The sequence below is a fragment of the Lepidochelys kempii genome, chromosome 4, assembly GCF_965140285.1.
Source record: "Lepidochelys kempii isolate rLepKem1 chromosome 4, rLepKem1.hap1, whole genome shotgun sequence".
NCBI classification, from domain to species: domain Eukaryota; kingdom Metazoa; phylum Chordata; order Testudines; family Cheloniidae; genus Lepidochelys; species Lepidochelys kempii.
In genome coordinates, this window is record NC_136383.1 from 32,081,647 (window position 1) to 32,199,197 (window position 117,551).

General features: G+C 40.1%; 1 protein-coding gene across 8 annotated transcripts; it reads left to right on the forward strand.

Moving 5' to 3' along the window:
* The first annotated feature begins 19,107 nt into the window (after positions 1-19,107).
* On the forward strand, positions 19,108-103,087 carry SEC24B (SEC24 homolog B, COPII component). Of its 8 annotated transcripts, none has more exons than XM_073340874.1 (24): positions 19,108-19,289; positions 24,911-25,594; positions 33,577-33,759; positions 46,143-46,247; positions 52,229-52,309; positions 53,658-53,833; positions 55,158-55,342; positions 57,492-57,594; positions 59,004-59,130; positions 59,701-59,810; positions 64,020-64,132; positions 71,544-71,662; positions 72,076-72,131; positions 72,352-72,558; positions 73,258-73,381; positions 74,273-74,431; positions 77,419-77,592; positions 79,175-79,285; positions 90,106-90,281; positions 92,274-92,411; positions 95,958-96,062; positions 97,137-97,229; positions 98,962-99,065; positions 101,653-103,087. In XM_073340874.1, exons 1-24 carry the CDS (start codon positions 19,193-19,195, stop codon positions 101,765-101,767), a joined length of 3,645 nt encoding a protein of 1,214 aa, XP_073196975.1. In that variant the 5' UTR covers positions 19,108-19,192; the 3' UTR covers positions 101,768-103,087. The 8 variants fall into 8 exon arrangements, 7 of the variants coding, with proteins under 7 accessions (XP_073196975.1, XP_073196976.1, XP_073196978.1 ...); XM_073340875.1 differs by having other exon boundaries at positions 55,161-55,342; XM_073340877.1 differs by lacking the exon at positions 92,274-92,411.
* Positions 103,088-117,551: the final 14,464 nt, after the last annotated feature.

The following is a 117,551-nucleotide window of genomic DNA, read 5'->3' on the forward strand; positions in this document are numbered from 1 at the left end:
TATAGAACTAAACTAAAACCACCACCACCACCACTAGCATTTGTCCTGTAAGCAGGAATTCTACTGAGCTTCTAGTCGTAAAGTTACTAAAGAAAGCACCCTAATGTGGCACTCAATTTCTTAGGGAATGAAAGAAATTTGCCATATGCCAAACTATTCTATGTTCGTATGCGGAGAGGCCGCACCCCCACCCTTCACTCCCTCCCCACACAACAGAAAGATAACAATTAAAATATCTTACACCAGCTCCCTCAGGGCACCCTTACACGTGGCATGTCTTTCCTGAAGTTTTTTGGCTGATTGCCATAGATTTTGTATATTTACGTCAAAATTTGGTGCTTAAAATTGAGCAGCTATATCCATATTTAGTCAATGGACGTGTGGGGGCTCAGCACCGTTGGAAGTTCAGCTACTTACTCGGCACTATGCCAGGTACTTAACTCTATATTTAGGTCTCTTATCTAGGTGCCTAATTTTCAGAGAGAGTGAGTATCCTCAAGTCCCATTTACTAAGTATGGAAATAATGCTTGCTTTTAAACACCAAGCCTGAAAATATCGGCCTTGTTCCATAAGATACTGCCGCTCTATTGACAGGTTTCAGAGGAACAGCCGTGTTAGTCTGTATTCGCAAAAAGAAAAGGAGTACTTGTGGCACCTTAGAGACTAACCAATTTATTTGAGCATGAGCTTTCGTGAGCTACAGCTCACGATTGCCCCATGGATTGCTATTGAACTCCCACCCACCCCCTACCCCCAATATCCATTCGGAGATTTGTGCAGTGGCCACGAAAGAGTTAATTTAGCATTCAGAGTCCTCGTGCATGAACAGTCATTTATGTTGGCAACGTAAACATTTTGTTTTGCCAAAGGAATGTTCTACTAATATTCACAGGGATAATAAAATGACAGCAGAAGACAATCTCTGATTGGCAAGGGAACATTCTGAGCACAGCTACTGTCACAAGTTGCGAAGTAGAACATTAAAGCTACTCAGCCTATGGAGCTTTGCTGCAGTGACCAGCAAATACAAACACATAATGGAGTTTCAATTCATCTTTATTTTGGAAAACCTCTCCACTGTCTCCAGGAAATGCTCGTCCGATATGTGAGTTTCAAAGTGAAATCATTAAAGCTATCAGGTTTCTGTCCAGACATAGAAAATGTCATTATTTGCATTCTCCAGAGTATTTCTAATTTCTCAGTTTAATAACATCCCCCAAAAGTAAGTTTATTTTAGCCCACAAGTTCTTCCAAATATGTCAAAGTTACACTGCTGACCAGACATAACCCCTCCCATATGCACATAAATAAGTCTTTTTACAACATTCTCAGTAGTCACTATTGTAATCCTAGATCAGAAAAGCATATTGCTGCATAAGTAATTTATATAAGAACTCAAATGTATAGCCTTTAAGTGTAAAAATATTTCTTCTCCCAATTACTGGAAATTGAGGGTTGTTGTTCCACTCACTATGGCAGTCAGAAACATTTCTTGCTCTTCCATTTAAATAGCTGTTGAAAACATGTCATGGTTTGATAGAGAGAGAAGGTGGGTGAGGTAATATATTCTGTTGGACCAACTTCTGTTGGTGTGAGAGACAAGCTTGTGTGTTTAAAAGTATTTCCCTCCTTCATTTGTGCATATTCAATGTATTCCATGTACAGCAGCATCCCCTAGTGGACATACTATACTACTACTTGGAAAAGAGCATAATAACTATGAATGCAGTGTTTTCTTTTTACAGTTAAATTTGCATGAATTTGATTTTGTCTGACTTGTTTTTTATCTCACAAATGCTAACACTAAAGACTAACGGCAACATTCACCTCTTGGATTTGGCAACTCTAAATTCACCCCCAGGATTTGGCCGAGACTAAGCCACTCAAGCTCTTTCTGGGGATCTGGGACTGGACATCACCAGTCCACAAAGTGAATGGAGCTAGACCAATGGGGCAGAGCCAGGTGGACCAGGAAATCCTCTGCTGGCAGGGCTCTTGTGGAGTTTGCCCACATCCCATGTGCATCGTGGATATAATTGTGCTCTAACTTTAGATTTTATATCAGTGTAAGTCCACTGACTTCCTGATTTACATGGGTGTAAGTAAGAGGACTCTGGCCTCCCATCTCTACTTTAGAAGCAATTCAGGACAAGGACCTGTTCTCTGATTGGTCTGCAAGGAACCATGCACATTTATAGTACTACAGAAACAAATAATTTCCAGATATTTCCAACAATTTGCAGACAGCATAGGAATATCAATACTTGGCATGTAAAGGAGGGAAGGGAAATATAAATTAACAATGTATAAGCAGTGCAGAAAAATTCGCTGAAGACCAAAAAATTCGAAGATTGACAGCTCTAAATTCTTACTACTATCATTGCCATCACCAGTCAAACAAAACTTAACTTTAATTAGCAACATTGACCACTCCAATAACTTAAACACAGCACAATGGCTGAAGACTACGTAATATTTCAACCCGTCTTTAGTTAACAAGGTGTTAGACTAGTCAGATGCGATTCAGTATAAGCACAATAACGTTTTCACACATTCATAGAGCGGACTTGATTTTCTGAGGTGCTGAACACCCACAATTCCCACTTAATTCAATGGGAATTGCAAATGCTCAGCACTGAACAGGGGAACCCTATTCAAGATAGCATCCCTATTCAGGGAAGCCCCTAAGCAAATTATTAGCCCCTGTTGAAGTCAAGTTAAAGGCATGCTTTGTCATAGATTGTGCTGTTAGCCTGAGACAATCAAGATTAGATTTTACTTCACAGAAAATGGGCTATCTGCAGAATCCAACCCCCTCCACATCTATCAATGGTGTTTTAGTGTAGTTAAGACACAGGCAAGTTAAGGTTGCAAGCAACAAAATGGTGTTTATTGAGATACACAACAATAAACTAGGATTCCCTGCAACTAAGATAATACAAAGAATAACTGTTCGGTTGTTAACACAGATGGCATAATGGGGATGAACCCTAGAGCCCCAAACCCTTACACCATGGGGTTTACAAAAATAACAGAGAGGGACTATACAATGTCTTGCAGACACTCGACAGGAGAACAGGAACACAGACAGGAACCAGGATCTTAGGGACAGGTGCCAGCAACAGGAACACAACAGGAATCTGACCTCAGGAACTTTGGTGACAGGTACGTAGATCTTCAGTATGGTGTCTTCTGTCTTCTATTCTTGATCTTATCGTCCTTTGTGCTCCTTTGTGTTAGATGTGAATGCTATCTAACGTGTTGATGGAACAGGTGAGTGGAGATAAGTTAAGGGAAGCTTGGTAGGTGTTACTGGTTCACCACTAGTCCTATTCCCTCAGGGCTCTAGCTAATAACAAAGCTGGTACACTGTGGGAGGACTCCTATGCCTCACTGGGATGACCTGCTTTCACAGCATCCAGAGACACAGACTGCCCCTCAGAGGGTGGACACTCCCTTATATGACAGGTTTCACAGTAGCAGCTGTGTTAGTCTGTATCCGCAAAAAGAAAAGGAGTACTTGTGGCACCTTAGAGACTAACAAATTGGTGCCACAAGTACTCCCTTATATGCGTTCCCTATTGCTAGCCATATCCTACTGCCAAACTCGAAAAGAGCACCAAAAAGCTGAAAGAGAAGGAGTGCCAAGATAGAGGACAAGTTGTCCTTTTACCAATCCAAAAAAGGTGTCTATGTACACTTTATGTTTCCTGGCTATATTAGGATATAAGACCAACTAATTACAAAGTGCATTTACCAAGGAATGCTGCTACACTGTCGATGATCACATAAATGGCAAAAGCTTCAGTGGTGTAATAAGATCGCCAGTGATAAACATCGCACCGTAAGGACCTAGCTACAGATTGATCCGGGAAGCATTCCATCTGCAAGGAGGCTGTGTCCCCTTGGAATTTGCCATGATGATAATGATTAAGTGATGCTTCACTTTAAAGTTAAGAATGTGCTTTCGTGCTTTTGTGAATCAGGGCCAGTATCAGGTCGCTTATTTGAAGAGAACTCACCAACTGAACTGATTTTAAATATTGGCCTTTTGAGCTGTCTTTAGTTTACACCAGTTCATAGATATTTATGAACCGCACTACTTTCTTTCCCCTCGGCCCACTGGGCAACTTTTAAACCAGGCCAAATGCCCAATCCATTACGGTAAGCCCTGGAAAGGAAATGTATGGCTTTTGAAGGTACAATTTTAAACTTTACACATTATTCCCATGTTACTATTCTCTGCACAGAGGCACTTCTTTTTTCTTTGAAGGTTTAGGATATAGGAACTGCTTCATGTGATGTCCTCTGGTGATGCAAAATGTACAGAAGAAAGATCATACGGCTCCAGCAACTGTGGCATTTATTGTGCACTGTCTGCATGATTGGCATTTCACAATATGCTGAGGAAAACCGACCCTGCTTGATGGGGCTCAACCTAGAGACATGATAAAGTTCAAAGCCAGCTCCCATACAAAGGTCTGAGCACAGAACAATACACAATTTACTTTTTAACATTAGTTTCTAGTTATATTAATGGGGAAAGCCTCAGTCAAAGAACTGTAATTTAAAGTGGCATGAAAATGCAAAGAGTGGGTTTTGGGTATACTCGGAGAAGTCAATTCCAGGCAAAAAGGATAGCATGGAAGAAGGCACAAAGATGAGAGTTGCAGAAGAAGACAGCCATGAACTTTGGGTGGAGCAAAGGGAGAGAGATGAGAAACAGGAAAAAAAATCAAATAGGAGTTCACATGTACTTGCTCCATGAAAGGTTCCATTTGCTTGAAGAACAGAAGGACAAGATCCACAGGTGCACTCAAGCAAGAAGGACATAACGCTCCCAGATCCTGAAATTAACTGGGAACTAGTTCAACTACTGGTGCAAGCTGGAGCAGCCTCAGGGCCTAAGTGCCTTTCTACTGGCCCAGGATCACCAGAGCACAGCACATCTCTTCCTGTTCCTGGAATTCCTGCTATGCTGGAAAAACCAGGACTGGGCAGCGCACAGCTGCTGGTTGTGCAATTTTTACACCATCTGGGAATTCCCCTCTGCAAGAGAGATTTAACAGACATAGTTGAGGGGAGGATTTGGCCCAGGGAATTCAAGGAAAAAGGGCCGAGGTCATGGCTTATGGCTAGATTTTTAAAAATAGTCTGTTTTCTTTGGGAAGGATTGTGGCTGGCCCTTATTCAGTTGCACAGGTGGAGGAGGATGGAAGTAAGGAACCCTTCCTCTGGCACACCCAGATAAGGACCAGTTAGAAGTATATCCCCTTACAGTTGAGGTACCACTGGGTGGCTACCAAGAGGAAGTCAGCTGAAAGGCAGATGGTGAGGATCAAAAGAAAGAAAAGCCATGACTACACCCCAGGATGGGCTGGCCAGTCGGACTGGAAGGCTGTGCAAGGGGAATATGGTGCACCCCATAAAAGTGGTCACAGATTGCACTACCTCATTATCTCTGCATCACAGTACCTCCCCATTGCTCTTCAAGGGGGGGCGTGCTTCTGCACCATTTCTAATGCAGGGCTCTGTGGCCAAATGTCATGAGAATGCATTTGATGCATGAGAACAGCAAGGAACTACTTTCACACTGTTTAAGATGCATTTTTAAAGCAGAAGTATTAGACCAAAAATATCTTGGGTGTAACATGAATCTCTTATTCGAGTGTTGTTCAAAAACATATTTTGAACTCATCGTGCTTTTATTATTGAAAAGAAGCTATTGAGCATACACACACAACTTTCACAACTTTTTGTTGCATGGTGCTAGGGCAGGATAATAAATGTTGTTACTTGCCAATACAAATATTTACTAGATTGATTCCCTTTCAGGTGAATTAGGAGTTAGTGCACCACCATTTACTTCAATGAAAGTTAACAAAAAAACTACTGCCACTTCACAGGAAACAAAATTAAATTGGGGGAAACTACTGGAAAGGAGCCAATGACTCCCACTCCACCCCCACACACAGAAGAGAGATTTGAGTTAAGATGGTTACAACACCGTTACTAACCTCTGCCTTACAATCAGAATTTTAAAAATAATTCAGTATTTTACAGATCTGAGTTTAAAAATTAAAATTGGTTTTGAAATAAAGTTTCTCTGTTTACGCTACTTAATTTTTACTTGAAATGTGAAAATGGAGGCTGTCTGTGGATATTATGGTTCTATTTGTGACTCATACATTGTGTCATCATTTTGAGCACCCTCACCTCTAACAAATCTTCACTTTCCTTCAAGAGCTAGGCCCTGCCACCCTTCCTATACTGAATAGTACCTCACTTCTCAGTTTGTCCCACTGACACCCAGCAGGACTACTCAATGTAAAATCTGGATTGATTTGAGGGAGCAGAACTGCAATTATGTCCTGGTAAAGGTAAATATTTACCAACTTATATGGTATACCACAATATAGAAATATTGCCATGCCAGGCAAGACCAGTAATCTGTCTATAACTCAGTATACTGCTCCAAGAGCAGCCAGTGCCACATATTTCAGAGGAAGTTGCACACTCCCCAAAACAGCAATTTACGTAACAACGTGCTTGTGGGTAAAGCTTTTCCTAACCAGAGGTAATTTTATGCATCTTATTTCCCAGTTTGTTGCACTGAAGCCAATAGAACTACTCAATGGAGAGAATCTGGCCCCGGTCAATTCCTTTCTGTAATACTTATTGACAGGAGAAGCTATCCAGGTATTGCCAAAGTGCCTTGTGAAAGGAATTTCTCCATCCGTTTGAGGGCAGCAGTCTCTTCCCATAAAGATTTGGCCAGTTTCAGCTTCTTAAGTTGTTCAGAAAGTACTATAGCCAGAGCACCAGAGTTTCTAAACTGTGACCGCAGAAGCCTTGACATTTATAGTTCCCAATAAACTGTTAATCCACAGCATGGTCCTCGTGCTTCGTTGGCTTAATTATCTTATACTTTAGCTTCTGAATGGTTTGATCTACAGTTCACATGAGCCCAGTCTTGCTGCCCTCACTCACATGAGAAATCCCTTTGAAACTAACTGGGCTATCATGTGAGTGAGCTCCTCAGGCTCTGTGTTCACAATTTACATAAATAGTGAAGGACGTGTGTTTGCAAGGTTATAATCCACAGAAAAGATTGAACTGTGTTTTTTTTCTGCGGAAGGGTTTGTTATGCACTGCCGAAGTGAAGATAGGGAGGGGGTCAGTGCCTTAGGTATACCTAAAATGGAGAGATTCTTTCTAACTACAGTTTCGCAGATTTGCACGACATCGTTCTTTCATAACAAACAGCAGGGTTAGCTTTAGGGGCAAAAAGCATATTTGGAGTCACATGAAAGAAGGCAGCAGCACCATTGGATTAGACAACCAGGGCTCCTTTTTAATGGAAAAATGTGTAAAAGGTAAAACTGTAGTAGATCTTCCAGTGGTTTATTAGTTTTATAGAGCTCATTAAAAATTACTAGAAAAACAAACCTGTAATTGTTTAAAACTGAAATATCTCATAAACTCAAGCTCAACCTGTTTTGATCCCAGCAGAAGGATCTCTTCTATAGTACATTTGGGTCTCAAAGGATACAAAGGAAACTGATCCAGTTATCAGAATCTCAGTAACACCATGCTTTTGCTTAGTTTTAACATCACAGAGGAACAATACTTCCCTTCAGAGATGTCTCCTATCCCTATAGCAAATTCTTCTTGGCTTTAGCCATTTCTTACTTTTCAGTGACCGAAAGGCCAGATTAAGGCCCTGACCCTCCAAACACTTACACATATGAATAATCTTATTATAATCAATGGTACTATGTTTTCTCTAGGGGGGCCTAATTACTACAGAGGAGATAGGTGAAAGGTTATATTGTGTATTTATAATGCTAACAGTACTTTTAGATTTAAAAAAGGTGACCTATAACTGATTTTTAAAAATTGAAGCCTGAATGCCCTGCGGCCCCTTGGTACCAGCTGGGCATGCCCAAAGGGACAGTAGGACAGGCTAAGCCTGATGGATGCAGGGGAACTCTTTGTGAAGACCTAGCTCTGTCAGTTTTGCACTAACTTTACAACAGGTCAAAGAAGCATTCTGGGATAGATATGGAGTGGGATGGACTAAAGAGGCATTTCAGGTATTTCAGGGACAGGATGGAGCATAGGTGGGCACCCTTGCAAGCCTCCAGAGACCAGTGAGACAGGGGTGCAACTTAGGGCCTCAAAAATGCCCTAGTCTGTGCTGAGGGTCCCACTGCCCTCCTTCCCCATGGCAGTTCTTATAAAGGGAAGCATGGAAGCTGCCTCTGTTCTGTCCCTATGTTGGTGCCTGCATTTGTATCCTTTTTCCACTGCTTAAAGTGGCTTTTCTCTTGCTTGTTTTTCCCCCCTTAGAATCATCAGAAATTGTATGTTTCACATTCCTTGTTTTTGCAGAGGACCTCCTGGATGTCTCAGAGCATGTTTACCATGACCCCCTGAGCCTTACTGCGGGGGCAGAGGTACTGAAATTTCAACAGAGATGTCCTTTACACAAAATGTTAGTCATGTATGTTAAATAAGTGTCAAGAACACCACAACATTTTAAGCAGCCTCACTAAAAATCTCTTCTCAGTTGTTGAACTTTTATTCTCTCAACTCTTGCGATATTATTTAACTAATTCCCTGGTCATCACAGAGTTTTCAGAGCAGACAAGACCGGAATTACTAATGTAAAAAACAAGCAGAAAAAAGTTTAAGAACTAGAGGCCTTCTTTACACATCACAGAGAAGCAAAAAAAGATCACTTCACAACCCTTTCCTCTCTTTTCTTCCCTTTGCAGATTAGCTCTAACTGAAACAGTAGATTGTTGTCCCCTTTCTGTCTGGGAGCTCCAGACATTAATGTGGATTCTTCTATTATTTTATCCAAAATAAAAGAAAAAAATGGCAAATGGGTGAAATCTTATTCCGAATATTTTCCTAATATTCGGACAACACTGATAATTTTACAAAAAGAAAAGGAGTACTTGTGGCACCTTAGAAACTAACAAATTTATTTGAGCATAAGCTTTCGTGAGCTACAGCTTACTTCATCGGATGCATTCAGTGGAAAAACTATTTTAGTAACTGTGTAACTAAAGCCCTGATCCTGCAGACACACACAGTCTCATTGAAGTCTATGGGACTATTTATGTAATTAAAGTTAGCACATGCTTAATTGTATGCAGGAGCAGGGCCTACATTTGTTATTTTTTCCCAGAGCCCTAGAACCTCTGTGTGTGGGTCAGCAGGTGACAGTGGAAGCCAATATAAGTATCTGCCACCTGGAACTAACTCTCTATAACAGACTTTGTCAATATGAAAGCCAGCATCAGCCCTTCGAAAGCTAATGCTATCAAATCTAAAGTGAGCAAACTTACAAGGCTGCTTTACAGATATAGGCCCTGCTTCTATAAATTCAGTACTACCAACCCCAAAAGTTCAGAAGTCATGAGTTAGTCTCCGCCCAAATCATGAGATTGTCCCCCAAAATCACAATATTCAAGAGGAAAGATTTAATATCATTTTTGGGCTGTCTTCTGATATTTGAACTCCTCCTAGCTCATGGCCTCTGGGCTTGTAAATTTAATGTATTTTCCATTAGGCTACAGGGCATTGTAGGGTGAAGAGATTTACTCACATATTTTGCTACCCCAAACTCATGCGACAGCTGGAGCTTTTTACATCATTGTGAGACTGCCAGCAGCAGGCCAAAACTGCATTACTTCCAACCAAATCACCAGTGGTGGCAATGCTGTAAATACGTCTGGATGTAGTACTTACTGTTATCAATGAAATTACTCATGATAGTAAGCAGTATAGTTTATGTTTGCAGGATCACATCCTTAATCATAGTAGTATACTTTGTTGCATTAAAATGTATTGTTTCAAAATAATTCTCTCTGACAAAAAATGTTAAAGGATTGAAAATCTGTATGAACAATAATATTTGCATTTGTGGGAGTTAAAAGACACAAAGGAAACTGAACCTTACATATCAGGGAATAAGATTGCTGACTGCTAAGGTCTGGAAATAAATTTTTTCACAGCACTGCACAAATGGCTAGCTGCATGATGGCCACTTTTTGCCTTCCTCAGAATCACCAGGACTTAGTTATTGCTGGAAGCAGGATACTGGACTAGGTGGACCAATGGTCTGACTCAGTAAGCCAACTCATATGTTATTGGTTGCTTGGTAGTATTAACTGCTTACAGATTTAATATCCAACCCTTGCTAATGCATCCTCATTCATAATGAATCTGAAAATTAATGGATTTGAGTTTATGATGGAATTACACTAGGAGGCTGGTGTGTTAACTGCTATCACATCTGCATTTGCTTGCACTGAATGGATTTAATCACAGCATAAACGCCATACATGGAAGACAATTCATTAAGCTTTGTAAAACAATATTCAAAATAATTAAACAAACACCCAAAACTACATTTTTTTTACTTTAGTATTGTAGTTTATAATGGGGGCAGCTTGCAAATATATCAGTCTGAAAACTCAAAGGCTTTTAACCTTTCACATATTTTCTATAATGACTTATACTAGTTGCTAAATATTAAACATGTGTCTCTCCTCAGCTTGTCCTCCTTTTGTAGATGCTCTTACAGTGAAGTCATATTAAATACCAGTTTAGATATCACAATATTTCCATAGCAATAGACTGATGTAATAACTGCAGGATGGATAAACTATGCTTTGAAAGGAAAACTTATTAAAACACAAATCTATCTATATAATCTATATGTTCTACAAAACAAACACCACCCCAACAACCCACTATAAATGCAACATTAAAGGTGAGAAATCAAGCACTTCAGAACAGAGCTAAACATGAAAGGTCAAAATCAACGGTTATCCTTAATTCTGCATGAAACCTACAGACATTACATACTTGATTTTGAAGAGTAAGAACTGCTCATGGAAGTTGTCAGCTCTGTGATCTGGTGCATGTACTACTAGTGGTATGCAGGTTACACAGGTTGTTTTAAAGTACAGTATAATAAAAATCCATTATATCTACATTGATTAAAATAACAAAGGTGATTCACCACACATGTCAGTTTTAAATGGGCCCCAGGAGGCATGTTCTACACGTAAAAATTTTACTGCTGTAACTATTTCAGTAAGGGATGTGACTTTTAACTGAAATAATTATACCAGTAAAAGCCTAGACCAATCTCTCTGGTGTAGATGCAGTTATACCAATCTAAAGGTGATGTTTATTGGTATTATTTCCCTTCCCATACAGGAATAACTATACCATAGCAGTATACAGTTATCTAATCTAGATAAGCCCAGTCTCAGAACCACTGGCCTGGAACTATTTGGCCTCCTACCCTTGAGGGAGGCCTTCTTAGTTCCCAGGAAAAATACCCCTTAATTATTTAGTTTGCAAATTGTGCATTAAAAAAAAATCATAGCTTAGAATTTCACCTCCTTTAACAGCCAGTGGAATGCCACTTAACTACTTTACAATAGTTAACATTCCCCTATTAAGCACTACTTGTTATAGCAGCTCTGGCTGTGACTCCATAAAATTGAATCAAAAATTTACAGTTTAGCAGGAGCTTTAACTTTCATTTTGTAAAAATCTCATTAGAATCGCAAATTTAGAGAGAGAGAAAAAGTTTTTTAGTACTATGTGAATTTTTCATGGTGGTTTAATGAAAATGAGGTGGATATGAGGAAAATACTACAAGTTCCAAAATGACCCCTTTATTTAAGTTTTTCATAGGGTTCTCGTATTTTTGGAACACTATGCTTTGCTCCACGTGTGCTGATTAATATGGTGTCAGTTTAACTGGCTGGTGTTTGTGTGAGGATTTTTCCTTTTCTGTTATGCAGAAAAGGTTAAACATAGTTAACAGCAATACTGGAACATGTCTGGCTAAAAAGTCTATCCAATACCATGTGTCTTGGGGGGTGTGGGGAAGGGGAGAAAAGGAATCCCCAAAGCTGCAAAAGAAGAACCTATAAGTTCACCACCTAGGAAACCTACAGATATTTAAGCAAGTCCAACATTACAAGTAGTTGAGGGCAAATGGAGCAACTTTGAACCAAGCCCTTAAAAATGATGGATACAAGAAAAATAAATACAGAACTGCATGAAATTTAAACTGGTTTTGGATTATTCTAAAGTCTTTAAAAAGTTGAACATTTGTGTGAGCATCACTGCAGCCTATTACACACAGTGACTCACAGAAATGGAGAAGGCCTATTAAATTATATGTAGTCCATTCCCTGGAGCCAGCAAAGGATTGTTCCGACATAATATTTTCTAGAACTTTGTTCAGTCTACTTTTAAAGAGTAATTTAAAAATGTTTTCATTTTAGTCATTGGATTGGTGCCATTTTCTACAACATTTCAGCTTTTGATTTAACTTTTGCATAGTGTCCTGTAAATAAAGTTTTATAGCAATAGGATTAGAACAGTGTCACCAGCTTGTTTCTTATTTTCTCCAGCTTTATCCACACAGGTCTTTCTGGTTTACAGATGTTACAGTATAGATATACCTTAAGGGCTTGGCTACACTTGCGAGTTAGAGTGCATTAAAGGAGCCCTGGGCGCACTAGCTCACTACCTGTCCACACTGGCAAGGCATGTAGAGCTCTCTGTCTCTGCAGCTACAGCGCTGCTGGTACTCCACCTCAGCGAGTGGAATAACGTTTTGTGTGCCCCCACTGAAGCGCTGCAGTGCTAGTGTGGATGTCCTGGTCTGTTATTGCACTGTGATCGGCCTCCAGAAGTGTCCCACAATGGCTGTTCTAGCCACTCAGGTCATCACTTTGAACTCTACTGCCCTGCCCTCAGGTGACCAACTGTCGACCCGCCCTTTAAATTGTCTGGGAATTTTGAAAATCCCCTTCCTGTTTGCTCAGCCAGGCGTGGAGTGCTCTCAGCGAATCTTTCCAGGTGACCATGCTTCCACGTGCCAGGTGATCCCCAGTATGGAGCAATGGTGAGGTGCTGGACCTCATCAGTGTTTGGGGGGAGGAAGCTGTCCGGTCCCAGCTGCGCTCTAGTCGTAGGAATTACGATACCTTCGGGAAGATATCAAGGGACATGATGGAAAGGCGCCATGACCGGGACGCACTGCAGTGAAGGGTTAAAGTGAAGGAGCTGTGGAATGCCTACCGCAAAGCCCACAAGGCAAACAGCCACTCCGGTGCTGCCCCCGCAATCTGCTGTTTCTACAAAGAGTTGGACCCGATACTTGGGGGCGACCCCACCTCCACTCCAAGCACCACCATGGACACTTCAGAGCCTAGTGCAACAAGGTAGGAGGAGGAGGAGAAGGAGCAAAGCGGGAGCGAGGGTGCTGAGGCAGAGGAAGACACCCCAGAATCCCTAGATGCATGCAGCCAGGAGCTGTTCTTAAGCTAGGAGGAAGATAGCCAGTCACTGCGGCCAGTGCTTGGGGAAGGACAAACACCAGAGGAGATTCCCAGTAAGTGGCTTTTATTTTGAGAAGGAAGTTATTCGATGCAGGCTCTTGGGGAGAGGAGGGTTAGGGCTGCATGCATGTCTAGATGCAGAATAGGGCGTTAATGTGCTCTTTCACATCGCGTAATCGGCCTCAGTGATCTCTTCAAAGGTCTCATCCACAACTTGGGCAATGCGCTTGCACAGGTTTCTCGGGAGAGCCACTGTGGTCCTTGTCCCAGTAAGGCTAATTTGTTCCCGCCACTGTGCCGTGAGGTGCGGGGGACCATTGCTGCACACAGGCAAGCTGCATATGGGCCAGCGCAGAAGCCGCACTGTAGTAGAAGACCCTCCCTTGCTTCCCAGGTCACCCTCAACAGCGAGATATCTTCCAGGACAAACTGCTGTGGAAAATGTGGGGACAATGTTCAGTATAGGGACCCCATGCTGCTGTTAGCTCTCCCCAGGGCACAGAAACACAGAGGACAGTACGGCTGTGAAACAATCAGTCACATTTGACCCTGTGCTCAGTCACCATTTTGGGGCTCCTGTGGGTTATGTGCGCTCACTTTGGGATGGGCAAATTATGTTATTGTGTAGACTGTGCTTGCCCTTAAGTACGGGGGAATCATTGCTCTGTCTGGTGTGAACAATGCTGCCTCTGTTAAGTGTTGCATTTTACCTTTACAGATGCAACCTTGAGATCTCAGCCATCTGTGTTATCACCGGCTGAAAGACTCCAAAGAATCAGAAAGAGGCCACGTAGAAGCAAGGAAGACATGTTGCATGAAGTAATGCAGCATTCAAGTAATGAAAATCAAAAAGTGCAGGGGTGGCGGGACAGTGAAAGGAGGATCCACCAGTAGAATGAGGAGCGCCAGCACAAAAGTGTGGTGCTCCGGCAGCAAAGCACGGATCAGCTGATAAGCATAATGGAGCATCAAGCAGACTCTATCCAGGCACTCGTAGCCATACAAGTGGAACACTACTGAGCCTGACCTCCAGCCTCCCCCCACAGCCCTTGTCCCAAAACTCTTTGCCTTGTGCCCCATGTCACCTCCAACCCACTTTCCCCAACATCCGGGTTCTTACCACCACCAGCTGCCTCCAACACCTGTAGCTTCACTACCCTGCCCTGAAAACTACAACCCTTACCCACTACTCTCAGCTCCCATCATCATGCAGTATAGCCATCCTGATGTGCAGCACTTATTGCACAGCACTCCAGACAGGAAGGCTGAATATTGTGACACAGTCGGGCCAGCTGATTACAGGAGAGTGAAAGAAGGCAGATATATTAGCCCCAGGTTAAGCAGGTCCCTTTTTCCCTGGGTAAGGTAACTGGAGCAGTTCCAGAATAATCAGGAACTTGCTGGAACCAATTAAGCAGACAGGCTAATTAGGACACCTGAAGCCAATTAAGAAGCTGCTAGAATCAATTAAGACAGGCGGGCTAATCAGGACACCTGGTTTAAAAAGGACCTCACTTCAGTCAGTGTGGGGTGTGCAAGGAGCTGAGAGTCAGAGGGTCTGCTGCTGGAGGACTGAGGAGTACAAACACTATCTGGCATCAGGAGGCAGGTCCTGTAGTGAGGACACAGAAGGTGTTGGGAGGAGGCCATGGGGAAGTAGCCCAGGGAGTTGTAGCTATCACACAGGTGTTACACGGAACACTGTAGACAGCTGTGATCCACAGGACCCTGGGCTGGAACTCAGAGTAGAGGGAAGGCCCAGGTTCCCCCCATCCCCACAACTCCCTATTGGATACAGGAGGAGTTGACCTGGACTGTGGGTCCCACCAGAGGACAAGGTCCCTAGCCTGTCTCCCAACCCACTAGGTGGACCAACAGAGACTGCGGGGATTGTTCTCCTTCCTTTTCCCCATACTGGCCAGTGATGAGGTTAGCTGAGTGAACGGCAGGTTTGAGCCACTAGCAAAAGTGGTCAAACTGAGGGCTGCCGTGAATCTCTGAGGTGAGCAAATCTGCCAATAAGCTCAAGACCCACCAAGGCAGAGGAGGAACTTTGTCACAGTATGATAACAGGACATAAGCAAATCTGTGATTGTACCATTCCGCACCCCATCCCGTTGCCCTTTCTGTTTCCCAAGCAGTTGTGTTTCTTTTCAATAAATGGATTTTTTGGCTTTGAAAACATTCTTTATTCTTACATAAAGTAAAAGATACCTTAGCCCAGAAAAGAAACAGACACTGCAAGTCAGCATAGCAGACCCAGATTCCTACTAACATTGGAACCACTTCACTTCACTCCCGTGCAGGGCACCAGACTTTTCTGGTGGCTTTCAGCCTCAAATTGCTCCCTCAAGGCATCCCTAATCCTTGCAGCCCTGTGCTGGGCCCCTCTAATAGCCCTGCTCTCTAGCTGTTTAAATTCAGCCTCCAGATGTTGAACCTCTGAGTTCCATGCCTGAGTGAATCATTCACCCTTCCCTTCACAAATGTTATGGAGGGTACAGCACGCAGTTACAACCACGGGGATGCTGTCATTGGCCAGGTCCAGCTTCCCATACAGAGAGTGCCAGCAGCCCTTTAAATGGCCAAAAGAACACTCCACAGTCATTCTGAACCGACTCAGCCTGTTGTTGAACTGCTCCTTGCTGCTGTCAAGGATCCCTGTGTAGGGTTTCATGAGCCACGGCATTAAAGGGTAAGTGGGGTCTCCGAGGATCACAATGGGCATTTTGACTTCCCCTACGGTGATCTTCTGGTCTGGGAAAAAAGTCCCGGCTTGCAGCTTCCTGAACAGACCAGTGTTCCGAAAGAGGCATGTGTCATGCACCTTTCTGGGCCAGCCTGCGTTAATGTCAATGAAACGCCCACAGTGATCCACAAGTGCTTGGAGAACTATAGAGAAATACCCCTTCCGATTAACGTACTCAGAGGCTAGGTGGGCTGGTGCCAGAATTGGAATATTCGTGCCATCTATCGCCCCTCCACAGTTAGGGAAACCCATTTGTGCAAAGCCATCCACAATGTCATGCACATTACCCAGAGTCACGGTTCTTCTGAGCAGGATGCATCAACATGATTCCAACGGTCGGTCGACTTTCCCACTCTAAACTGGTTAGCGACCGATCGGTAGCTGTCCGGAGTTGCCAGCTTCCAGATTGCAATAGCCACCCGCTTCTCCACTGTCAGAACAGTTCTCAATCTCATGCCCTTGTGCCACAGGGTGGGAGCGAGCTCCTCACACAGTCCCATGAAAGTGGCTTTTCTCATCTGAAAGTTCTGCAGCCGCTGCTCGTCATCCCAGACTTGCATGACGATGTGATCCCACGACTCAGTGCTTGTTTCCCCGAGCTCAAAAGCGGCGTTCCACGGTGGTGAGCATGTCCATGAATGCCACAAGCAAACTCGTGTCATATGTGTTACTCGAGTCAATATCGTCGTCGGAGCCCTCATTGTCACTTTGGATCATAAGAAATAATTTGACTGCCAAACGTGACGTGCTGGCGAGACTCGTCAGCATACTCCTCAGCAGTTCGGGCTCCATTCCCACAGATGGAAAGGGAAGACAGAGCGCGCAATACAAAAAACGTTGAAAGACGGCACCAAATGTGGACGGAAGTACAGGGATTGCTGGAATGCGAACCGATGCATCATGGGGCGTTGGGACAGGACCCAGAATGCCCCACACCCACTATCCCCTTCCTACAAGCCACAGCACCAGAATGGGAAGAGGTGCTCTGTGGGATAGCTGCCCATAATGCACTGCTCCCAATGCCGCTGCAAGTGCTGCAAATGTGGCCACGCCAGTGTGCTTGTTCCTGTCAGTGTGGACAGACTGCAGCGCTTTCCCTACTGCGCTCTCCGAAGGCAGGTTTAACTCAAAGCGCTCTACATCTCCAAGTGTAGCCATGCCCTAAGTCTACTTCTTTACCAGTGTTGCAGTTTCCCCCAGACCACTTCTGACCCAGCCTCTTAAATTCCTTTCTGGGTCTCTGCATCTCTTCCCTACTTAGTGAGGTTGTCTCAGAGATCTCCCTACTGAAAAGCTTTCCTTCCTACTGAGCTTCCTACCTAGTGCTCATTCCACCTGGGATTTATCACCACTTACACCTATTTTCCCCTTCTTTACTAGAACCACCTTCTGCTCTTTATGGGGAAGTGCCTGATTCCCCTCAGGTGGGACTCATGCTGTAATCAGGTGGATTTAGCCCCTGACTCTCCAGCCCAGGGAAGGCAAGCCATCCTGTTGCTATCTCCCTTTGCTAGCAGATGCTGACATTATTGATCTATTGTCTCCTTTGATACCAATAATCATTAAGTGTTGTTTACTCTCTGATTATGGTAGTAGGAGTGGAAAGGAAATGGCTTTTGCTGGGTGTCTCTTGAGTGTTCCCAGATAGTTGTTTTGGACAATTACTTCTAGTCCCTACTAGTGCTGTTGTGGAGTCCCACAGGGTTGCATTTTTTCACCTCTCCTGTTCAGTGTGTACAGTGTGCTCTTGGGAGGGCTAGTCAGCGGACGTAGGCTGCCTTGCTTTCAGTAGGCTAATGACACCCAGCTCTGTGTTTCTGCCTCATCCAATCCAGCCAGGACATAGGGTGGGATGAGAGCCAGCTGGTTGAAGTTCAATCTCTGGATAAAATTGAGGTGTTGTTGGTAGACTGAAGAATAGTGTGGGGATGACATCTGCTTCTCTTCCTGAGGGTGTGTACCTGACATTTATCACCAGATATCTCAGTGTGAAAGGACTGTTGGGTTCACAGCTGTTGTTGGAAGATCACAACGTCACAGTGGCCAAAACAAACTTTTTTCCATCTCTGTCTGGTCTGAAGAGTGCAACTGTTCCCTTTAAATGTGGCTCTTCATCCAGGGATTTGTAACTGCCAGACTAGATCACTGTACTGTACTCTGCCTTGGGCTGCACCTTAACTCTAGCTGGAAGCTGAAACTGGTGCCGGATCTTAAAAGTTGCATATCCTAGGGGGAACGCATGGCACTGCTCTGCCAGGATCTGCACTGCCTTTAGGGTGACCAGATGTTCCAATTTTATAGGGACAGTCCCGATTTTGGGGTCTTTTTCTTATAGAGGCTCCTATTACCCCCCATCCCCTCTCCTGATTTTTCACACTTGCTGTCTGGTCACCCTAACTGCCTTTGGGTCTCTGGATGGACTTTAAGGAGCTGATCTTGCCTCTCTCTCTCCTGAGAAACAAGATCCCTCCCAAAGCTTTGCTGTTAGAGCAATAATCAGCAGGAACACTCCAGCTGGAGATGGGACAGACAGCAAAGGGGCCCTGGCTGAAGGACTCCGGACCCCCATCAGAAATGGCTCAAATCTAGGGGAGAGGAGGAGAGAAGAGAAAAAGGGAAGGGCCCATAGGGCACATGCAGTAGCAAGGGCTGCAGTAGGGTCTGGAGAAGCTGGGGCAGAAGTTGGGACTTGCATATCTATATGGGCCATGGTTGGGAGGCGCAGGGGAGTCAGTGGTGATGGCATTTTGGAGGGGAACTACGGGGGCGCTGGGGGTTGGAATTCAGTGCGGGACTGGGAGGCGGCGCAAGGGGGCGCTGTGGGCTGTGAAGGTGGAACTGGGGGGGCACCACAGGTTGCGGCGGTGGCGCAGGGCTGGGAGGAGGCGCCAGGGGGCGCTGTGGGTTGTGGCGGTGACTCCGAGCCCGGATTGGCTGCTCTCGCTCCTTCACGCATCAGTTCCAGGGCGGAAGGCTGCGGCTGCGCGCGTTCCAGGGTCGTTTCCGTTGGTGACGTCCGGCGCGTCCGCCGAGGGAGAGGCGCAGCGAGGAGCTATGTCGGCGCCAGCCGGGATCCCGCCGCGCCCTGCCGCAGCTCCTGGAGGGGCCAGAGCGCCCGTCGCCGCGGCCAGGGCCCCGCCCTGTCAGAACGGTGAGGAGCCGAGGCTGGGGACCCGCGCGGGCCTAGCGCTGGAGCGGGGCAGCAGAGCGTGGGGCAGTAGCGCGGGTGGAAGAGCGACGAGGGCAAGGGGCAGAGGGTGGGACGGTGGGGTCTGGCACAGAGGAGGGCGGGGGAGACTGGAGGGGGCGACTGGAGGGGGCTGGGACAAGGACGGGGCGGAGGGGGGCGACTGGAGGGGGCTGGGACAAGGACGGGGCGGAGGGGGGCGACTGGAGGGGGCTGGGACAAGGACGGGGCGGAGGGGGGCGACTGGAGGGGGCTGGGACAAGGACGGGGCGGAGGGGGGCGACTGGAGGGGGCTGGGACAAGGACGGGGCGGAGGGGGGCGACTGGAGGGGGCTGGGACAAGGACGGGGCGGAGGGGGGCGACTGGAGGGGGCTGGGACAAGGACGGGGCGGAGGGGGGCGACTGGAGGGGGCTGGGACAAGGACGGGGCGGAGGGGGGCGACTGGAGGGGGCTGGGACAAGGACGGGGCGGAGGGGGGCGACTGGAGGGGGCTGGGACAAGGACGGGGCGGAGGGGGGCGACTGGAGGGGGCTGGGACAAGGACGGGGCGGAGGGGGCGACTGGAGGGGGCTGGGACAAGGACGGGACGGAGGGGGCGACTGGAGGGGGCTGGGACAAGGACGGGGCGGAGGGGGGCGACTGGAGGGGGCTGGGACAAGGACGGGGCGGAGGGGGGCGACTGGAGGGGGCTGGGACAAGGACGGGGCGGAGGGGGGCGACTGGAGGGGGCTGGGACAAGGACGGGGCGGAGGGGGGCGACTGGAGGGGGCTGGGACAAGGACGGGGCGGAGGGGGGCGACTGGAGGGGGCTGGGACAAGGACGGGGCGGAGGGGGGCGACTGGAGGGGGCTGGGACAAGGACGGGGCGAAGGGGGCGACTGGAGGGGGCTGGGACAAGGGCGGTGGGGCGACTGGAGGGATGCTTTTGCTATGGGCTTATCTAACGACTAAATCAGTACTGCTGCTATTGCTGCCGTGCTGTTGATGACAAGCTAAGTCGATGGCATAGCGCTCTCCTGTCGACTTCTGTACTCCAGCTCCCTGAGAAGCATAAGGTAAATTGGTGGGAGAGCATGGACACAGCACACTGCTATACGCTGACCTAAGTTATGTCAATTTCAGTTATGTAACTTACATAACTGAAGTAGTATGACTCTAGATTGACTTACAGCTTTTGTGTAGACCAGCTCTATGTTGTTAATCTCTTGTAGCTGATAAAGTAATACTTGAGCAGTCATTTTGCTGTGAGAATAATGTATCTGTATAAACACTAAATATGAATATATAGTACTATAGCAAATGAAACCATGCATTCACATTATTGTGGCTCTTTTTTTGGGTAATGTCGATTGCTAATTTGGCTACCGAACCACTGTGGTCTGAGTATCACGAGCCTAGATGTTGACTTCCCTCTTCGTGGACACCCATGATTTGCAGGTGGATGTCACCTATTTGGCATTATGGAGAGCCCTGCAGGGGTGACTTTTGCCTTAATAGACCAGCATGCACAGCTATCTAGACATAGTTTGTGTTTTTTACTGTGTCTGGTGTTTGGGAAGGGGGCATGAAGTGTTTGAAATTAAGTAGCTGCATAACTGAGATAAAAAACCCAATCTTTGTTTTTTGACTATCACTGCAATTCTGGCTCTGAAACTGAGGAATAACTTCTCAGAATATTAAATAGTGCCAGGTAGGCTCATTCAAAATAGTAAGTGGGGTAGTACAATATTTTTCCTTGAATTTAATTTAATTTTTGGAACTATTCTAGTTGGGAAACTGCATCTTGGGAACAATTTGGAGGCTGTAACATGCTCAGACCTTTGTTCTGCAAACTTAGACACATGGTTTATTTTGTACACCTGAGTAGTTTTGATGGAAATATTTGCATTCCCAGTGGGTTTATTCATATACACCAAGTAAGCATGTACATAAATCTTCAGGGTTAAGACTTCAGGGATTTTGGGGAAATATGATGCTTTTTGTTTCTTATAGTGTTTTATTATAACAAAATGAGAAGACATGCACTTCAAGTTACATATCCTAAAATTGAGCAAACTGCCTGTGTATTTTAGCATGAAAATGTACTAAGAGGATATGTTTTTACATATATTTTAATCTACAATGATACTGTCACTGATTTTATGGCTCACAATTTTAAAATTGATCTTAAAATATGTATAATTGATTTAATGAGGTCTTTACAGCTTCTGATCCTAATCAGTTTCATTTCTGTGTTGTTTATATTAAGTATATTTGCTAGCATTGCATTTTAACATCTTCTCCTAGGCTCTGATTTTACAGTCAGGTTGGCATGGGCACAGAGGGTAGTCTCTGTAGATCTGTTTGCAGGATTGAGGTCTTTAATTTTAATGCTCTTTGGTTATATGAACAAAGTTTTAGGTGGTAGCCTCTGTCATGTTTAGGCAACAGATTGTGAATCAAGTTCATGCACATATTGCTGAAGGTTTGTGGAAACCAGGTACGATTAAATAGAAGCTTTTAGAAAGAGACTTTCAACTTAAATTTTGCCCAGAAGTTTAATTTTGTAATAACTGTAACCAATATAAATTTTTCCATGTTTATAAAATTCTAATGTAAACAGTTGTTTTCAAATAAACAGACATTTCCATTCAGTGTTGAAATCCAAATATTGCAACACTAAAAATAGGAAACTATAACTTACCTCATCTGTTTTTACTGTATCTAAGACCGTGGAAGAAATGTCAAAAATAAGAGTAAAAATAGTAATGACCATTTGGATTTTTAAAATTCTTTCACTGTAATAATTTAAAGGCTTATCAGCAACATGGGTAAATAATTTTGTTTTAAAGTTTTCAGAGTAGCAGCCATGTTAGTCTGTATCCGCAAAAAGAAAAGGAGTACTTGGGGTGCTTTAGAGACTAACAAAGGTATTTGAGCATAAGCTTTTGTGACATTGGATGCATCTGATGAAGTGAGCTGTAGCTCACGAAAGCTTATGCTCAAATACCTTTGTTAGTCTCTAGGTGCCACAAGTACTCCTTTTCGTTTTAAAGTTTGACCATTTAATTTACTTATGATTCAGACAATCATTATTTTTAATTCTTAATTTTTAAAAATAAACTCAGTAGGCGACTTTGCATTTTTCATCTTGTTAACTCCTTTTTTTTTTTTTTAATTACTGAATATCTGTTTGTTTCTTGGTTTGCATACTCTTTATCTTGGGATATATTTACAGTCATGTAGATTTAGTGATTCATAGGCAAGATGTTAATTTAATTTGTCACTTTACATAACCACAGAATAACATTCCAACATTTTGAAAAATATAGTTTTGTTTTTGATCTACCTGGGGAACTTACATGCAGCATTTAGGGCATTGTTTATATAAAGGAAGGGGAGAAAGAAGGGAAACAGGAAATCGAAAAACAAGACTGCGAGACTTGATTTTTTTAGTTTTAATGCCATGTTCCACTTTGCCCTGAATGGCACCATCTGCTTCCTTGAATTTGGTCTCTGCTTCTAAAATCAGTGTGTGTTATATGTTGTGAAGAGTAAGTATTGCTTATGTAAATATAGTTACTGATGTGTTTGCACATGCTAGAGATAACGGTATGCATTGCTGTGAAAGTACTGCATACATTAGACTTCATAAATTCTGTCAAATCTTCTCCCAACTGTTGGAATTTATTGGAACCTCACGAAGAGCTCAATCAAAAGACTTCCATCAAAAGGATTTAGTGTTTGGCAGAGGTGATAAATTGGGGCTTGAAAGTATTCAAAAAGTCGTTAGTTCTCATGGCCTTGACAGTATTTGTCTGATCCAGGGGACAAGTCCATGTGAAGGATCCTTAGTGATTTTCATACTGGTACACACTTTAAAAAGAAAATGTTTTGTAAAATTGGCTTGCTTTTGTTTGTCTTAATAGTTTTCTTCCTAACTATTCAACTTTTCCTGTTTTGATTCTGTGTTGAAGCCCTTCTTTTAAAACAATGCCTATTTTGCTTAGCCCATCAATCTTGAAGTCCAAATGTAAGAACTTCTCACTGAATATTTGAAAATAAAATTATTAATTATAACTGAGCATGTTGCTGGTGTCTGCTATCTAGCTGAAAAGTGACACCTAGGTGACGGTAGTACTCTAATATGAATTCAGACTATTAATGATTTTTTTCCCAACAGTCTTAAGGAACTGCAGCGTTAAAAATTAAACATGTTGAAATATTAAAAACTAAAGAGATAATCTATTAAAAAAGTTCACCACTTTAACTTAAATCACATTTTAAACCAGTGTAAAGTCTGTGTGGACGGACTCATTTTTAGTTTAAACCAGGATTATTTTAGTTTCACTTCAATCCAAAATAAGAATGTCTACGGTCTTTTGTGCTGGTTTAGCTAAATGAGTTTAACATCACATATTAAGTTAAACCAGTGCAACTTTGTTGTATAATTTTTTACTGTATTTTGTGTAGACAAACCCTTAGAAGGCAGGTTACTTTATCCAGCTGCTCCCTGATTTATTCTGTGCTGGCAAGGGTACTTGATTAAGTACAAACGTGTGAAAAATATGAAATTGAATGGACTGTTATAGCTATAACTAACTGTTTACTATGATTCTTTCTGTATTCACAATAAATGTGGCATTTTGCCTTATTCCCTTTAATAAGATCCTGCTGGTTTATATTTTATTGGTATAACATCAAAACACAAGTTACTCTATGAATGTATGTATGCACAGTAGCCTGGGCAAAGATGAAAGCATATTTGATGCAAGCAGCTTATCCTGTAGAGCCAAATTAGAGTGGGGAAAAACAAATGAGAATTCATATATAACTAAAAGTACTTGGCAGTGACTGTCTTGTACCAGAGGACTATGGGGCAGTGAATGGAAATGAAGAGCTATCGTCCTGGATACTATGTTTGTAGCTGGGCTTTTGTGAAAGCTCAGACTTCAAAAACCATGTGAGAGGGGTAATGGAAAAAGCAGTAGCAACTCAGCATTTTACTTTAGTCATCTCTTAAGAATTCATAAAACTAAGTATTACTAACTTTTATCCACTGACAGATTGGTTTGAATGGAAGATTTTGTTTTCCTATCACATTTCGCAGGTTGTTTTTGAAGTACCTTATCATATTGGCATTTTTCTGTTATAAATACCAAAAGTAGCAGATAATGTTGTTCGTTTTTTTCTGTTATAAATACCATTCCTTTTCAGGGGCCTTCTAACATGTTTGTTTAAAAAATAATCCTCCAAATATAAATATGACATGTAGCATCTTAACTTGGGGGAAACTTTTTACAATAAATGTTCAAATATCTGAGATGGAACTTTGAAAATTGTGTTTTGTATGTGTACACAAACTGCTTTAAGTATTTTATTTTCACATAAATGTCTGCTACTTTAGCCATTCTGTCCTTTCCACGGTTTGGAAGTAGCTTCCTTTTTTGGTGCTGTTGGTTGCTTGCTTGCTCCTGCTGCTGGTATGTTAATGCTAATAAGCACACTGATCCCCCCCAGTCTGTCTGTGTGTCAGCCAACTGCGATAAAGGTGTGTGTAACCCATACAACTTTAATACATATGACATTTTCTCTTCTTTTCAGGTCCGATGCAGTTCCCTTTTGGATATGGCTTGCATCTTGAAAACTATAGTGCTTCCTCCGGACACTACCCACAAGTGCCCCATGAAGCTGTCCCGTCGCAGTTGAATAACCAGTATGTTGCTGATTACCACTCTGCTTGCTATTCAATACCAGTTCAAAGTGTCATCACACCTTCTGTGGGTCCCAGCATGTTGAACACCCAGCAGTTGTACAGTGGGGCTGCTCATCCTGTGGAGTCAGCTGGAGGACTTACCCAAGGAGCAATATCATCTGCATCCCATTTACATACAGGTGTTCCACAGTCATATTCTGCATTGAGTAGTCACTACAGTTCTTCAACCAGCTCTTCAGTTGCATCTCAAGGATTTCCCCTTTCTTCTGGTCATTATGCCATGCCTACCGTCTCTAGTGCTGTATATCCTAATCTTTCCTATCCTTCTATGTCTATTGGTAGTGCATATGGGCAGGTATTTACTTCCCAGAGCCTTCCAGCTGTTGGGCAGTTTGAAGAGACTAATGCATTTCCTGGTCAAAGTTCAACTGTACCTCGTACACTGCCACACCAAGTTCCTTTGGGATATAGTTCTACATCATGGTCCACTTCAGATTTTCAGTCAGCTCAAGACAACTTCAGCAGGAATCGCACTGGATCCCTGGCTAAAGCAAGCAACCAAATAAATACAGGTATAGTACTATGCCAAAATCAAGAAGTTTCTTAATGAAATGAAGTATTTTTCTATAATTGAAACAATTTTAAGTGATTAGTGTATAATGATGATGCCTCATGGAAATCTGAAAATATTTTCAGTGTAGGTATTTCTGTTAATTTGTTTTAATCGACATTTGCATAAATACAGGGCCCCTGTATCCTTTAAGTTTATCACCTCCTGTTCCTTATTAATCCCTTGAAGACATTATTTTCTGTTGGTGAGGACATAATTCTCTCCATAGCAGCTAATTGTGGTGTTGCTGACAGATGTGTGACTTGCATCTCTCTCAATGGAAGTCAGCTAAGGAAAAAGACACTATTTTTGTGCAAATGTTTCTAATAAACATTTTGGGAAAGAATACATAAACGTACGCGTAAACAGAACTGAAGAATCAAAGAGGCTTCTAATACCTAGTGTGTATATATATGCTTAGGGGGGAAAAGAGACAAACTAGGTATATTTTCTCTCAATCAGTTCTGAAGACAGACAACCTAATCAAAAATCAGTTTGTCATGCCCCAACATGGTGATTAATACTTTCAAATGCTAGTGAAGGAAAACTCTACTTATTTTGCTAAGCCCACTCTGAAAATTCAAAAGGTGAAAAACCACTTATAACCTAAATGCATTTGAAAATCCTATTGCTGGTAGCAGCCATCTTGCTGATAAGTTACTTGAACATTGGCAACATCACGTTTTTAGCAAGGTAGCTGCTCCCAATATCAACTGTAATAAGAGAATAAGAACCCGTAGTTCTGTTAGATACTACCTTAAACAAAAAATAAGGTAAGTTTCTCACATTTTTAAGTTCCTGACTGAGCTGAGCAAGATGGGTATAGTCTTCCTTTACTGGAAGAAATGGTTACTAAACAACTGAACACACTTGAATTAGAAAACAGTCTATTTCAAATTCTCATTGTACATTTGGAGATGATGTAAGAATTTTTTTTGCCGGGAAAAGGGGACTTGGGTTCGAGGCTTATTAAAAGAGAGTTTGAGAGAGGTGCTTATCATGTTCCTTTAGTTGAAGGTTTGTCTTGACTCAGAAAAATGGTTGAGTTCTGATCAGACTTAATTAACACATGCTAGTTAAGCCCTGCCTAATTTCAACCATTTGTGTAGTTTGAATGCAGAGTACCTTTTAGCTTAATTTTAGTATGTTGAGTTGTAGCTTAGGCTCCTGCTGGATTGAAAGTGATAGTTTGTTGAAAGGTTATGAAAAAGAAGTGTGGAAATGTTTTTTACTTAAATTAACCATAAAAACTTGATGTTCTTCACCTAAGAATTCTAAGGACAAGCATCTTTGTATTTCCTTTCCTCCCTCTGTCAAATAAAAGCTGCTTTCCTCATCTGTCAAAATTGAAGGTTGTTGGTGGTGAGCCCCCTCACAATCCTTGTTCACTTTATCTCCTCTGATTAGCTATATTTTCAGCCTAGAACCATGCTAGGTTGCATACCAAGAAGTCTCTACTGCTGCTCTGGGATGCCGATCTGCTGCTGCTTCTTCCATTCCTACTTTATAGGGGATTTGCAGTTGCAAGGAGAGATTAGAAAGCTGGTTTCTTCCTTTCATTGCTTGCAGATACTCCTTCTATGATGCTACACTCCCTAAAGATTCCTGACACACACTCTCCCTCTCTCTTGGCCTTCCCTCCCACCCCAAAAATAAATAACGTAAAAAAATTGAAAACGAAATCTCACTGAGGTAGCTAGTGTTAAGCATTAAGTAACTTATATGAAATGGGGTGATGACATAAATAACTTCATTTCCCAGATCTGCTTGACTTCTCTCCTTGCTTCTTTTGTTTTTCTTTAAAAAAGTTAAATGCAGAAACCAGTTAATGCCTTGTTAACTTTGAAAATTTAAATGGATTAGTCAGGATATTGAAAATTTGAAGTTTTCACAGTAATAATAAACTTGACCACATTATACACATCCTGGGGGAAACTGAAAAATATTATCCAAGCAGCAATTGAAAATACTACCATACATATCTGTAGTATTAGTGTGAACCTTTTTGTGTCTGTTCAAATTCTGTGTTAATGTTGCATTTACAAACATTTTTTCATTTAAATGAAAAATTTTGATGGTTAGACATGTTAAAATCAATTATTTATTTGCTCCTAACAATGTTGTCTCCAAGAGACATGTTTTTTTAAGACAGGGAAATGGAGCTGGCAAAAACCTAAATGAGAATTTGAAAGATGTGTGGAGTGATATTTTTTGTGGTCTTCCATTTGTTCCTTAATTAAGCGGTCAGATAAGCAATCATTGCTTAATTAGAATTATGAGTGCTCAAGTAGTGTTTACATACAATTTTTTTCATTCAGCAAACTTCTGTCTGGTTTTAACTGACTTCTGAAAAACATCTGTATAAATTTAAGTTTAACCTTCAGATTTCAACTAACTTAACATTTATTTAGATTGTAAGCTCTTTGGGGGCAGGGACAGTCTATTTTGTTCTGTGCTTGCTTGCCTAATGTGGTGTAATGCAACTTTAAAATCTATATATACCTATTTACAGTTACATACCTAAGAATAAGCACTAATACAGTATTCCTTTTCTACTGTACTAGAGCAATATAACAACACTGAGCTCATTGAATGTAAGGTAGATAATTATGCCGCTGGCTGATTCAAAGTCAATTTGAATTAATTTTAATTTTTCTAAGTCAGCGAGTTGTACCCAATTTAAGTTTTATTTTGTTCTGTTTGAGATTATCGTGTTACATACAACAGGCTGAATATTCTTAACATTAATTAGCCAAAAGCCAATTTTATAATAAATTTGCACCATTTGGGAAGTCTGGGGTAAACAAAGCATTAATAAATAATGTTCCTTTTCATGGTAAATTCCATACTTTTGCTGAAACTCACAATTTTCCAGTTAAAATTGCTCAGCAGATTTTTATCCATGACTAACGTGGCATTATACTGAAAATATAACCTGAATTGCTGCAACAGTCAGGTCAGGAGTAAGATGCCAAATGTTTCTTTGTTCCTGGTGTAATTAATTCACTGCGGGGGGAGGGAGTGATACAATTTTAGTTAGTTTTTTTCAGGTTGTTGGTGCAGGCTTAAAGCATTTTCAGATTGAGTAAATTTTGTTTGGTATTGCTATAAAACTTCTAGTCTTCATCCTGCACTGCATATGTTTAGAAAAAATGTAGTTACAAACATAAATATTTTTTTTGATTTACTTTCCTTTCATCTTCATTACCTCTGTCTCATTTCTTAGAGGGTAGCTTGTTCAGTGTAGCATAAGAAGTGTTATACAGCTTAACTTAATGTGTCTTGTGTTTAGAGAAGGTTGACGTAAAATTTGCAGCAGCTCCTTAAAATCTTCTTGCAGCTGATCACTTTAAATGGTTCTACTCCATTTTTACCTACTTGGTTGGCTATACAAGCTGTTACAAACTTTAAAGATGCTACAACAGACCTCCCTCATTTTGCATAATTTTAAAGGAAATAGTTTTACTTGGAAGTAATTTTTTGCACTGTTAGGAGCTGGTCACTATAATCAAAAATTTCCTATCCAGAAAACTTCATCCGTGTAGGGATTTCTTTCACACCAAAACAGATGGAAAGATAAAGCCAAAAATCCAGTAAGCCAGGCACATGTTAAAACCAAATTGACATTCTCCTGTATCTCTGAAAAGTGTCAAAAAATAAAGTAATTGGAAAGGAAACAGAATTTCAAGAAATTACAGATGTCTCAGAGGCAGATATTTTCCAAAATGTGTACCCGCATCACTTCGCTTTCATGGATACAGTACACAGAAATTGTCAACAAAATAACCTCAAACCCTTTCAAGGTCATCTAGATTAGAACACATTTTCTGGGATTGTCCATAGAATGAAATGTTTTGACTCATGTATGTAAATAAGTTTACAGAAAACTTTGGACATAGACTTTGATAAGATACTCAAAGGCTTTAAGATTATATCTACAGTTTAAAGTATGTCTAAACAAATGTAACAAAGATCACAAAGATGTAACAAAGATCACAGCTCAGGAGATAGTCCTAAAGCCATTTTGAGCAGCAGAGTGAACTTCTTGTAACCTGCAGGAAACAGAGTGCGACCTGTAATTAAAATTAAACTTTTTTATTTAAAATCTGTCACTTTTGTGTAATAAGCAAAACCTGCATGCCTGCCCAAGTAAGGCCAGATCTACACTACAAACATTTGCAGACACAGCTCTTTCAGTTGGGTGTGATTTGTGACCAAGATACCTGTGCCAGCAAAAGATCCTAGTGTAGATGTAGTTATACTGGCAAAACTGCTTTTGTGCTGATATAGCTTATTTTGTTCAAGGGGGGCTGGAATAAACTGTGCTGGCAAAAGTAAAGTTTTTCTAGTATAAGCTGTGTCCGAACTAGGAGTGCTTTGCCAATATAATATAGATACTAGTCTGGACCTGGGCTAAAACAGTGCTATGCCATGTACTTGTGCCCTGTAGTACCTATAATGCCTGTATATAAATCCTTTAAGCTATCTACTTGTTCATCTACATCTGTGCTTATTGTTACTTAATCACATAAGTATACATATGGATGTATAACAGCACCTCACCAATAAATTGTAATTTTACCTATGTAACATTAAATATAAAATGCTTGTCAGTTAATCAGAATTAAAAAATTGAAACGTTAAAATGCCAACAGCAGTGTTAAATTGGCCACATTGTCTACCCAGTGTTTTCTATTCTTGTTTAAATAGTTAATTACTTATCATAGCTTCATGTTGTATACCACAAAATCTACAGGATATAGCATGTGACTTACATTACATTGCTATAGCTGCACATGGCCCTGGCTATAATGTTAAGTCTTCTAATTGCAGAATGTTACTACAAATACTGGAAAGACTGTCCACCAAAATACTCTTTTTGTATTTAAAAGTACTGTTTCTGTATCTTCGTAACTGAATGGTGCTACTGTACTGACTGACGATTTGTAATAGAAGGTCCAGCTTGACGCTTAAAAGCAGAGTGGGATGCTCAGCATTTGAATCCATGATAAAGCAAGAGGCTGTCATGTTTGCAAGGCAACTGGTTGAACTACAGTTAGTTAACAAAATACATAAAATTTAAACATTGACTTCCCTCTGTCATGCAATCGTACATTAACCTATCTGTGCCAAAAATGGCAGCTTCCTGTTTAATTATTTTAATTTATATTTAAGGTTCTTACACATTTAGTGATTAATTCTTCACTGTAATGTCATAAAATATATTTTTATTTTATGTTGCAGTTTTCCTCTAATTCTGGCTAACTTTAAAGGGTTTTCGTCTGCACTTTTTCACATGAGCCAACAAAGCATTGTTAGTTTTGTAGGTGCATTTTTATGGCATCTGCTAGCTGGAATGTGGTAGTGGCTAATCAGGCTTGTTGAGGATAAGCCAATAGAAAATATGTACTTAAACAGATGTTCTGTCAAGCTTTATCTTGAGCTTGATTGTTGTATTGTAGGTTAATCACTATTTGAGAATGTACTTCATCTTGTTGTCAGCTGAGGGGGGAAAAAAAACTGTTAGCAAAATTTAAAACTGCTGGAGATTGTGGTTTGTGGTGGTCTTTCAAGAGTGAATGGCATACTTAAAGCAGTAACAAAGGTGATAGTTAAAGTTGTGTAAGTGTTCTCATTGTAATCCCCTGTTTTCAGTTGCTCAGGACTCCAAAACTTTCCTCTAGGAATATGTAATGTTCCAGGCCTTATTTCTTCTTGAAGGCAACATAATTTTTTAAAGCGTGAGAGAAACTGTTCTGCTGTTTTGAAGGAGTATAAATAAAAGCCCGAAAGCTTTTTTTGATAGCTTTCTGCTGCAACAATTTTTGTGATAAAATTAACATTTGGCAAGGAAATAAATCATTAAGAATCTTTGAATGTTCCAGTGAAAATTGGTTAGGTTTTTTAACTGAGTTATGAACAATTGATCATAGCAGTTTACCAGTGTTCTAAGTAATAGAAAAATTATCACTGCTCATCTTTTATATAAACCAGGGATTGGCAACCTTTGGCATGAGGCCCGCCAGGGTAAGCCCCCTGGTGGGCCAGGCCAGTTTGTTTACCTGCTGTGTCCATGGGTTTGGCTGATCATGGCTCTCACTGGCTGCGGTTTGCCATTCCAGGTCAATGCGGGCTCCGGGAAGCAGTAGCCAGCACTTCCCTCGGCCCATTCCGCTTCCCGCAGCCCCCATTGGCCTGGAGCAGCGAACTGCGGCCAGTGGGAGCCGCAATTGGCCGAACCTGCGGATGTGGCAGGTAAACAAACCAGCCTGGCCCGCCGGGGGCTTACCCTGGCGGGCCAAAGGTTGACGAGCCCTGCTATAAACTATCTCAATTCACACTGTCTGGCAAAAATAATAAGTAGTGCTCGTTATTAGAAACTGCTCAAATTTGTATATATGCTATAGAAAAAAGCATAGTGTTTCATTAATGTTTTTTATATCATTTAGATTTCAGCAATAAATCATTCAAAAAGTGTTAGGCAGCCTAATAATTAAACAAACTTAAAATACAATGACCACCTAGCATCGTTACTCATGTGCAGTTAACACTAACTTAGCCAGCTAGTAAATCAAACGAACAGAATTGTTGCTTTACATGCACTCTTTCCCCTCAAGCATCCCCTAAAATCCGCTCAAATAATATTGTACCATTTGAGAAAAATAGTATAGTATCACATGATTGGACTATCATTAATATATACACAGGTGGTAGAGTTAGGGTTGCACATACAAAACTTTGGCTTTCCTGACTTGAGTTGTAACTGCAATCATAACATTTCATATTTAAAAATATGATGCATATTTATCAATTTTTTACTTGTAAGACTTGTTTCATTTGTATTCTAAATGTTATGCTGGTGCTCAGTTGAGTTTCTTTTGCTTTTATTTTTGCCATTTTAATAGTCTGATCTGGTCAAATAATCATCGAAGACTTGATCCTGGCTTCTGGTTTATTGGTCTGCATTGACAGAAGTGTTACCTTGTGAAAGCAGGTACTCTGCACCTGTGCATCAACCAATTTCTAATAACTCTCAGGTTCATAAGGGGAGAATTGAGCCTTAAGTGTTGAAACAAAGGTGGCTTAAAGTTACATTTGCTAAAAGTACAGTTTATTCAGACTACATTGAATTTTGGTGGAAACAAAGTTATTGTACCTTTACAAAAGTTTTTTTTTAACTATATTTGACCTACTCCCCTTTACAATATCTGTGCCCCTTTAAAACTCACTTCAGTGAAGGGAGGATAGTTTTGATATGGTAAGTGTTCCTAATGAGCTATAGCCTGTCTAGTGGCAATCGTTTTGCGTTTTAATGGGAGGATTCTATCATGTTCAGATGTTCAAAACAACATTGCAAATTCCCTGTGAAAATATTTTAATATTCCATGTGATATGAATTGCTAATTAAAGCAGAATCCTAGGTGTCTGGGCCCCCTAGTTGGAAACGACCGTTGTGGTAGGGAAGCAAAGCAGTGAAACACTACACAGCTGATTGCTGCATCTTGACTATGCTGCCTTACTTGGAAGGAAGATTAGTGTCTGGGCAGTACAACAGGCTGAGAATGATTTTTGGAGGTGGAATTAGAGGGCATAGGTTTGGGGATGGATTAAAAATCTGGTGTACCCAGGCTCTACTTAGCATTAAACCATCTATCTGATGCTTTCTGTGTGAAATTATATTTTCTGCTTCAGTTGTTGGTACCATTAATATTCAAAACAGTAATCTCTTCATCTTAATGGAGTATATACTTAACAGAATTGGTGTTCAACTGAAAAACATATTTTCGTCTTTCTCAGCAATCTAGCAGTTAAAGTATTTCAAAGAGCAACAGCTTTTATCTTAGGAACTATGAAACGAGCATCAAATTAACTGTTGTCTGGTATTTGTGCAATTGTCTTTGCTAATGAGTAAAATGTTATCTTCTTTTCCCACTCTGTTTTCAGTTGGTATTGTAGATTCATCGCATCCTGTAAACCAGAACGTTCAGTTTACCAAGCCTGGCGTAGAAACATCTGTTGTTTCTTCTGCTGTGACCTCTTCAATAAGAACACCTGTTGCAGACCACTTAACTAAACCTGCTTCTGTGCCTTCCAATACACAGCCATCAGAACCACTGCTTCAAGAAGGTATTAGCTTATTTTAGAATACAGAATAGTATCTTAGCTTTTAATATTTATCAAGGTTTTAATGTTTTTAGTTTTATTTTCCATTTTTTTCCTGTTGACAAAACATACCTGACAGTCTCTGTTCTGTCTTTTGATTTTTAATTTTTTTTTAAATAGACTTATTTGCAACTTGTTCTACATACATTTATGTATAGTAGGGATTATAGTAGGGTTTTTGCTTTCTGTTGAACCCCCTCAGTGGTTGACTAGTGCCAGGGCACCCCTTGCTGCATCCTTTCAAAATGCTATGTACCATTATCTTGTGTCTGCATTTATTCTGACTATTCTCTTTTTTGTTTCCATTCTCCTCTCACACCCCTTTTTTTGACCTTTTCTGTTGTTTCATTTTTACTCCCCCTCCCTATGCCATTTCCCTAATTCACCAAAAGGCCATGCGCTGTTCGGGTAGCGTGCATCCACTGTTGACTCTGTGGGATCTGGTCACATGCTGTTGCAGCTGATCTATGTTTGAAAAGCAGACATAAAAAAAATTTGGGCTGGGGAGCTGTTTCCTGAGCCTGTAGCGCTATAAACTGCTCCTGTGGCAAGCTACAATAGGGACTGTTGTAGGAGCAGGGAGGTAAGCTTTCAAAGAAGCTTCTTGGTGCTTTACACATGGCAGCACATTTGTAGTGGGGAACTGGAATGAATCTAGACTATTGCACCTTCATCATCCTCACTGATTCTCAGTGGTCTGTTCTGGCTTGCCTTCCAAGTTGTAAAACACTACATTATGCATAGATAGATGGAGATTCCAATTTCTATTTTCTTGTTTTTACACATTTGCAGTGTATTCTCTTGGCTACTTCAGTGCTCTGTAACTTCCTACAAAATAACATTTTAATATATTTGTTTAAATAGTGAATACGTAAATTTGAGCAGATACCAGTCGTTTCAGTTACAATAAAATATGTCAGGTTTCAGAGTAGCAGCTGTGGTAGTCTGTATCCACAAAAAGAAAAGGAGGACTTGTGGCACCTTAGAGACTAACAAATTTATTTGAGCATAAGCTTTCGTGAGCTACAGCTCACTTCATCGGATGCATTCAGTGGATGCATCCAGTGAAGTGAGCTGTAGCTCACAAAAGCTTATGCTCAAATAAATTTGTTAGTCTCTAAGGTGCCACAAGTCCTCCTTTTCTTTTTGCTAATAAAATATGTGCAGGTTTAAAAAAATTCTCAAAAGCTTTTAAATCTTAAATACTTGGCTCTGATACAGTGTTTTCATATATAGTTCTCAAAGCCCTTTTGTAATCTGGGTTATAATCTCTATATTTATCAATGAATAAAAAACCTAGGAAAATCCATTAAAGTAGTCTATTGTCTATCAACTTGACTTTTATCCCCCAAACATGCAGAGATGAGAACTATTAATTGTTTGAAAAGTATTATCCCCACACTAAATCTTTTAAAAATCATTACAGAAAGTGAGGTTTTGGAAATTGATTTGCAGCTGCTGTTTGGTTCTTAAACAGTTTTACAGTGATGTTAAGTAGCAGTTTGAACCCTACTGCTGAACAGAATTTAATTGCAGTATAGACATGCTAAATGGGGTTTGCTACAGCACAATGTTCTTTAATCCTAGGCAGACTCACAATAATAACTGTCACGTACAAAGTGCATGCAGTCTGTACGTACAAACCAGGGAAGAAATGTGATATGATTGCATATTTAAATGTATATAGTTATTTTAATGTGCAGTATTCCATATATACATACTAGCAGTGATTTGTATGGAAAGTACAGACATTTGATACAGAACATAGCAGGTATTGCTGAATACACAGCTAAATGTAAACATCTTCATAAATTCAGTCTCTGTGTGTGTGTATATAGCACAGTTGGATAATCAGACTTTCAAGACCGAGATGTCCAGATGGTCTGACACCAAGGCCCTTTTTAATTTGCCAGGAGCCTGAGGGTTCTACTGATTGCATATATTTGTTTTAATTTTATCAATAATAAATCACATTTCTTGTACTTGCATCTTCCTTGATATATGAATAAAAGTTGTTGGCATTCACCAGCAACAGAAATCTGTTGTTGATCAGCTTTATCCTCTTCAGTTACAGGTTCATTTCAGGTCTCTGAAACGCTGCAGTTAAGGCACTTTTGAAATATTTGTACCAGTGATTATTTGAATGTGGGATCACGTAATACACTTTTTTTTTTTTCCCCCCAATTTGGGAGGGGATTCTGCCTGTAGTACAGATGAGTATAAAGTGTCACAAATTATTTTTTAGGTTTAATGAAGTGTGCTCTTCCTCATGGCATGTGCACACTCTGGGTTACTAATTTACCTTGTCCTGTGGTTCTGTACATTACAAAGTACATCTCATCTCATTCATGTAAGACTGCGTAGATGCTCCTAAGTCTTGTTTCTACAAAGCATTTAAGCGTAAGTCGGATTTCACAAAGCACTTAAGCAAGTGCTTAAATGTCTTCAGTGGGTTAAACATGAACTTAAGTGCTTTGCTGAATCAGGGCTGCAACTGTGAAAGCCTGTTAAAATAACTGAATTTTACACTGTTGTATATTTGGAAGCTGGGTTAATGTTGATCCAATGTGAACAGGGCTTAAAAATAGCAATGTTGTGAGGATGGTCAGGGAAACTTCTGTAAACTCATTTTTTCTTTTAAAAGTAGAGTCTACAGAGTCTCAGTGTAGCTTTTTGGAAGTTAACTGAAGTTTTAATGCTCTAAATGTATATTTGTCTTGACACTGGCTGTAACACCTAGATTAAGTGAGCTGATTTTTGTCCTCTCATATAGTGGGTAAATTTAAATAATTTGTGGCCTGCGTAAATTCTCTAATAACAGAAGCCGATGAATAAAAAAAACTGTTTAAAAGCAGCTAAATCTAAGAATATTGAACAGCAGGATCCATTTTGAACAAATGCAAGATTAATCTTGGTATTTCAGTCAGTGCCTCGATACTGTGGTGATGGTTGTATTGGAAATTTGAGGGTAATGAAAAGGAAGACTTGTTAAAAAAAAAAACAACAAAACTACTTTATAATCTAATTTCTTTTCACTCAATTCTCGTTTTATTCTTGACACTACCACTATTATGAAATCCAAACCCAGTAATTGTGCAATTTACATTTTGGAAATCTTTCATATTGTGCTAGAATAGTCTTGTTTTAGCAACAAAAACAAAACCCTGCAATATAGTATAACTAGTTTCCTGTTTTGTAAATGAAATATTTTCACATTTCTTCCTTGCTCTTTCTCTCAACTTCAGCCTCATTTGTCTGTAAATGTATTGTATGAAACAGTGATGCTAAGACTGCAGCTCTGAAGCCACAAGTGGCTCTTTAAAGTGTCTTCTGCTGCTCTTTGCAGCACGTGATATTAAAACAGTGTGATTTTAATTAATAAGCAGTTAGGATGCTTTTACCATGTTATTAACTAATTAAGTTAGCAACTTGCTCAAGTTATTAACTTATTTACTGTGAGAATAATATATTGACTAAATTATCTCCCATCATACTGTTTAAATATGAGTAGTACTATAGTAAATGAAACAAATTTAGACTACAGTGACTCTTTTTTTGGTAATGTTGATCACTAGTTTGTCTCTTGAACCAATCAGACCTGAGTATGACTGGGATGGAACAAAGATTTGAGTGGGTTGGCTATAATTGAAAAATTGTAAGGAGAAGCTTTATTTTGGAATTTCTTTTGCTCAAAAATGCCAAATAAAATATCCCAGTAGAATTACCTTCCTTCTGCTCCTGTTTTTTTTCCTCACTTTCCCATCCTTGGATTTTGTTATTTCTTACCCCAACCTTTCAGTTTCTTTCTCTTTCATCCCCTTTCCATTTTGGTGTGTGATACATGCTGGAATCCCTCCTTTTTCTTTTTTTTATAATACTTAGTTGAGGAAGGTTTAATATGGCTCTCTTCAGTCAGCTTTCATAAAATCCTAGAAATTTGAGGCTGAAAAGGATCTCTAAGTCATGAAGCCCCCTGCACTGACAGCCCCCTGCACTCAGTCAGGATCAAGTAAAACTAGACCCTCCCTGACAGGTTGTTGTCCAACTTGTTTGTAAAAATTTCTGTTGATGGGGATTCCACAACCTCTCTTCCAGAGCTTGACTACCTTATGCTGTAGTTAGAAAGTTTTTCCTAATATCTAACCTAAGTCTCTCTTCCTGCAGATTAAGCCCATCACTTCTAGTCCTACCTTCAATGGACAAGGAGAACAATTGATCACCATCCTCTTCCTTAACATATTTGAAGACAGTTATCAGGTCTGCCCTCAGTCGTCTCTTAAGACTAAATGTGCACCGTTGTTTTAACCTTTCCTCATAGGTCAAGTTTTCTAACCTTTTAGCATTTTTGTTGCTCTCCCATTTGTCTACAACTTTCCTAAAGTATGGTGCCCAGAATTAGACACAATACTCCCTGCTCTACTCAACAATGTGAGGCCTCAGCTGGACAACTACCTTCCATGTCCTTACATGCAACAGTCCTGTTAATACTGCCCAGAAAATTAGCCTTTTTTTACAACTGCATCACATTGTTGACTTTCATTCACTTTATGATCCACTGTGACCCCAAGACCTTTTATAGCAGTACTACCTCGTAGCCAATTATTCCCCATTTTGTAGTTGTGCATTTGATTTTTCATTCCTAGGTGAAGTGCTTTGCACTTGTCTTCAATGAATTTCTTCTTGTTGATTACAGACCAATTCTCCAGTTTGTCAAGGTAATCGTAATCCTTTTCTAATCTAATCCTGTTCTCCAAAATGTCCTCACAGTCTGTCATCTTTAGATTTTATAAGCATACTCTCCACTCCATGATCAAAGTCATTTAGGAAAATATTGAATACTACTGGATCCAGGACTGACCCCTTTGGAACTCCTCTAGATGCACCCTTCCAGTTTGACAGCTAACCACTGATAACTGCTTTTGGAGTATGGTCTTTTAACCAGTTGTTCACCTACCTTGCAGTAAATTCATCTAGACTGCATTTCCGTAGTTTGCTTAAGAGAATTCCATGTAGGACTATAGAATAAAATCAAGATATTTCATGTCTTCTGCTTACCCTCATTCACTTGGCCATAACCCTCTTAAAGAGGGAAATTAAGTTTGTTTAGTATGACTTGTTCTTGACAGATCCATCCTGGCTATTCCTTAAATTAGGTTAGTGGTTTTCAATCTTTTCATTTGCAGACCCCTAAAAAATTTCAAATGGAGGTGTGGACCCCCAACATGGGCCACAAATTGAAAACCACTGCTTTAGTTGCTTACAAATTGATTGTTTAATAATTTGTTTCAGTATCTCCTTTCCAGGTATTGAAGTTAGGCTGACTGGTCTATAATTTCCCAGGTCCTCTTCGTTCCCCCTTTTAAAGTTAGGTGCTATATTTGTCCTTCTCCAGTCTCTGGGACCTCATTCAAAGTCCATCAGTCCTTGAAGATAATTGCTAATGGCTCCAAGATTTGTTCAGATTAGAGATTGCATTTGGATTATTAAAGAGTGATTGTGAGCATATATTTCCTCACAGTTTATATGTACTGCCCCTGCAGAACTCCCAGCTCCTTCTGGGACACGTAGTTTGGTATCAAGCCCAATCCTAAACTCTGACTCACTGCAAGAGGAACACCATACCAACCTTCTTTCTAGCTGCTTTTGGTTTCTCTCTCCTTTTGTGTTCCACTCCTTCTCCTCTTCATATCTGACCCCACTCCTGTGTTTTTTATCTTAGGTCTTCCTCACCTCTTGTCATACTGATCTTAATCTGTTTCTCTCCCCCTCTTAATCATGCCTATGCAGCTCATGTTCTTGCTCAGCACTCCTGAAGCATTGTAAAAGGAGACTGACGTATTCCTATTCAGTTGCACTTTGCAGCTCCTGCTGAGCCATAAGTAAAATCTTTAAGAGAAGCGCAAATACAATCTGGTACTGGGAAGAGAATTTTTCTTTTCCCTCCTCTTTAATAAGTGCACTCCATAGAATCAGGGGATAAGAATATCTGAACACGTTTTTTTCCCCACGTTCTAGCAGCAGAGAGAAATTGAAGAGTTCATCAGTTTCATTTCTGTTGGTTCTGCCTTTGTCGCACTAGCCAGTTGTTACATATAGGATCTTCAGCAGAGTGTGATCGTCCCTGTGGGAATGTTATTGCATAGCGTATTGGAAAAACTGAGATACCCTCAGCCTTGCTTTGTTTCTAAACCCCTCTAATATGTTATGGCATCTGACAACTCAGCTTCTCAAGAATGTGCTCACTACAGCTATATATGGTGAGTCCATGTTATGTTGGGGATACCTCTGGCTGATGAAAAAACAAGGGCCCTCTGCTAAGCTGACCTATTTAGGGAGTGGGATAGAGACACAGACTGGGGTATCTAGAGTCCCATAGGATACATTGTGGGAACTTCTGGGATTGATTATCAAGGCTATAGTGGCAAGGAAGCATACAGTGCTGGAGTTTGCAGTCTTGGGCATTTTGCCCCAGACTGTCAGCTGCCATTGGGAGTATCAAAGCCCAACCATTTTATAAGCTTAATGAAGAGGTGAAGGAGGTTTTGGGGACTTGAGAACAGTTTCTGAATCCTTTTCATGGAGTGTCTTTTCGGAGGGAGAAACTGATTATAGAGACACAGTTATAGATCATTCTCTCTTGCAACATGAATAACTTAGCACTCAGCACCAGGGTTAAAGCCCCTGCTTTACTCTCAGCTGTAGATGACCTACCGGTGCTGTCTTCTCTCCGTGCAGATGTGATGGGCTCATACCAAAGACCGCCTGGGGATGCTTGTTCTCTGATGTCGGCAGGCACGTCAGCAGTGTACCATGACAATGTATTCAATCGCAGCTGGGTTCTCCACCAACCCATCAAAATTGCAACCTGGAGTGTTGCAACTCTTCACAGGTGTGGTCATCAAGTCGCTGTCTCGTGTGGACGGTCTTGGCATATCAATCGCAGGCTTGACGGAATCAAGGCTGATAAATCACGAATGCCACAAGGTGGAAGATTCATTAGTTCTGTATTCCAGTGGCCCCAACCACTTACAAGGGGTAGCATTACTACTGCGAGGCAAAACCAAGTCCTTCTTGATAACCTGGATGCCCGGGTCTTCTCTACTACTTATTGCACGTCTTAAACATCAGCACAGTCACCTCGCTGTCATAGTAGTCTATTTGCTGACAGAGAAATCTGTTGATTCAAAGATCATTTCTACGATCAGTTGGAATCTTTAGTATGCACAGTCCCTCCACATGACAATTTCATGATTGTGGGCCACCTAAATGCAGTTACTGGCTCCCGGCAAATCGGGCTTGATCAGGTCATTGGCCATTACAGTTCAGGTACACTCTTGCCGCTTGCTCACCTTCTGCTCCTCTCAGAATCTTTCCATTCTTGGGTCATGGTTCAAGCGGCAGTGCATACATCAGATGTCATGGATCTCTCACGATGGCATCACTCAGAAGGAGTTGGACCACATATCGCACGTGACAGGCATCTCTTCGCCTCCTGTAGAGTATATTGTGCTGCAGAATGTGCCACAAAAACAGATCACCACCTAGTGGTTGCCTGCATGACATTGACGCTCTGACGAGTGAGTACGCCCTCTGTGATGAGGAAAACGTTTGACATTGATGCGCTTCTCTGTGTGCCGGGTTTAGCCAACAGGTTATGTATCGACATCAGAAATAGATTCTTGGCTCTAGCTGACCTGCTGGTTGATGTCGAGGTTGCCTGCTCTTCGTTTACTTCCATCCTCCACCAATCTGCCGAGCAGACAATTGGCTATTAGGCGTCTAGCACACTGACCATGGCTATCAAAGGAGGCCTTCCAGACAGTTAAATTGAAGGCCACATCCAGTCAGTGTGGCGATAAGCACACTCATACTCAGCTGAAGTGAAAGTTTAACACCCTGGCATTCTGTGAGCTTGAGGCATATTCTAACCAAGTGGTAGATGATGATGAATTTGGTTTAGCCAGGGGAGACTTAAAGCTGGCATTCTGCATGATCTGCAACCTTGGCGGTCAAGAGGTAGTTACTATGAAAGGGATCTTGAATGACCGCCAAGGCCATTCATGTAAATTAGATGACAACATCCTTTCACGCTGGGTGGAACATTATCACAGGGCCCTGAATCGCCCTCCAGCTGCAGCTTGTTCAGAGCTGGACGTTTTGACAGCCACTGTGGTTTCAGACCCAGATACTTGTACTGATCGCCATCATTGGATGAAGTGTGCCATCCGCTAACTGAAAACGGATGCTCAGCCATTCCTGAGAGCTGCTAAAATGTGCTATTGACTCTGTAGCGGAATCACTTCTGGCCATCTTTCGTTTGATGTGGAGAACTGGAACCTTGCCAACTGCCTGGAAGGACGGTGTTGTGATCTCACATTCACTGCACGGTCCCTTGATCTTATAAAGTAAGAGCTACAGCCCAATCACCTTGTTGTCCATGCCAGGGAAGGTGCTTGTGTATGTTCTGCTGGCCCATTTGGAGCCCCTGCTACATTAGAAGCATTGCCCCCAACACTCAGGCTTTACAAGGAACAGGTCCAATTAGACGCCATTTTGGCCCTCTGCTTGTTGTTGGAGATGCACCATGAGTTCAAGAAGCCCCTGCATGAAGCATATGTCAATCTTAAAGCTTTGTCTGAGTCAGTTAACCAGGTTGTGCTATGGAAGGCCTTAAAGGACGTAGGTGTTCCAAACACTCTGCTGGACTTGATTAGTGAGCTGCATAATGGAACCACTGCCCGTGTACGTTTAGGGAATCGGATGTCGGCACCTTTTAAATCAGTATCTGGTGTCGGACAGGGCTGTGTCTTGGCCCCTGCACTCTTTTGTCGGGCAATGGATTTCATAATACAGTATTCTATGAGGTTCATAGGCATTTAAAATTGGTGGTCTCTCACTCTCAGACCTTGACTACGCTGATGACGTTGTTCTTACGCCTGTTCTTCTAGTACAGAGCCCCAGCAGGTTTCGTGAGGCACTCCAGCAAATGGAGGAGTCAGCTAAGGTTGGCCTCCATGTTCTGTGGTCAAAGACAAAGCTGCAAAATCTAGGACCAGGTCCACCCATGACTCCCAACTGTTGAAGCAGTCCCCAGCTTTTGCTATTTGGGGTCTGTACTCACCAGTTCATTCCAGCTCTCAAACAGGTTCTCCATCAGATCGGCATCACAGTGTCTGCCAAGGGGCGTTTACAATGAATATGGAATCAACATCATCTCAGCATGACAACCCAGTTCAAGATCTATTCGAGCTGTATCCTTTCCATACTGTAGGATGGTTGCGAAACAGGACACTATGCCGCTGAGACTGGGCAAAGCTGGAGGCTTTCCACACAAAATGCCAACATTATATATTGGGCATAAAGAGGTTTTTAGTAGCATAGCCTCAAGACATGAGTCCCAGAGAGGATTGCTGTTCAGACACTTGGGGATTTGGTTCAGGTTCTCACCCAAATATGCAGAAGCAGACGAGTCAGCCTTGTTCAAGACTGCATTCCTGGTAGTTTTTTTGGAGCTTTTAGATGAGTGAGCTAGTGCTTGGGTTATTGAAGGATGCTTTGAAATGGGTTTTAGAGTGGAGGAATTTACAGGTGGGAGGTACAATTAATTGTCTTGACCCTGAGGATATTGAAAACTGTTCAGGGGATGAGGTGAGTCCATCATACTACAGGAGGGGAGTGAAGCCAGAACACGCCCACTAGGTGCATTAAGGACTTTAAACTGAGATGAGACTGATTGGAGAGGACCCCCTCTTTAGTCTTGGTGATGGAAGGCCCCTCGCAACATACCAGCTTGTTACAGTTTTCAGAAAAGGGCTTTTAGAGTTGACATTACTGGTGCATAATTTGGCCCCCACTCATTCCAGACTTCAATAGCTAGGGCGAGGGCTATTCTGGCAATTGAGCAATGACATTCAAATGCATGTGGGACATATGTGAGACCCCAGGTAGAGAATCTGAACTAATTTTACTGTTTCCAATTTCAGAATCATGCAAATGGACCAAGCAAGCAGTGGTGTGGATCTGTAGGTACAATATTGTATACTGGGTGCACAAGTGGGCTTTCAATTCATCTGGCAGTTCACATCTGTGTCTAGGTAGGGTGGCAGTCCTGAGCTAATGTGGATGGCAGAGCATGCTATGGGAACAGTTGATGCCCCTTGTACACTCTTTGGCAGCCTAGGAACAGAAACTGGTTGCAGTTATTATTTTCTTCGTTGAAAACTATTGTGAAGGCATAAGAGGGTTCAATTGATGCTCAGAGTTAAGAGGGATGTGGTGCAGATCCAGGAGTTGTTTCCTGGGGTGACAATTATTTGGTCTGACATGTTGCAATGTAGGATATAGAAGGGAGCCATGAATCCTCCTTGGGTCAATATAATGGGGAGGTATGTGGAAAAGGAGGTGGATAAATTCATTTGTAATCAAGGGAGTTTGATAATTTGGGACATATCTTAGTGACATCTGAATTATTCAGGGAAAATTGAGTACACCTATTTCTCTAATATTAAGGGAGGAATCAGTCAATATCTAGGAACTTGTCAGGGACAGGGTGGGAGGAGGTAGCAGGCATAAATGTACTCATTATGTAAAGGATGTGGTTCTTGGATTAAATGGATTGGAAAACGATTTGAAGGGAAGCATCACTTAAGAAAGCTGAGTAAATGGGTATTTGGGGCTCCTAAGTCTGCTACAGTGGGAGGCTTAGCACCATCTCTTTTTCTGTTTAAGGCTGATACAGCAGAGAAAGGACCTCCCTCCTTTTATAGCCCCTTTTATCTCATATGACGGGAGAATGGTGGGAATATGACGGGAGAATGGTGGGGGTCCAGCAACAGGATGGCTGAAACCAGGTTGGGCATTAGGTGGAAATGATTAGGGAAATGCCTGCATTGTGCTACTTTTTGCCAGGTACTTGAAAATATATTAAGTGAATAAAGTTGCCGCCTAATTAAACCATATCCACACACTCCTGTCTTTCTTCTGCCTTGGCCAGATAGTGTTCTGGTATTCTCTTTGATTTCTTATTACCTCTTCCATTGGCTCAGTAGCTGCTCTTCAAACTGACCCTGCTGGGTTGTAATAAGTATAATTTAAATACTCCTGATTTGTTCATCTGAGAATCTTTTTAAAGCAGAATGATGTGATGGCTAGCTTGTGTATTTTAATAAAATACATGTTAATATGGCTCACTGTACAACAGTTAAAACAGTTTGAGTTAGTAATTGAATGTCATTACGTATACACATCATTGTATGTATACATGAATGCCAGCATGTATATGATTTATCTGCAACAATTTTATTGTAATAGAATGTTAAATATGTTTTCATGTTTAATATGTGGTATACTAGTCCAGTTTAAATTTGGCACTTCTGTTAGCAAACCACAGAACTCTTCAAAACTTTGGAAGTGTCTGAGTTAATTTTTTTTAAAGCATAGTAGTCTAATGGGCTGCCAAGAGGAAAACTATGGTAAGTTGCATCTATAAAATCAACAGATGTTCAAAAGTTTGAGTACTTGCATAGTTAAAGTCAAGTCAGTAGTTCTGCACACACTAAGTGTCAACTGATCAGTACTTAACATTGCTATACAGCACATCTTTGCACACTATATGTATCTAGTGCCTTGTGTATTGTTTGTATTTGTGTACGGTGCCTATTATATTAAAAACTGTTGGTTACAGTTTGTAGAATGTTCTGTGGTGATGTTCTTGGGTGCTCAGTGCTTTTGAAAATCAGGCCATGTATGTAGGTGCCTAAATATGGACTTACGAGCCTAGCTTTAGGCCCTCATTTTTGACAGTCTTGACCAAGTCAACCGGCACAGTAGTACTAACACTTATTAAACTGGCATATCTTGTTTAAAATGCATGGTAAGAGTGTGATGGAAAACACGGAAAGGTGGAACATACGTGCGTTTATACGGTGAGGCAATGGTACATTTCATTGCTCTTCTTGCTAAACTGCAAAATACTAAAGAATTTGGAGAATCCTTTTTTAAAAGGGCAAGTTTGTCGAGCAAACTGATTCTTTCTTTGTCCAGAGGAAAAATGTTTCGTTCTTTATAATATTCCGTCCTATATATAAATATATATATTTTCCTTCCTACTAGTTTTCCTTAGGCACTACTAATGCTGAACCAAACTAGTTCACTAAAAAGCTGCTTGTGCTAAACTACTTACAGAGATTATCTAGCTCTCTTAGACTTTAATGAACTTTCATCACTTGCATGTTAGGATGTTCTCTGGAATGCCTGATTTCTCTCACTTTTAATGCAATGATTTGTGACTTTTGTTTCTCATCTTTCTTGTCTGTTTGACTCTTGTGTTTGTGCTTTCCACTTCACAGGCATGCAGTATGGTGGATATGTTAATAATCAAGCTAGCTCTGCACCAGCTCCCTTGTCATCAAGTTCAGATGATGAGGAAGAGGATGAGGAGGATGAGGAAGCAGGTCTGCTTTAGCTTTACACCAGTATATTGCTTTTTTCCTACCCAAGTTTTGTCTTCGTATTTCCACCTCCTTGAATTATTAAAATGAAAAATTTAATCCCAAAAGTAGTTGCAATTCTTCAGACACGTAGCAAGCTGAGGGAAAATTTCCAACTCTTATATGAATATGGTAGTTAAAAATGGAGTGTAGTAATTGGAAATTGCTCAGTACAATGTTTTTCCCCCTGAGGTAACATGCATCTTCGTATTTTATAGTGTAACGGTTGCACTTTGAGGCTGTTTTAATTTCAGTATTCTAACTTTCAGCAAACTTGTAATGTTCTAATGGAATGTGTCTGGATGTAGAGCTTTTGGATGATGGTTGGTTTAGCTCTGTTACAGTTATACATGTAGATGTTTTACCACCTATGATAGTTAAATTTATCAGTTTTTTTTATATATTTCTCCTTCTAAGTATAGGGAACACTGTAAATACTGCAGTAAAGTAAAATATATTGTCGTGGTAAATATTATTTTTAAGTCAATAACTGTATACAGAACCTATCCTGTGTTTCTCTAGTACTGTCCAGTATCCGGAAAGAGAAGTCTGTTCAGTTTTAGGAGGCAGAGAAAGGAAAACAGTAAAACTCCTGAGGTATTCTCAGTCTAGTGACTTAAGCTCAAGATCATCCTCTCCTTTTCTGATATGCCAGTGGCCAGTATGGCATGGCTTTTGGGAGGACAGTCTTTATAAAGAAAAATATAGATCTCTGAGAAAGTGATTGCCATGTTTCTGTTGGCCCACAAGTAGTTCATCTCCACAGTCTATTGCAAAATGTTAGAGCTTCAGTATTCGGCACACTTCTGCCCTTCTCCACTCAACCTTTGTTGTGATATTTCATTTCCTTAAAAAAAATATGTAACAGAGTATCGGTTTTGTGCAATTTCATAATGGAGCCTTAATTATGTGTAATAGAGTATTTGTCCACAGGCACTTACCTGAAAGTATTTAGGGTGGCAGATAAAGTGAGACCAGAGCTGTTCTCCCTTTTTCTTGTGGAGTCTTCACCCTGCCTGTCTTTATGGATTATCTCTCCCCAGACCCTGGTGAATAATTTAGAGAGGTCACTTACTTTGAAAACTATTTTTCTTATGGCAGTTCGTTTGGGTAGGATTGTTGGGAGTTTCAGGCTTTTCACTGCAAGGATCCATGTTTATTTTTTATCAGAATGGTTTAGTTTCAAAACTAGTTCCATGTTTTCTGGTAGTTCCTCAGGTCATGATATTTTTTCAGGTCATTATTTATTTTTCTTGCTCTGCATGAACCCTAAAAGAGAAGTAGATCTTCAGCCTTGATGGTGAGGAGAGTGCTAAATATCTTCTTTCAGAGAGCCCTCTTGAGAGAGAAAGATATGTAGCCATTGATTCATCCTACTGGTAGACATATGCAACCTCTTGTATGGTGTACTACTGCGTGTGCTGTTGGTTTTGAGGACTACTAGGAAGTCCTACTGTTAAAAACTGAAGAGGCTCCATGCTCAATTTAGGCTTATTTCATGAGGACATTCACTGCTTTGGGAGTGGAGAGAATGGTTACTTCTCTGTAACAACGTACAGGAGCCACATTGGAAGCCTATTTCTGTGCTTTTACCAGTCGTCATAGTCTTGACATACTGCTCCTGCAACTGCCTCTTCTGAAAAACACGCTAGTCATGAAAGTTTTACTCTGCTGTGAATGCTGTGTAGAAGTTTGTTTTCTGCAGTAATTTAGAAGGATATTTTGAGAATAATTTCTTGCCTTTGATTTGTTTCCTTGTATCTTACACCAGCTCATGTATCCTGCCCATTGAGTTCAGTTGGAGGATGCTTTTCATAGAAAGTCTTTTGTTCAGTAAGCATTTAACCGAACAGCAAGAAGTGTTCCTGGAGAATTCGCTTAACAAAAAGGCAATGTTTTCCCCTTCTCTTCCAAAGAAAAAGAGTGGTCTTACGATCTACCATGTATTCCCCCCACCGCCCCCCCCCCAAGCTAATTTTTAGCATTTTGCAGAGGCCAGCATCTGTTTCTGAATGAAATTAAGTTAATCCGTTTAGTCTTCAGTGTTTTTAAAATTAAAATTGAATAAAAGCAGAATACAGGTTTGTTGGTGAATGATCTTAAATTAAATCTTTATCCTGCTTAATTTTAAATTAAGTTTATCCCTAGCTTATTTTATAGATCTGAGGAATATTTTCTGCTAAATTGTTCTTTGTAACAATTGCTCTCTATGTAATCTGATTCTCTAGTTTGTTACATACTTAGAAGTGGTGCTGAAGAAAGGTTATAAAATAGATATAATTATGTTACTAGCATGATCAGTTTTTTAACCAATAATATTTTTACATTGGTCATTAGATGTTCATTGTAAGTTTTTTGTCTAAATTTAGAAGTTTATTCTCACAAATAGCACTACTTAACTCTAGGCTCACTGCTTCTGTTGACTTCAATGGGAACAGAATTAGCCCCTCTATCACAGGGGTTCTCAAAATGTGGGTCGTGACCCCTCGGGTCACAAGGTATTACATGCGGGGGTCGCAAGCTGTTAGCCTCCACCCCAAACCCCTTTTTGCATCCAGCATTTATAATGGTGTTAAATATATAAGAAAGTGTTCGTTTTTAGTTTATAAGGGGGGGGTCGCACTCAGGCTTGCTATGTGGAATAGGTCACCAGTACAAAAGTTTGAGAACTACTGCTATATCACTTGAAGCAGAATAATGCCATTAAAGCAATGGCAACAAAATGTCACTTTATTTTACTGAGACTAGATATTGCGTGTAGGGGACTTTAGCAGTAGGTCTGTTTCTTAGATTTCACTGTATTGAACTGATGAGTCAGAGGTACAAAATAGATAGTTCCTTGTGCAACCAGTATACAAATCTGGTTACAAAAGTGTCTCAAATTCCAGCTGCAGTGATTGCAGAACAAACCACAGAACCTGATGGCAACATTACAGTTCATGGTATCAGTGACATTTCGTGTATATTGTACTGATGGTTATCTTGTACACTGGTGTTCGAGTCACTTAATACATGATACTGGAAGAGTCAGTAATGTGGAGGGAACTCTGTTACTAATAGGTAAGGTATACAAAGAAATGAATGCTGTTATAATCCTGATTCAGCAAGATAAGTGACTAAACTTAAGCATGTGAGGATTCCTATTGTCAAATAAATGTGTAAGTACCTTGCTGAATCCGAGTCCAGTCGTAGGTTGGTATCAGTAAAATGCAACATGTCAGAATAATAGTATGGAGTAGTGCAATCAACAAAATATGCCTTGCAATGGGAAGAAATCTGTAGACCCCTCAGAATTCTCAGTATATCTTGGGACTCTGATGAATTTTTCAGGGGGTAAGAACAGTACATAAAAGATCTTCAGGGCGATGGAGTCAAATGTTTCTCATAGGATATGAGGAGTCGTATTCTTATTTTCATCATGTTATACTTATTAGTAGAATTGTTAAACAGAGAACCTGAGATATTTCTCTCCAACTATAAACCTCTTTCATACTGTATCTTTCTCCCAGAGTTAGCCTGGAGAACTTTTGTAGAAGAAACCAAAAATAATTCAGATTTAATTACATTTTTAGTATGACACTGGGGGGAAAGAAAAAAAAAAAGTTAATGTTTGTGCTTCCAAGCTGTCATTCATCTCTCAAAGATCCTCACACTATTCTTTGGAGATATGTACTTTGACTTTATTGTATCCATTAAAATATATATATATATTTTAATTTCTGCTTCATAGTTATTGATTTTATGCCAGCACTACCTAATTAGAGTGCTACACATTGAGATAGATATATTTCATGCTTTAGCCACATTTTTCATAGCAATCAGTTTTTGCTATGCATTCATTAAAGTAAAGCTTTGAAGTGCCTGTGCTTTATTCTGCCATATAGTCTGATCATTATAGTAAAATCTTAATGAGTGACTAGTGCAAATTGATTTGATATCTGATTGATCAGTGGATTGATAGAATAAATTTTATGTTTCAGAGTAACAGTCGTGTTAGTCTGTATTCAGAAAAAGAGAAGGAGTACTTGTGGCACCTTAGAGACTAAGGAATTTATTTGGGCATAAGCTTTCGTGAGCTACAGCTCACTTCATCGGATGCATACTGTATGACTATATTCATACAGTATGCATCCGATGAAGTGAGCTGTAGCTCACAAAAGCTTATGCCCAAATAAATTCCTTAGTCTCTAAGGTGCCACAAATAAATTTTATGGAATCCAATTTACAGTTGAATAAATAAGAAATATATTCTACAACTAACCTGTAACATCAGAACATTCACAAAACTTGACCTACCTTAAAATGATTATAGTTGGGTAGTAGTGTCCTCTTAGTATTTTTTATATATATTTAAGTAAAACTGGCTTCCTGGTGCAAAGAACATATATTCGTTTAAAAAAATCCTACATCTATACCTACCATATTTTGTTGGGTGTGGAAATAAGCTCCCCTTTTGGCTTTTAATTAGCAGTGGTTAACCTAACTTACAGAAGCTATGCTGCTGAATCAACAAGAATCTTGTTTGCTTCAGCTCCTAGGATTTTTCACCTGATTGGGGGAAAAAAGAGAGAACTTGATAGGGAAAGAAATGTTTTTCAAGCTCATAAGTGCGTATAACAAAGGAAGATGTTTACTAAGTTCACAAGTTTGTTATTTTTAATTAACACTGTACTTTTTTAAAAAAAATATTTTTTAGAGAGGGAAGTTAAAACTTTGTTCCTAAGAGTAACTGATTTTAATGTTGAATTTAAGCCTTGTTTTACACTCTACTTAAAAATTTCATAGAAATAGTTATAATTGAAATGCCGAAGTAATCTTTACAATAGTGGTGTCTCCAGGTTACTAGTAATGTTGTCTCCGAGATGCATTTCACTCTGCTCCTGTGCATGGAACACTTTCCCCATTCTAGTTTGCCAAGCCAGCATGCTCTCTCCATTAATGTGTTCCTGAAATCCACTTTGGCTTCACTAGGAAGGAAGGATTGTATGTGCCTTTGTTTTGGCTGAACTCTTACATAAACTATTTTTTTCTTTGTGTTGTATTTTGTGAGTTGTAGTTCAGATATGAGATTTCAGAGGCCAAAATTATCTGTTTGTGTTTTTGTTTCTAAGGAGCAGGCACACAAAATCTCTCTACTCTCCTGTCCCTTTCTTGTGGCAAATGTATATGAAACTGCACTAACACAAATGCTTTTAAAACATTTTCTTATTTTCATTTAATGTATTACAATCCAGATAATCAGTTAAATAGAGAATAAGTGTGGCACTAGGAAGAATTATGCATCAGTAGTCCAAGAAATTTTTTTAAAGTACTCTTTACTTGACTTCTTTTATTAGTGTGTTTTAGGTATCCCTTTTGGCTGCACCAATTTTCATCTGTTACAGCTAGGGCAGAGAACTTTTGCAAAAGCTCTACTGAATGTTGCTTATTATTTAACAATAAGACAAGCCTCTCTTTATTACAACAGCATACAAAAGGAGGGACGTTGGAAAATTTCAGATGCAAAGGTTACTTCAAAATACTCTATCCAGCACTTTCAACTAAGGCAAAACTCCCTTTGAAGACCATTGAACGTCTTGCATGATATGGGAGTGCTGAATGCTGCCTTTGAGGCAGTATAAATAGAAATATTTTAAATTACCTGAACTCTTTTAGATTAAAAAGAATTTAGAAATGGTTGTGTAAAAACCTCTTTTTAAATCATTTTAATTTCATTTTTGTCCTTATCCATTTGTTGCTTTTTCCATATTTTCTGAATACCAAATTGGCTACATTTTAGGTATGATCTTTGTGTTTTCCAATAGCAATAACTTTGGATTCTTAGTACAATATTGAACAGTTTCTTACCAGAAGTTTAAGAAACAATGTTCTCTGAAGCCCTGTCCTCACAGAAGCTTGCCATTGCTTAAAGCAAATCTTTGTTTTATTTTTGTATTTATTTTTAGCTATTGACAGCTCCTCCACTACTAGCAGTGCCTCTCCTGTTATCAACAGTTACGATGCTCTTGAAGGAGGTGGCTATCCAGGTGAGCGCTTTGTTGCATGCTAATTCTGAATTGTTAAGGTATAACAAAACAGAAAAATTATAATATACAGTTCTAGTTTTTCAGGTTGTTCTTTTTTAAAAACATCACCCATTTCCTCTTACTCTAGATTCCCTTTCATGGAATCCCATCACGGATTCCTGCTTATCTTTACTGCCTCCCTTTCAGTCATCAGCAGTGAGACATCCATTATATATTAAAATGTGTGATTCCCAATTAAGCTGGCTTGTTGTTTTTTACAAAACATTTGTATAGCACCATAGAGTTGAGTAGCATCTTACTCATGTCAACTTTGAATCTTTCCTGTGGGCATCCCCTGCTTGAGAGAATTTACCTTTTTGCGGGGGGATGAGGGTGCCAGGTTTAAATTTCTCTGCGACCGTCCCCAGATTCTCTGGCCTTGTCAACTTTCCAGGCTTGTACAGGCCAACTCTTGCCCCTTAGTGTGGATGTTGCAGGTGACTTGCACTGCCATGCCTCTGCTCCAGGTAGACCTTCTAGCCTCTATTCACCCTGGCTGTAGGTGATAGTTTAAGGTATATTATTCCACATGTTAAAGTTGCTGAGATGTACCAGTTTCAAAACTGCTGTTTTTTCCCCTCTGAGAACTATTGAGACATCAGTCTATAATCAGTACGCTATGCTTCTGTTTCTTGTCCAGTCTACCTCTCCTTACCACTTTGTAACAAACTATCTGAATTGGCAGCTGCATGCTGCAAATAATTCAGCCTTTTAAAATGGTTGGGCCAAATTCTGTCCTGGCATACACATGCAGGGCTTACATTGACTTCAACAGAAATCCCATGTACACCCTTGAAGACAGAATTAGCTAGATCGCATCATGGGTGACTAGGAGAGGCTACAGAGCAATAGGTCTTGGTGCAGTTAGCAGGGCAGGGGAGATTTGGGAGCAAGATCAGTCTTGGAGAAAAATTGTAATTAAGGAGATCTTATTTTTTATATTTTTGCAATATATTTACTCTTACCTTTCTATTAAAAAGGGGCAATTATAAAATGACATTATGAAGTTCCAATTGCTTAGTAGGTGAGGTGCATTTAATTAAATGCAGAGGAGAGTTAGAAGACAAATAGGTTTGAAGTAGAGTTAGAGGACAGTGCTCCCCAACGTATTGCCCTGGGTACTGACAGTGAGATGAAACTTTTTCTGCGGTTTTACGATATCCATTTGATCAATGCAGAGAAATTTTTGAATTGTTTCTTTATAATTAACAAAAGCATTATTCTCATGATCAGCTGCTGGTATTTTGCTTCTTATTTTATTTAAATGCAATAGACAATTTTGAAAAAACATTTGTTTTCCCTATCCAAGAAACAAATTCTGCGACAAGTAGTCCAGCTCCTACTCCTCAGACATCAAGGACTCCTAAGCCCTTTGGTTACGGATACCCAACTCTTCAACCTGGATACCAGAATCCAGCACCACCTACTTCTGCTATGCAGCCCAGTAATCCAGGGCACCATTCTGGGTTTCAGCAATATCCACAAGTGAGATTTTTAATTGAGAAATTATTTGATGTTTCTTTTCAATCCTTTTGTAAAGCTTATAGTGATGTGCCTTTGACATAGTTCCCAATGGTCTATTTTAAAAATATGAGTACAGTTTTAAATGTGTGAACTGTAAATATCAAGAAAGTCTGAATATTGATGTAGTAGCTCTGAATTCAAAATAATGAATGAGATGGCTACTTGAATTATTGGGGAGAGGACCAACAAATTGCTGTAGCCCATGCATTTACTTTTTAACTTTTAGTTTAAAACAAAAACAGAAAACCCTTTTTAAATTTAATATTTTAAGCTTTTATTAAATTGTTATTTTTGAAGGAGAAAGAAACTGAAGATTTATTAGTTAAACATTCAATAAGGAGGAAGACCAGTAATTTCCCGATATACAATCCAATTTCCCATTGGTCTGTACAGCAGTACTAGATGACAGTCATAACCAAAAGAGAGTACTTCTTCACTTTGGGGAATGCAGATTGGTTAGTATACATGAAAATTCTTCTAAAGGAAAAGGAAAGTGTAGCTCTGTTTAACCTAACGTTTCCCTTTTTGTGCTTGGTTCATAGCCTTCACCCCTCCGTACTTTATTAATAAAAGACAATTGGGCATTCACCTAGAAACTAGGATTAGAGCCAAAGCGATTTTTTTAAGAGATGTTTTTTCAAGAGACGTTTTACAGCCTTCTTTGTGATAATACTACAGTTCCTTGACTTCAGACAGTTGTGTAATGAAATTAAAGCATTTTTTAATTTTAAAACAAAAACCTAATTGAATTTGAGTTTTTAAATTGAGAGAGCTTTTTCAAATACTTATTTAAAATAATCTTTCTAAATGCTACAGGAACAAGGGAATGCATGATGTAGTCTGAGGTTTACCACGGATTGGAGGGAGAAAATAAAATGTAGAGCCTGTTTTTCTGGTTTGGAAAAAGAAAAAAAGTGAGATCTTTATAAGAGGGGGGGAAATATCAGTTTTCTTGTAATATCTGAGCTGATTTACCTCTAGGTTTCTTTAGACAATGTTGAATAAGAGTGTCTTTAAAATGAGGATTATGCACTTCCTGTAAAATTATCTTTTATGTTGACTTCATGCTGTAGACTGAATGCTATTCAAAGAAGTATATGCTAAGATTCTGGGAAGCGGTTGTCCCCTTGTGTAACCCTTTAAAATTACAATTCTCTTCTCATCAGCAAAGAATTATTAGCTACTGGTATATCTTCCTTAATGGTGATCTGAAAGAATAATGTAATGATTATGTTCATTAAACATGTAGTATAACTGTTTTGCAATGCTCTTATTTTTTTTTCAGCAGTATCCTGGTGTGAACCAATTATCATCCACCTTAGGAGGATTAAGTCTACAGCATTCTCAGCAGCCAGAAAGCTTGAGACCAGTAAACCTTACTCAAGATAGGAATATTCTTCCTGTTTCTCCAGTTCTAGCTCCTGTGCCTAATTTGAATTCAGACCTTAAAAAATTAAATTGCAGCCCAGAGTAGGTATACTGTTTTCAATTAGACATAGCATTTTTCTGTGACCTTTTATAATTTAGTTAAGAATAATGAAAAAAATGTATAAGGGATGAAATTGACCACAGTATTCTGCTTTCACTGGTCAACCAGCGTAGTCTGTTTCCTCTGGAGAAAAGAGGTTAAGTCCTCTTCACTTCTGTGTGAACACTGAAGCTGTTTCTAATTTACATCTCCTGCCATCAGTGCTTAGCATTATGGCTACCATTCTTAGGGCAATTAGATGGGACGTTTTTAGAGTCCCCCAAACATAAAGCAACAATATTGGTAAAGTCACTGTTGAGTAACTTATGGTATTCCTTTCTACTGGAACAATGTACTGTTCTTATTTCAAGGCCCTGGCATTCTAAAATCAAGAGAACAGTTTATAAAGTAGCTATTGACACAATCTTCATGAGGCTTACCAAAATAAGACTAAGTAGCATTCTAGTCCCAACTCTACGACTGATTTGCTTTTGACATTGAGCAGATCACTTAACCTCTATTTGCCTCATTTTACTCATCAATAAAATCTATTTACCATCGTTTGTGGTGGTCACAAAGACAAATTGAGATCAATTGCAAAAGCAATAACTTATAAAAATCAAAAATACTCAGTTTCTGATTTTTATTTTTTTTTAAAGTGTGGAATTTTCAAAATCACCGAGCATTGGCCTACCTGGTCCTGGTAAAGTCATTGGTAGTTTTACCATTGCCATCAGTGGGAGCAAAGTTCAGCCAATGACTAGCACTAAAAAAATCCCTCACTGTAGGTAACTAGTGATCGGTATCAACACTGGAAGGTCTGTTATTAAAATATAACCCCATAATCTTAAAGCTGGGCAAAAGTCTAGGGAAAGAGAGATGCTTTACATTGTGCCCTAACAGCCCAACAGACTTGGTCTCTGGGAGACCAGGGGAAGAAACAAGTTTCAAATCAAACTTCCTTATGGTGAGAATGTCTTGGGATTCAAATCAAGAGACTGGAAGGGAAAGGATCCCAACTGATTTCAGCTGCAATGATAACACTTTAGGAGAGAGGCAGTCTTTCAAGTAGCCAGGACCCAGAACCTGAATGACTTTATATTTCAATCTAAGTATGTTGGCTTGCATCTGAAGCAAATAGTAACCTACAGTAGTGCAATCTTTGGAAATTTTATGTAGTATTGCCTTGCCAGTCACCAGCATGCAGTTTTCGAAGGACGTACCAAGCACACTACAATAATCCATCCATTTGTATATTAGTAGTAGAGACATTATAATTATTATGATTAAACATTTAAATTGTAGTAGTGCATAAAGGCCTCAACCAAGTTGGGACCCATTGTGCCAGGCACGTGCAAACAAGAAAAATAAGTCTCTGCTCCAAAAAGCTTAGTTGTAATGCTGAAAGAAGCTTTAATCCAGTATGTAAACTTGGATCAACTTGGTGGACTAATGGAAAAGTATTGTTTTGTGAGCAGGAGGGAAATTAGAGTGGGTCATATTCAGTCCCATGCTTGGAGCACTTTGGAGGCAGTACTCCTCTTCTGGACTCCTTATGTATGTCTGGAGCTATTCCCTTTTGGTTACTATATTGAGTGGTATTAATAAGTTTTTAGGGAGTCACATCCGTTCCATGTCCATCAGAGAAGAGGATGACTCATAACAGTTCTTTGTGGGAGGGAAACATTAAGATCCTCCTATATTCCTTCTCCCATTAAAATAACTTTTCAACGACTAGCAAGTACAATTTTCCTTTAGTGAGTTCTGAGATTAGAAAATATTAATCATGAATGAAAATACCATCTCAAAGTTTAGATTACTTTGGGTACTAGCCCCTTCTCTCGCCCCCCCTCACCCCCCCAACAATTGTTTGTTCTTTTTTAAAACTCCGTAATAGCTGCAATGTGCATTGCCTTTTGAAATGCAATACTTTCAGCTTTTTGTTTGGTGCCCTACTTACCGTTGAATATTATTCTTTCTGCAGGAGACTTTTGCTGTTTTAGGCAATGGTTTCTGTTTGTTTTGAAAATAGGTTTAGCAATAGTTAAAATTTCACAACTCTTTGAATTGCAGGGAATATAGTTGCATGCTAATTCAACTTATGTGCTCAAGTTTGCTTTGCAAGCTAATTTTGGTATGATTTCCTTCCAGTTCATTTCGATGTACACTGACAAATATTCCACAGACTCAGGCTTTGTTAAACAAAGCTAAACTTCCCTTGGGTTTGCTGCTGCATCCGTTCAGAGACCTAACGGTAAAATTTAAATATTTTTTATTTTGAATATCTTCTCATAGTGCTTTGTTTTATACTGTGTGGTACTTTCTTATCTTGTCTAAGCCTTATTGGGGATTAAATAATAGCAGGCTCTGTGGAACTATTTTCCCGTAGAATTTCTATTCAACTTGTCTGTTCAGGTGTTTGTTCTTTGATTGTTTCAAAATTTTATCTTAAATGTAACAGGATGAACTGATTCAGTTGCTGTAAAATAAATATTATGGCTGTAAATCTTTCATCGTTTTTGTAAATGAAATGTAGCATCTAATAAGATGAACAAAGTAGTTAGAGAAACTACAAATTACAACAATTAAGGCTTTTTATGTACCTTAGAGTGGTAGGAGTGGTTCAGGGAAAATTGTCTTTTTTGCTTGTTTGCTTTTATGTAAAGCTTCATCAGAGGGAACAGCTTACCTTGGTATTTTTTAAGTGTCATGTCTTGTGCTCTATGCCTGCATACATTGATTGTTCCTCTTAATTTAATAGCTATTTGAAGTTTTGCCTCTTGCAAAAATGTCTTCTGTGTAGACAATGGAAAATGTAACTTCCTACTGACTTGTTAATTTATAAGGTGAACTTGAACTGGGGGAGAGATCTGAAGGATTCCACCCCCTCCAGGAATCTCTTCTCAACAAGCACAACTGATCAAATTCTGGGGAAACAGGGCAAGAATCAGCTCCTCCTATTTCTCTGGTCATTTTACATTGTTCAGAACTAAGATTTCAGAGTAATTTGCTTATCCAAATTGCTTGAGAAAGTGTGCACATACATTAAGCAACTCTTGTCCTCATTAACCTATGGCTCTCTCTGTATCAAGTACTATTGCTTATACATAATAAACCATGAAGCTATACCACTTGGGTATTCGGCTGTCTTGGGTATTCTTTCAGGAACAAGATCCAACTGCTAGTGCCGTCAATCATCCAAAATGTACAAGTATTCTTGCATAACTTAACTTCAGCTGTGTTGTTTGCTTATCTAGAATTACAATAAAAATGGTTGCATCTGACCCTTGCAGTCATGGTGATCAGTCAGATTCCTTTTATCCAACTAAATATATTAATGGCCATTATCAGACCAGATTCTTCTCTCCAACATTTTGTAGACAAGTGTAACACGTGATTTACACTGGTATATGTGAGATAAAATTCTGGTTCAATCAAAATAATACTTTATTATGTCTTCCTATTGTAAAGGAAGAATGTTAGTAAAGGTGTGAATATTGCACTGTATATAAATGAACTAAAAGGACAAAGTGGGAGACAAGATTAACAGAATATTTTGGTTTTATGAAGCTTTCAAAAATTAAGATATTGCACAATCCTGTCCTCTAAAAAAATTTTACTGGGAACCTTTTTGCTACAGCTTTTCATTGTTTTACTTTTTAGCAATTACCTGTAATAACATCAAGCACCATTGTGAGATGCAGATCATGTAGGACATATATCAACCCTTTTGTTGCCTTCATTGACCAAAGGAGGTGGAAATGCAACTTATGCTATCGAGTTAATGATGGTAAGTTTCATTACAGAGGTAAGTAGCTGGTTTCTTGTATCTACCTGACGTATTTAAAATGTCTTGCATTTATATCAACAACCGAGATGTCTTTCACCTGGAATATCTGGGATTTTTAATATCTAAATCATTTGTCAAAGGCACCTATATTTTGCCCAAGTGAAGGCTACCATGCAACATGTCAGGAGCCTGAGAGCACCATATCAGATTGGACAACCTGAGCTATATAATTTAAAAGCAATTTTCCCTACTGTCTACTAGCATAATCAAGTCAGGGTCATAATTAACAACAGTCAAAGATGATGACCAGTTTCATAAATACAGTGCATGTAGAGATGTCATTTTAGGGCACTGGAAGCACAGAGTATACATGTACCTTGTTGTTCATAAAATAGACATTCTTGCCTCCAGTTCTTTTAACTTTGATATTTAGGTTTCACAACATGGATTGTTTCCTTATTTACATACTTATTAAATGTTTATGGTCTAATTGCTGCTTTTTGTCATTAGGCACAAAATCTGTGTACCTGTCAGTGAATAATTTACTCTGGATTCATAATTTTTGTTTAGTTCCTGAAGAATTTATGTATAACCCTTTGACACGATCCTATGGGGAGCCTCATAAACGGCCAGAGGTCCAGAATTCTACAGTGGAGTTCATTGCTTCTTCAGACTACATGGTAAAAATATATATTTTTAAGTATGTGAATTTAATACTAGTGCAAGATGCTAGAGTGACAACCCTATTTACCACTGAAAACTGTGTACATCACTCACATTTCAAACTTCCCCACGGTGCCCTACCAGTGTGTCTCAGTTTTCACTTGGAGGGACCCCTAGGATTGAAAGACTATTTGTCTCAGTTCCCATTTGAATCTTTCTCTGCCAAAACTGACAGTAAAGGTGTCAATTAATACCAGTTGTGATGTGGGCACTTACACGCTAATTTGTCAAAGACCACCAAACGCATTCTGTGACTGGGAATGCTACAGCAGTCTCTGGCTTTCTCCTTTTCTCTGGAAAGGTGGGCAAGACCAATGACTGATCAGACAGAATTTTGGCATCTTCCAAAGAACTCCTTCATTCCCCAGATTAATTCCTATCTCTCACAAAATTAACAACTAGAAAGCAACCTGCAGCCACCCTCTGATAGTCATCTTGAATACAGTTCAGTACGGAAACGGGGCCTGAAAATCTTTCCGATAAGAGAATACCTAGCTTTTATGCATCCTACAATAGCATTTTGGGCACCATCAATCATGCTTTGCTGACCAGCACTTGGCCAGAAAGTGGGGCTTCCATTGCAGCCTGAGGCAGGTTCTAAAAGTGTAACATGTGGAAGCAGCCCACTGAGCCAGCAGCAGTACAGGCAGAATGATAGTGCTTTGTGCAAAGAAGAGTTTTTTTTTTTCTAAACGGGGATACGAAATATTTAGGTGTTGAGGACAGTAATCTATAAGAGTGACTCTATGATGCCAGCTTCACAGGCTACGAAGTGTAAGCGTTCATCAGTTAAAAGCCACTCCAGAAGATGATCTATTAAATACACACCTCGGTCTGGGATTTAAAAGGGGAGGGAGTTATTCATTTTTGAAATCAGACTCAAAGTCTACACTGCTTTTTGTGGCCTTCCAGAGCTGTCAGTGTTCCTCTGTTTGCAGTGATTCAGAGAAAGAAGGATCTCTTCCTTTATATCGTAACAGGAAGGGATCATTTCAGTCAATAGTTGTCATTTGTGTCCCAGACTGACTTTAAGCTCTTCCCCTCTCCTCAGGGTTGCCATTTTCTCCCTCCCCCCCCACCCCCCGCGCCCCATCAAGAGGAACCTGACCTATGGACAGTGAAACATCTCTTGGATATCAGAGCAATTGTTCAGAGAGCAGCAGCTGATGGGAATTTGATCTAGGTAATTGGTAGTTCCAAAAGGTATAGAGGTGGGGACAAGATCCACTTTGGATCTGAAGTGGGTTAATGCTCAAGACTCAAATTCAAGATTGAGTCTCTCCAGTCTATATTAGCTGTGATCGACTAGGAGATTTAAAAAAAATTCTTCAGTAGATTTTTAAAAAGAATGTCTTCATATTCCCATAACATCAAATTTTCACCCTGAACTGGCATTTCTAGTACCACTCCCTGCCCTTTGGGCTGGCTTCAATACTGAGGGTGTTTACAATAGTCATATCTGTGAGTGCAACTGCCTTCTCATGGAGGGGATTCTGTAAGATTCCAAGTTTGGTCAGCTGACTTATCATTGTGAAGCTGCAGAACCTTGGGGGAAATGGCTGAAACTTGGAATATGTTCAAGAACATAGACCTCTTAGTTAAGCATGAGAAGAATGCTCTTTGCTTGGTACAGGTTCTAACCTGTCTAGATGCATTGACAGTTATTGAACAAGGCAATGTCTTCCCAGAGGAGGAGAGATTTTAAAAACTGAACTGTCTTTAGACCTGAGCCTGCAATTTCACTTTGCATCTCAGTCTGTAGTCTGATCCCTCTGAGGCTTGAGGGTTGTGTGCTGCAATCTGGTTATGAGGGAAATGTGGCACTCTAGAATAGTGGTTCTCAACCAGTGGTCTGGGACCCCCAGGAGGGGCCACGAGCAAGTTTCAGGGGGTCCTCCAAAATAAACCAGAGAGCAGGGCCAGCATTAGACTTGCTGCTTCTCAGGGCAGAAAGCCGAAGCCCAAGCCGTGCAGGGCTGAAGTCAAAGCCTGAGCAGCTTAGCTTTGCGGAGTCCCCTGTGGGGCCACAGGCAATTGCTCTGTTTGCCACCTGCTAACGCCAGCCCTGGCTTTTAATCTACTGGATATGCAGACATACAGTTGTTGTGGCACAGGTGGGCTGTGGAGGTTTTTATAGAATGTTGCGGGGGCCTCAGAAAGAAAAAGTTCTGCTCTAGGACACGCTCAGCAACTAGCAATCCCATTAGATCAAGCTCTGAGAGAGAACTTTGGACGCCCGATAAGTGAAACACTCTACAGTGGTGGAAGCACCAGTACAGAAAAGACCTGCACAAAAACTGAACAGGGTGCATGTCACAACTGAAACAAACCTAATAGAATGAGGACTCTGCACAGGTTCCATACTAGCTCAGACTCGTCTCTGAGAAGAAAGGCAGTTTACATAACTGCACCTAAGAGGAGTGAGACTGGCTTTTTTGGCATTCTGCAAAGAGCAATAGCAAATGTATCCTGATAAACTTCAGACAACACAGCAGTGGTTGTGCACCTAAATCAACAAGGGGGAAGAAACACTCCCCGTTCATATGGACAGGGAGCTTGCTCTCAGCCATGAGCTCTGCGCATCTTGGATGCTTGAACCTACAGACAGACTGGTTTAACAGCTCTGAAGTGCTCCCATACAAATGTTAGCAGCCAGTAGTGTGTGACAACTTTGGCATCTCTTTGTGACATGAAAAAATATTAAATGCAATCAATTCTACAGCAGATACCCAGAGTAGGAAGTTCTTGGCTCATGACGCATTATCAGTCTTTGGGATTTCTGTGTAGTTTATGTGGTCCCTCCATTTCCTCACCTGGAAAGTGCTGGAAATTATTGTGTGATGCAGAGCCCTACTGATTCTCATACCTCAGGAATAGCCTTCAAAGTTGTGGATACTCAGGAGTTAAACCAACAGACATCTGCTCATGTAGTCTTCAGCTGCAGTGTGCTTACAACTGTACTTCCATATATATTTGACAAAGGAAGAAAAGGGTGTCTCTCCTCCCTGTTTCTCCTACCTGCATCGCAGGGCCTCCTCAGTAACCAGTATTTTATTTTGATTTTTGTCCACATCAAAAGGGTATTTGAGGATGGAATGGACAAGTACTAGTTATGTGAATCAGTGTGTATGGGTATAGGTTGAGGAAGTGATAGTCCCTCCCAATAGTGAGTCATACCTCCTTTTTTTATTATCTTTTGGGTTACTTCAAGAACCCAGGATCTATGCTGTAATAGCCCCAATCTAAATTGAGTCCCAGACTAAATTGAGTCCCATTTACCTGCAGATTTTTTTTCCATGAGTGGGTCAAGACAGCACAAACACCCATCCAAGAGGAAATTGGCTTTTGGATGGAAAGGATAAGATTTTTCATCTAGAGTAGAAAGATAAAGTAAATAAATTTTATTTTATTTTTGTCAGAAGGAATCAAACCAGAGAGTTAAGAGAAGTCTCTCTGGTGCCAAAATTCTTTATTGTGAGTGGTCATCAGTCCTCTCTGTTTCAGAGCGGGAGGAGAAGAAATGCAGGGTCAGTGCTGTATTAACTCAGTTACAGAAAGCATAGCTGCAAATAAATAAGATTAAAATGGTCTTTTCACAAAAGCTACTGAATTTCTATCAGGTTGGTTAAATTTAAATTCACCACTAGTCTTTGCTGGATTGGATCTTATTTTAGATCTGAAACTCTGACTAAGGAGATTAGATAATGGAATATAGAATTTCCTTAAATATACACATAATTATAATTATGGTAGCAATGTAATGCTGATGTTTATTGTAATTCAGAATAGTAAATTGGGTCATTGTCATCATTCTGAAAGAACAGTGCCATTTTTCAGAATAAATTTTACAGTTGACATCAAAGGCTCTCCTCTGACCCAGCTGACAAAAGGACAGACTAAGATGTTGATTTTGTTTTCTACGTTAATGATAAACTTAACACAAGTCAGAATTTCTTTTATTTTACTTTATTGAAAACCCAGAATGACGGTATAAATCTAATTTTTGGTTAATTTAATTATAGGATATATTTTTAAACATTTTTGCAAGGCATTCCCTTCCTTCTCTTGCTCCTCTTCCCCCACCCCCCTTCCCCAAGGGAATGTTATCCATTAACATTTTTTACCCTTTAAAATAAGAATTTTGAATTCCTTTTTATATTTTACAGCTTCGTCCTCCTCAGCCTGCAGTGTACTTGTTTGTTTTAGATGTGTCTCATAATGCAGTGGAAGCTGGATACTTGACAATTGTGTGTCAGTCATTGCTGGAAAACCTAGACAAGTAAGTATATACATCATCATCTTTTTAGGTTGACTTTATTTTATAATTGTGAGCAGGCTGCAATGTTAACTTATGGTATATCTTTTACTGTAACTGTTTCATACAGTATTTACAGGACCTACTGATACAGGGCAAATGTTTTGCTAACTAAATTAGATTTTGAAATGTCTGTAGTAGTGTAGAAAAAGAATATGGCCATGTAACTTAGGACCATTTGTATAATGGCAAAGAATATCTTTTTATGAATATGATTAGAAGTGATCTGCAAAGCATTTTGTTTAGATAATCCAAGAATTATATAGTGAATACTCAAAATAGCTATGGCTAAAGATGGATATTCCTTACATCAATTCTAAATTTCTAATATTTTGCCTCAGGATATAAAATAACTAGAGCTGTCAATTAATTGCAGTTAACTCACACAATTAACTCAAAAAAATTAACTGCGATTAAAAAAAATTAATCGCAATTAATCACACTGTTAAACGATAGAATACCAATTGAAATGTATTAAATATTTTGGATGTTTTTCTATATTTTCAACTATATTGATTTCTATTACCGCAGAGAATACAAAGTATACAGTCCTCGCTTTATATTATTATTATTTTTTATTACAAATATTTGCACTGTAAAAATAAAGAAAAGAAATAACATTTTTCAATTCACCTCATACAAGTACTGTAGTGCAGTCTCTTTATCGTGAAAGTGTAACTTACAAATGTAGATTTTTTTTGTTACATAACTGCGTTCAAAAACAAAACAATGTAAAACTTTAGAGCCTACCAAGTCCACTCAGTCCTACTTCTTGTTCAGCCAATTGCTAAGTCAAACAAGTTTGTTTACGTTTACTGGAGATACTGCTGACTGCTGATTATTTACAATGTCACCTGAAAGTGAGAACAGGATTTTGCATGGTACTTTTGTAGCTAGTGTTGCAAGGTATTTACGTGCCAGATATGCTAAACATTCATATGACCCTTCATGCTTCAGCCACCATTCCAGAGGACGTGCTTCCATGCTGATGATGCTCGTTTAAAAAAAAATGCGTTAATTAAATTTGTGACACAGTTCTCCCCCAAGGAGTTCAATGTCTCCTGTTCTGTTTTACCTGCATTCTGCCATATATTTAATTTATAGCAGTCTCAGATGATGACCCAGCACACGTTCGTTTTGAGAACACTTTCACAGCAGATTTGACAAAACGCAAAGAAGGTACCAATCTAAGATTTCAAAGGATAGATACAGCACTTGACCCAAGGTTTAGGAATCTGAAGTTCCTTCCAAAATCTGTGAGGGACAAGGTGTGGTGAATGCTTTCAGATGTCTTAAAAGAGCAACACTGATGCAGAAACTACAGAACCCGAATCACCAAAAAAGAAAACCAACCTTCTGCTGGTGGCATCTGACTCAGATGATGAAAATGAACATGCATTGGTCCGCTCTGCTTTGGATAGTTATCAAGCAGAACCCATCATCAGCATGGACACATATATTCTGGAATGGTGGTGAAGCATAAAGGGACATATGAATCTTTAGCCCATTTGGCACGTAAATATCTTGCAATGCCGGCCACAACAGTGTCACGTGAACACCTGTTCTCACTTTCAGGTGACATTGTAAACAAGATGTGAGCAGCATTATCTCCTGCGAATTGTAACCAAACTTGTTTGCCTGAGCAATTGGCTGAAGTAGGACTGAGTGGACTTTTAGGTTCTAAAGTTTTACATTGTTTTATTGTTGAATGCAGTTATTTTTTGTAGATAATTCTACATTTATAAGTTCAATTTTCATGATAAAGAGATTGCACTACAGTATTTGTATTAGGTGAATTGAAATATACTATTTCTTTTGTTTCTTACAGTGCAAATATTTGTAATAAAAAATGAATATAAAGTGAGCACTGTATACTTCGTATTCTGTGTTGTAACTGAAATCAATATATTTGAAAATGTAGAACACATCCAAAAATATTTAAATAAATGGTATTCTATTATAGTTTAACAGTTCGATTAATCACGATTAATTTTTTATCGCACAATTAATTGTGATTAATTTTTTTAATTGCTTGACAGCCCTAAAAACTTTTTTGGTTTGGTTTTTCTTTCATTCAGTTTTGGGACTTTTGAGCTTGATAAAGTATTCTCTGCTGAAATGCCACTTTATAACTTGCATTCACTTGGTGTTTTTATTGCTATTTGACACAGAGAATACGCATAGCAAGTATCCTACCTCTGAAGCATATGGGATGTATCATGCACATCTTACATTTTCATATTAGAGTTTAAATAAACAAATCACCATTGCACCAGTTACTGGCATTTTTCTCTAACAAAGGATGAAAACAAAAGATTTAATTTTCTGTTGGGGGGCAGTTAGGAGGGACATTTTCTGGAATATTACATTGCAGATTTTGATTAAACAGATCCAATAAAGCAGGGGTTCTCAAACTGGGGGTTGGAACCCTTCAGGGGTTTGGGAGGGTATTACATGGGGAGTCGTGAGCTGTCAGTCTCCACCCCAAACCCTGCTTTGCCTCCAGCATTTATAATGCTGTTAAATATATTTAAAAGTGTTTTTAATTTATAAGAGGGGTCTCACTCAGAGGCAGTCACCAGTATAAAAGTTTGAGAACTACTGCAGTAAAGCTATAAGGAGGGGAAAGTACGAGAAAAGATAAGATGTAAGAATAAAGGGAGGAGAAAAAAGAAAAGTAAAAGTAAATTTAGGTGCATTATAATACAGCTTAGTTCTTGCTATCATAAATAATTTTTTCAAACAAATTTGAATCCTCTGCAGTAAACCCAAAAGTATTGTTGAAGTTTGACCTGTTTAAGAGGGCTGATCTGTAATGACATCTGGAAGCATAGTTCTGCTTTTTATCATGATTGTCTAACCTATTCAGGAAACATTGGGATCACATATTTTTTTTTCTTTTCTTTTTTTTTTTTTTTAAATTGTTGAGTGGGCAGCCAAGAAGGCACTTCTCAGTACCCAACTATCCTTGTTACTTTCTATTTAGTAATTTTATACTGCAATGCCAAGTGAATTGCAATATGTAACAATTCACAGGCTATTGTCCCATAGCAACATCACATGATAAATGGAGAGAACCTTTTTTTCCTTTTGCAAAAGCATAGCACTGTAACAGAAGTTCTTTTAGTGATGGTCCTTATTGTATTCCACTGAGTATGTGTACCACGCATCCGGAGCCATAGAATTTGAAAGTAGTAGCATCTGTTGATCTGGTCACGCATGTGACCTGGCCTCGCCGCATGGTTTCATCCAAGGTGATTAAGGGTGGGGTGGACTGACCGCTTCTCCAGTTTCTTCTTACCACCGCATCATCCAGGTAAGAATTATTAGGGCATGTCTACACTTGCTGATAGATCGGCACTGCTGCAGTTAATGCAATGAGTGGTGATTTAGCGGGTCTGCTGAAGACCCGCTAAATCAGTGTGATTTATGTACTCCACCTCCCCGAGAAGCATAAAGGAGGTCGATGGGAGATGCTCTCCTGTCAGCACAGCGCAGTGTAGCCACTGCGGTAAGTGGATCTAACTACATCGACTTCAGTTATGTGAATAATGCAACTGAAGTTGCATAAATTAGCTTGATTTACTGTAGTAGTGTAGATCCGCCCTTAGTGTCCTCTTGTGTGATGCACCTAAAAAGTGTATAGTTGTATGTAGTTAGGTTTTTTTGGTAGTCTTTTACTGTTTTTACATAGTTTTTCATCGTTTTAGTAGTTATTTAGAGTGGAATTAGGACTTGGGGGATCTGTTTACATGTATACACCACCACCACCCACACCCATGCATGGATACTGGACCATGCTGGAGACCCCAGGCTTTAACATGTGTGTCTCCTTCCTTCTCGGCCGGTGATGAACATCAGCGCTGCCTCTACTGCTTGGGAGCAGTCCACCTTTTCATCCAGGTGCAGTATCTGTCAGTCTGTCCCAAGCCGTACCTGCGAAGGCTGGTCTCTCCACCTCAAGAAGCACCTCCTGGAAGTCACCATGAGACCTCATTTGGACCCAAGCCAGGGAAACCCCTGTACATCGGCCTGAGACAACCAGGAGTGCACTTCTGGCTACGGAGACAGGGTCCAGCTCTGGTGGTACCACCACTGTGGATCCCATGCCAGGGCCTAGTCAGGAGGTAAGGAAGCATGCACATAAGCATGGCACTTCCTCCAAAGTGAAGAAAGGGGAGGCTCCTTCCACAAACTCCAGCCGTGGGGAAGCAGTGTGCTCCAAGACTCATAAACATGACAAGAACCCACACCGATACTGGGTACTGAGGTGCGCATGCCGTCAATGTCAGCATGCCTGCTCCAGGAAAGTCTGCCACTCTAGCGTCCGTTCCCACTACGGAAAGAGTACCATTAACACCAGGGTAGTTGGGAAAGGTGCCAGAGCCCCAGGAACTGTTTGCCCTGGGAGAACCTTCTGCTACCATCCACATGAGGGAGGCCAGATCTCCTATCCAGAATGTGCTGCAGTTAAGGCACCCTTCACTATATGCTTCTACCAGATCCAGCAGTACTGCTGATGGAACCAGTGTCTGAGTTCGTGTCCTCTGAGGAATCGGATGAAGTGCAGGGATTGCCCATCCCTTACTGACACTGAGTACCCAAAGACGCCATCTACATCGTTGCAATATGCTCCATTCCAAGTGCCGAGGAGCCACTGGCTCCCTACATCCTGGGGCCCACTGCAGCATCCTCCAGATCCATCATGCTGGCCCTAATGGGGACCCTGGCCCTAATACCCACCCTCGAAATCCACCCATTCTGTAAGGGAGACTTCACCTCTCTCCCGTCTAGAGTGCCCTTGAGTAGACGCTCAGAGCCAATTATGAAGACCCATTGAGTCTCGTTCCAGTGGTATCGCTGGAGCCAGGAGCATTTTCCATCATACTCACCAGTTGCTGCAGTGACTTCGGTTTCCCCCTTACCCTCAGATGACTTCCAGTAATTCCAAGGTCTCCTGCGTAGGGTGGTGGATGAACTTCACATTCCCCTGGAGGAGGTACAAGACACACAACATCAACTCCTGGACATCCTTCACTCATTGCTGCTGGGTAGGGCTGCTCTGCCTGTCAGCGATGCCATCCTCCAGAATCTCGAAGAGTTTGGCACATTCTGGCCGTACGCACGCCTCTGTACACGATACTATATACCGGCTAAGGGGTCTGAGTTGCTTTTCTCACCACCACCACCCCACCCTTGCATTCCCTTATGGTACAGGCCATGACGGAGCAGTCCAGACAGCAACACCCATGCTTCACTCCGACTGATAAGGAGAGGAAACAGTTGGAACTTCTGGGATTTGAGGTTGTCTTCTCAGCTAGCCTTCAGTTCAGGATTTCAAATTATCAAGCATTGCTTGCCAAATAAGACTTCCTGAACTACAGCAAACGAGAATTTTGCTGAAAAACTGCTGCACCAAGATCGGGGCTAGTTCCAGTCAATCTTGGAGGAAGGCAAACTGGTGGCAAGGACAGCTCTTCAATCAGTTGTAAATACAACAGATACTTCATCATGTTCAATGGCTATGGGCATTGTCATGAGGAGGGAATCGTGGCTTCATTCCTCTGTTTTCCCCAGGGAGGTACAAAATTACTATTGAGGACCTCCCCTTTGATGAATCCCATCTATTTAATCAGAAAACTGACGATTCCCTCCACACATTCAAAGATTCAAGAGCCACACTCAGTTCGCTGAGTATCTACCCACCTGCGCCCAAGTGTAAATACTACCGCCTGCCGCCTGCACAATGGTACCAGACTTCCCAGATTTTCCACCAGAGGCCTTACAGACCACCATGCAAGCACCAGAAGACCCAACAGTCTCATTCTCCTGGTCCACCTTCACAGCCTTCCTCATCACACATGTTACCCTCTCAGAAAAGATATTTCTGAGGAACATCAGAGAGCTGCCAGCCACCTCGCCTGCTGCCAACAACTCTTTCGGGGGTCATCTAGCACTCCTCTCACTAATTTGGAGTGCAATAACCGACAATTGGGCGCTAAATGTCATCCACTATGACGGTACAATTGAATTCATCACGCTACCTCATCCACAGCCCCCTCCCTCCTCAGGGACCATTCTCATGCCAATATATTTGCCCTAGAGGTGGACTCCTTACTACCAAGAGGGGCAATAGAGCAGGTTCCTCTGGACTGTCAAGGAATGGGGTTCTATTCAACTTACTTCCTGATACCCAAACAGAAGGGTGAGTGGAGACCTAACCTGGATCTCGCTTGTTTCAGTTGCTTTATCCACAAACCCACATTTCATATGGAGAAGGCATGTAGTTTACAGCTCTCGATATGCAGGACATACCCCATAGACATCCATGTGGCCTCCATAGGATGGGGTTAGCATCCATTCCCCAAGAGCCCAAGCCTCAACAATGGCCACCCTCCATGATGTGCCACTTTCAAGACATGTAGAGCGGCCACGTGGAGTTTGGTACATGCCTTCTCTATGCATTATGCCTGGGTGTAGGACTCTGGACGGATGTCTCATTCGGCATGGCTGTCCTCTGCTAACCTGTTCCATCCTCATCCTTGCAGCCTCCTATGACTTACATACTGCTTGTTAATCACCCTCAGTGGAATACAATAGGACTCATCACTTGAAAAGGAGGTTACCTACCTGTAATTGGAGGTTCTTCGAGATATGTGGTCACTATCTGTATTCCACTTCCCGCCCTCCTTCCCCTCTGCTGTAGATGTGTGCAATTTGCAGTGGAGAAGGAAGTGGATACACGGTCGATATGCCCCACCATTTATCGCCCCAGATGAAACCATGAGGCAAGGGCACATGCGTGGACCAACACACACTATTACTTTCAAATTCTCCATCTCAGGGCATATGGTGCGTATACGTAAACCCTCAGTGGAAAACAGATAAGGACCACACATCTCGAAGAACCTCCAGTGATAGGTAAGTAGCCTCCTCTTATAACTGCCTAAAATAAGTAAATTCAGTCTGTCTTAGGTTATTCATGCTAAAAGTATTTTTAACTACATTTAGGTGTCTAGCTATACTTGCAAACTCACCTAATGGAGATGTAGCTTCTGCCAGAAATGAATTCTGTTGCCAGTATAGCTTAACCCACTTCCCCAAATGGAATAAGTTATACTGGCCATCATAATTGCATCTACACTAGGGCTGTACCTGGCATACGATGTCAGTTAGAGATGTGACCTTCTCATACATCTGACACATCTATAGTAGTAAACTTTCTATTGTAGACCTGGCCTAAGCAATTAGGGTCCAGTTTTGACTCAGATACACAAACATGGTTTCCTTTAACATCAGTGGAAGCTGCAGAAGTGTATCTGAGATCTGGATTTTTGGCTTTGTATTTAATTTGTTTTTGCTTTGTTATCTTAAGGTTGCCTGGAGATTCAAGAACAAGAATAGGATTCATAACATTTGACAGCACTGTTCAGTTCTACAATTTGCAGGAAGGTTTATCACAGCCTCAAATGCTTATTGTCTCGGATATTGATGGTAAGTAGCAAGAAGAAAAGGAATAAAAAATATTCAAGAGTTTATTTCACATTTTTAAGGACCGATTAAAATCTGCTTAAATATGATGAATATGCATAGCAGCATAATGTGAAGTTATCAGTTAAAATAAGTTGACTTCAAAAATAAACTGCAAAATACTTGGATCTGAAAAATGAAACTCTGATGTTAATTATATTGGCACTGATACAAAGCAGTCTTTGTCTGTATAAAATACATTTTGTATTTATATCCAAAAAAAAAACCAGGGTTTATTTAATCCTTTTTTTAAAAAAAACACAAAAACAAAAAACAGTGCCACTGTTAATATTTTAATTTATATTTGAATTAATATTTTGTGGTGTTTGGAATGTGCTTTTTGTTCTTTAATGACATTTGTATTTTTCCCTCCGTAGATGTTTTCTTACCTACACCTGATAGCTTACTTGTAAATCTGCATGAAAGCAAAGAGGTATGGTTGATCAAAAAAGTAGCATTACGTTTCATAGATAAAATAAACATTTTAAAAATCCTGAAATCCTGTTTTGCCATTTTATTAATATTAATATTTCCATACAATGTGTTTAAGATAAGCTGAAATATTGAGCACCAGATGCTCATGCCATGCCAGTATAGCTTCTGAGAAATTACATCCCTATTTTGGCAATAATACCTTTCAATCTGTTTTGCAGCTGATAAAAGATTTATTGAATGCACTACCAAATATGTTCACCAATACAAGAGAAACACACAGCGCACTGGGTCCTGCGCTTCAGGCTGCCTTTAAATTGATGTCTCCAACAGGTGGCCGCATATCTGTGTTTCAGTCACAGTTACCATCCTTGGGTGCAGGGCTCTTGCATTCCAGAGAAGATCCCAATCAAAGATCAAGCACAAAGGTACTATTAACTTTTTTTGATGGATCATTCATTATTATTGAAACTAAAAACTTCCAGTGTTTTTCTAATCTAGTTTGTACAAGCTACCTTTTGTATTTGTTTACTGTGTTGCAACTTGCTAGCTTTTAAATATCTCTTCAGCACATCTATATTAGTCTAATAAGAATTTAATTATAAACATTTTATGCTCTATTCCTCTGTCTTCAAGGCAAGTGAGCAGATTTCCTTAATCCATCACCAAACTGGTAGTCAGACAGTGCTGGAAGAATAATACCACTAGTGCTTTTTATTTTAACTGTCTCCATCAGACAGGGGCTTAGAACCAGAATGAACATCTGTGCCAAACCAACAAGGATTCTGAAACGTCAGTTCTTATCTTTAATATTTTGTCACTTTTGTTATTTTAGAAATCCCATGAGTGTGTTGTAGTTTAAACAGCACATTGTTAGAACGTTTATTTGTATTTGAACATATGTTTTCCTGAAAGGAAGATTATGTATGTAAACTAACAGGAGGTTCAGAATAGAAAAAAATACTTTTCTGCAAAAGTTAGTAAGCAACTACAAATGATTATTGTAAGAAAATACTAAATATTGTACTTTTATCTTTTATAATGTGTTTTTATTTAATAACACGTTTATTGTGTTGGTAGTATGCTCCCAACTTGTACTCTTTGCTGTATAATTTCCTTTACTAAAGGTTGTACAGCATCTTGGCCCCGCCACAGATTTTTACAAAAAGTTGGCACTGGACTGCTCAGGACAGCAAACAGCTGTGGATTTGTTTCTCTTAAGTTCTCAGTATTCTGACCTGGCTTCTCTAGGTAAGAGATTCTATTTTGTCTTTTTACCTGCTTCCACAATTTGTGTTTTAAACTCACATTAAAATCAAAGCTCCTTCAGGAGCCCTTAAATTGTGTCCATGGGTATTTTAACACTTCCCTAAATATGACTCTTCTGCTGTGGAGGAGCTGGAATGGAAACCAACAGGAAAGCACAGGGAGGGCAGGCTAATAGTGTGTGAGTCATCTTATATTCTGATGCTCTGCCATTGCAGGAGATAAAAGATGGCCTTGTTATGTTTAGGAAAGGAAACAACTTGAGGAGTGAGAGAGTGAATGAGTGAAGACAAGTTTATTAATGGTCAATGTTGAATGTGTAAGAAAAGTATTCTCATCTAGTTTTCTAAAGGTTAAATCAAAACATGTTTCTGCACACCAGAAATTAGTTATGTCTACATGAATACTGTACAGTTCTCAATGTGGCATGCCACATTAAAATGCTTATTTACTAGTGTGTATATAGGTAATAAAGAGTGGCTAGGATGACTCACTGTCCCCTTCCTGGTTCTTGGCCTGAGTAAGAAGTTGGGAACTGGCCGGAACAGAGGTGGATCACATCAGGAAAATAGAATAGGGATTCCAGCAAGTTGGAACAGGCCTTATTCTTTTCAGGTGTCCTGACCTAACCAGGTGGCTAGTGGTTGTACGCCCCTTCTCCATTATAGCACCCTTTACTTGCTCTTCAGAAACCCTGTGGATTAGCTATTTAAGGCTTAAATTCCAGTTTAATTTTTTTCCTTCATTCTAATGTGCTAATCTGTGTTAAAATGGCAAAGGATTATATTTCTTTTTAAAAAACAACTCGATTTATGAATAAATTGTATTACACATCTTCATATATAAATATTAACCATTTCTCTTTCTCCTCAAAAGCTTGTATGTCCAAGTATTCTGCTGGATGCATCTATTATTATCCATCTTTCCATCATAGCCACAATCCTGCTCAAGCAGAAAAATTGCAAAAAGACCTTAAAAGATACCTTACAAGGAAGATTGGATTTGAGGCAGTCATGAGAATAAGATGTACAAAAGGTATGGCTTACATCTTGGAATTGTTTTTACAAGAAGTTTCAGAATGTGTATTAAGCTAGGGATTGCCTGCAGTAGATAATTGAGGTAAAGTGAGGCAAAATGTGTTTCACTTTTTTAAAAAGGCTCATTTGAGAACACCTGTATGTGAGCGGTCAGCTTTTTACTATTTTTGATTATAATACCTACATCATTAAGCATTTGGACTTTAACTCTCTTTAAAAACCTTAGGATAAAATATGGAGTGTATTTTTCACCTATGCATTTTCTTGTTCTATATCCGCTAGAATAGTAGCTCATATTTAAAACCTTTTTCATACCCTGGGAAAAAAAAATCAGAAGAAAAATCCTGTTTGCATGCAGTGCCTCAGACATGATCCCCTGTGTCTACATTGCAATTTGCTAGGAAGAAATTTACAGTAGCTACTATAACTTTCTGCACAGCGTACTCAAATGATAACTTTAACGCATATTAGGTAATTCTACTGGAAGAACCAAAATCTTAGGCCTCAGGTTTCCCAGGCAAGATAAGTTGTATCTGAGAAAAAAGTACAGCTTTCTTTCGGTCAATGTTTATATTATCACTAAAAAGTTCCTAAAGGTTTTGCTGTCCACCAGCAATACTATGGAAGACATTTCCTTAAGATAACATGATGAATTATAGATCTGATGGTTTCTCCTGTCCCATCACTGCCTTCTGCTCTGGGTTATGTGAACCAAAATAAAATCTACCTTGAGTTGCATTCAGGGATGAACAGCCCTGTCCCCTTCCTCTGATGCAGCTTATGCCTTCACAATCCTTGCTGCCTATCACAAATCTTAAATAGTATTGATAGCCTTGCATGAGCCTTTCACACTAGGGTGAATTTTGCCTAAAGTGTCAATTGAATACATTTAAGGTGCTCTGAAAGGAGAAATTTTTCTTGCAAAAATTGGCCATTGATGCTTAATGTCACACTTGTTTATAACTTAAAAAAACTAAAGGTACATTAATTTCAAGCTAGACGTTTTAATCTCTAAGTATTGTGTACAGCTGAATTCTCCATATGCTGATGATTGATATGAAAAGTACAGTTCATCCTGCTTAATCAAAAATGCGGTGGTGTATAGGATGTGCAATTAAATGTAACATTCTGTAGTCTAACTAGGACAAGTACAGCCTTTGATAAATTAACTAACTTGTTAGTACCAGTCAAAAGTTTAATTTGGGCATCAGAATAATCTACATGAGTCAAGAAGAAATTAAATCCAGTCTGGAGTCAGTAATGCTCTCCCAAGGCATAGCCATTTGTTTATGTTGTGAAATGAATGCAATGACTTAACTCTTCCATAATTTTTTGAGTTAGAAAAACATCACTGATGTTTTGCAGGGGTTCACTTGTTATGTAAATGAGACTCTCTCGTGCGCTAATTTACCTGTTTGTGCATCATTTGAGTACGTTCTATACTATGTCCTATGATTCGGAATGGTCTAATATATCATGGTTTATATCTGTGGAGTAGTAGTTAGAATGAAGGTTCAAAACTACTGTGTGATTCTATAGAAATTTACGAAATGTTCAGTGAACATTTGTAACAAATGTTAAATTCCAGAGTGTTTAAATTAGGAACTCTTCGATTTTATGCAGTTTATTTTACTGAACTTGGTGATGTATGTCCTGATTTTGAATGATTCTCATAAGTGACTAGTTTCTAAATGCATAGGAAGTAGTTTATTGCTGTGATATGCATTCCTTTCTTCTTGCTCTGCTTCAATCTGATTTCATTACTAATTAACTGTAAATGCAGGAGAACAGCAAAACTTTTATACCATATTTTTGCTTACCCAGTGTAAAAAAAAAAAATTCTAATATTCAGTTCTGGAACTTAAAAAGTCCAAACACATTTAATTCATTGAGTGCTAGTCTCTAACACACCTAGACCATCCCTTTTTAAAATTAAATGACTAGAGACATGGTGCACTGCTTTATAAGAACTGGGTCTTATGATTTCTTCTTTAGCTATACAGACTTGTAAATTCAACATCTTAGCATAGTCAAAGTATTCATCAGCCTTTATGGCCAAAAATAATCCCATTATTTCACCGGTAATATTTGTCTTTCCTTGAAATGTTAATTGCATTTATAACTGATTGTAATTTTCCCTGACCAAATTGGCTTTCCTTCTTACTCATGTGTTCTAGAAGCCACCTGTTAATTCTAGACTTGAATCTCGTGGACGCTGCTCTACTATGAAATTTTTTAAATGTCTGGCAGCTTCCATTTTGGTTTTGACCATCATCTTCTGTACCTTTCCATACAGTGTCACCTGTTAGGCTGAGCATCTAAAGTGGTTCTTCTTCTGCCTCTGAGCTATCTCCCTAGGAGTGGAGCTCCATCACAAGGCAATTCTGGGGAGATGCTAACTCATCCACACACAACTTTTTCCAGAAGCTTTGGCATGGCTAGGGGGAGGTGGGACAGGAGAAGGGAGGGACCGTCAAAGAACAGTTAAAAAAGAAAAAACAAAAGCAAGGTGGGGATGCTGCAACAAGTTACATTTTGGAGAAGGCATTAAGTAGAAAGTTAGAGCGAATGCTAATACAAAAATAAATATACAGGCTTAGGTCTTGCTCCAGCATACACTTATGTGATTAACTTCAAGCATGAGAATAGTTTCATGAGACTGCTTGAAGTTAATCATTTGCATAAAGGGTTTGCAGGATTAGAGTCTAATTTTTTCTTGTAGTCCATCCCTTCAAGTTTACATGTTTTGCAGTCAGGGCAAAGAGTATTCAAAAATGGATGGAAACAAGAATTTTGAGATGATCCTTAAGTTTCTTACTGTTATGCAGTCATTGATGAATTTTCATTAGTATTTAGAAAAATTAACTTTCATTATCCTGTTTGAAATAAAATTGGAGGCTTTTGGTTTTTAAAAGTATATAATTATGGAAGTTAGGTTTTTATGTTGCCGCTATCCATATTTTAAATGATCTCATCTGCTTCTAGGTCTTTCAATACATACTTTCCATGGAAATCTTTTTGTGCGATCTACTGACTTGCTGTCACTTGCCAATGTCAATCCTGATGCTGGATTCGCAGTACAGATGTCCATCGAGGAAAGTCTAACAGGCACATCTCTGGTGTGTTTTCAGACGGCTCTTTTGTATACTTCCAGCAAAGGTAACTGGAAAACAACCAACACTTCATTACATTATTTCTCTTCAAAATAAATCTTTTGAAGCAACAGTATTTATTTCTATACTTAATTCTGTGACCTCTTAGGTATCTTCTCTCCCATTATTTTTTGATTTCTCTTTTCTGTCTTGTTGCAATTTATTTTCTGTTTTAAGGCAGTTCATCTTGCACTGAAATACTCTTGCTAGTTAATGACTCATGCAGAGGCCAGTTGGTCATGTTCTTAATTGAACCATCAAATTGAGTACAGATTTCTTTCGTGCTCATGACAGTGCATTGTCTTACTACCAAGACAGCCTAATTAATACTTTTGACATTTTTATGCTAAGCTTTAAATGTCTTAATAGATCTGTACACATATAGGAACCAATCCTGCAGAGTCTCTCACACACATGCTTAATTTTATGCACTTCATCTCCCTATTGAAGTCAGTGGTACTACTTCAGCATGTACTTTTAAGCACACATGTAAGTCTTTCCAGGATCACGGGCCATGAACTTTGTTGAAATTAGAATTTTTTTCCATATTAAGTCTAATTCAGGTAAAACAAAATTTAATCTCAGGAAGTGAAAATTAATTTTAAATTATATTAGTAGTAATAGTATTTATCACAATAATGTGCTTGCCATTGTACAGTTCACCAAGAGCTGAATACTGACATTTTTACTCTGTGGATAGTCCCATTGAAATCAGTTGAGCTTCTTGTGGATTTGGGTACTAAATTTGAGTACAGGTGGCATAATCTGGCCAAAATATAGTCCCTGCCATAAAAACCTAATGGCTTAAAAGACAGATATAGAGAAAATAAGTTACTCCTTCCTCTGGAGTATGTCCTAAATCTCTTCTTCAGGAGCCTCTGTATATTACCACTGATGAGATCCAAAGGACTAGTGTGAGTAAACTGCTTGTGAAGACCTAAAGAGCATGGTTTTCTGAAGAATCCAAAATCTTGTGGTGCAGGCATCTTGGATTCCAGGAGTGGGTCTATACATAGGCACCTCTGGAAGATCTAGTTTCTAGTAAATAACTTTGGTTTATAAATTATGAACTCAACTTGGACATTGCATTATGGAAGGTTTCAGAGTAGCAGCCGTGTTAGTCTGTATCCGCAAAAGGAAAAGGAGTACTTATGGCACCTTAGAGACTAACCAATTTATTTGAGCGTAAGCTTTTGTGAGCTACAGTTCACTTCATAGGCATGCATCTGATGAAGTGAATTGTAGCTCACGAAAGTTTACGCTCAAATAAATTTGTTAATCTCTAAGGTGCCACAAGTACTCCTTTTCTTTTTGCATTATGGAAGTAAGTTTTTTAGGGAGAATTAGAATGTAAATAGGGTGGTAGTTTTATGAAGTTGGATTAGGAGATTTCATGCATAGTGGATAGTATGTAAAAGACTTCATAGACGGAATGGGAGAAGGGAACAATTGTGGGCATCAGGACTGATGTCACTGGTGGAGCAAAGGAGTCTGGAATGAGAGAAGGAATGTAGTTAGTAAACAATTTCAATTGCCTCTTTCCTATCAGTGGATATTGCATTATTAATTTATTCATCATTTTGGTATAGGTGAACGGAGAATTCGTGTGCACACACTTTGCTTGCCCGTAGTCACTTCACTGGCTGATGTGTATGCAGGAGCAGATGTACAAGCAGTTGTCTGCCTCTTAGCAAACATGGGTGAGTATGGCAATAAGTGATCAAATATGTGGTTGGCCAGGTTTGCAAAGGCCCCTTATACTCAACTTGATGGCACGTCTGTGTTTGTTCCTATGTAACACTAACTTTTGAATGCTGCATCTGATCAATTCTAATGTTTTAGGGAATGTTCTAGGCATCAGTAGCCAGAACCATGTTGATTCTGGGAGAAAAGGAGGATGCATGGAGTCCCTGCCAACTGTTCAGCACAGTTATAGCTTCAAACACCTCTGCAATTGTCTGTAGATCAAACAACTGGTTGATAGTAACCCTAACATAACAATATTGTTATCTCCTGTCCATCTTCCCAAAAGAGTTTAATATGTTGACACCCTAAATGACTTATATCCCAAACAAATAAGTGGGGGGAGGAACAAGCGTGGATGGAATGGGAATGTGCACACATCCCCTGGCATTGGGGAGGACCCTGTTATGGGGTGAGGGAGGGTAAAGAGCCCTTAGCATCGGGGGGATGGTGGGAATAGGGGCAGAATAGGAGACCTTGGTAAAGGAGACCTTGGTAAAGGGCTGAAGGGAATGGGGGGCAGGAGGATGCTTGTTTGTGGCAGATGGGTGAGAAAGAGGGAAATTGGGGCTTACCTAGAGCTGTAGCCATGGCAGGAGAATGGAGAACCTTGGAATGGGGGCAATAGGGAGTACATGAGCCCTGTCCTGGGGTGAGAATACAGACCCTGGTATGTAAGGAGGGGGCACACAGAACCCCTGGTAGAGGGGATGAGAGATTGGATGGATTTCCAGGGAGTCCCTGAAAAGAGGGGATGGGAGGGTGGCAACAGAGCTAGTGGGTGGAATGGAGCTTACAGAAGCTACAAAGTGTGCTACACCACAGCATATTACATAAAAAAACTACATTAAAATAACGTCAGTTAAGAATTGCCAGATTTATGTATTCCCACGCAAGCTTAATTTGGACCAGTGTACATCCAAACTCTGCACTGAGTGTGGCAGGGATGCTTGAGGAAGAAATAGTATGAGATCATAACGCATACATACCAGAGGACCAAATTAAGGATGCATAGCTAGCTGTACATCTACGTGTCCTTATTTTTGAGTCCTTGACCGAAATGTTCTTTTAATGTAACTTTTTGCATGTAACTTCCTAATGTTTTTCAAGGACAAAGGTAAAAAACAATTTTGTTATGTATGTTTTGTACAGCGGTAACATTGTCATCATCATCAGGGCTTGTACCCTGAACCTTTAGCATTGCTGCTTGACTTACTGATTACCTACATGAGCTGACAGCAGAAGAATGCTGTTATCCCAGTGAGGTGGGGGCTGGTTCCATGTGCTGGGTCCAGCGGCAGTAAAAAGCAGCCCAATTTGGTATGCTCTTCCTTATCTGTGGAAGTGAGAGGCTCTTGCCCATGTGGTACCTCAAGAGCAGGATTGTGGGGGTGGGACTAGGGGAAGACTGACTTGGCTCTTCCTTCCCTTGGCAATTGGGGGAACTCTGGCTTTGTATGGTGCCCTGGGGGGCTGGACCCATATGCTGGGTCCAAGAAAAGAGGAGGAGTTGTCACTGTAGCCCAGCCTGGTTCTCTCTCCCTCTTCCACAACAGCTGCAGTGGCAGCCCAGGCTGCTGTTTTAATGGTGGCACAGTCCAGCGTCCCTAGGATGTTTAGTGACTTTGATAGACTGCACTCATTTTTCCTGAGGAATGAGTGAGAATCTCTTCCCATTTACTTCAGTTGGAGTTGTGGGTGTTCAGTGTTTCTGAAAATCCAGCCCTATCCTTTAATGATAAGTATATTATAGTTGTATTATTGTAACATAATGTATTGTAGATTTATTATTGGTTTCTTCATTTTGCCAGGGTGATGTTGGATAACTTTCTGGCCTATGTTCAGCATCCTGCTGTTTCTCTGTTTGTCTGTATGTAGTATAACTCCTAAACACTGTATTCAGTCACTTCCAAAATGTCAAAGAATGGTCTCAGCATCAGTGGGTAGACCCTTATCGGTGAAAATGGGAAAAAACTTGATTCAGAGAAAAACCGTGGCCCCCAGATTGCCTGGTGTAGCAGACATATGATGTTCTCTGGCACCGCCTGCTGCTGTCCATACCTATCGGAGGCAGCAGCATAACTTCTTGTGTGGGGAGATTGACTGTATCCTGGAGCCTAGGCTCGGGCCATGGCTACTCTACTGACTTGTGCTAGTCTATAGTTCTCTTGGTCTTGCAAATAAGTGTGCAGCAGAAGACCCTAGTGTGGACACAGCTATACCAGCAAAACTGCACTTTTGCCAGTGTAGCTTTTTTTGTTCCTTTCAGGGAGTGGTACAAAGCTGGTATAGCTACATCCAACCTAGGTGTGCTTTGCCAGTATAGCATACTGGTATTCCTATATGGGTGAAGGGTTGTTATTGTAGACCTAGCCTATCAGAAATGAGAGCCCTAGAGAGAGGGCTTCTGTGTGGCATGCTGAAGGGAAAGTGGGGATCCAGAGAGGGAGGCAGAAGCAGCAGGAACTGGAAGGATGAAGTGATGATTGGGGAAGCAGGGATCCAGAAAGGGGTGGGGAGTGGAGGAGGGAGTCCAGGTTGAGTTTCTGAAGGGTAAAGGAGAAGGCAGCTCTCAGTGCAAGGGCTGGGGAGGTATCTATAAACCCCATAATCCCCTCTCTGCTTCCCTCCAGTTCTCATTGCCCCACCCTACACCAGATTGCTGAAGGCATCCCATGCTGCTGCCTACACATTGCAGGCAGCAGCTTCATATGCTGCTCGCTCTCTCTCTTATTGGGTGTATAGCGTGGCCTACAGAAGAAACCAAGTGTGACCCTCTAGTATAGAGGTAGTCAATTATTTTTTGTCAAGGTCCACATTTCTTGTCAAGGTCCAGACTCTAGGGAAAAACATTTAAAAAAAACAAACAAACAAAAAAACAAAAAAAAGAAAACAATAATAAGTAAATGGATTTTGGGGTCTGTTCGAAAGTGTCTAGCAGTTTGGATTTGGCCAGAGTCCATCTATTGACTACCCCGCTCTAGTATGTCCTGTGTTTCAAACTAATGGTCTACTAAACAAATTGTATTGGGAGAAACTAATAGCACTTCAGTTTTATAGATGCTAAATTTACTTTCAGTCTGTAGATGGCTTCCTACAACCAAAACGTATTTACACCCCTGGCATTGCAATGAAGAAAAAGTTTAACTCTAGCTGTTTCAACAAAACAGAACAACATTTCTCTTACTACAAAAGCAGACCTCCCAACAGTCCCATGTTTTGCTTTGACCTACAAAACCCCCTTGTCCTGTGGGCTAGCTAGACTCAGCTCCCCACTCCAGGCATTGTGATCTGCTTCTCCCTCCTATTCCCCCTAATCCTTCCTCACAGCCCCTCCCCTCCCTGTTCTCCAGTTTGCTCCTCTGTCTGGCCTTTTCCTGATCCTAGCACACACTCAGAACATTGGAGCCGAGCCCAGCTAGCCCCACAGGCAAGAACTTCCACTGTGGTATGAGTACTGGGCTGGCTTGCTCTTCAACTCCCACTATAACCTTCCCTCCCACCCCTGGGCACATTAACTGCTGGGAATGTTGGGAGGTCTGCAAAAAAGATCTGAAATGCTTTTAAGTGTCACTTTTATATCTCAAAACATAATACTTTGTTTTATTAACGTTTAAATTTTAATCTACACTTTAGAGCTCTGATATACTGCAGATGATTTGTCATTAGTTAAACTGAAATTTCATAATAAATTTACCTGGAAAAGGCTGGTTCACTCTGTGGTTCCATATAGGAAACTGCAGTTTCATTGTTAAGTTTGACAGGAGAAGAGTGTTTTGCAAGCAGCATACTAAGGGCTTGGCTACACTTGCGTGTGAGAGCACATTAAAGCACATAGTGCGCTCTGACTCTATGGCTAGAGCGCTCCTGGTACTCCATCTCGGCGAGAAGATTAACTCTTGTTGCGCCTTGGCTGAAACGCCTGGGCGTCCGTGTGAACACGATGTTGCATTACTGCGCTCTGATCAGCCCCCAGAAACATCCCATAATCCCCATAAGTCAAGTGGCCACTCTTCTCGTTGTTTTGAACTCGCTGCAGGAATGTGGATATGCCCTTTGAAAGCTCTGTTTCTGACAACCGGCATGCTTACCTGCCCCGAGACAAAGCAACCATTACTATGGAATGCTGTGTGTGACAGAGGCTGGGGGGGTGAGGGGGTCTGCTGCTGTCTGAACTTACAAGACAGCATGCTGACATGCTCTCAGTCCCCCCAAAAACCCACTCTCTCAAGCCCCACATGCACACAACACACTCTGTCACACTCCCACCGCCCATTTGAAAAGCACATTGTAGCCACTTGCATGCTGGGATAGCTACCACAATGCACTGCTCTCTGGCTGTTGCAAGAGCTGCTAATGTGGCCACGCCAGTACACTTGCAGCTGTCAGTGTGGACAGATTGCAGCACTTTCTCTACTGCACTCTACGAAGGCTGGTTTAATTCAAAGCACTCTACATCTGCAAGTGTAGCCATGCCCTTAGCCTCTTAGGAGAGACAGTGCTTTGTTTCACTGATAAACAACTCCTCTGACCAGCTGAAAAGAGTGGAACTAACCGAAGAGTCTTCGGGCTTGCATACACACCAAGCTACTGCACAGTAAATCATGGTGCGAATCTACAGCGCACCAGTTTGCCTGGCAGCAACATCCCACATCTCAAAAATGGATACTCTCATAAAAAAACAACCTTCCACACAAACTTCCTCGTGGCTGGATTTTACTAAAACTAGACAAGCCATTTACAACGCACACTTTGCTTCTCTACAAAAGAAAAAGGACACTAAACTTTCTAAACTACTACATGCTACAAGGGGCCACAGCAATGGTTCCCTCAACCCACCCAGCAATATTGTTAACCTATCCAACTGTACTCTCAGCCCAGCAGAAGCAGCTGTCCTATCTCGGGGCCTCTCCTTCTGCCCCTCCACCCCCACGAACATGATACAGTTCTGTGGTGACCTAGAATCCTATTTTCGACGTCTCCGACTCAAGGAATATTTCCAAAATACCTCTGAACAACATACTAATCCACAGAGGCCTCCCTACCAACGCTACAAAAAGAAGGATTCTAGGTGGACTCCTCCTGAAGGTCGAAACAGCAGACTGGACTTCTACATAGAGTGCTTCCGCCAACGTGCACGGGCTGAAATTGTGGAAAAGCAGCATCGCTTGCCGCATAACCTCAGCCGTGCGGAACACAATGCCATCCACAGCCTCAGAAACAACTCGGACATCATAATCAAAAAGGCTGACAAAGGAGGTGCTGTTGTCATCATGAATAGGTAGGAATATGAACAAGAGGCTGTTCGGCAGCTCTCCAACACCACTTTCTACAAGCCATTACCCTATGATCCCACTGAGAGTTACAAAAAGCAACTACAGCATTTGCTCAAGAACCTTCCTGAAAAAGCACACGATCAAATCCGCACACACACACCCCTGGAACCCCGACCTGGGATATTCTATCTACTACCCAAGATCCATAAACCTGGAAATCTTGGGCGCCCCATCATCTCAGGCATTGGCACCCTGACAGCAGGATTGTCTGGCTATGTAGGCTCCCTCCTCAGGCCCTACGCTACCAGCACTCCCAGCTACCTTCGAGACACCACTGACTTCCTGAGGAAACTTCAATCCATCGGCAATCTTTCTGATAACACCATCCTGGCCACTATGGATGTAGAAGCCCTCTACACCAACATTCCACACAAAGATGGACTACAAGCCGTCAAGAACGCTATCCCCGGTAATGTCACGGCTAACCTGGTGGCTGAACTTTGTGACTTTGTCCTTACCCATAACTATTTTACATTTGTGGACAACGTATACCTTCAAATCAGCGGCACTGCTATGGGTACCCGCATGGCCCCACAGTATGCCAACATTTTTATGGCTGATTTAGAACAACGCTTCCTCAGCTCTCGTCCCCTAAAGCCCCTACTCTACTTGCGCTATATTGATGACATCTTCATCGTCTGGACCCATGGAAAAGAAGCCCTTGAGGAATTCCACCATGATTTCAACAATTTCCATCCCACCATCAACCTCAGCCTGGTCCAGTCCACACAAGAGAGCCACTTCCTGGACACTACAGTGCTAATAAACAATGGTCACATAAACACCACCCTATACTGGAAACCTACTGACCGCTATTCCTACCTACATGCCTCCAGCTTTCACCCTGACCACACCACACGATCCATCGTCTACAGCCAAGCTCTGCGATACAGTCGCATTTGCTCCAACCCCTCAGACAGAGACAAACACCTACAAGATCTCTATCAAGTATTCTTACAACTACAATACCCACCTGCAGAAGTGAAGAAACAGATTGATAGAGCCAGAAGAGTTCCCAGAAGTCACCTACTACAGGACAGGTCTAACAAAGAAAATAACAGAACGCCACTAGCCATCCCCTTCAGCCCCCAACTAAAACCCCTCCAACGCATTATTAAGGATCTACAAGCTATCCTAAAGGATGACCCAACACTCTCACAAATCTTGGGAGACAGGCCAGTCCTTGCCTACAGACAGCCCCGCAACCTGAAGCAAATACTCACCAACAACCACATACCACACAACAGAACCACTAACCCAGGAACCTATCCTTGCAACAAAGCCCGTTGCCAACTGTGCCCACATATCTATTCAGGGGACACCATCACAGGGCCTAATAACATCAGCCACACTATCAGAGGCTCCTTCACCTGCACATCCACCAATGTGATATATGCCATCATGTGCCAGCAATGCCCTTCTGCCATGTACATTGGTCAAACTGGACAGTCTCTACGTAAAAGAATAAATGGACACAAATCAGATGTCAAGAATTATAACATTCATAAACCAGTCGGAGAACACTTCAATCTCTCTGGTCACGCAATCACAGACATGAAGGTCGCTATCTTACAACAAAAAAACTTCAAATCCAGACTCCAGAAAGAAACTGCTGAATTGGAATTCATTTGCAAATTGGATACTATTAATTTAGGCTTAAATAGAGACTGGGAGTGGCTAAGTCATTATGCAAGGTAGCCTATTTCCCCTTGTTTTTTCCTAACCTCCTCCTCTCCCTCCCCCCCCCCCCCCCACGTTCTGGTTAAACTTGGATTTAAACTTGGGGAGTGGTCAGTTTGGATGAGCTATTGCCAGCAGGAGAGTGAGTTTGTGTGTGTTTTGTGGGGGGGGTGAGAGAGCCTGGATTTGTGCTGGAAATGGCCCACCTTGATTACCATACACATTGTAGGGAGAGTGGTCACTTTGGATGAGCTATTACCAGCAGGAGAGTGAGTTTGTGTGTGTATGGGGGTGGGGGGTGAGAGAACCTGGATTTGTGCTGGAAATGGCCCACCTTGATTATCATGCACATTGTAGGGAGAGTGGTCACTTTGGGTAAGCTATTACCAGCAGGAGAGTGAGTTTGTATGTGTGGTTTTTGGAGGGGGGTGAGAGAACCTGGATTTGTGCTGGAAATGGCCCATCTTGATTATCATACACATTGTGAAGAGAGTGGTCACTTTGGATGGGCTATTACCAGCAGGAGAGTGAGTTTGTGTGTGTGGGGGGGGGGGGGGGGCGGAGGGTGAGAAAACCTGGATTTGTGCTGGAAATGGCCCAACTTGATGATCACTTTAGATAAGCTATTACCAGCAGGACAGTGGGGTGGGAGGAGGTATTGTTTCATGGTCTCTGTATGTATATAATGTCTTCTGCAGTTTCCACGGTATGCATCCGATGAAGTGAGCTGTAACTCACGAAAGCTCATGCTCAAATAAATTGGTTAGTCTCTAAGATGCCACAAGTACTCCTTTTCTTTTTGCTACAGCTAACTGAAAGTCCCGGAGTGTGGTTTGTTGTAGGCCAAGTTTCTGCTCAGTAAAGCAGTTTTCTGTGGTGTAACTCCTGTGGTGTACACACTGCCAAACCACTTACTGCACAGAAACTCCTCAGTTGCAATGTTGCAAAAAAAGCACCTCAGGGAGAGTTGTAAAGCTTACAGCACAGATGCTCCTGCGCTGGCCTGTCAGTGTAAACACATCAATTGCTTTCAGCGCTGTAATTAGCCTCCGGAAGTGTCCCATAATCCCTCAAGCAGCAGCTTTGCTTATTGTTTTGAACTCGGCTGCCCTGAAGGCATGTGCCTCTCCCCTTTCAAAGCTTCCTTTCTGACTGTCCTTGCTTGTTGTGCTGATCTGCTCCAGGACACAAAGCAAACCATTATTGTGGAATGCTTGTGCTGTTGAACACAGAGGCAGGCAGATTGTGTGTGTGTGTGTCTGTGAGTGAGAGAGAGAAATTGCTGTGCAGAGAGCTGGGGAGGGAGCAGGTGCTGATGTCGGGGTTTCCCCCTGCCTCAGGACTGGTTCCTTCATGCTGCTGTCTGAACTTAGGAGACAGACGCTCTCTGTCCCCCAGAACAGTCTCCTCCGACCCCAATACACACACACACTCCCTGTCACACATGCCCCACCCCACTTCAGTTGCAAAGGAGCTGGTAGTGTAGTAGGATGCCCATGGAACAATGGGATTTGGGAAACCAGCATCATGTGACACCTGCCCCATGAGACATTGCAAACCCTTCCCAAAAGCACCCTGCGGCTAGTTGCACAGTGGGATAGCTACCATAATACACTGCTGTCTTTGCTGTTGCAAAAGCTGCTAGTGTGGATGCACTCCACCGTCACAAGGAGCACAGTATGGACGTGCAACAGCAGTTTAATTCCAGCTTTTTAATAAAAGTGGTACAACTTGTGGAGCAGAAACTCGCCAGTATAGACGTACCCTTAGATTCACACCCTTGTTTGTCGTGCAGTAATTTGTTGTCTACAGAAGCCCCTATTTAGTGTAAATGATGAGCAAAAAGCCTTTGCCCTGGTCTGCACTAGAAAATTACCCGTATATACTTGTCCATAAACCAGATTTTTTTAGTAAAAAAGGGAAGCATCAGAGAAGGGGGTCGGCTTATGAATGGGTATAGAGAGTGGGAGAGGTGGGACACACCCCCTACCCCACCAACAGAGGGAGCAAGAAGAGGCAGGGCCTGAGTCTCTCCGCTTCTGGCCACGCTGCTCTTCCCCCACCAGCCTCCGAAGCAGCTGCAGCTCCGGGGCTGGCAGGCTGCAGCCACGCCACTTGACCCCGCCCACCAGAGCTGGCTGTGGCCGCACCCGCCCAGCCCATTGGAACATGCTTTGGCCGCGCCGCCCAGTCTGGGCTGCCGGAGCAGGCTGCAACCACACTGCCCAGCCTGCCAGAGCAGCTCCGGCCAGTCCAGAGAGATCCTCCCCAAATAAGGTGGGAAGGGATGGGATGGGGAGTGTGTGGGGGGTCCCGGGCTAAGAGTGTGGTAATGTGGGGGGTGGTCACAGGGGTTACTCCCGTGACCCCCAGCTTCTCCCGCCCCCAAAAAAATTTCCCCATCAGTTGCTGTCCCGGCCGGTCAGGGTAAGCAGCTGGCGCGCCAGGACACTTTGTTTACTTAGGTTTACCTCCGTGCCTACGGATGCTCGAGGTAAACAAACCATCTCGGCCCGCCAGCGGCTTATCCTGATGGCCTGGGAGCCAAAGTTTGCCAGCCCCTGAATTATAGGGTCGGCTTATGAATGGGTCATAAAATTTTTCCATTTTTACTTATCAATCTTGGGGGGGTTGGCTTATAAATTAACCGGCTTATGATTGAGTATATATGGTAAGTCGATTTAACTACATTGGTCAGGAGTATGTGACCAAAGTGGCATCGTTACGCCAACCTAAGACCCTGTGTAGCCAGCGCTAGGTCGATGGAAAATGATTTAATCTGTTTAGCTACTGCCTCTCGGGAAGGTGGATTATCTACGCTGATGGGAAAATCCCTTCTGTTGACATAGGTAGTGCTTTAGAGCTAAGCACTACTGCGGCACAGCTGTGCTGCTTTCACATTTTTAAATGTAGACAGGCCCTTCGGAGGCTAAGGGCTTTGAGTCATATGGATCCTAAAACTCTTTTTGGTTGTATAATTTGATTTTTAGAATTATGAAAGGTTTGAGTACAAAATGTCACTAAACATTGAGACTTGTAATATGCAGTAAATGGGAATATTGAGGAGCATTTGAAGTTCAGATTAGCCTTTAAAAATAAACGGAAAAGATAAACATTTCTTGGATTTCTTATTCAAAGACATTTGTTCCAAACTGCAGAGGATCAAGGGAGAAGCTTCTGCTGAAGTTGGCATTAGTCACTTTTTAAAGTGGAATGAGACCTGTGATGAGTCTTCCAAAACATGCAACTTAATGTATGGTTCATTAGAAAACAGTTGTTGTACCATTGTTTTTGACAGACATCTTCATTTTTTCTTTTCACCCAGAAGCAATGACCATCAGCTGTTTCCCACTTCCTTACCATTCTCATTTAGCACAGTGTTCTTTTTTTCTATTGACTGCTTCTGATTCAATATTCTTTTTCTTGTCACAATCTTAAAGCTGGCACATAATGGGGGAACAATTGTTCTGTTCTTAATTATTCTCTCTTTCTCCAATATCGTAGATCTCCAGGAACAGGGACCTAGGGAACAAAGAGAGTAGCTGTGTTGGACTGCTTCTTTTGTCTTACCAAGGTGGTTTTTCCGACAGGAAGCTGCAATTTATTTGCTCTCATTAAAAATTCATCAGCATATCTGTTCTTTATATCTTAAAATACCACTTCTTAGAATCATACCTGATTTGTTTATACTTCTCACAACTGCTTGTAATAAGATACAGCAATTAAGGCTTTTATTTATTTGTCTACTTTTAATTCTGCAGCTGTGGATCGGTCAGTTTCATCAAGTCTTTCAGATGCAAGAGATGCCTTAGTGAATGCTGTGGTAGATTCATTGTCAGCATATATCTCAACTTCCTCAAACCTGCAGCAATCCACACTGATAGCACCAAATTCCCTCAGACTGTTTCCTTTATACGTTTTGGCTCTTCTCAAACAGGTACTTTATAATATAGTGTTGTTCATGCTGGACATCAAATATAAAGCAGTGTTTTGCTTTAAGGCAGGCTGTAAACATTGATTCATAGTCTAGTTTTGCGAATACAGACTAACACGGCTGTTCCTCTGAAAATAGTCTAGTTTATTTCCCCTCCTGATGTAGACCCTTTTGTTAAATTATTATGAGCTATCCACTTTATTTTGAGGGAAAGTATCCTTGTACATAAATTCTTGAAGAGTTCATCTGCATGAAAAAGATTTAGTGAATGATATGTTATCAGTTCCTGACTAAAATTTTCAGTTCACCCTTTTCTGAAATACAGTACTTCATATCAGTTTTGTTTACATTTTCATTTCATAACAAAAACTAGAAAATCAATGTTATAACCATTAACATTTCTAAAATTTGGGATTGAATCAGTGTTGCTTGAAATTCTGGCTAGAAGCCATTTATTTCTTTTTTATCAATTTCCATTAAGTAGGTAAAGCAAATAAACTAAATACTCTCAAACATGTGTGACCAATACCTGATACATCTAAAGAGAAATGCGTAACATCACATGTCACTCTCGAGTATGATTAAATGAAGAACTGAAGATGAAAGTTAAATACTATGCATTTGTTAGGGTTTCACTTGAAAGAAATGCTTAATAGAGGACTAGGTTTGCAAACACTTTAAAATGTTTACTTCTGTAAGTTTTTCATTTAAAAACAAAAGCAAAATCTCATTTAAAGGATGGAGGTAGAAAGAGCACTTTCCTCGGGCCCTGATCCCAACAACAGATCTTGGCTTAAGCTGAGAGACGTTCATATCTAAAGCTTGCATCATCTGTACAACGTTTTCCAAACAAAAGGTCTCTCTCTAAAATTAAATAGTAAAGTGGAATTTCTTCAAGTCAGAGACTCATAAGCTTTTATCTCCTTTGGGGCTCACAGATAGCCACAAGGTCAGGACCACCATAGGACAGTGATTAAGGCTACCCTGGAAGACTTAACAAATAAGAGCAACAAAATTGGACCTTTTAGCACTGTCAGTTCATATGAAAGAGACATAGATGACATTGCTTTAAAAGTAACAGCAGTTGGGGAGATTAACAGAAAAATATTTTATTTCTCATTTAGAAGCCCAGTGGGGTGCAGAAAGGACAGTGGAAATATTTGAGAAACATGACAGAACAAAGAATTAGAATACTTTAAATTCATGTTGGAGCAGAAAAGATACACATGCAATAGGGTTCCTCACTTTATTGTTGCAGAGACTTCTGATTGTTGAACATAGGCATTACCCTACTGGATCAGACCATTCCATTTAGTCCAATGTCCTGTCTCTAACAGTGGCCAACGCCAACTTCTTCAAAGAAAGTTGCAAGAAATTGTGCAGAAGACAGTTTATGGATTAACCTGTCCTCAAGGAAAGGCTTTCTAATCCTCATTAGGTAGAGGCTGGTTTGTGTCTAGAAATATGAGGATTTATGTCCCTTCCAAAACTCTTGGTTATTTTTTGATCTTTACTACTGTAAAATTGGATATAAACTTGTTATCCAAGTAAATATCTAATTCTTTTTTTTTGACTCCTACTAAGATCTTAGCCTAATTGATACGTTGTGGCAATAAGTTCCACAACCATAATAGTTGTCATGGATAAAGGTAAAGAAAATGATGGAAGCAACAAAATATTATAATATGCTAAATGGGAAAAAGTCTTCCTTTTGGTTGGCGTTGTCCTCTGCCTAGGCGGAGGAAAGATAGATTGGCTGTAAAATGCATCAGATTTGGCATTCAGGTTGAACTTGATTTTTCAAAAGGAAACATTGGAATTAAAATATTCTAAAGTATCCAATAAATCAAGTAAGTTTTTTGCCAACTACATATCTGTGAGCTTCAAAACAGGGTGTGGGTGTTTTTTTTTTGGTCCGTGCCAAACCAACATTTTACCTCTGATTTGTTTAAAAGCAATAGAGAAAGTGCCTGACGTCCGCATACTTTTTCACAGAAAGCGTTTAGAACCGGCACTAGCACACGCTTGGATGCTCGTATATATGCCATGTGCCAGATAAAGAGTCAGCCTCTCGTTCATCTGCTGAAAATGATACATCCCAACTTGTACAGGATAGACAGATTGACCAGTGAGGTACGGTATGAAACCATCTCTTATGGAATCCATTATTTAATTCTGAATAAAATTGAATATCTATTGAACCTACGGTAACGTTTCGCTAGCAGTTCCTTTAAAAGTTTTGGGTGGAATTTTAAATATTTACTTCTGCAGTTCTTGCCAGGGTAAAATACAATAGATAAAAATAACCTCCAAAGATTTGACTCAGTGACTGTGGGTACTCTGTCATCTTTTGTCAGTTTGTATAAAGAAGAGCAGATAATCTCCATTAGGCCTGTTACTAGAGGTTAAGTTCTTTTAGCCGTGTGGGAAGGATGAATAAAGTAGATACGCTGGGGAGTTTTAATTTGTATATACAGGTGGATGAAGTTATTTGGCTCATGATATTTGGAATGATAAATACTTGCCTGGTTTTCCGTTGTGTATGGATGAAGTGGGATGTTGGTATGTCTGCCTTAGTGGTTTGAGTGTGAGGTGGGTGGGATTCTTTTAAAACCACATGTACAAAAAGATTAAGGTTTTTTGATAACTGTTAAAATGTAGATGAGGTACGGTGATTGGAAGTAAAGGGGCTTTTAATTAATAGAATGGGCATTACTCTTGATCAAAGTTAACCATGTTTGCAAAACCATAAAGTCTGCATTTTAATAACTAATGCCACAATAAAAGTTTGTCATTTATGAATTTACATCTCTAACTCTAGTTTAAAAGTTTTATTTGTTTGGGAATATTCTATAAGTATTTTAAAAAGCATTACATAGTCTATTTACATAACTATTTTTATATGGTCATTGAATCTGACTAGTTCAGCTGACAGAGCTGGCAGATTTCTTGCAAGCTGTTTTGACCAGTGCTATCTCAAAGTTTGATTCATGATTTTAAGGAAGCAAAACTAAGCTAAGTTTACTTTACTCTGGTGTATGAATTAATGGGTGTTTCTGGCACATCACACTCCCAGTTAACTGTCTTACAGTTTCTTTAAGCAAGCCAATCAAAGTTTTTTGTTTTTGTTTTTGCTACTGACACTGAAACACCCATAGTTAGCATATTTCTATGTTAAGCTGTAAGGGTTAACTTGCAGATGTAGAGCGCTGTGAGTCAACCCAGCCCTCGGAGAATGCAGTAGGGAAAGCGCTGCAGTGTGTTCACACTGTCAGATTCAAGCACACTGGCGTGGCCACATTAGCAGCTCTTGCAATGGTCTCTGAGACTGGCCACAGAGAGGAGTGCATTGTGGTAGCTATCCCAGCATGCAAGTGGCTGCAACGTGCTTTTCAAATGGTTGGGGTGGAGTGTGACAGGGAGTGTGGTGTGTGTATATGGGGGGAGAGAGAGTGGGTTTGGGGGGGGGGGGCTGAGAGCATGTCAGCATGCTGCCTTGTAAGTTCAGACAGCAGCAGACCCTCCTCCCCTCAGTCCATTTCTCTCTCTCTCTCTCTCTCTCTCACACACACACTCCCACTCCCACTCACAGCAGCAACATTCCACTCTAATGGTTGCTTTGTCCCGGAGCAGATAAGCATGTCAGCTGTAAGAGACGGAGCTTTAAAAGGGCATATCCGCATTCCTACAGCCAAGGTCAAAACAATGACAAGAGTGGTCACTTGACTTAAGGGGATTATGGGACGTTTCCGGAGGCTGATGGCAGCCCAGTAATGCAACACCTTGTTCACACTGACACTGGGGGCATTTCAGCCGAGGCGCAGCAAGAGTTATGTTTTTCGTGGAGGTGGATTACCAGGAGCGCTCCAGCTGCAGAGTCCAGGCGTTCCAAGTGCCTTGCCAGTGTGGACGGGTCGTGAGTTAGGGTGCCTGGGGCTGCTTTAATGCACTCTAAATTGCAAGTGTAGCCAAGCCCTTAGTGTTAATGGAAACACATTGGCACATCTCATTGGGAAATCCAGTTCCTAGTGCCAAAGGATTTTAACCCCCTTGTCTCTTGCAGAACTATGTTATAAAAACAGTCTGGTATTTTTGTTGACTGGCAGAAGTTAATTTAAATATTTCATTCTGCATAGGGGTTAGCCAGGGTATTTCCTCAGTTCAAAATATTTACTGAGTAGTTGCTTTGTTTTATTTTTTATTATTATTGTCCTAACAACATTTTTTAAAGGAAACCATGCAGAGTTAAGCTATATTAGAAACAGTTAAAAAGCGGGCCCTTTCAAAGCAATTAATCCCAGTTTTTCTTTGTGTGTTATAGTGATGATATGTTTTCATAATTTATGACATGTCACAGCTCCTACTTATGGGTCATTAAGAGAGCCATTTGAGCGGGGAAAGCTTAGGATTGTTTTGACCAACAACAGGACAGGCCTGTTATTTTGAGTATCAAGATAAATACAATGCACCTGGTCAACTTGTAAGTGGGAGGAAAAAAATCTTTCCTGATCTTTGCAGAGGATCAGCTTATGCTATAAGCATTACATTTTGTCCTCATGCCCACTGATGCATGCATATATGAAAACAGATTTGGCCCTGAAGCATCAGATTTCGTTTCCAAAATTTCCTTTTGAGCTTCATGGATCAGCTTTCTTGATGCTCACCATAATTGTGTACAGCAAAGTCTCTTCTAGTTTTTCTTCTTCCAGGCTATATCCTATAGTTCTCATTTTCTTTTTATGTACACATCCCACAAGACCACTAATGACTTGTATTGCTTTTCTGTGGACTTCTTAAATCAATGCTACTTTTTTAATATGATTATCATAATTCAGTCCAGATATGGGCATGTCATCCCTTAGTAAATTTCCAAATTCTTCTGTGCAGAAAGGTCCAATCATCCTTAAAATAGATCTTCAGCATTGGGGCAGACAGTCACTGGCAGGGTGGGGTGATCCAACCTTTGTAGGCCTAGCAATTTTATTCCACCTCAGTTGCAGATAGGCTTTTAAATTACCTCCTTGTTGTTTAAAGCAGAAACGGAAACAAAAAAATTGAAAATGCAGGACAGTTTAGTCAATTAGGCCCTTTCAGAACTGTGTAGCCAGGGCCAAAGATTTGTCTGAGGGCCTTGTTAGCTGTTTTAACCTATATTCCAGTCATGGTTATGACCAAAAGGGAATTTCTGCTATCTGGGGGTGGCAATGAAGTGCACTTCTGTAGAATTTTAGGTTGTTCTGCTTTAATAATGTTTCTGTAAGACAGGAGGATGGTGGCAGACAATGTGTAGCACTTTTGCCATGGCTATTTGTAACTTATTTTCATTAGATATCAGAGGTTAGATTTCTTGGCTTATTTTTATGCTTCGAAGTTGCAGGATGAGAATTCACTTAATGTAATATGTATATTTGTAACACATAAATTATATTACCACTTAGATAATCATCCCTTGATTTATGTGGAAGAAAGATCACCTGGCATTAGGTCCTTCTAATGTGAATTACTAAAACTAAGATAAGGATAAATATGGCATTTTGTTGAATGAGACGCTCTGCAAGATGCAACTAGAAAACTAAACTTACAAGTCTCTCTTCTGTTTTCTCAAAAACTAGTTACGCTTAATGCTGCTGAATTATATGTCCTGTGTTATATAATAGGTCTTCTGTAACTCTATTACAGGGTACAATACATGTCAACGACAGGGTTGTTCCTCAACCTCCTCTTCAGAAGTTGTCTGCAGAGAAGCTGACAAGAGAGGGAGCTTTTCTTATGGATTGTGGATCAGTAAGCTGCCTGTTTCAGTAGCTTTTATCTGATATGAATAAGACAAATATTTCACTGCAGACTTTTAATTGCAGCTAACTCACAGTACCAATTCTCCTGTAGTGAATCAACACCTTAGTTATTCCAGGGTTCTAAATTAGTGTCTCAAATGAGAACCTTGAATGTCAGCATTGAATTTGCAAATGACTGAAATACCTAGTTTTGTGATAAAGAAATTTCTTAAACAAGCATGGATATTAATGTTTTATAGGTTAATTTTTCATGTTACTCTGCATGTATACCAAACAATGTTATTTTAAATTGTCCTTCCTGACACTTAAGGCTTTCTTTTTCAATTGTTTCCTTAAGGATGATCGTTGTTTTGAACTGATTGCGTTGTGGTCCCAATCTAGTGAAGCACTTATGCTCATACGTGTGTCATTGAAAGCAGGGCTACAGACACAATTGAAGAAAATAGTTTTCTTCTAAAGTACCATAAGAATGTTTTCTTCCACAAAGTATATTTTAGTCTTGTTATCTGGAAATGAAGAAATTTGAACCCTGTATGTTTAAAGTGTTCAGCATGACTGGTGAAGTAGCATTTTCCTGCAGATGTCACAACTATTGACCTCTTTAATCTGATTAATTTGAGAATACTTCTTTAATTCAAAAAAGTTTTCAAAAAGTGTTTGTACTTACTGTAGTTTCTTAGATGCTATTTAATGATTTAACTGTAGATGGTGCCAGTTGATTGATAAGGCAACCATATGAAACATTGTCAGTAGGAGAACATTGATTGAAACTGCTCCTGTTGCTGCATATCAGCTCGTTTGAATTAGAAATGTATTCGGATAACTTTCGTTCCTTGGAAGAATTATCAGATTCTGTTTGAAGTTATCAGATTTTACATGAAACCTCACAAAACCATAAAAATATCATTCTAAACATTTTAGCCCCAAAACAAGTCAAAATCACTAAAACATTTTCATTTAATTTCTAAATCTAAACTCCAAAACAAATAAAACATGAAAACTCAATACTCTAAAATAGATGCAAGGCATTTTCTTTGCTAAAATTGATTTTGATCCTTTACAGATATTTTACATTTGGATTGGGAAAAGCTGTGATAACAGCTTCATAAAAGATGTGCTCGGATACCCTAACTATGCATCTGTACCACAGAAACTGGTAAGGGCTTTAATGAGCTATGGAATGTAATACATACATTGCAAGGTAATCTACATTCTCTCTTGTATTGGCTGTATCAAATTATGAAACTGAATTAGATTTATTTTATTACATTCATAATGCTAATAACCATTTGCCACCTTTATAGGCATGGAGAATCATAGACCGTTTTAAGTCTTCTAAATATATGTTTAAAGAATGTGGGGCACCATAAAATTGTTTGAATTGTAAAATTAGTTTAACTAAATCACTAAAAACAGAAATATCAAGGGATTCACATAGGCAGGTTAAAATAATCATGAGATTCTGACTCAGCTGTCAAAAATGAAGGAATCCAGAATTAATATTAGAACTCTTCCATTCATAATTTACCCTCTTGAGGTGGTGGTGGTTGGAGAGTTGATGTTTTGTGAACTCCGTATAGTCCACAGGATCTACCGTACAACAGATAATGAATCGAGGGTTGAGTTTAAGCTTTACTTACTTACTTACTTACTCAGTTTTCCTAGCTTTGGTCAATTTTAACAAGGTCGTCAATCGTTAAGTCACTGGGACTTGACACTCCCTGAGATGCTTTTGAAAATCTCCCCCTAAGTGTGTTTGATTCAGACAGCACTAAGATTTTATTTCCAAAGGGTCAGAGAACAGATGTTTGTTTTGAGAATAGAGGGACCTTATTAAAATACTGTATTGTACACAAAATTCTGAACAGAATTGTGTTTGGGTTAGATACTGTAGAAAACACACACAGGAAAACAGGTTCTGCCCTAAAGATTACAATATTAAGGACAAAAACCAGATGTCGGGGGGGATGATGAGAAGTCAAGCGTACAGCAGAGTGGTCACAGTGAAAACTAGCACAAAAACAATAACGTTAGTTCTAAGTTTTTAAAATCTATTTTGCATGTGTAATCTAGTCCTAACTATCCCTCTACTCGGCCATAATTAGTTGGCAATTGTAGGTGACACCATAGAAGGGGGTTTTAAGGATGGATTTGAATGAAGAAAGGGTAGTAGTATCTTAATAGAGGAAGATAAATGGTGCAAGGATAGCTTTATTATTTTCAGTGCAAAAGCAAAGGGGTCATGAATTTGTGATAGGGAATGACTGGCCATTACAGAAATGTAAGTGAAACTTTTTAAAATATAATATTATATATATATATTATATATATAATAATGCATTTCAGGGGATGGGGGGGAAGGGAAGGTAAAATGTGAATATAGTTAGGACAGAATTAATCTTCGTACTGTGTTTTTAATAGGTCTGTTTCCTAAAATGTCTTTTACTTCAAATATAGTGATTAATTTTATTTAAGGAGGAAAAATTATGAAATCCTTGCATTTAGGCTTATCAAAGAGAAAATGCATATGTAATACAATTCATAGTAAATGATTTTGTAGGATGAGATTGGAATGTTTCCCTTGTGGATCATGTCATGACTCACATCCATCTTGTCCCAAACCATTTTTAACTCTTATTCATGTACCTATTTTACTAATTGATTTCTTATATATACACACACCCGGTCAGTACCCAGAAACATAATGTATAAAAAATGGCTGTTTAATTTGTCAGTCATCCACGGTTGGGGAGCTTCCCAGGGGATTTATTTTTAAAGTAATTGTTCCAGCTTACCATTGATTTATTTCAGCATGATTCTTTTAATTTGTTAGGTTATATTTCCTTGCATTATAAAACTTTATTTTTCTAATTACATTCTTCAACCAGACACAGCTTCCAGAGTTAGATACGCTTTCTTCAGACAGAGCCCGATCTTTTATATCCTGGCTTAGAGACAGTAGACCTTTAAGCCCAGTTCTTCAAGTAATAAAGTAAGTATTTTTACAGTTAAACTTTCTGTAATCTCATCTTTTATACATCTCTGGGGAACAGAATTATATTCCATAATAGCAGCTCTCAAATCCTGCTCCTGAGAGATACTGAGTGCCCTCAACTTCTAATTGAAATAAGTGGGAAGCAAGGCACTCAACATACCACAGGAAATGCTGAGCACCTCACAAGATCAGACCCAGTGGTATCAAAGACATCTTAATTGCAGAGATTGCATTACTAAATATTTAAATTCATTTAATTTTAGAGTGCCAAGTCAAAGTTCAGACATCAATACATTTTACTATTATGAAAATACTAAACCATGATAAATTAAAATAACTGAATCAATTTCCAGTCTCATTTTATATTAAGGCTCCATTTATAAATGGTTTATAGAGTTATTAATGGATGTTTTAATACTTTGTTAATCGGTTGTTATAGATTTAGTCAGACAGGTCAATAAGTAGCTTATAACCATGGTTTATAACAATCTCAAACACCTTTGTATGCCTACCACCATCTATATAACTAATGTGCTACTAATTTCTATAACATGCTTACAATATTTAATAATTTATTAATCCTTTATAAACCATTTATAAAATGGAACCTTAATATAAAATGTGAACTGTATTCTTCTTCATCAGAGTACTATACATACTATTGAATTACTTTACTGAAGTTCTTGTTCTTTTCAAGCTATTGCCTACTTGAAAAACTAAGACTTCATAAAATGCTTATACTTGTATCCGGTCAGTAGATTTTTCATCTCTGACAATGATTGATACACCACGTCTGACAGGTTTTTAAGAGAAATTACATTGAATGTTGGCTGCTCGCTGTTGTCCATGAAGCGAAGAAGAGGCTCAAGTAAATTAGAGTGGCACTGTTGGCTGAACTATCCTGTAGGAAAGGGTGTAACAGCATTTCCTTTGACTTCTTACTTTTCAGATGTTGTTGGTTAACTGAGAATGAAATATCTGTATCTTGGGTAAACATTTTACACCTTTAAAAATTGAATACATCAAAAACTGTTTAAAGAAATGATTATCAGTAATTTCAGTTGATTTCTCTAGAGATTATCTTTGTCACCCAAATTAATAAAAGACAAGAAATTCAAAGTTAGGGCTGAAATTCCATATTTAATTCTTAGCCTAGCTGCTGCTCTTTGCATTACAGTAGCATCCTAAGGCCTTAATAAGGACTGGGGCATAATTACAGTAGGTGCTGTACAAATGATGGAGACACCCTGCGCCCCAATGAATTTGCAGTCTAAGGCCCTGATTCCGCAAAAAATTTTGCATAGCTTTTAGCTTGCAGTAGCTTCAAGGATGCTGTTGATATGCTTAACGTTAAACCCATTTGAAAGTGTTTTCTGGATTGGGGCTTTATTGCCTCTTTCACTCTCCTTTCTCTGTTCCACCTGTAGGAAAAAAAATTGATTATATGTCAGCAGACGCTATAATCTTGAAAATTTTATAAAAAGTTTAAAAGTTAACCAGATCAAAGTCCATTGCTGTCAACAGAATCATGGCACCTGCTGCCACAAAAATCCTTTTTTCCTAACTGTTTCTTATTGAGTCTGTTTTGTTTTTTAAGGCTAAAGATTTTTAATGTTTTTTTTCCTCTCGGATTCTAGAGCTCCTGTTTTTATAACAGGAAAGAAGGTTGGTTTGTTACTGTGGAAAACTGATATTATTAGCAGAGTTGTCCAGAAAATGAAAATCACTTACTGTGGAAAAAATTCATGTTTTTTAAATGTTTTTGTCCAGGACTTTACAAAGTCAAAACATAACACTTTCAAGATAAAAAAAAATTTTGGTCAGCAACCCGGAAAATTTGAGCACAGGCAAAAAATGAAATTGACCAGGGCCTTCCAGCCTGACTGCTCAAGAGACAGAGAGCTGAACTACTCAGAGTATGTCTACAGAGCAAAGAAAAACCTGCAGTTGGCCCGTGCCGGCCAACCCAGGCTCTCAGGGCTCGGGCTGTGGGGCTGTTTCATTGCTGTGTAGACTTCCGGGTTGGGAGCTCTGAGACCCTTCCACCTCGCAGGGTCCTAGAGCCTGGGCTACACCTGAGTCAGCTGACATGAACCAGCTGTGGGTGTCTAGTTGCTGTGTAGACATACCCTCAATTACCCCCAAACTCTGGCAGCCAGAGAGGGGGAGAGCCTGGCCACTCAGCGTCCTCTTCCCGCATCCCTCCTCTTTCTCTAGAGGAAGAGAGTGGGGGTGGTCAGTCTGTCTTGCCCAGGGTGGTGAGAAGGCTGAGTGATCTGATTCTCTGCCTCCTGAGGTGGAAGGAAGGTGGAGAGTCAGGGTGCTCAGCCTTGGCAGCCTTCCAGCAGGGCAGCCAGGAACTGTCCCTTTGGCAAAACTGAAATTTCCTTACAAAATGCGAAAAGGGCATTTTTCATCAGAAAATCATTCAATGGAAAATTCCCTATTAGCTCTACTTAATGGCATTTTTTTGCTGAATCCTAGATCTCCAAGAGCAGTATGCAGTGTATGGACTTCCTGCTTATACTTGTCTTTACAATTGTTTTGCTTAGTGCCTTGACTAATATATTTTCTTCTGTTGCAGAGATGAGTCTCCTGCCAAAAGCGATTTTTTCCAGCACTTAGTTGAAGACCGGACAGAGGCAGCATTCTCTTATTATGAATTCTTACTTCATATTCAACAGCAGATTTGTAAGTGAAAGTGGAAGAAAGAAGAAAATTCCCAACTTTGGATATAAACGTTAGCTGTGAGAGAAGCACATAGCAACAGGCATTTGCTCTTCACAATATACAGTGCAAAGCACCGTATCAGCTTTGCAGCTAAAGGAAAAATACACACTTCCAGTGGAATTTTACGGATTTGCTTCAGCCTGAAAATGATAGGAGTAATGATGCTCTTTCACTAGTACATTTTTAACTGGTTTAGACACGTTTCCAGTAGTGCAGCAGTATGGTGCTCTGTTTATTGCAAGCTGTTGAATGTATGTAGCTATGTGGGATGATATTTCTTAATGATATGTAAAATGAGATAAAACCTTTTTTCTTACATTTATTGTGATAACCTTTCTGGAGTCAGACTCTTGCAGAGGTGCCAAGGGCAGTGCTATATGGTGTTTGTTTATATTACTTTTTAAAAGGAATGATTCATAGTCACTAAAAGACTTCAACATTTTCCCTGTGAAGACTATAGAGTTTCAATACAGTACATGAATTGTAGAAATAAAATATATAATGTACATAAGTGTTACATTTGTAAAGAAAATGTAAAAATGTAACTACACAATGAATTGCTCAGTGTGCAGCAGTGTTGCATATTCAATAATAGATCATTTTGCCCAGTTAAAATGAGGTTGACTGATAATACATATTAAGAAATCTGAATCACATAGGAAAAACCCAACTTTGTAATCCTGTTAATTCTTTTACATGGATTTATTTATGATCAGCTTACTAATTAAAAATATTTTGCTTGATCATGTGTTTTTATATTTATGCAACTGATAATCATTTAGAAACTGAACTCTCATACTGAATCTAAAATTCACTTTTCAAGAGAATGTTTACCACTTTATTTCACAGATTTCTAGAAGGGGGGGAGAGAATATTTCATCGTTTTGAAATGAGCAATAGGTGTATCAATAAGGGTTAGCGTTGGGTCCTTTCACATATCTGGGTTGTGAAAAAGCATAACGTTCTAACATTTTGTAATCTGCAGCAATCCTGGCCCAGGTTTCTGCAACTCGGATTTGTGGTACTCAAAATAAGCATGATTAATCGTTGAATGGGATCCTGTGACAGGATGAAAAATAAGGGATATAAAAATACTGTGATGAAAAATAAGGGATATAAAAATGTTTTAATAGAAGAGATGAAGGGAAAGTAATATTTTATTTGAAAAGTTGATAAATCTCAAAGAAGCTTATTTCAAAGTGTAATCACCTTCCTACTGCCTTCTTTCTGCTAATAAATCTAACTAACTGGCTGGGTTTGTGAACACAGATTAAGCTCCGAAGTTAAAATCTGGTATTGGTGGTCAGGTGAAGGGGGAGGAACTGTGTTTGGCCATCTGCTGCAATTGCTGATTTAGACTTGGTCAGTCATATGACCCGATCTGAACTTTTGTCACTTGTTTGCTTTAATTAAATTTATGTGTTCAGGTAGTTGAACTAAGAAGCGCTAAATAATTAAATGGTAATAATGCTAGCACATTTTCTTTTAAAACAGTCCAGAAAAACATTTTTTAAAAAGCATTCAAGAAGTTGAATATTAACAACCCTACACCCTGGAAAGATGGACTCAAATTGTATCTGTACCTACTATACAGTATTCTGTAGAAACATGTAATAACTAGTTATTGCAACTGTATTATGATGAATTAAATCCTGAAAGCGTGTTATCTTGAGTGTTTGCACCACATCAGTTTTGGAGATGCACAAATTTAAATTTGTGTATCCTTTCCCTAATTAAATATACTCAAGTATACCAAGGATAGCACACAAGTAAATCTTTGTTGTTCATCTTTATAGTCAATTACTAAGGGCTTGTACATACTACCACTTATGTGGGTACAACTTTTGTCACGCAGGGGCATGAACAAGCCACCCCCCTGACTGAAGTACGTTACAGCAACCTAAGCGCTGGTGGGGACAGCGTTGTGTAATGCTCCCACTGACATAGCTACACCTCTCGAGGAGGTGGTTTTATTGTGCTGACGGGAGAGCTCTCTCCCATCAGCACAGAACATCTTCACCAACTGCATAGGTGCAGCTGCATTGCTGTAGCACTTCTAGTGTAGACTAAACCTAAATGTCTGCAGAAATACAGGCTAGTGTCCCTAAATCAGGACAACAGGATGCACGTAACTACATATATTTTGTTCTATTTACACTCCGCATTTTGAATTAAGGGTAAAAGCTACTGAAGAATAAGACAGGTGAAAAGGTGTCAGAAGGGGATGTTAGCATAATCTTAACAGTTCTCCAGAATATACAGATTTGTAAACTTGACATTGAATATCCAGGAACATTCAAAACAATGATTATGGTGACATAGTCTGTAAAACTGCTACTTAAAGCTTTATTCTTCTATGTTTTTTGTATATAAAAGTTGTTATGAAAAATACATATGAGAACTATTTGATTTATTTAGTAAAAGCAATTTACAGTATAGAAAAGCTGGTAGTTTTTGGCTCTTTTTATGTGATGCTAGTTTAATATCCGATGTCTCTTTTCCAACCACCATAAAGGAATTACCAGTAGGTGCAAGCCATAAGATATGTGCTTCCACCAAGAAGTGTGTGCAACCACCCTGAAGAAGCATGAAGACCCTCTCATCAGTAGCAATCTAAGGTGGGGGATATGCTTTTATGATGAATAACTTAAAAAATTAACAAAGGTTTTTGGCCATATTAAATCTGCATACGAAGCAAGGATCTTTGTTTAAAAAAAAAAAAAAAAAAAGTGTGCCTTAGAAACAAAAATAGAAGACATCCAGCCTCCTAGCCATTGAAAGTAGCTGACTCCAGAAACACTGAGATTGCTGAAAGATAGTATAAACTGGATGGTTCAAGGCACTAGTATTAAGATGACTTCTTAATCTGTTTGAATTCAGACAAGATGCATAGTAATGGAAGCTGTCAGGTGGCTGTTGTGGTAGTTTGGTCCAATGGTCCATCTAGCCCAGTATCCTGTCTTCTGACCATGGTTTGTGCCAGAGGGAGTGAACAGAACAGGGCAATTTGAGTGATCCATCCCCTGTCCTCCTGTCCCAGCTTTTAGTAGTCGGAGGTTTAGGGACACCCAGAGCATGGCGTTTTGTCGCTGACCATCTTGGCTAATAGCCTTTGATGGGCTACGCTTCCATGAATTTGCCTAATTTTTTTTTAAATCCTGTTATACTTTTTGCCTTCACAACACCTTCTGGCGAAGAGTTCCGCAGGTTGACTGTGCATTGTGTGAAGAAGTACTTCCTTATGTTTTAAACTTGCTGCCTATTAATTTCATTGGGTGACCCCTGCTTCATGTGCTATGTGAAGGGGTAAATAACACTTACTTTTGCCACACGATTCATGATTTATAGACCTTTATCACATACCCCATCAGCCATCTCTTTTCCAAGCTGAGCAGTCCAAGTCTTTTTAATCTCTCCTCGGATGGGAGCTGTTCCATATCCCTAATCATTTTTGTTGCCCTTCTCTGTGCTTTTTCCAATTCTACTATATCTTTTTTGAGATGGACAAGGTGGGTGAGATAATATCTTCTATTTGAACCAACTTCTGTTGGGGAGGGAGACAAGCTTTCGAGCTACACAGAGCTCTTCAAGTCTGGGAAAGGTACTCCCAGCATCACAGCAAAATGGAAAGTCGAACAGTTTGTTTAGCATAAGTAGCACATATTATTAAGGGACTATTCAAGATAGAGTAGCCCGTTAACATTTCTGTAATCAAAGGACAAAGGAGTTAGTCCGTTACAGATTGTTGCAATAAGCTATAAATCCAGTGTCTCTGTTCGATCCACAATTTGTAGTGGCTAGCGGAGTAATGATTTTAAGCTCCCAGGCTCGTCTTTAGAAAGTGTTGTGCAGGTTTCCTTTAAGAATGAGGATGGATAGGTCAGCTATAGGTAAGGTGTCCAGAACTGCACACAGAATTCAAGATGTGGGCGTACAATAGATTTATATAGTGGCATATTTTCTGTTTAACTCTTTTGTAAAGGTTCCTAACATTGTTAGCTTTTTTTGACTGCTGCTGCACATTGAGTGAGTGTTTTTAGAGAACTATCCACAGTGGCTCCAAGATTTTTCTTGAGTGCTGGCAGCTAATTTAGTCCCCATCATATTGTATGTATAGTTGGGATTGTTTTCCAATGTGCATTACTCTTTGCATTTATCAACACTGAATTTCATCTGCCATTTTGTTGCCCAGTCACCCAGTTTTGTGAGATCCCTTTGTGACTCTTCACAGTCTGCTTTGAACTTAACTATCTTGTGTAATTTTGTATCATCTGCATATTTTGCCACCTCACTGTTTACTCCTTTTTCCTGATCATTTATGAATATGTTGAACAGTCCTGGTCCCAGTACAGGTCCTGTGGGCACCCAGCTATTTGCTTTTCTCCATTGTGAAAACTGACCGTTAATTCCTATCTTGCTCCAGGAGCTCGCAGCCTCGCTGCCCAGAGCATTGTGCCGACGGCACAGTGAACTGACGCTGCAGGGAAGGGGCTAGCCTCCCAGGCCAGGAGCTCAGGGGCTGTGCAGGAGGGTTCTGCGGGCCATAGTTTGGCCACCTCTGCCCTACATGTTGTGGCTGAAACCCAGTTAAAATAGGGCCTCTGTCTGAATGGAGACATTCTTTGGGGTACTAAGGTACTGCAAAGAGATTAATTCAAATTGTAAGGTTGCTGCATTCAGAAGACTGTCAAGAATATAGTTCTGCCAAATCATTTAGGGTTGGAGTTTAAATTTTAGGATGAAAGTGACCTGTCTTTCAGCTGCAAAGCAGTACAGAGATACAAATACTTCTGTGTAGTGGACTGTGTATTTTGTCTTTTGAGAGCATTTTAAGTATTTTATTACAAGATTGTTCCTCAGACTTCTTGTCAACTGTTGGAAGTGGCCCACCTTGATTATCACTACAAAAGTTCTATCCCTTCTCTCCCCCCAACCCCCGCTGGTAATAGCTCACCTTAAGTGATCACTCTGGTTACAGTGTGTATGGTAACACCCATTGTTTCATGTTCTCTGTGTATATAAATCTCCCCACTGTATTTTCCACCAAATGCATCCAATGAAGTGAGCTGTAGCTCACGAAAGCTTATGCTCAAATTTGTTAGTCTCTAAGGTGCCACAAGTAATCCTCTTCTTTTATTCAGAAATGCTTTTCTATGAAGGAGAAAAACATCCACCTTTCCAGATGAAGGGAGTCATAGACTTGAATAGAGGGACAATGTGTATTGAAGCTGGTGTTTGGGACTCTGAAGGAGAAACAAAGTGGTATAATGAGGGTGATTCCTTACTACCAGTTTGAAATACATTGTGTTTCTGTGCTGGATGGAACTAGTGTCTTTCGGCTGAGGAATGAACAACAGCGATGTCTTCATTTAGTAAGGGGGTGTCTTCATGGTCACTGGCAAAGCAGTAATAAAAGGGGGTTGAGTTAGCAGGAATATAGTGAATGTAGGTCTTTACTATCAAGGTTATGGCAAACAACCACAGAAATACAAAATATAAGATCTGCTAATATACAGTAACTCCATCCAGTATAAATAATTGCTCTTTTTTGGCAACTGAATACTAATGTATTTGGAGGTGGAGTAAAAATGTTGCTTTGCAGCAAAGGGAGATGGGAAAGAATTCAGGTTTAATTGCCAATAACTTTTCTGAAGCAGAGGCCTCTTGCTGCAGCCGCTCCATTGTAGTCCAGGAAGGAAAGTTCATATTTATCAATCAAACTTTGGCCTGATAGCAAAAGAACCATGATCCACTAAGGGAATATGTGTGCATAGCCTGCTAGAATGAATCATTGTTGACAGTGGTAGGACATTCATTATATGGTATGTCTGTTTCAACAAAATTATAAAGCAAGTGTCTATTGTAGTTCCATTTTCTCCATTCCTTTGTCTATTATGTGCTCAGTTAACTGAAATTTTCTTATTCTAGAATAAAAATGACTGTTTGAGGGCAGTGGCAAAAACAAAGACTTCTGTTTTTTTTTGGTTTTTTTTGTAAAAACTGAAAAGAAAGGAAGGGCAGATTATCTCAAGTTCCGGTTTCTCCCTAAAGTGTTCGCCTAAGTTGCACTTCATTAATGATGCATCAAGTTTGAGTACATCCAGGCTTATCTCACCACACACACCTGCTTTTCCCTAGTTCTGTAATGCCCTTTAGTTCTGCTATTAGAATAGCTACATTGTACTTATAGTACACAAGGCACTCACCTTCTGATAATACAGTAGCTCCACAAAGCATTGAGACATATTGGAATATATTTTAATGTTGCTGTAAATATTAAAACAATCTTTTTGTTGTATGCTTGCTGTTGACTGGCCAGAGTATAATAGAAACGGAGGCTACACATACTCTTTTTTGTGATATATTTTCTGGGTATTCCTTTCATTTACACATTGTTTTAAGTGTATTTTGAAGCTGAAGTATTTTTAAAATACAGATTTGAATTCAATATTGCCTCCTTCCTCCAAAATGTAACTAATCCATGCACAAACAGCTGAGACAATAGAGAGACATTTACTCTTGCAGGAGGATAGCACAACCATAATGTAATTATATGGTTGAAGTAAAGGAAACTAAAGTGAAGATGGAAAAGAGTGGGATGGGATAGGCAAAACAAAGGTAAAATGTAGGTGGGAGAGAGAAGGAATTTTCAAAATTTTTGACTTTAAGTATTTTAAAAAAAATCATTGCTTTTATTAGATGTGTCCAAGAAAAGTCTCTTATAAGAAGTGCATTTTAGAGGGCCATGTCTATTCAGGTACAGTAATTCGTGATATATTTCCAGTGTCTATGGTATCTTCTTAGCAATAAACCTGAGGATTTTAAATCTCCCTTTGAGCTGTGTGTGGGAGAGGCTCAATACACAAGCTAATATTTCCATGTTTACCTTTAAAAATGTGGTGTTTAAGCAAATATAGTTTCCCAATATGCTTTCACCTGAGCACAATCCCAAAACGTGCATACGTTCCTGTAGATTTCAAGCACTGCCAGGAACAATTTTGTGTCCAGAATTTTAAAATGTTAATTGAAGGTTGGCGTCCAGTTTTTCCAGTTGAAGAACAGATAACACTGCAAACTGTTTCCTTTATAGCATAGTAGGTGGTATCTTATTCTTGCTCATAACAATATTGTATTATGAGGAGTTGTGTCAAGGTCTGATTATCAGGCTTCCCAGGTAAGATACTAAATGTGTTTTGGAAGGGTTATTTTTAAATCCAATTTGACATTGGATTCTTTGAGATGTTAGAAATGAGCTCACTAATCCTAGCAAACAGCTTTAATTGCAGCTGGTCCTCTCTTCTGCATCCAGATTGTTTTTATTTTGCAGCTGCAGAAAAAACAAAAATTGTTACAAGCATAAATCAAATGTTTAGTATCCTTTGCTGTTCCAATAGTTCTAGAACATTTTTCACTATTTTTCTTTTCGTAATTTCAGATGTTCACATGTAAACTTTTATGTGGATCATTTCTGTGAAGCTTATTCCAAATTTTCAGAGTATGATATAGTACTGGATTTTGTGGAGCTGATGATTCTCAAACTGGTGTAGATACATCGATTTAAGCAAAGTTGCTTCTTTTTTACTGAAGCGTAAGTGAGATCGGAATTAGTTCCTTCATTTTCAAGTCCATGTTAGAGTATATTTTATCTAAGTACCATTCACCTTTGCAGAATTGCTGCCAAATTGAATAAACACTTAAGTATGTGCTTAACTTCACTAGCCTGAGTAATTCTGTTTGAAGTCAATAGGACTACTCATGCTAATAAAGTTAAGCATGTGTGTGTTGCAGGACAGGGGCTTTAATAGGTATTCCATCTACATCTAGGACACAAGAGCCACACCTATTTGCCAGATTCTTCAGCTCTGTGGTAGATTAAATTATATCCCTTTTCAATATGTCTGTTGGCAATTTGAATCCCCTATTTTGTAAACAAAGGAGAAAAAGTATCATGTAAAACAAGGTATAATTTGGGATACAGTAAACTTTTTAATCGATTTATGCAACATGGAGTAGGAAGTGAAGGGGTGGCATATTACTAATTTCAATATTATTTGCATATATCCCTAAAACTGAGATTAAGTAGATCCTAGTGGCAGAGTATCTCCCTTTATATCTTGTATGACTGTACCACAAATGTAATTAATCATAATTTTCAGAATTCAACTTGATCCATAAATATAATTTTTTAATTCAATTTGCTTTCCAGGTGTTAAAGAATGTAGGCTGTAGTTTGAAGTAGAAAGGAACAAGCGGCAGTCAAAAAGGCAAACGGGATGTTAGGAATCATTAAAAAAGGGATAGAGAATATCTTACTGCCCTCATATAAACCCATGGTACGGCCACATCTTGAATACTGCGTACAGATATCGTTCCCGCATCTCAGAAAAGATATACTGGCATTAGAAAAGGTTCAGAAAAGGGCAATTAAAATTATTAGGGGTTTGGAATGGGTCCCATATGTGGAGAGATTAAAGAGGCTAGGACTTTTCAGCTTGGAAAAGAGGAAACTAAGGGGGGATATGATAGAGGTATTTAAAATCATGAGTGGTGTGGAGAAAGTGAATAAGGAAAAGTTATTTACTTGTTCCCATAATATAAGAACTAGGGGCCACCAAATGAAATTAGTGGGTAACAGGTTTAAAACAAATAAAAGAAAGTTCTTCACTCAGCCCACAGTCAACCTGTGGAACTCCTTGCCTGAGGACGTTTTGAAGGCTAGGACTATAACAGGGTTTAAAAGAGAACTGGATAAATTCATGGAGGTTAAGTCCATTAATGGCTCTTAGCCAGGATGGGCAAGGAATGGTGTCCCGAGCCTCTGTTTGTCAGAGAGTGGAGATGTGTGGCAGGAGAGAAATCGCTTGATCGTTACCTGTTAAGTTCACTCCCTCTGGGGCACCTGGCATTGGCCCCTGTCAGTAGACAGGATACTGGGCTGGATGGACCTTTGGTCTGACCCAGTATGGCCATTCTTATGTTCTTAAAATTTATCATAAATCCTAAGCACATATGAAGAAATACTTGAATGAAAAATGTATTGCTTTGTTCAATATATGAAGCAACCAGTTTTGCTGGTTTAAAAATGTATTTTCAAGCTTTCACATAGTATTTCCCCATCTACCACTAACTCCTCAAAGGAGGAACTCAGATTATTTACCTATATTATTTACCTGGTTTTCATAACTAAGGCAAAATGTAACCAATGTATATCTCAACTTCAGCAACACACTAGTGAAATCCTAAATAGACAGAGGTTATGTCACAACATATTTTTAGCTCCAATAGGTTAAATCTCAATTTATACATATGGCTTTTACAGTAAAAGCATATAGAGATCAAACTGCTCAGAACAAAAATGTCCAGCCGTAATTTTAGGTTATTAAATATCTACTTGCACCCATCTTTGGCAGTCCCTATAACTTTGAAGAATAGATAGATGGCTAGTGTCAATTTTTGCCTTTCTAATTGTACTTTCACTGTGTCGTTGGTGGAGAGGAATCTGGATAATGCGGTCAGGAATATTAGGATTAACTGAAAATTTAAAATAAACCTTTTGGACTATTTGAGCATATTTTTGATACTTTTTACAATGTATTGATGGTTTTCCATATACTGTATATAAAAAAAAAAAACCCTCAAGTTCACTGTGGCTAGTGAATTCTCACACATTAGTGATGTGTAAACTCCACAAGCAGCATGAACATCCAGATGATAAAGCTGTAGGTGCTTCTCAAACTCAAATCTCCTTGAAAGGCTTTGGTTCCCTTTTTCACCTCCAGGTCCTTTTTATTTTTTTCCCCTTTCTCCCCGGGCTTTAATCATTAATATCAATGGCCAATACTTCTGGATGCCTCTCTTAGTTATGTCACTGAAGATTTGAGTAATCTGGGACCTTTAAGGATATGGATGTAGGAGTGGGAAGAACATCTCCAGACAGCTCCGAAACTGACTAATGTCTATTTTATTCTTCCTGTGATATTTTACCCCTTTAAAATATCTGTTGCACATTATATCTTGAGTTCACATTCGTTACTTTGCAGATTCATGTACTGCCCTAGTTTATCATATTGGGTGACCACTGTCATAGAGACACCAATGCATACAAAATTTGAATTGCATATTTAAGCTAGGTTTCAGAGTAGCAGCTGTGTTAGTCTCTATCCGCAAAAAGAAAAGGAGTACTTGTGGCACCTTAGAGACTAACAAATTTATTTGAGCATAAGCTTTCGTGAGCTACAGCTCACTTCATCGGATCCATGTATCCGATGAAGTGAGCTGTAGCTCACGAAAGCTTATGCTCAAATAAATTTGTTAGTCTCTAAGGTGCGACAAGTCCTCCTTTTCTTATAGCTGAAGCAGGCAGTTAAGTGTTTTGAGCACAGCATGTGACAGGATTCTTCTCTGAGCACACAGGAACCCACCACTTTGAAGTTAACATTCAATTTCCTATCCATACACAGGAAATCTAGTTACACTTATTTGCATAAGGCAATTAGGCATTAGAACAGAGTTAAGCTGTAGATAATATCCATTGAATGCATCCGATGAAGTGAGCTGTAGCTCACAAAAGCTTATGCTCAAATAAATTGGTTAGTCTCTAAGGTGCCACTAGTACTCCTTTTCTTTTTGCGAATACAGACTAACACAGCTGCTACTCTGAAACCTGTAGATGATGATAGTTTCCTACAGTATCTCACCTCTTTGATCTTAAGGTTAACTGAACACAATTAAGACATGGAATGGATTTAGCATCCAAAAGCTAATTTGGTCACACTGGTAAACTAACAGGATATAGGTAAACACAGACAAAAACACTTAGCAACTATTGTTTGATTCTTATTAATAAAAAGTGAATGAGTTGGGGATTGCTAGCTTAATTAACATTTCTTTGATACCCATACGTAAGTGGATTGTTTTGATTACAATTGCAATGCCTCTTGTTAAATTGTTCTGGTCATATACAAGTTAGCTGGTGTAGCAGCACCACAATAATATTTAGTGGAAGAGAGAGAAAGTTGGCCAGGGTGGAGAGGATCTGGCATGCACACGATTAACCCTTTTTATAGGGCAATAATTTACAGCATGATGGATGGCAATTTCATTCTGCTCTACAGATAGTGGGAAAGCATAATAAAAATTCACCTGTCTTTTTGTCTCAAAATTTTGTTGAAAAACCTAATTGAAAAATCTAATTTTGAAAAATGTTGGTAGCTCTAATAACTTATTTCTAAATTAATTTTCTGCAGCCATGTTAAAGTACACTGAACCTCAGTGAGGACTATCTTCATGGCAAGTTGAAAACACACTTCCTTTTGGAGCCCTACAGGCTCTAATCTTCCACTAAAGAACATGGACTAAAAATAAATATTGTCAAACCAAGCAAAGCCAAATCTTCAAATATAGTGGAATAAAATGTGTATTAAACAGCTATTTTTTATACATTCTATTGCCTGTATACTTTGTTTATATCAAGGATCTCAAACTCAAATCACCACAAGGGCCATATGAGGACTAGTATGTTGGCCCGAGGGCCGCATCACTGAAACCTTTTCATACGATGATACAAAAGTATAGCAAAAAATAAGAGTAATATAGTATGCTATTAAAAGTCAATGTATTAACTTTTTTAAAACTGTAATGCAAAGAGGGGTTTTAATAAAATATAAACACCTGTAACTATTCCTTATGTTGTCAGTAACACTGATAATGATCTACACTAACAGTCTATCAACATAGCTGTAAGGGCAGGAACTTTTTAATGTAATTATTCATACAAAATACATTGCCACTTTTAACAAACATTCTTCCCAACTATTCACAGCAAAGAACCATACATGCTGAATTTCATACCTCAGACTGCTCGTCTAGTCCATGAGGCCCTGCCTCTTTCCTCACCTTCTTCACCCCCATTCTAACATCTTCCCTAAATCCCCTCCCCAGCCCCGCCTCTTCTCCACCTCCTCCCCGAGCGTGCTGCGTCCCCGCTCCTCCCTCCTGGAAAGTCCTAAGTGTGCTGGGAGGTAGGTGGAGGAGCGGGGGACGCGGTGCGCTCGGGAGGAGGGAGGGCCGGGGGTGAGGGGAGCTTGGCTGCTAGTGGAGTCGGTGCCTATGGTGGGCTGCACATCCCTGACCCGTGTTTGAGACCCCTGGTCTATATAGTGAGTATTTAGGGCCTGATCCTACCATCACTATCAAGTGTAGTGGTTACTACTGACTTCACAAAAGTAAGCACCGTATCCACTAGTACATTTGCCATATGACTTCAATAGGCCTATTTTCAATGCATAAAGTTAAGCATGTTCATAAAGGTAATTTTTTGGAAAGTTTAAGTGCTCTTAAATAGAGATTCAGAAAGAAAGTCTGAACTGTCATAACTGGAGCATCTCCAACACACTGTGGTGATAGATTGGTTCTGGGTGAGGAACACCTATGATTGTGTGAGGTACTGAGAAAAAAAACAGCTCTGGAAGTGGATTCCTCAGGTTCCATTCTCAGACCACACCCAGATCATCAAATAGTATTGTAGGACCATATGAATTGCCATTCTGGATTTAAGCTCTAGGTCCATCTAGTTCAGTGACCTGTCTCTGACAGTGGCCTGTACCAGATATTTCAGAGAAAGGTATAAGAATGCAGCTGTAAGCAGATGTGGGATAATCTGCCCTATATTAGGTCTCATCCTGGTTTCTAATAGTCAGAGTCTTAAACTCTGAAGCATGAACTTTCATAGCTCTTCCACAATTTTTGTTAATGACTCTGGATATTCTTGTTATCCAAATTAATGTCCAATCCCTTATTGAACCTTGCTAAAGTCTTGATTTTAATGATTTCCTGTGGCAGTGAGTTCCACAGTATAATTGCATGCTGTGTGCAAAAGAATTTGGTTTTGTTGGTTTTCAGTTTCATTAAATGCCCCCTTCTTCTTTTGTATGAGACAGGAAGAACAGGAGTTCCCAATCTACCATCTCTAGACTATTCTTTATTTTATATACTTTTATCATGTCCCCCCTTTTCATCTCCATTCTAAGATGATGATCCACATTTTTCAGTTTCTCTTCATACGTGTTTTTCAATACATTTGATCATTTTCATCACCCTTCTCTGGGCCTCCTCTAGTTCTGCAATGTCCTTTTTCAGATGGGGTGACCAGTATTGCACATGGAATTTCAGATGAGGCCACACCACTGATTTCTAAAAGACATTAACTCTGGATTATTTGCTATCCTATTCCTTATGCTTTCTACCATTTGATGAATATCTTCTTTGCTTTTTTTGACCACAGCTGGATATCTAGTAGGGGTCCTCCTTGAGCTGTCTACAGTGACACCCTAATGCCTTTGAGTATACCTTTGCAGGGAGAAAATGTTCCAACATGAGTGTTTTCCTGGTGTTGGTAACTATCCTAGCTAAACAAAGTACTAAAGGCCTATTTTATAGAAGTTGTTCTTGTCCTTGTTGAGACAAATGGTTAAGAACCTCAGGACTTGCCATGAGAAATAATACAAAGTTAGATGTAGCTCTTGAACTGTTTGCCCCTAAAGGACAGAAAGGGGGGGGGGGGAAAAGAAGAAGCAGAAGGGTGACTTGGTGTTATCAAACACACTTTGTGCCAGTTGCAAACAGTGCTGTCTGCCAAAGATAAACCTACTTTACTGGTGCCTCTCAACAACAGAAATTGGCCAAGATTTTCACCATGGCTTTCTTCCTTCCTTTCACAAATATTGTGCAAAATACAACATGCAGCTATAGTCTTAGGCCTGTTATTTTTCTTGCAGGTTACAACCTATTCCGAAAACATTCTACTGTTCTTTCAAACTGCTGGATGCAAACCTCTCTCCCCCCACCCCCAACTCCCCCTCATTCTGCAACTCTTGAGGCTATCTGTCCATGTGGCCTGTGAACAGCTTCATTAACCAGTTCTTTAGAGCAATCCTTTAGAAAATGCTGGTTTCCCGAGACCAGAAATGACACTGAATGGTGAAGTTGGTCCAGGAACAGCTCCTCTAGCAGCAGTTGCTCATTATCATTATTCTGCTTCTTCTGCCATTGCTGAAGTTCCCACTGCTGCCGCTGCCACATCATCTGCTTGACTTTGAGATACAGCACAAGCAGCCTCTGGGTATTCACGGGTGCCAACATAACAGCGTGAAGCACTGTTGGGTCCATACTGGTTTAAACCCTCTGTACAGACAAGCCCTGGTAGTTTTGTTTGCCCATTGTGAAAATACACTAATTGCTTTTGAAAATCTAGGCCTCTGACACTGAAGCTGCTTCTTCAAATTTTAGCCACAAGGATTATTTGGATCAAATTACAGCAGTAAGCAAAGCAGAGGCCCGTTTTAGGTGTGAGTGAAACAGTTCGTAATCAGTCGAGTAGTGTCCTACCTCTAAAATGCCATTGTGACACTTTGGGGGCTCACACAGATCAATAGGCGTTCTGTCACAGCCTGCCCTGTAACCCTTGGTGCTTCTGCACTGTGCAGCTTCAGCTCACCAGCAGCATGCTCACAGCACAATGGCCTGATTCTGTCTTCCACCAGCCTGGCTACTCCTTGCAGGGTAAAACCAACAGCCCTTCCAGTCCTGAGTCTCCCCCAAACCATCTGCCCTCCACTGTCCAGTCCCTCTCCGTGGATACTCACAGTTATTCAGTTTGCTGCCTCCAAAAAGACAGAGCACACATCAGCCTGTTAGTTTAGCTGGGGACTTCACCCTTCATTTTATTACACAGCTTTGAGAAGGTTTTGTAATAAAATAAGAATAAGTCTATTAACAAAGCACAGATATTTAAGTGACAAGTAAAAATAGAAGACAGAGATATGGTTACAAGTACACACAACAAAACAAAACATGCTTGCTGATGCCTAAAACTTAACTTTGGCAAGTTATCTTTATCTAAGGAGGTTTTTCCCCTATAATCAGTTCCAGCTACTCTTTGTTTTCAAGCAAAGATGATCCACTCTGCATGAGCTCATAAGGTTCTGCTCCCTCTTTGTCCCCTAGGTGATAGATGCCAAAATGGCTTTCTGTTTCACCTTACATTTTCCAAAGTGTATCTGTTTCAAGAGCCACTAAGGCTTCCTGGGGGTGCAGGCTCCATCCTCATTTGTGATGGTTAAGTTGTCTTTCTTCCTCCTACCCCACTTGTTTATCTTGATGCCTTTGTTTACATTCCATGTAGATGTACTTTTCATTGTCCTCGGAGATATTACCTAATTCAGTTTACATTGGAGACACAGGAAACCAGGCACAATAGCATTCCTTTGTCTAGGACTGGCTGGCATTATGCATTGTTTGCAAAACACCTTTTAAGAATGTATTTCCAGCAGACATCTATAGTTCTTTATACACTGCCTGTATATATATCACACAATATTAATGACCAGCATGTTACCAGTTTGCAGATGATACCTTACGTCAGTGCTTCTCAAGCTATCTGATGTGGGGGACCAGCAATTTTTTTCCCCAATGTGCACGCAGACTGGCAGCTGATGGCTTCCGGACCACCACTTTGAGTAGCACTGCCTTACATCACACCTTTTAGCTCTTAAATACAGATTATGACAACAGTGTGTTGGGGCAATGCGTGCATCAGGCCTGATGTGAGGGACTGTATGGTGTGGGGTGCCCTCTGCCCGTTGGCAGTCAGGAACTCCCTAGGTCATAATTGTACTACTGGGCATGATAATCACATTCTACAGCGGGGAAAGCGTGGAAAAGAAAGAAAGCAGCTCCCATCTCTGGGATGGAATC

Excerpts from the sequence above, each read along its gene's own strand:
- SEC24B (XM_073340874.1), top strand. The coding sequence starts at position 19,193 with ATGTCGGCGCCAGCCGGGATCCCGCCGCGCCCTGCCGCAGCTCCTGGA. Across the intron at positions 73,382-74,272 it reads TTCTGACCTGGCTTCTCTAG|CTTGTATGTCCAAGTATTCT; the intron begins GTAAGAGATTCT and ends TCTCCTCAAAAG. Across the intron at positions 92,412-95,957 it reads TAGACAGATTGACCAGTGAG|GGTACAATACATGTCAACGA; the intron begins GTACGGTATGAA and ends ACTCTATTACAG.